Source organism: Octopus sinensis, linkage group LG28, assembly GCF_006345805.1.
Source record: "Octopus sinensis linkage group LG28, ASM634580v1, whole genome shotgun sequence".
Taxonomy (NCBI): Eukaryota; Metazoa; Mollusca; class Cephalopoda; order Octopoda; family Octopodidae; genus Octopus; species Octopus sinensis.
Window position 1 is genome coordinate 10488108 of NC_043024.1, and position 123364 is coordinate 10611471.

The 123364-nt window shown below is 39.5% G+C and overlaps 2 protein-coding genes and 2 long non-coding RNA genes across 6 annotated transcripts; all 4 read left to right on the forward strand.

The window, feature by feature from the left end:
- Nucleotides 1–10363: 10363 nt before the first annotated feature.
- Nucleotides 10364–79590, forward strand: LOC115225839 (retinol dehydrogenase 12). Of its 2 annotated transcripts, none has more exons than XM_029796823.2 (8): nucleotides 10364–10652; nucleotides 67587–67782; nucleotides 74423–74594; nucleotides 75731–75856; nucleotides 76458–76619; nucleotides 77412–77573; nucleotides 78064–78333; nucleotides 79297–79590. In XM_029796823.2, exons 2-8 carry the CDS (start codon nucleotides 67603–67605, stop codon nucleotides 79446–79448), a joined length of 1224 nt encoding a protein of 407 aa, XP_029652683.1. In that variant the 5' UTR covers nucleotides 10364–10652; nucleotides 67587–67602; the 3' UTR covers nucleotides 79449–79590. The 2 variants fall into 2 exon arrangements, with proteins under 2 accessions (XP_029652683.1, XP_036370468.1); XM_036514575.1 differs by lacking the exon at nucleotides 10364–10652 and adding an exon at nucleotides 54941–54956 and having other exon boundaries at nucleotides 67583–67782.
- A 293-nt stretch (nucleotides 79591–79883) lies between these two features.
- Nucleotides 79884–108227, forward strand: LOC118768331. Its single transcript, XR_005004142.1, has 3 exons — nucleotides 79884–80083; nucleotides 88109–88112; nucleotides 108173–108227. It is a non-coding gene; the product is annotated as an uncharacterized LOC118768331 (long non-coding RNA).
- LOC118768330 lies at nucleotides 82076–87811 on the forward strand. 2 transcript variants are annotated; one of them, XR_005004141.1, is made up of 2 exons: nucleotides 82076–83896; nucleotides 84842–87811. It is a non-coding gene; the product is annotated as an uncharacterized LOC118768330 (long non-coding RNA). The 2 variants fall into 2 exon arrangements; XR_005004140.1 differs by having other exon boundaries at nucleotides 82076–83890.
- Nucleotides 102484–108062, forward strand: LOC115225810 (carotenoid isomerooxygenase-like). Its single transcript, XM_029796780.2, has 3 exons — nucleotides 102484–102615; nucleotides 105579–105783; nucleotides 106256–108062. Exons 2-3 carry the CDS (start codon nucleotides 105592–105594, stop codon nucleotides 107654–107656), a joined length of 1593 nt encoding a protein of 530 aa, XP_029652640.1. The 5' UTR covers nucleotides 102484–102615; nucleotides 105579–105591; the 3' UTR covers nucleotides 107657–108062.
- Nucleotides 108228–123364: the final 15137 nt, after the last annotated feature.

Genomic DNA, 123364 nt, shown 5'->3' on the forward strand with positions numbered 1-123364 from the left:
CATCAGATGTTGTTACACATCGCTGGTCACAATGCGTTTGCATTGTTTTAGCCTTCGAATGATGCCACCCCGCTGGCTAAGCGAGCAGGCCAACAGAAGAAAGAGTCCACTGCCCTAACCACTGGGCCATTGCGCCTCCAGTATATATATATATATATATATATATATGATAGGCTTCTTTCAGTTTCCATCTACCAAATCCACTCACGAGGCTTTGGTTGGCCCGAGGCTATAGTAGAAGACACTTGCCCAAGGTGCCACGGAGTAGGACTGAACCTGAAATCATGTGGTTGGGAAGCAAGCTACTTACCACACAGCCACACCTGTACCTAGAAGTGATGCAGAACTTTTTTTTTTGGTAGGGAGTGTTCTGTAACTCATCACAGTATCCATTGTAATCATTGCTGTTGTTGTTGTTGTTGTTGAAGTCCCAGTCAGGCCCCGATTGAGCATATCTAAGAATGCTAATGAGATGAAGTGTACTACTACTGCTATTTCGTGTTGTCGTCTCATCGCTTTACACCAAGACAGCAATAACAACAGCAGCAGCAGCAGACGTAGTAGTAGTAGTAGTAGTAGTAGTAGCAGCAGCAGCAGCACTACAACGGAATACAAAGGGAAAAAAAAAGGTGCATTTTCTTCACTGACATGTTGCTGTTGATGCTGCTTATAATGATGATGATGGTAATGACGATGATGATGATGATAGTGATGATGGTGGTAGTGATGATGGTGATGATAATGATGATGATGGTGGTGGTGATGATGATGGTGGTGGTAGTGGTGGTGGTGCTGATGTCCTTATGATGATAATGATGGTAATGATGATGCTAATGATGCAGATGATGATGATGGTGATGATGGTGGTGGTGGTGACGATGATTATGCTGACTGCGGAGATGGCGATAATGGTGATAGTGATGATGGGTGGGGTGGGGTGGGGTGGGAATAACAATGGAGATGAAGATGATGACAGCGAGAACGACGACAATGATGACGATGCTGACACTGACAATAATGACAACGTTGATGATGAATGATGATGATGGCTATGATGATGATGATGATGATGATGTTGATGATGATGATGATGAATGATGATGATGATGATGATGATGATGATGATGATGATGATGATGTTGATGATGATGACGATGACGGATGGCAATGATGATTGATGATGATGATGATAATGATTGATGATGAATGATGATGATGGCTATGATGATGATGGCTATGTTGATGAGATGATGATGACGATGATGGTGATGATGATGATGATGGTTAAGATGATGATGATGATGATGGCTATGATGATGATGATGATGATGATGATGATGATGATGATGATGACGATGACGGATGGCAATGATGATTGATGATGATGATGATAATGATTGATGATGAATGATGATTATGATGATTGATGATGATGATTGATCTTGATGACGATGATGATGACAACGACGATGACGATGCTGCTGCTGATGATGATGATGACGACGATGATAATTCAAAGTTACAAGAAACACAAGGAACATGGCAATTAACGGACAAAATATTCCCGGTTTTATTTTTTTTCTTCATTTAAACCAAATTCAAAATCACTTCTTACTTTAATCCTTTTCTTTCCTTTTATCTTTTCACTTGTTTCAGTCATTGAACCGTGGCCATGCTGGGGCACCACCTTGAAGAATTTTTAGTTGAATGAATCGACCCCAGTATTTATTTTATTTATTTTTTTGAAGCCTGGTATTTATTCCATTGGTCTCTTTTGCTGAACTGCTAAGTTATGAGGGACATAAACACACCAACACTGGTTGTCAAGTGGTGGTGGGAGACAAACACAGAAACAAAGATACACGCACACACACACACACACACACGTCCGTTTTCCATGCTAGCATGGGTTGGATGGTTCGACTGGGGTCTGGGAAGCCATGAAGGCTGCACCAGGCTCCAGTCTGATCTGGCAATGTTTCTACAGCTGGATGCCCTTCCTAACGCCAACCACTCCGTGAGTGTAGTGGGTGCTTTTTATGTGCCACCGGCACAGAAGCCAGTCAAGGCGGCGCTGGCATTGACCACGTTCAGATGGTGCTTCTTACGTGCCACCGGTACAGAAGCCAGTGAAGGCGGCGCTGGCATCGGCCATGTTCAGATGGTGCTTTTTACGTGCCACCGGCACAGGTATCACAACTACTATTTCCATTGATGTTTATTTCAATGTTCATGTACTTGACTCAATAGGTCTCCTCAAGCACAGTGGGTTGTTCTGGAATCCAAGGTACTTTGAATGGGCAGGGGCTATGCGGGACAGGTGCAGGGAGCGGCCCGGGTCTTTGCAGTCACAGCATATCTCCAGAGATCTCGGTCCTTCGTCATTGCCTCTGTGAGGCCCAACGCTCTGTGGTCATGCTTGACTACCTCATCCCATGTCTTCCTGGGTTTACCTCTCCCCCTGATACCTATAGAGAGAGAGAGAGAGAAAGAGAGAATGAGGTTAGACAAAAAAAGGCCTTCATAGAGAAACCTGTCCCTGTTTCCACAGCAGACGACAGACACACGGCATTACAAACACAGCCCACACACCCACCTTCACATTCCTATTTCTTTATTACCCACAAGGGGCTAAACACAGAGGGGACAAACAAGGACAGACATAGGTATTAAGTCGATTATATCGACCCCAGTGCGTAACTGGTACTTAATTTATCGACCCCGAAAGGATGAAAGGCAAAGTTGACCTCGGCGGAATTTGAACTCAGAACGTAACGACAGACGAAATACGGCTACGCATTTCACCCGGCGTGTTAACGTCTCTGCCAGCTCGCCGCCTTCACATTCCATGACTACCATTGGGATCGATCAGGTACCGGTCAAGAATTCTGGATTATTATTTCAGATTTTTTGACTTAATCTTTTAGAGCGGTTGGGTTAATTTTCAGTATTCTCGTTTGCAAGAGCAATCGAGTTTATTTCAGATATTCTCATTTTTAAAAATCATCTCTGGCTAATTGGAAACTTTTGAGGGAAAAAAAGTTGGGAGTGAGCAGGCACAATTGTGTATGGATAACACACATACACACACACACACACACATATATACACACATGCGTATAAGAAAGAGATAATCACTATGTGGACATCCAATATGCTAGAAATAGATCACCTTCGTAAGTGATCTATTTCTAGTATATTGGATGTCCACTTAGTAGTCATTCCTTATTATACGCATGTAATACAATTTTTCTGAATTTTCAGATTTTTCTATATGCTAGGCCACTGGTTTTAAATTGACGTTAATTAAATTGATATTCAATTTATCACCCTCATTATTTAAATTTTATATATATATAGGCGCAGGAGTGGCTGTGTGGTAAGTAGCTTGTTTACCAACCACATGGTTCCAGGTTCAGTTCCACTGCGTGGCACCTTGGGCAAGTGTCTTCTACTATAGCCTCTGGCTGACCAAAGCTTTGTGAGTGGATTTGGTAGACGGAAACTGAAAGAAGCCTGTCGTATATATGTGTATATATATATATATATATATATATATATATATGTGTGTATGTGTGTGTATATGTTTGTGTGTCTGTGTTTGTCCCCCCACCAACATCGCTTGACAACCGATGCTGGTGTGTTTACATCCCCGTCACTTAATGGTTTGGCAAAAGAGACCGATAGAATAAGTACTGGGCTTACAAAGAATAAGTCCCGGGGTTGATTTGCTCGACTAAAGGCGGTGCTCCAGCATGGCCGCAGTCAAATGACTGAAACAAGTAAAAGAGTAAAAGAGTATATATATTTGTATATCCAGAAGGATGCCAAAAAGCAGATCAATCTGGAAAAGAAGGACTTGGAAGCTTAGAAACCCTTCACATGGTCAGAGATTTAGGGATGTCTTTACTGAGAAATTTGATGATAGGGAGGAGGAGCTACAGTCCTGTGACATAGAAGGCAGCTGGGAATTCCTGCGAGACAGCTTGCTGAGTGCCACAGACCAAATGTGTGGCTGGTGCAAAGTCCATTACACATTTAGGGTAATATGGTGGTGGAACAATATTGTGGACAGGGCCATTAGAGCAAAGAAACAGGGCTGGAATGCCTGGAAAAGTGGGGATAGCAGAAGAATGTATCAGGTAGCCAAAAGGGTAGCTAAGAGACAGGTATATATAGCAAAGGGAAAAGAAGAAATGAAGTTTGCCAATGTCCAGCAATGTGAGGACCAGAGAACTGAAGTATTTCGGATTGCTAGACAGTGTGTAAGAGAAAACCGCGATGGCATAGGAGAGAAATGTGTCCGCATGGATGATGGTACCCTTGTGTTTAATGATTTTGCAAAGAAAGAGGCTTGGAGAAGCCATTATGAAAGACTGCTGGATGTGGAGAATGAATGGGAGGAAGAGAGTCTGCCAAAAGGACCAGCTATTCAAATTGACAGTACCCAGGTAGATAAAGCAATTAAGGATATGAAGACAGGAAAGCACCTGGCCCATCAGGAATCACAACTGGGATGCTTAAAATATCGGGCAGTGTGGGCTATGACCTTGTCACCTGTATCGTAAATCAGGGAGTTCATGAAGGAGTCATACCCAATGAATGGTGTAGCAGCAGCACCATAGTCAAATGCTACAAAAGTAAAGGTGATACTTTAGACAGAAATAACTACAGGGGTATCAAATTATTGGATCAGGTGATGAAAGTTACAGAGAAGGTCATAGCCCAACTAATTAGGGAGAGAGTTAGCCTAGATGAGATAAAAGTGTTCATTGCCAGGCCCACCTTACTGACTCCTGTGCTGGTGGCATGTAAAAGCACCCACTACACTCTCGGAGTGGTTGGCATTAGGAAGGGCATCTGGCTGTAGAAACACTGCCAGATCAGATTGGAGTCTTGTTCGCCAGACCTCAGTCAAACCATCCAACCCATGCCAGCATGGAAAGCGGATGTTAATCGATGATGATGATGATGGTGATGATACATATATATACATATATATACACACACACACACACATATATATATATATATATATATACACGCACATACATACATACATACATACATATATACTTTATTAATAAAGCTGCAAAGACATCATAAAACTGTTACTCAGAGTTTCACGTTCCCGTTCGTCGGAGTTTTGGATGAGAATGGAACAAAATATGGCATGTATATGTATATATATATAAGCCCAACGAATACTGCAGAATTCCTGACATAGATCCAGTGACAGTTATATGATAACCGTGGATGACACCAGGTAGCCTAAACCGTGTAAGTGCTTTGATCGGCATACTATTTGACATATGCCTGAAGTCCAAATAATTACACACGCACACACATCAATTCGTTTTGCAAGATTCCTGATGTGAAATCGTGTGTTGAAACAGGTATTGTTGTATTTTGGGACAGTCATATTTTTTTGCCAAATAAACACACACACTGTATATTTTTTACTTCACTCTCATTACTGTAATTGGATCTTTTCGGTTTGAACGGCAGTTTTTTCCAGCGGTGTCATATGAAATTGTCACCCATAATTATGACCCTAGTATCGATCTATTGCATTTCAATCTGTTTTAGGGTTAGGGTTAGGGGTAAGGGAAGGGTATCTTTTTTTCTTCAGAAATGTAAATAAACTCAATCTGTTTCTTAAACGAGGGACATATTCATACGGCACAGAATGTTTTTTTTACCTCGATAGACGTCAGTGATTGGTTGAAATTGCAGAAATTGAAGAAAAACAACAACAAATATCTTACAAACTATAGAATTTTCTCAATAAAGCCAAGAGAAAAAGATGTTTTATAAACACATTCTACCAGTATACGAAATTTAAAAGTGTTTAGTTACCTGGAAATTATGTTAAAAAACTGCCGGTCAAACCGAAAAGATCCCAGGTATTGTTGTATTTCGGGACGGTAATTTTTTTTGCCAAATAAACACACGCACTGTGTACTCTTTACTTCACTCTTATTGCTGTTCTTATTGTAACTCATGTCGATTGTCGGGAAATCTTTCGTCACACATCTGTGACCTCTTCAGCGACACACACACACACATAGATATATATACAAATATATATATATAATAATACATACATATAAACATACGCACAATTATATATAGGTATTATATGTATACATATGTATGTATTTATCAAAGAAAAAAAAGGAAATTTAAAAAAAGGGAAAAGTTCTCCATGTATAATAGTTTTTCACACAGTCACGCTGTCACGTAGAGAGATGCATTCACACACACACACACACACAGCCGCACGCACACACACACACACAGCCGCACGCACATGCGAAAGAAAGCAATTATGTGGCGAAACACGAAGAGAAATAACGACCAAGTCTCCCTCAGATTTCGAAATTGTGTCTTGAAGAAGAACGCGTTTAATTATGTGGTCGGGAGTACCAGAGGCCGCGAAAAACACGGGATGGTCACGTTTGGAATGTCGTTGATCAAAAGACAGCGCAATCAAAGCCGACTTGAAGGCCTAACGACACCAATAATTACACACACACACACTTAGATATATATACACGCATATATATATATAGCATGCTAACACTGAACATCTAGTCTCTCTCTCTCTCTCTCTCTCCCCACACACATTTGCAGACAGTAGACACATACCAACGGAGAATTATACACACATGACAACAGACTCATACAGAGAGTAATATACGTAGACACACATGTACAGTTACACACACACACACACATATATAAAGAGAGAAAGAGAGAGAGAGAGAGACGGTGGTATGTGTCTATACTTCGTTTTACTATGTGTATATATAGACACATACCAGTCACACAAACGTTGACATCCATGCACACACACATATATATACATATATATATAGAGAGAGAGATTGACAGTATACAACCATTCTATATATATATATATATACAAACGAACATACACACACACGCACACATGATACATACATATACTTATGTAAAGAAAAGCATGTATATATACACAACGGTATGTCGAGCACAGATACAAGTAGACTGACATATATCTATACATACATGTACACACATAACGGTAGTCACATAGACACATACATACATATATACACAAGCACAATGTCACTCACACATACATATATATATACACACACACATTGGTTGTGTTATAAACACACATAAAACATACAAGACAACGACAGATACACACACATAATTACGCACATGCAAGCACACAGCCAGATACACAAACGTACACACGTATACACATACACACATGTAAGGCAGTCACACAAACAGCTATATGGACACACGGACACACACACATACATATATATATATTTATATATCAACACGCAACACAGATACATATAGACACGCATCGTTTTAGAGTGAAAAGCCATATAATTAACCCTCCTCGTCTCTCCTCTGCCATCCTTCCTTCCTCTCATACATCCAGACGAGAGAAATATTCATGAATATGTAGATATATATATTATATATACACACAGACATGTTGGTATATATATAATATATATATTAGCACATGCACGCATATAGTGCGCGCGAGTGCGTGCGTGAGTGAAGGAGTGAGTGTGAGCGAAGGGAATGTGGAAAGGGGAAGGTAGATGGAGTAAAGCGAGCGTTGAGAGCAGGCTGGCTGTAAGAATTGATATTATGTGAAGGTTGAAATATGGTTTCAAAACAGATATAGACAGACAGACAGAGAGGGATGAATGTACTTAGATAGACAGATATATATATTATTGAGAACTAGTTAGCTAGACAGATAGATAGACAGGCTGAGAGATAGATAGATAAATAGATAGTTAAATAGATAGATAGATAGATAGATAGATAGATAGATAGTTAGATAGATAGATAGATAGATAGATTGATAGATAGATAGATAGACAGGCTGAGAGATAGATAGATAGATAGTTAGATAGATAGATAGATAGATAGATAGATAGACAGATAGATAAATAGATAGATAGATAGTTAGATAAATAGATATATAGATAGATAGATAAATAGATAAATAGATAGTTAGATAAATAGATATATAGTTAGATAGATAGATAGACAGGCAGAGAGATAGATAGACATAGAGAGACAGACAAATAGAGATAGTGGTAGATAAAATATTTAGATAGGTAGATAGATAGACAGAAATAGACAGATATAGAGAAAGATATAGATAGATGTATTGATAGATAGATATGACAAAAAGTGGTGGACGAGGTGCAGATATTATATAGAAAGGCTTACCAAGGGAGGTATACCTAGATAGATAGATAGATAGAAAGAGGGAGAGAGAGATGAGGGAAAAGAGGAACAGTAGATAATATATAGGGGTTGAAGTAGAGAATTTAAACATAGGGGAAAGGTAGTTAGAGGGAATTAGGAAAATGAAAAGGAGAATTAGAGAAGATAAAGTGTAGAGACAGAGGGTGAGTGTGACTCGGGGTTAGAAAGATGAGGAAAAGGAGGAGAAAGAAGCACGTGAACGAGAAAGGGTTATGAAGAGATAAGCGTAGATGTTGAGAAAGTAATGGCTGTAAAAATTAGGTAAACTGGGGGAGAATGTTAAAGAAAAGAAAAGGGGTGCTGAAGAGTGATATGGAGTATGAGGGGTGCTGAGAAAGAATGTAACAGAGAAGGGGACGAAATCCCTCAAGGATTAGAGGTGTACAGAATAGTTAGTTTTAGTGAGGGAGAAGTGTTGAGGGATAAAGTAGATGGATATAGAGGGGGTGATGAGATATGTATTGGGTATAGAGAGAGTGGACGGAGAGAAGGTGTGTGTGTGTGTGTGTGTGTGTGTGTGTAAAGAGAGTGGTAGGTAGAGTAATAATTATAGAGAAAAATAGAGGAAAAAGGGGGGAATATAATAGACGGGGTGAAGGGAATCCGGGAAGCATAATATTAGATAGAAAGTGAAAATAAATAAGAGAAAAAGAGAGATAAAGAGAGAGAGAGAGAGAGAGAGAGACAGATAAATAGAAAGAAAGAGAGATAGGTAGATAGATAGAGAGATAGATAGATAGATAGATGGAAAGAGAGATAGGTTGATAGATAGATAAATAAATAGATGGATAGATAGATAATAGATAGATATAAGATAGATAGATAGATAGATAGATAGACAGATAGATAGATAGATAGATATGTAGATCTTAGATAGATAGATAGGTAGATAGATAGATAGTTAAATAGATAGATAGATAGATATAGATGGATAGATAGATAATAGATAGATATAAAGATAGATAGATAGATAGAGAGAGAAATAAAGATAATCTGACAGAAAGGTTTTTAAAAAAACAGAGGATGCATGAAATGAAAATATTATGTTAGAAGAGGGAGAGTTTAAACAAAGAGGAAGACAGCAAGAGAGTGAGTCAGAGACATTGAAGCGGGTCGGAAAAAAAAGCGAACGAGAGAGAAAGAGAGAGAGGAGCGGTAGTTATGACATCTTAGAATAGAAGAGAGAGAGAGAGATGAGAGATGAGGAAGAGGAAATTAAAGAGATAGGAAGATAGTGTGAGTGAGGATTAGAGATAGCCATAAGGGAGATGAAAAGAGGAGGATAAGTAGAGATAGATAGAGATAAAGGAAGGGAAATAGAGGATAAATATAGAGTGGGAATGAGTGATGGGATTAAAAGGAAGAGAGTAACAATGCCGGGGACGTGTTTTATAGGAATGATACGTAGGGAGAGAGAGAGATTGATAGATTAATAGATAGACGGAGTGATGGATAGATAGATAGATGGATGAAGGCGAGGGAGGGTAAGAGGAAAATAAGAGAAATACATAAAGTGAGTGGGAGTGAGTGTTGTGTTTGAAGATACATAGAGAGGAGGTATGAGTTGGAGGAGGAGGAAGGAGGGGAGAAAGGGAGATGTGTAATAGAGAGAAGAAAAAGGGATAGAGAGAGATTGTGAAAGAGGAAGAGGAGAAGGGGAGACATGTATTTAGAGAGAAAGCGATAGAGAGACAGAGAGAGAGAGAGAGAGAGTGATAAAAGAGTAAAGGGGGAAAGGGAGAAGCGGAGGCAGATATTAGATAGAGAGAAAGCGATAAAGAGAGAGAGAGAGAGAAAGATAAATATAAATATAAAAGAGAGATAGTGAAAGAAGAAAGGGGAAAAAACGGATATTAGATAGAGAGAAAGATATAGAAAGAGAAAGGGGGGAGAAGTGGATATAAGTAGAAACATATATTAGAGAGAGAGAGAGAGAGAGAGAAAGAAGTAGAGGGAGATAGGGAGACGGCGAAGAGGGAGACGGCGAAGAGGGAGAGAGAGACAGAGAGAGAAAGTAATATAAAAGAGAGAGAGGGAGAGAGCGGCTTTGACATACACTCATACTCAGCTCGAGTGAGTAAGCGGATGAGTGGAGGAGTGTAAGTTCAAGTGAGAATCAGGCCTGGGTGACATTTGAGGCAGTCGCTAGCTTTCTGTTCACATCTGACACAAAAAAAAGAAAGAAAAATTCATATTCTTTTCACAGGGTTTTTTTTTTGGATGACCAGCGGATATTAACTTTGAGATCAGTTTTTTTCCCCTTAATTTTTGCCCCCCTAATAATAATTATATATATATCCAGATAAAGATATCAATTATAGACCATCATTTAATTTCTTTCTCTCTCACAGGTAAGACAATTTCTTTCTTTTACAAAAAACTACTAAAAATTATAATTATATATAAAAAATATATATATATCCTTATATATGTGTTAATGAAATATTTAAGAAGCTAATTAATTAATTTTCCATTAATTTAAAACTGTATATATACTTCTTAAACACAAATATTTGCATATATATAATGTTAATTGGTTTTTGCAAGCACTTGCTGTTTTCACTAATTGCTTTTTAATATGAATTTCTATGTATGAAGATGTCCCCATATTTTCTATTTTTTCAGCTTCTTTTGTGTTCAACCCCTCCCCTAATGCTTCTACTGCTATATTATAGAGTGTGTGTGTATATTTTTATATACATACATATATATATATATATATATATACACACACACACACACAATTCTGTGAATCTATGTGCGTGTTTGTATATGTAAATGCATATATGAACATATAAACGCATGTCTCTGCATATTTGTGTATACATATGTGTGTATATGCATGTATGTATATGCGTGTATTTAAAGCATATATCTATGTAACTGTATATAATGCGTGTATGTGTGTGTATATTGAATATAGTATTTTATTTTTCTCGGCTCTTTTTCATTTTCATGGATTTCTCTGGATAAAACAAAATAATTAAATGCAATTATTTATTCTCTGAGCGGATAAAAATGTATAGTTATGCATGTCGTCTAATCTCTCTTTTCTGCTGTTTCTATGTGTGTGTATATAAGTATATACAAGTGTATATATATGCACATGATACATATATGATGTATATACACTAAGATGTAGATGAAATGAACGGAAGGGAAGGATGTCTTGTATCTTGTTATATATACCCCCTTGTTTTAAGAACATGACCAGAGAAAATATATCTTTGTCAGCTTTGAATAGTGTATACATGTATGTATATGCTGGAGTATATATGTGTATAGGATTGTATATATATGTCCTGTAAGCCTGGGGTGTGCATTACTGCTAAAACTATACCGGGGCCCTGAATTTTCAGGATGTAGCGTGTGTGTATGTATGTATGTATGTATGTATATATATATATATGTACATGTATGTTTGTACAGGGTGTGTATATGTAGGGTGTATAACATTATGTACAGGGCGTGTATGCTGTATATACATGCTGCATGCAGTAAGTATATTAGGGAGCGAAACCTGATATCTAAAACATTATTGTGTTAACAGAAAAAGAACTGGTTTCGAAGGAATTCTTCAAGACCCCACCCTAGAAGGGACAAATTCCAAGTACGGGAGGAATTTCAATATGTCTGTCATCAGTGCCCCCCCCCCACACCTTCCACTCTACTAATACTCCTTTTTTTTATTCCATTCATTGTTATAATTACTTTGAAAAGAAATAAAAGAATTCTCCGCAATTCTGGGAGAGATGACATTTTTTTTAAAAAGTAATAATAATTGATATCGGTTCATGTTTTGTGATTCATTTCGTTGCTACTCCGAGTTACTCGCTGTGTATGGTTCTCTTGGTGATGACAAAAGGAAGAAAAAGAAAAAAAAATGACATTTGTCGCCTGAAGAACCACGACATAGCGAAACTCCGAGTTGCAAGCTGAATGAATCATTAACTTGACTGCATGTTCAGAATACTCCTTCTCTTGCTGAACTTTTTAAACTTATGTGACTACATATATGTGTGTGTGTGTGTGTGTGTATATATATAATATATATATATAGTTGGTAGTTACTCAGAGTTCCCGCTTGGCAACGAGTTGGCAGCGAAAACAAAACTGGGTAGTGATGAAAAAAACAAACTTCTTCATCAAATATTTCGTATAGAAACGCAAATGTCTGTGTATGTGTGAGCTAATTTATGCATTGTTAATAATAATATTAGTTGTATTAATTTAAAATGTAATTAATTACGATTTATTACTACAGTCGGAATAAATTGACATGGAGCATCTAAGCTTTTGTTATGCCATTCCTTGTTCTCTGAAAACTTTAGGCATTTATCTGGGTTTAAGGAAGGATTGTAAGAAATATATGCATGTCTGTATACATACAGACACTCCCTGTGTTTGACTTGAGGCCCTTTGACATTTTAGCAAGTGCCCCATTATATATGTGTGTGTATAAAAATACATATACACACATATATATATATGTGTGTATGTGGCTGTATCTGTGTGTGTGTGTGTGGATTTCATTGTCAGTTGATTTGGAATCCAGTTAATCTTTTTCAAATGATTAATGAATGAAAATTTATATTCATTTATAGTTTAGAGTATTTAATCTCTCCTATTGAGTGAATAATTCAGAGCTGGTTGACCTGTCTTCTTCTCTCTGCCAACTACAATTTCAAAAACCTTTCTCTTTATTCCTCTCATCACCTCCATCATAAAACCAGCACATCTGTCTAGGTTCTCGAATTCATTTTCCTTCACTCAACTTCTCATGTTCTCTCATTCTACATCATGTATGTAATGGATAATAAATGAATATATTCTTCCTCCACTGACAGTTAACAATTGTTGTTTTAAACCATGCGAAACCCTAAAAGAAAGAATAAATATTTCAAGAGAGATGGGAGACATCAGAAAGATTTCAATAATTTTCATGTTTGAAATCTAAATATTTAATGTCTTACATAAATTTTATCCGGTTATATACGAATTAATTGAATCTTACAATAATGAATGATAAATGGGGGGGATGTCGAGAGAAATGATAAATTGACATAGAATTGTGTAAAAGATGTTAGCTTTATCCTTTTTTTTTTGTACCCTTATTCTTCCTCCATTATTTGTAAGATAATTTAAAACATCTTTTAAATATTTGATGACAGTCTTGAAATAAATGTCATATAGAAAGAACTTTATTAATTTAATATTTGGAAAATAATTCTTTCTCTTATCTAACAGCATTTGAAATTTTTTCCAATCATCAGAATTATAAATACAAGTGCTTGAGTAATAAAAGCTATTCACAAATAGTCTGATGTCATCCCCCCCCATTTTTTTTTTTCTTTTTAAATTACTATGATTATATATGTATATAATTGTTTCAGGATGAAGTCATGACTGGATTATATTAATTAATCTTTAATATATTTATCTATTTCCAGTTCTCTTTGAATATTGTTTTCATACTGACTGTCCTCGATATAGAAATCTAGTTGCTAGCTAGTTCGCCATCATCTTAACAGCTTTCTTCTACCAACATGGCCGTTCACAGCAGCATCCCAGCCAAACTCAACCGGCCGGTCTCTAGTTGTCTCTGCCGCTCTTTCTCAGCCATTTACTTGCTATAGCTGCTTGCTGCCCCGTTTACCCTAGTCTCTTTCTTTCACCACATAATATATTTATTTCTCCGTCTATTAGATTGTCTGTTAACCGTTAGTAAAGTGATCATTTTATGAATAAACGTCTCTAGTTTTGTTTAAATTAACAAAGAAAAAGTTTAAAGCTTTAGTGAATAAATTATGATTTAATTCTTTGAACATGTAATTGTAAACTTTTTATATTCAATCTCTTCAAAGCCCCCAAAGACTTGTCAGTTAGTTTTAATTGATAAGATACGACTGAAATCAGTCATATCTTAAAAATTTAAGATATGACTGATTTTTGAAAACCTGACATGGTGGATTTTCCGAATTGCTTTAAAATTGACTGAGAACATATTTTTAACTCTTTGCATGTAGATTTTTATCAGGGGAGGAAAAAAATAAAATACCGGAAAGTGGGGCAGATGGAATAACTGCAACGAAGTCGTATTATTTCTGTTTATCCCCTTCCATTTTTATTTTACAGCTAGCTACCCCCTTCCTCCCTTCATGTGGGTTTTCTTATTCTCTTCCATGTTATTTAAGGGTTTAATGGGAAACTGAACTAGAATTACTGTTGAACATTTAAAACAGAAAAAAACCCCAAGAAACGTTATTCTGACAGTTTAATAAAATGACTAATGCTGTTAAAACACGACCTATTAAACATTGCCGAATATTTATTCATTATATTCGTCGGTCTCTTTTCCTCCAAATAAATACAATAGAGAAACTGTTAAGTCTAGCTAGGCAGCGCCATAATGGGCGTCATATTTTCCACTTTGGAGTAATAAACTCACCAAGCCAGCCTGAAAGTGCTTTAAGCTGCAGATGCTGGTTTCTCTATTTTCCCTTGTCTTTTTAGTTTGTTACTTTACATTAAAACTTAAAATTGTCTTCAGAGATAACAGATTTACAATTAATTAGTGCTGTCTGTCTTTCTCCCTTCCTCCACCATCACTTTTACCACCAAAAAATTTTAAGAGACGGTGACTGATTTATTTTTTTTTAATCTGGGTTTTGGTGTGTGCAGGTAAAAAAAATAGAGAAAAAGCTATCATTCTCCCGTCTCTCCTTTAAAACTGTAAGGCAGTCACGCCGCCCGTCACTGATATATCATCAGTAGGGGCCATGGCCATTTTCTCTCCTTCCTCATCACCCCTCCTACCGCGCCATCTCTGACAGACAGCAGCCATTTCTTCTTTTATATCTTTTGCAAACCGAGTTTTGAAAATAAATACCCACAGCTGCTAAAAATAAAAAGAAAAGACAGTTTTTTTTGAGAGAGAAAGCCTTACAATAAACGTTTTTAGTGGCAGACTACTGCCATGTCCATTCATATTCAGATGTCATATCAAATTTAATCAAGAAATAACATGGTTTTTGTTTTTTGGTTTTATTTCTTCCTACAAGAAACAAAAGCTTTGGTTAAATATATAACAGCATAATATATTGATGGATATATATTTTTCCTACAAAAAATTATCATGTAGAGGTATAGATTAAGGAAAATACTAGCAAATAGTTGGAATTCATTATATCCACTGTGTGTGTCGGCCGCAAATTGTCCATTTTCTCTTTCCAGTTACTACAAAGCAATATGGATTTCGGAAGAGAGATATTGCGTAGTTTCTTGGAAATGCTTGGAACTGCCAACTATATATTCTCATCTTCTATTCATAATTCATATTCTTTGTATATTCTTCGAAATATTTATTGGGATATGTTTCCTGTCTTTATTTAATCTGTTAAAACAAACCATTATTGTCAATTTGAGGAATTTTTTTTTCCTTTCCATCTTTTGTCTGGATTTAAATAAAATTGGAAATATTTTGTATTTGAAAAACATTTTGCTTGTTACCCTGATCCTTTTTGAAAATATATTCTTTTACTATATAAGGCCCCCGGATTTTTTTCCTTTTTATTTATTTATTCAACACAGTATAATAACTATCGATTATATTGACCCATGTCTACCTCCACTCGGAATCGAACTCGTGAACGCAGTATGTGATACAGAATTTGCGAAATAAATTATTATAGCCAGCCTCTACATAAAACCTACATCGGTTAGTCTTTGTGCTTTGTTATTAAGATATATAAGCTTTTACAGTCTGTGACACTGATGCAGGTTCGAACCTTGTTCCCGCAGTTTTATAGCAGCCTTCTTGCAAGAGTCGCTCGACCTGCTAGAAATAGCTACCATGTTAGAAAAGGGCCAAAATGAATGTGGTCCTGGGCGCATTGTTTAAAGTAAAAAAAGATGGGATGGTCAGAATTGGCACGTCTTTAATTACGTGCCCCTACATAAAAAGTATGACATGTAAGGTGCAGGTATGGTTGTGGTTTGCTTTGTAGCTGCATAGACTCGGGTTCGATCCCGCTGCGTAGCACCTTCGGCAAGTGCTTGTTCTACTCTATCCCCGAACCGCCCAGTGCCTTTTGAGTGAATTTGATAGACGGAAACTATGGAGAAGCCCGCCGTGTATAATGTCTTTGTGTTTGTCCCTCCCCTACTACTTGGCAACCAGTGTTGGTTTGTTTACGTCCCCGTAACTTAGAGATTTGGCAAAACATGATATAATTAGTACCAGACTGTCGGTTCTTAGGATTAGAAATCCTTCAGTGCTGCTACAGTATGGCCGTAATCAAATGAACTGAAACACGTGAAATAGGCGTGGCTGTGTGGTAAGCAGCTTGCTTCCCAACCAGATTGTTCCGGGTTCACTCCCACACATCTTGGGCGAGTGTCTTCTATAGCCTCGGGCCGACCAAAACCTTGTTAGTGGATATGGTTGACGGAAACTGAAAGAAGCCCGTCGTGTCTGTGCCTGTGTTGGTATGTTTACGTCCCCCGTAACTTAGCGGTTCGGCGAAAGACACCGATAAAATAAGTACGAGGGATCATGTCATTCGATCAAGAATTCTTCAAGGCGGTGCCCCAGCATGGCCGCAGTTTAATAACTGAAACAAGTAAAAGATATTGTCCTGTATTTGTCTGCGACTGTTGTAACCAGACTTTGGCCGAACTCGACTCGTCTGTTGGGCAGGAAGAACTCCTTTTCCGGAATTGCGACGTTTCGAAATGAAGGGTTGGAACGTCAAAATGGTGGACCAGGACTGTCCGTTCGACTGGAAGAATCCTACCTTCGAAATTGTACGGCATCTCTTAGCAACAGCATCGGTTAAATTTTCTCATCCACGCCCTCCTCCCGGCCATTTTTTTCCTCTGCTGTAGTTCTGTAGTTTTTATGCTTCGTAGAAGTAAAATCGGTCTTTGTCTACCTACAACTGGGAGTTGTCAAGTACCTTTAATGACGGCTTCCAACTTTGGGGCAAGACTATAACGAAAATGGTGTTGCCAGTTAAACTCCCATGGGTGGTAAAGAATACGCAGGCCACCCGCTTTCGGTTTAAGAAAAACCCTAACCCCCAAAACCGCGTGTGCGTATTCTTTACCTTAGCTTAAACTCCCCGGGGAACCTAGTACTCATGTCAGTCATGGGGGACCTAGTACTCATGTCAGTCACGGGCAACCTGCAGCTCGCGTGAGTTCCTGAATGGCAAGCTTAACTAAAAAAAATTGCCTTAGAATTGTGGCCCGCCTGATGATAGGGGCATTCCTTCGGTACTGGTACATGACGTCATTCACCCACGCAACATTCCTTCATGACATAGAGATACTCGGCTGCAAAAGAATGAATGACATCGCTGTCTCATACCGACACTCTGTAGACCAGTAGCGAAAGATCGCCGAGATCTGTCTCTTTGCGGCCCGCTTGCAGTCGCTCGACTTGGCTAGAAACTACCAAATTTGTCCCAATTTATAAAAAAAGGAACACATTGGACAATGATTCCTAGATATATATGTCCAGAAAAGGGAAAAGACGAAGTGGTCGTTGGCTAGAGTCTTCGATCAGAAGATTATATCATGGCTGACCTGGGACTGAACCTTACTCGTCAGTTTTATCGAAACGATAGGTCGGGTGTGAAAATAGTGGCTGTGTGGTAAGAAGTTTGGGTCCCAACCACATGGTTCTCGGTTCAGTCCCACTTCGTGGCGACTTGGACTGTCTTCATATTTCCTCGGGTTGACTAAAATCTTGAGTAGATTTGGTAGACGGAAACTGAAAGAAGCCCGTCGTGTGTAATATATGCGTGTTTACGTCCCTGTAACTTAGCTGTTCGGCACAAGAAACTGATAGAATAAGTACCTGGCTAAAAAATAAATGAATATTCGAATTCCTCAATGTGGTGGCCCAGCATGGCTGCAGTTTAATGAATGAAACAAGGTTTGAACTCATAAACTTGTGGGACAACCGAAAATTAGTCAAGTGTGGGATGTGTTTAACTAAAATCTCATTGCAGTTAAATATTGTTTTTGGAAATGACAATAAGAACTGGAATTTTTTTTAGCGCAAGCGAATGCCAAGACCCAGTGTTCGGCCACGGGTTTATTGACAGCCGCAATTATTTCTTCTAGAAGCACGACTGTAAGTTTCTGTGGGTGTGGCACTTTACATGACTGACCGACTCGAGTTTGTTGTATGGCGAGGGATAATCTGTAGAATTGTTCTATATTTTTTAATCATTTTAAAGTTAATACAAATAAAAGCAGTGAGCTGGCAGAAACGTTAACACGCCGGACAAAATGCTTAGCGACATTTCGTCCGTCTTTGTTCCGAGTTTCCCCTGAAACAGCTGGCCTTCTGCCAAAATTTAAGCCAATATTCTTAGCTGGCAGAATTGTTAGCACGCCGGGCAAAAATGCTTTGTAGCATTTGACCGTCTTTATGTCCCGAGTTCAAATTCCGCCGATGTCGACTTTGCCTTACATCCTTTCAGGGTCGATAAAATAAGTACCAGTTAAGCACTGGGGTCGATGTAATCGAATTAAACCCCTTTCTCCAAAATTGCCGGCCTTGTCCCAAAATTTAAACCAATAAAGTATCAGTTGTGTACTGGGGGGGTCGATGTAATCAATCTACTTCTTCCTTCTTCCTGAAATTGCTGGCCTCGTGCCAGAATTAAAAGCAGCTCCAACTTTCCAGGCATTGATGGTCCAGAACCTCTCCTAATTCCTACGATTACAAGCAGGAACTTGAAATTCCCGCGGCCACCAGATAAATCCAGTGCAATATTAAACCTGTATCCTAAATTTACAAATACCTGAATTTCATAATTTAGTATTTAAATTAGTGAACCGTTGCTGGTTCGAAAAATCAGTAATCCGGAATGGCTTTGGAATCACAGGTTCCGAAGGATCGATGTACCTGTGATCTTTCCGTTCGCCACAAGAATATTTTAGCCTTGGGAGTTTTTTACATTTTGAACTCATGACAAAGTGGTTAGGACCCTTTCTTGTTATACACGCATGGGTAATTTGTTTAGGGATCAAATGTGTTTGCTATAGAGCCTGTGAAGGCGCGTGGCTTAGTGGTTAGGGCATTCGGCTCCCGATTGTAAGGTCGTGAGTTCGATTCCCGGCAACGCGTTGTGTCCTTGAGCAAGACACTTTATTCCACGTTTGTTCCAGTCCACTCAGCTGGCAAAAATGAGTTGTACCTGTATTTCAAAGGGCCAGCCTTGTCACACTCTGTGTCACACTGAATCTCCCCGAGAACTACGTTAAGGGTGCACGTGTCTGTGGAGTACTCAGCCACTTACACGTTAATTTCACGAGCAGGCTGTTCCGTTGATTGTATCAGCTGGGACCCTCGTCGTAACCGACGGAGTACTCCTATATGGCATGTACAGGTGGCACGGGATACCACAGGTCAGTGATCGCAGAGCGACGGTGAAATGAAGTGTATTGCTCAAGAACATAACCCACCGTTTGGTCTGAGAATCGAAGCCATGATCTTAGAATTGGTCAAGCCATGACACTTCATTTGAAGAAGCCTGGCCGGTTACCGGTACCAGCCGATTAATTCGCCACAGTATTTGGTACTTAGCGACGAGGAGGGGAAAGCATAGGGTAATAATATCTCCAGGAAGGGGTTTAGTCGGTTAAGATCGACTCCTAACGGTCTGAGTTCAAATTCCGACGGGGTCACCTTTACTTTTTATCCTTTCGGGGGCCACCTCGTTGTACATGAGTGGAACTGTATTTTATCGACATTGGCAGAATTTGACCATAATTGCTATTATTATTACTAATACTACTGATTAATATCGAGTCTTGGATTGCTTCTGGTTTTAAACCATTATTAAGCGATTGAGCAATTCTAGGAAACCGACAGGACGAACCACTTAGCGGTCGCCCGACTTGCTAGAAATCGCAGCAAAATCTTACCTTCAAATCACACTCTAGTTTTCTTTGAATGTTTAAAAAAAATATTTTTTGGAGTTACATTAAATGTAATTAGTTTACTGGTTGACAAGAGATGGTCGTGGTTGGAACACATTTCCTCATAGGCTGTGTGTAATAAATATGTATGTAATTTATCCAATCTCATCGTTTGACAACCGGTGTTACTTTATTTACATCCCCATAATGTAGCGGTTCGGCAAACTTAGCCGATAAAGCACTGGGGTCGATTTGTTCTGCCAGACCCTTCATAGCGGTGCTCCAGCTTGGTCGAATGCATGTCCGTTGCTATTTGGATTTCACTACTAACCATGGAAGTTAAATTCTCATCGTTTACTTGGCTTCGGTCATGTTGACTGCAGCCATGCTGGGGCATCGCATGGAACGGCTTTTGCTATACGATTCGACATCAGTACTTGGTCTTTTTACGGGGACGTAAACAAACCAACGTGGAGGCGCAATGGCCCAGTGGTTAGGGCAGCGGACTCGCGGTCGGAGGATCGCGGTTTCGATTCCCAGACCGGGCGTTGTGTGTGTTTATTGAGTGAAAACACCTAAAGAGCTCCACGAAGCTCCGGCAGTGGGGTGGTGGCAACCCCTATTGTACTCTTTTGCCCTAACTTTCTCTCACTCTCTCTTCCTGTTTCTTAAGTAACGCTGCGATGGGCTGGCGTCCGTCCAGCTGGGGTGGGGGTCACATACGCCACGGAAACCGGGAAACCGGGTCTATGAGCCTGGCTAGGCTTGAAAAGGGGCGCATAAAAAAAGCAAAAACAAACCAACACCGGTTGTGAATTGGTGGGTCACACCACCACACACTCTTAGCATTGGTCGGCCCGGGTCTATAAAAAATTCCCAACGTGCCCGCGCAGTGTAGTATTGAACTCTGAACCATGTGTTTCAGGAGCAAACTTCTAACCACCGCATATTTGTGGCTGCTTATAAGACAAGACATACCTGACACGTGTGACTTATATCGAAAATCGTAAAATTTCCTAATCTTGGCCAGAAAAAAAAGATTCCACCTAACTTTTTAATGTGTTTTTCGGTCAGCTTAACACTAAACAGCTTCACTGAATTTATTTTTACGATGCCAGACTGCTACAGTTGAAGGAATGGAGTTGGTGGAGATGGCCAACCGTCGCTGATTTCGGGTTAGACACGTGCGACTTGCAAAACTTAGGTCTTCTCAAGACACTGTCTGTCTTTACGTTCTGTGTTCAAATTCCGCCGAGGTCGACTTTGCCTTTTATCCTTTCGGGGTCGATTAAATAAGTACAAGTTATGCACTGGGGTCGATATAATCGGATTTAATCCATTTCTGTCCTTGTTTGTCCCCTCTATGTTTAGCCCCTTGTGGGTAGTAAAGAAATAGGTATTTCGTCTGTCGCTACGTTCTGAGTTCAAATTCCGCCGAGGTCAACTTTTGCCTTTCGTCCTTTCGGGGTTGATTAAATAAGTACCAGTTATTCACTGGGGTCGATATTATCGGATTTAATCCCTTTGTCCTTGTTTGTCCCCTCTGTGTTTAGCCCCTTGTGGGTAGTAAAGAAATAGGGATTTCGTCTACCGTTACGTTTTGAGTTCAAATTCCGGCGAGGTCGACTTTGCCTTTCATCCTTTCATAATCAATAAATTAAATACCAGTTACGCACCGGGGTCGATGTAATCGACTTAATCCCTTTCTCTGTCCTTGTTTGTCCCCTCTGTGCTTAGCCCCTTGTGGGCAATAAACAAACAAATATTTTCTACTCTTTCTCTTCGTTATTTTCTCTCTCGTTCCTTCCACCGAACTCGCGTTGGTTCTTTTATCTCTTAACTGGTTTCAGTCATTGGTCCAGAGCCATGCTGGAGCACTGCCTTGACGGCGTTTACGGTCACTTCTGTCGCACCGTTTACGTTATAAGGGCGTAAACCAACCAGCATCGGTTGTCAAGCAGTTGGACGCGCGTGCGCGCATTGGCATACGTCGTTTTTCTTCCGTTATAACAATTCCCGCTCTTTTTAAAGGAATAAATATAACGTATATTTTCATGTGTTGTAGTAGTAGTAGTAGTAGTAGTAGTAGTAGTGGTTGTTCACAAAATTTACTAATTAGAAAGTTTCACTTAATTTTCTATTACTAAACCTTGATAACGTACTTCCACATGGTTCCGGGTTCAGTCCCACTGCGTGGCACCGTGGATAAGTGTCATATATATATATATATATATACATATATATATGTGTATGTTTGTGTTTCTGTGTTTGTCCCCCCACCACCACCATCGCTTGACAACCGATGTTGGTGTGTTTACGTCTCCGAAACTTAGCGGTTCGGCAAAAGTAACTGGTCGAATAAGTAACTAGGCTTACAAAGAATAAATCGATTTGTTCGACTGAAGGCGGTGCTCCAGCATGGCTGAATCAAACGAAAGAATGGAATTCATTCGTGAAAATCGTTCAGCCTACGGTCAGCTTGACTCAGGCAACTCGTGATCTCAGTGACGCTCCAGTTGTGACCATTCCTATATTTTAAGAATCTCCAACGTCTATCCTTCATTCCCCCCCCCCCTTTGTCTTTTTAAAGGCGGATATGATTCAGGGAAAATTTTGGCTGCTATTTCTAGCGGGTTGAGTAATGGACGATAACAGATAATGGCAAGCTCCAGATAATCCAAGACTTCAATGTAGTTTCAAACCCATGTGGAAGCAGTCGTATTTCATGCCACCGATGGTCTTGGGAAAGGCATGAATGTCTCATAGTCGTCTTTTTATAACGTCTGTACTTATGGAACTTTAGAAGGGAGGGAGGACTCGTAGATTCATTGGACAGTCAAGCGAAATGTCTTTTTTGTGGCCCTAACTGTTCAGGGTTCGAATTCTGTCACGTTCATCTTCATTTTAGCCATCAAGGGTCCATAAAGCTCATCGATGTAATTAACTACCTCCATTTCACTATTAATTGGTGGCTTTGTGCCTATGTTAGAGAATTTATCAAGATCTCTTTCTACTTCATTGGACTGCACATGTGGAAGAAAATTAGTTGAACAAATTGACCCCAGTAACAGTTTTTTTTTTTTACAGGGATGTACAAACCCCGATACAATCTATACACGATGGACTTCTTTCAGTTTAAATTTACCAAATCCACTCTCCTGGTTTTGGTTGGCCCTGGGTTATGAAGTGGAACTGAACTCAGATCTATGGGGTTGGTCCTTGCAGCCATAACTAAGAACTTTTTTTTAAATGATTTTTAAATTTCTTAAAGTCAACTTTACCTATCATTTTATCAAGGGGGTTGGCATGGGAGGGAGTAAATAAGTGCCAAACACTCTGGATTTTCAGTTGCTCCCCCTCCCAACTAAAATAACTCGCCGTCCTCACACAGTTCACCTAGGAATACATTTAGCATGGGCTTTACATAGACAATAGGGCAAGTTGAAGATTTGGCTGCTGTTTCTAGCAGGCCAACTGACCTCATAGAGGCTGGCTCCCTTATTGGCATGTGTGAGATAAAATGACCCGGAAGATAAACTAGTGAATGATCTGTTCATCAGTTGCTGGTTCAAGCCTGTTGCAAGGTCCCTTTTTTTTTTTTTTTTTTTAAGAGCCAAACTCTTCGGGCAGAACATTTAGTATCAACTCCATTATTGTACTTCATCTGGCTGTTGTATTTGGGAACAGGGGACCGATCTGGGCACATTAAACTTGAATCTTATCTAAGATGAGGACATTAGCTGCTCTTTGAAAATTGAACACTAGTTTCTTAGAATTCAGTAGGATAGCCACCATGTGGTTGTTGGTGCTAGAAATAGCAACCACGTTGTTGCCAGTGCTGCTGGACGGCTCCCATGCAGGTAGCACACAAACACCTTTTGAGTGTGGTCGTTGCCAGAACCACCTGACTGGCCCTCGTGCCGATGGCATGTAAAGAGCACCCACTATACTCTCGGAGTGGTTGGCATTAGGAAGGACATCAAGCTGTAGAAACTCTGCCAGATCAAGATTAGAGTCTGGTGCAGCCTTCTGGTTCACCAGTCCTCAGTCAACTGTACAACCCATGGAAAGCGGATGTTAAACGATGATGATGTCCCTTAAATCATAAAAAAAAAATGAAGTTACCTTTTGTGAGTCATGCCATTTCATAAGTTTCATGGCGTATAGATTCTTCACCTGGATGGGACACCTGTCTGTTGCTAGGTTACTCGTTTTTGTCACCTGAGTGGACTAGAGTAACATGAAATGAAATGTTTTGCTCAGGAACACAACACATTGCCTGGTCCAAGAATCGAAACCACAATCTTTAGGATCACAACCACTAAGTCACATGTCTCCCTTAAATCATACTCTATCCTAAAAAATAACCCCCCCCCCCCCCCCAAAAAAAAATTATACAAAATGGTCATGCCTTTGATGATAGGGTCTGCTTGATCAAGGCTAACTAACTTAAAGTGGGTCCCTTCGAGTCAGTTTGGAAGGGTTAATTACAGGATCACTTGTCTTTTTAATTGCTTCAGTCATTGGACTGCGGCCATGTTGGAGTACTGCCTTGAAGAAATTTTAACCAAATAAATCAACCCCAGTATTTTTTTTTAAATAAGTTTTGTAGTTATTGATTGATTTTGCTGAACTGCTAAGTTGTGAGGGGCGTAAATACACCAATTCTGGTTGTGAAGCAGTGGTGGGGACACACAGACAAAACGCACACACACCCACATTTATATATACAGTGGTCTTTATTTCTGTCTATAGTAGAAGATACTTGCCTGAAGTGCCATGCAGTGGGATTGAACCCAGAACTATGTGGTTGAGAAGTCAGTTTCTTACCATTGCCAATTTAGAATTCACTTGCCATTGTTTAGTTACACCTCTGCAGTTTCCTCACCATTTCAACGTCCACTTTCCGATGCTTGCATGGGTCAGATGGAATTTGTAAAGGTAGAGACCGTTCCTATCACTAGCCCTCACCTGTTTCCAAGCAAGCTAATAATTCCTTGTGACCAGATATGTTCTCAGAATATTGGAAAAGAGTTCAAATTCTGCCGAGGTCGACTTTGCCTTTCATCCTTTCAGGGTCGATTAAATAAGTACCAGTTACACACTGGTGTTGATGTAATTGACTTAATCCCCTTGTCTGTCCTTGTTTGTCCTCTCTGTGTTTAGCCCCTTGTGGGTAGTAAAGAAATAGGCATTTCGTCTGCCGTTACGTTCTGGGTTCAAATTCTGCCGAGGTCGACTTTGCCTTTCATCCTTTCGGGGTCGATTAAATAAGTACTAGTTAATCACTGGGGTCGATGTAATCAACTTAATCCCATTGTCTGTCCTTGTTGGTCCCCTCTGTGTTTAGCCCCTTGGGGCCAATGAATAAATATTGGAAATGAGGTTGACTTTGCCTTTGGTCCTTTCGGGGTTAAGTACCAGTTACGCACTGGGGTCGATGTAATCAACTTAATCCTCTTGTCTGTCCTTGTTTGTCCCCTCTGCGTTTAGCCCCTTGTGGGTAGTAAAGAAATAGGTATTTCGTCTGCTGCTACATTCCGAGTTCAAATTCCGCCGAGGTTGACTTTGCCTTTCATCCTTTCGGGGTCGATTAAATAAGTACCAGTTAATCACTGGGCTCGATGTAATCAACTTAATCTCTTTGTCTGTCCTTGTTTGTCCCCTCTGTTTAACCCACTGGGGGCAATAAATAAATATTGGAAATGAATGACATAGCTTGTACCACGTTGAAGAGTAGGAAGTGACAACACTTGAACTCAAGTGTATGCACTTAGAACCAAGTGTAAACACAATGATAGGATGATGGCCTCATTTTGTCAGATGAATAGCCGTCTCATGTTAGTGTGATGTCCGTAGGTCATCGGATTTAGGTGACAAAAACATTTAATCCCTCTCTTGGTCACAATAGAATGTTCTACTGTCAACCATTGCAAGATGACTGCTATTACATTGACCGATAGTTTTGTGTTGGAGTATCTTTCTTCTAGAAGAGCTACTTTCACGGGTTTTTCCAACATAAGTGGAACCCCTGGGAAATCTTTTACCCAGCAGCACAGGCGTGGATGTGTGATCAGAAGCTTGCTTTTCAAACCACATGGTTCCAGGTTCAGTCCCACTGCGTGCCACCTTGGGCAAGTGTCTTCTGCTATAGCCTCGGGCCGACCAAAGCCTTGAGTAGATTTGGTAGATGGAAATTAAAGGGTGGGTGTGTGTGTGTGTGTGTACGTAATGTCGGTCTGTCCCCCACCATCACTTGACAACCGGTGTTGGTGTGTTTACATCCTTGTAACTTAGCGGTTCAGCAAAAGGGTCTGATAGAATAAGTACTAGGCTTTAAAAAGAAAATATTCTGGGGTCAATTTGTTTGACATGGCCACAATCGACTGGAACGATTAAAAGATAGATGGGGCTCTGACAGGTACTACTATTCCAGGTCTGAACAGATCTGGAGATAATGGTAATTAAGGGGTGACTTAATACTTTGTCTCAACTCCAGAACTTACCTCTGGATAACTGAGGGTTGGCAACAGGAAGGGCATCCAGCTGTAGAAAATCTCCCTTAGCAAATTCTGTCTGACTTGTGCAAGCATGGATTCATTGATGTTGAAACAAGGTTTTCACTGCCCTGTCAAATGTACCCTGGGTATTCGCAGTCTTTTATTTGCCTATTCTGTATTTTCTTTTTTATTTAAAGTAGTTTATATCAGGTGAAACATACCCATTTCTTTATTACCCACAAGGGGCTAAACACAGAGGGGACAAACAAGAACAGACATAGGTATTAAGTCGATTACATCGACCCCAGTGCGAAAGGATGAAAGGCAAAGTCGACCTCGGCGGAATTTGAACTCACAACGTAACGGCAGCCGAAATACGGCTACGCATTTCGCACGACGTGCTAACGGTTCTGCCAGCTCGCCAGCAACTGTTGTTTTTGTTGGGCTTAGTTGTAAGCCCAACATATTTCTGTGCATATTTTTGGATCATTCTGAAAAGACCTTTCTTCAGATCCTTTCGGTTTTCAATTATCATATTCTAGTTATCTTCTATTACCGTTATTATTTGTTGAGGTAGACACTGTTCCTATCACTAGCCCTTACCTATTTCCAAGCAAGCTAATATTTCCTCGTGACCAGACATGTTTTCATAGAATATTGGAAAAGAGTTCAAATTCTGCCGAGGTTGACTTTGCCTTACATCCTTTCGGGGTCGATTAAATAAGTACCAGTTACGCACTGAGGTCGATATAATCGACTTAATCCGTTTGTCTGTCCTTGTTTGGCCCCTTGTGGGTAGTAAAGAAACGGGTATTTCGTCTGCCGCTACGTTCTGAGTTCAAATTCCGCCGAGGTCGACTTTGCCTTTCATCCTTTCGGGGGTCGATTAAATAAGTACCAGTTACGCACTGGGGGTTGATGTAATCAACTTAATCCCCTTATCTGTCCTCGTTTGTCTCCTCTGTTTAGCCCCTTGGGGCCAATAAATAAATAAATGTTGGAAATGAATGACATGGCAGCAAGCTTAGCAGAATTGTTAGCATATTCAACAAAATCCTTTGTGGCGTCTCGTCTGATTTTATTTTCCAAGTTCAAATTCTGCTGAGGTCAACTTTGCCTTTCATTCTTTTCAGGGGTTGGTGAAAATAAGTACCAGTTGAGCACTTGGATCGATGTAATCAATTAGCCCCCTTCTCCAAAATTTCAGGTTTTGGGCTTACAGTAGAAAGGGTTATTGGACAAAAATGCTTAGCGGCATTTCGCCCATCTTTACATTTTGATTTCAAATTCCTCTTAAGTCAACTTTGCTTTTCATCTTTTTAGGGGTCACTGAAATAAGTGCCAATTGAGCGTCAGGGTTGATGTTATTTTTTTGAAATTTCTGTGAAATTTATTTTTTTGTAAATTTTGTGAACTTCAATTGTAATTTTGTAAAATTCAGTTGTAATCTTTGAGAAAACCAATTAAGGGAAAAGACTAACAAAATGTAACCACTCCACTTCGGGGGGTCGAGTGGGCATTGCGCCTCATAATATCTTAACATAATTCATTCTTTTTTTAATTTCTTCGTCTTTATTCATCCTCTTTTGTTATTTTATGTTCCCCGATTCTACCTTGGGCAAAATATTGCAACAGTGGAATAATAATAATAATAATAATAATGATAATAATAATAATGATACCTAGAGTTTCTCTGCCCTAGGTGTAGGGAAAATACTCAGTGAGAAACAGTAAAAATTTGACGAAAGGAAAAAATAGTAATAATAATAATGGTTTCAAATTTTGGCACAAGGCCAGCAGTTTCAGGAGAGGGGTTAAATTGATTTCAAATTCCTCTTACGTTGACTTTGCTTTTCATCCTTTTGCGGGAGTCAATGAAATAAGGGCCAATTTGAGATTCGGGGTTGTTATGTTTTTGAAATTTCTGTGTATAGTCCTTTATGGATAATAGATAAACCCAGAGTTGATGTAATGGACTGCCACCCCCTCCAAAATATTAGGCCTTCTTCCTACCAATAACTAAGCAGAACTGGTAGCATGTTGTACGGTATTTTCCTCTGGCATTTTGTGTTGAATTCAAATCTTTTGGGACCAAATTTACCTTTTTTGTCCTTCTGGAGTCAGCAAAATAAAATACCAGTTATATCTTAGTGTTTATGCCATCCACTAAGTCCTGTCACAAATTTCTGCTTTTGTGCATAAAATTAGAAAATATTGACTTGAGATTGGTCTTATTCCTGGTAGAATTTATCTGGGTTGTGGGTTACCACCTGTAACCTGAGGTATCCACATGATTTCAAAAAGCCTTCAAGTGCTCAAAACCCTTGTGTTGATCTTTCTTATTCTTAAGAGGCAAACTTTCTGTGGAAGTTCTGTGGGACATTCCAATTATTATTAGAGAAGATGGTAAGCTGGCGGAAGCAGGTCAGACAAAATGCTTAGCGGCGTTTTGTTCCGAGTTCAAATGCTACCAAAGTTGACTTTGTCTTTCGTCCTTTAGGGGTTGAGCACTGGGGTTGATGTAATCAATTAGCTCCCTCCCACAAAATTACTGGCCTTGTGCTGAAATTTGAAACAATTCTTTTTATTGCGTGATCATTACCAGCGTTACCTCACTGGCACGTGAACAAAACATTCGAGCGAGGTCGTTGCCAGTGCCGCTGGACTGACTCCTGTGCAGGTGGCACATAAAAAATACCATTTCGAGTGTGGCTGTTGCCAGTACCACCTGACTGGCCCTCGTGCCAGTGATACGTAAAAACACCCACTACACTCTCGGAGTGGTTGGCATTAGGAAGGGCATCCAGCTGTAGAAACTCTGCCAGATCAGATTGGAGCCTGGTGCAGCCATCTGGTTCGCCACACCTCAGTCAAATCGTCCAACCCATGCTAGCATGGAAAGCGGACGTTAAACGATGATGATGATATGGCAACGAGCTGGCAGAATCATTAACAGGTCAGACAAAATGCTTAGTGGCATTTCAATTATCTTTGTTCTGAGTTCAAATTCTGCTGAGGTCGACATCACTGTTCATCCTTTTGGTTGATAAACTAAAGTACCAGATCGGCAATGGGGTCGATGTAATTAACTTAACCCCTCTCCTGAAACTGCTGACCTTATGCCAAAATTTGAAACCATTATTATTACCACCATCCGAATGTGGCCGATGCCAGAGCCGCCTTGACTGGCCCCCGTGCCGGTGGCATGTAAAAAGCACCCACTACACTCACGGAGTGGTTGGCATTAGGAAGAGCATCCAGCTGTAGAAACTCTGCCTGATCAGACTGGAGCCTGGTGCAGCCTCCTGGCTTCCCAGACCCCGGTCGAACCATCCAATCCATGCCAGCATGGAAAGCGGACGTTAAATGATGATGATGAGTATTATTATTATTATTAATTCCTCTGTTGCAATATTTTGCCCAAGGTGGAACGGGGTCATTTAAGAGCTCAGCAACTTGGAACCCGACAAGAGTTGATTTGCGTGTGATTTGAACTTAGACCTTTCCATGCCAATTTACCAGGTAAGCTCTCTAGCACCTTGTCATAAAATCAGAGATGATGCACTGGAGTTAATTAGTCAGACAAAGCAAGTGGATTACCTGTTTAATCGCACAGGTGCAGTTTATTAGTAAGTGATGGAAACGGTGATTCAGACAACGAGATGATGAAGATAATCCTATTTTGATCCTGTCTGTTAAGTTGTCTACAACTGTGTGTGTGTATACATACATATATATATACACACACCACACACATATGCATACACATATATGTATGCATACGTGTGTACATATAGATCTGTGTATGTGTGTTTATATATATATATATATTATATGCATGCATATGTGTGTGTGTATATATATATATATATATATATATACACACACATCTGTATATATATGTGCACATATACATACATCTGTCTACATATACATACGTGTGTGTGTGTGTGTGTGTGTGCATATATATATATATATATATATGCACACATATACATGTGTACATGCAAGTATATATATACACACATACATTTGCATAAACATCAGCTTCCTCTTGTGTCTGCTTTCCATGTTGACTCGCACACACACACACACACACACATCCATATATGTATACACACATCTTGTGGTGTAAGTGGGTTCTTCATTGAGATTTAATGATGAATAATGTATTTGTTGATCTGAATACTATTTAGTCTAAGTGGCTGAATATCTCACAGACTTCGCACTCTTAAGCTAATCCTTAACTCAAACCAACAAAACAAACTCGACTCTTTCAATTATAAAGTCACTTCATTCCGCAGGATTCCATACAGTTTCCATCTGTTTAGTTTAGCGTAAAAAGGCTTGAAGCAGATGAAGGCCTTGGGAGAAGAGATTTGTCCGTGGTGTGTGCACTAGGATTTGAACCCTGGGATTTTGCGAGTGTGAAGCAAACCACTAGCCCATGCTTGTGCCACCCCACTCATATTTATATACATATATCTATATATATTTATGGTATGTAAAAAGCACCATCCGACCGTAGCCGTTTGCCAGCCTCGTCTGGCACCTGTGCCGGTGGCACGTAAAATGCACTCCACTACACTCATGGAGTGGTTGGTGTTAGGAAGGGCATCCAGCCGTAGAAACACTGCCAGATCAGACTGGGCTTGATGCAGCCTTCTGGCTTCCCAGACCCCAGTTGCACCGTCCAACCCATGCCAGCATGGAAAACGGACGCTAAACGACAATGATGATGATGATATATACATACTTATATACATATATACATGTATATTTATATACATATATACATGTATATTTATATACATATATACGTGTATATTTATATACATATATACGTGTATATTTATATACATATATACATGTATATTTATATACATATATATTCATATATATATATATATTATATACATATTCATCATCGTTTAACGTCCGTTTTCCGCGCTATTCATATACATATATATATATACATATATTCATATATATATAATATACATATATTCATATACATATATACATGTACATATATTCATATACATATATATATATATATATATATATATATATATATATATATATATATGCACACACGCACGCAAGTAAAAGTTGTCATTTTAGCTGCTTTATGTAGATTTAAGATTTAATTAATCCACAAAAAAAGAAGTGGGAGTTAGTAAAAAAAACAAGGTTTGGAGAGGGGTGGGTGGGTGGGGGATTAAAGACCTTACTATTAATCCTTTCTGCTCTACAATACCTGTGAGTGTGCGTCTGTGCGTCTTGGCTACCTGTATTAGTCATCTTAAGACTCGTTTAGTAATATACCTACAGGTGGTGTGGTGGGAGGGGCGTTGTTGGAGGAGCTGGAGTGTGAGGATATGTTAATGAGAGAAAAATTAATATTGGCTGTAACGAGTAGTAGATTGCTTGGGAAGGTAGATAAATAGGGGAAATAAGGGATTGTCTGGGGTTAGTTTAATAAGATAAAAAAATATCTTCAAAGGGATTTATATTTCGCTTCATTCTTTTTGTTTTTGTTCGTTTGATGAATTTTATCAATTAACAGGTATAATAATTATTAATAATTTGATGACTACTTTTTCGAGCTTGCACGAGTCAGACGGAATTTGTTGCAGTTGATTTTCTTAGGGAAGGGTGCCCTTCGTGTAACCCTAACCTGTTTCTGAGAAAGAGGATATTTCTTGTCCAGACATGTTTTTCATTTGAGACAAGAAATGAACATCATTTGTATGATTATTGATGCTCATTTACAAACCTCACAATATGACAAGGTATATATATATATATATATACCCTTGGGTGGCGAGCTGGCAGAAATGTTAGTGCGCCGGGCAAAATGCTTAGCAGTATTTCGTCTGCCGTTACGTTCTGAGTTCAGATTCCGCCGAGGTTGACTTTACCCTTCATCATTTCGGGGTCGATTAAATAAAGTACCAGTTTCACACTGGGGTTGATATTATCGACTTAATTCCATTGTCTGTCCTTGTTTGTCCTCTCTGTGTTTAGCCCCTTGTGGACAGTAAAGAAATAGGTACCTTTTATAAGGCGGTGAGCTGGCAGAAACGTTAGCACGCCGGGTGAAATGCTTAGCAGTATTTCATCTGCCGTTCTGAGTTCAGATTCCGCCGAGGTCGACTTTGCCTTTCATTCTTCCAGGGTCGATAAAGTACCAGTTTCGCATGGGGGGGGGTTTGATGTAATTGACTTAATCCCTTTGTCTGTCCTTGTATGTCCCTTCTGTTTAACCCCTTGTGGGCAATAAAGAATTAAATATATATACACACGCGTGTACATGTTTGCATTTATGTGTGTGTGTATGATGGGTTTCTTTCAGTTTCGTTGACCTGGGATTTTAAAAGACACTTGCTGAAGGTGCTGCACAGTAGGACTGAACTCACGACCACATGGTTGGGAGGCCAGCTTGTTAATTAATCCCACTGCTGTGCTGCTTCCTTATTTCCTCTCACCTTAAACTCCTGGCAGTTTTCTTTTGAGCTCTGGAAGTGAGCAGGTAACAGCCAGCCTTGGGGGCCCTCTCTTCTTCCCTTACTGTATTTCACCAATTTCTCTCAACAACTTCCTCACCGTCTCTTAAATATATGACACTTTCTCAAAGTGGAGTCTGTGAAATAGTTTCCTCATTTAATAAGAAATACAGTTTATGTAAAATTATATTCACCATTTCCAACATAAATTTTATATAGATATATAAGATTTCCGGGATCATTGCCAGTACTGCCTGTCTGGCCCTCGTGTCGGTGGCACATAAAAGTATCCACTACACTCTTGGTTGGCGTTAGGAGGGACATCCAGCTGTAGAAATTCTACCAAATCAAACATCTGGTTCACCAGTCCTCAGTCAAATTGTCCAACCCATGCCAGCATGGAAAGCGAACGTTAAACGATGAGATATATATATATATATATATATATATATATATATATATATATATGTATATATATATATATATGTATGTTTACGCACATCTGTTTGTATATCCTTGGCTTGACATCTTGTGATGGTTGTAAACAAGTGTCTCTGTCATACAAGCAGTGTCATTCCTTTCCAATACTCTGTGAGAGCGTGGTTGGCCATGGGGAAATATTACCTTGCTTGGAAACTAGTGAGGCTTGATGACAGGAAAGGCATCCAACCATAGAAAATCTGCCTCAGTGAATTCCTCTGATCCATGCATGCATGGAAAAGTGAATGTTAAAACAAGACGATTCTAAATTTTCCAGTCCTTCTCAAGTTAGAAAATTTGGTTTTGTGTTCGATTCCAGTGCGTGGCACTTCGGGACGAAAATCTATCATACCCTCAAACAAAAGGGATAGAATTTGGCCTATGGGAAATGTACTCAGCCAAACGGTTCTAAAACAACTAATTCCTGAATAACAGCTGAATGTTGTTTTGAAGGAACTGGTTAGGGACCCATCTAGCAGAATGTCTCAGTGCCTGTGGCACGACAAAATGTGCCCCAAGTATGCGCAGGGTAGCGGCAGGAAATGTATCAAATTGCAGAAAAGTGGATGTTAAAAACGATGGTGAATAATAAAAGAATGTTTGTATCTTTCATTGTATATCCATGAAAGATTTTAAATATTGATGTAAAATCTGTGTTCTTCCAGATGCCCACCACCCCTCTCTTCCTAGTCACTTCCACTATCAGGAATGCGGTGAGCGTGCAGCTAGTCTGTTGCTAACTTGTAACCAAGACACTATTGTTCATAAAATGCTATATATATTTATACATACACACATATTTATATATATATACACACACACACACACACATATATATATACACATATATATATATATATATATATATATATATACATACATACATACACATATATATATATACATACATACATACATACACATATATATATATACATACACATACATACACACACGTTTTATTTATTTTGTTATATATACATACATACATGCATGTATATATGTTGTGGTACATAAATTAAAATAAAAAGCTTGTATTATAATAAACTGCCTGCAGCCTTTGAATCTACCATAATTTCTAATGTAAGACCCTTTTGTTTCAAGTTCCAAACAACAAGCTTCCTCTCTCTCTCTCTCTCTAATTTCTTCATTATTTGACACAAAGGCTGTGTGTGTGTGTGTGTGTGTGTGTGTGTGTGTTTTACGAGGAACCTGGACCACAAAAGGAATTAATGTTAAAATTTCAAAACGAAAATACAAAACGAAAGGGAAAAAAAAGGAAAAATTTGACCAGACCCGACCCCGACACACAAAAGAAACTTGTTTCCAGTTTTTTTTATTTAATATTTTTGACCTGCCTGCAGGAGAAATATGGTAGCTAAATGTCACTCTGGGGTGAAATGGTGTGTGGACTGGAATTAGTCTCTCTCCTTACTCTCTCTCTCCTTACTCTCTCTCTCCTTACTCTCTCTCTCCTTACTCTCTCTCTCCTTACTCTCTCTCTCCTTACTCTCTCTCCTCCTTACTCTCTCTCTCCTTACTCTCTCTCTCCTTACTCTCTCCCTCCTTACTCTCTCTCTCCTTACTCTCTCTCTCCTTACTCTCTCTCTCTCCTTACTCTCTCTCTCTCTCTCCTTACTCTCTCTCTCTCCTTCTCTCTCTCTCCTTACTTCTCTCTCTCCTTACCTCTCTCTCTCTCTCCTTACTCCTCTCTCTCTCTCTCTCTCCTTACTCTCTCTCTCCTTACTCTCTCTCTCTCCTTACTCTCTCCTTACTCTCTCTCTCTCTCCTTACTCTCTCTCTCTCCTTACTCTCTCTCTCTCCTTACTCTCTCTCTCTCTCTCTCTCCTTACTCTCTCTCTCTCTCCTTCTCTCTCTCTTCTTACTCTCTCTCTCTCTTCTTACTCTCTCTCTCTCTCCTTACTCTCTCTCTCTCTCCTTACTCTCTCTCTCTCTCTCCTTACTCTCTCTCTCTCTCTCCTTACTCTCTCTCTCTCTCTCCTACTCTCTCTCTCTCTCTCTCTCCTCTCCTACTCTCTCTCTCTCTCTCCTTACTCTCTCTCTCTCTCCTTACTCTCTCTCTCTCTCCTTACTCTCCTCTCTCCTTACTCCTCTCTCTCCTTACTCTCTCTCTCCTTACTCTCTCTCTCCTTACTCTCCTCGGTTTCGTAGTTAGGTCATCATGTTCTTTGACAATGGAAACAGAACAGCCATGGTTACAAATATTGAGTGAACAGTTTATTGATTAGCTTTGCACAGCAGCCATTCCAGCTCTCTGCTTGAGCTGTTAATGGCGTCTCTTGCGGTATTATTGCTCGACCTGGTAGTCAGAAATAGCAGCCAGGCGTTCCTCAAATCTTACCCTATTCGCTTATAATAGGCAACACATAACCACCAAGCTAAATATATACTCTTTCACTCTTTTTTACTTGTTTCAGTCATTTGACTGCGGCCATGCTGGAGCACCGCCTTTAATCGAGCAACTCGACACCGGGACTTATTCTTTTGTAAGCCCAGTACTTATTCTATCGGTCTCTTTTGTCGAACTGCTAATTAACGGGGACATAAACACACCAGCATCGGTTGTCAAGCAATGCTAGGGGGACAAACACATTCACACAAACACACACATGCATATATATATACATATATACGACGGGCTTCTTTCAGTTTCCATCTACCAAATCCACTCACAAGGCTTTGGTTGACCCGAGGCTATAGTAGAAGACACTTGCCCAAGGTGCCACGCAGTGGGACTGAACCTGGAACCATGTGGTTGGTAAACAAGCTACTTACCACATAGCCACTCCTGTAACTCTTTAGTATTCAAGCCAGTCATATCTTGCCTAAATATTTGGTTTCGTGTCTAAACTGGCCAGATCTGACCTCTTACACCTTCCCTGCTATGTCATTGTAGAAATAATATACAATCGCGTCATTGGAATCTTGAAATACCAAGATAATTCAAGGGGTTAATTAAAAAAAAATTGTTAATTAATGAACATTACATTTGATAAACTAATCTGATTGCTAAAGGGTTTTAAGTTGGCATTGTCACTTCTGGGTTGTCTTTAATCATAGCTTGGTTTGATAAGAGCTGAGCTGGTGCTAAAAAAAAAAAAAGAGCTCTTCTGAGCTGGTTTAACCCTAGGTCGGTCACACTTGATCCTTTAGGCTTATGATCAAATGTTGTTCCAACGCTGACCTTCCCACTAACTTTTAAATTTTCAAGTGTATTGTGAAAGCACCCAGTATACTCTCTGTAGTGGTTGGCATTAGGAAGGGCATCCAGCCATAGAAAACGTGCCAAATCAGGCTGGAGTCTGGTGGGCCTCTCCGGCCTCCCAGCTAACCAGCTCTGGTCACCTCCACTCCATACCAGCGTGGACAACAGATGATGTATCTCAAACTACACTCAGTCAACAAGTTTGCTTCACGATCACCAGGTCTCTGGTTCAATCCTGCTTTGCGACATACTGGTCTTTTTCTATAATCTCAAGTCTACAAGTCTTGAGTGAAATTTTCCTTTTAACCCCTTTCCTCTTCCTGGAACATAGGCCATCCGTGACTTCCCCACAGTTTTTGACTTGGGGTTTTCTGCTTCTCACCAAGTTCCCTGTTTTTCTTTGCTCCTTCCATCTGTCCCCTGAGAGATGGCCTTATTTTGAATTGTCATCAATGTTTCTCTAGGTAGTGCCCTTGGCCCCAGGCAAACCCATTTTAACCCTTCAGCATTCATATTTATCAAATGTGATACTTATTAATCCATATTTTTAAAAGTTGATCATATATCTTGTAGCTTCAAGGTTTTGAAGACGTGATTTAGTTTTAGACTGACATTGTAGGGTAGGTGTGACAAGCTGGATCTGGCCAGTTTCAACATAAGACAGGTACATTAACTTTCACTACCTGCTTTCTCTTTTCCCATTTCATAATGCAATTTCGGTGTTTTCCTGGTGGTCATAAGTGGAGGGTCAGCCTTGTAGCTCCCTTTTGGGTTTTGCTGCCCCATTCAAAACCATTTCTTTTTGGTTTTCAACCAAAAACCTTTCTATATATTCCCAAGACAGAGAGAGAACCTCCCCAATACATGTTTTTCTCAAAATTGGTTCCGAGATACTGCGAGTCCTATGAAGAAATTCTAGGGCAGAACAAGGACAGACAAGGGATTAAGTCGGTTATATCGACCCCAGTGCGTAACTGGTACTTAATTTATCGATCCAGAAAGGACGAAAGGCAAAGTCGACCTCGACGGAATTTGAACTCGGAACGTAGCGGCAGACGAAGTACCGTTAGCAAACGTGCTAACGTTTCTACCCGCTCGCCGCCCCTATTGGAGCCACATGGTCCACAGTTGCAAATTGAGCTTATTAACCATCCAACCATGACCCCAACTGTATAAACGAAAACCATCTAAATTTTATTAAGCTTGGAAACTCGTCGTGCCGTCTTTTCAATGGTCACAGGTTCCTCCATCTCTGAGAGAATCTCTGATTTGGCCGGCCTTGATTTTAGACGGTGTCTGCAATGGTGAGGATTAGTAACCTCAGCACCCTCTGTCCCCGCAGTACTTGAGCACAAAATATTTCTAATGTGGGAGTGGAAGCCATTGTCTCAATGGTTAGCTCAATTGTCTAATTACACTTGTTGTGTGTGTACGTGTCTGTGTGTCTCTGTGTATTTATATATACTTAAACCCGAACCACACACACCCCCAGTCACTGTTACAGAATGAACTAAACCTAATTCTGTCCTGGTACAGTTATTTAGTGGGAAAGAGAGGTTAAGGGTGTGAAGGAATGTCGTACATGACATAACTCACTGTCTGCGCTTTCTTCTTCTTCCTCCTCCTCAAAGCAGACTTCTAATCTCTCTCTCTCTCTCTGCCTCTCGAGACAAGGGGAGGCTATATGACGGCTGTTCATAACTATGTACATCTTTCTTTCTATTTTACTCTTTCTCTCCGTATTTTTGTCTTTTTTCCTTTACTTTGTTATTGCTCTCTCTCTTGCTCACTTTTTATTTCTCATCAATTTTTGTCTTTCTCCCCCTTTCTGATTCTCTGCCTCTCTCTCTCTCTCCCTTTCTCCCCTGGCTGGTTGCCATTCTCTCTCACTTCTCTGGTTATCACTCTCTCTCTCTGGCTGGTTGTCTCTGTCTCCCCTTCCCTCTCGCCGGTCGTCTCTTCCCTTCTCTCTCCCCTTCCCTCTCGCCGGTCGTCTCTTCCCTTCTCTCTCCCCTTCCCTCTCGCAGGTCGTCTCTTCCCTTCTCTCTCCCCTTCCCTCTCGCAGGTCGTCTCTTCCCTTCTCTCTCCACTTCCCTCTCGCCGGTCGTCTCTTCCCTCCTCTCTCCCCTTTCCTCTCGCCGGTCGTCTCTTCCCTCCTCTCTCGCCGGTCGTCTCTTCCTCCTCTCTCGCCGGTCGTCTCTTCCCTCCTCTCTCCCCTTTCCTCTCGCCGGTCGTCTCTTCCCTCCTCTCTCTCCCCTTCCTCTCGCCGGTCGTCTCTTCCCTCCTCTCTCCCCTTTCCTTTCCTCTCGCCGGTCGTCTCTTCCCTCCTCTCTCCCCTTTCCTCTCTCGCCGGTCGTCTCTTCCCTCCTCTCTCCTCCCCTTTCCTCTCGCCGGTCGTCTCTCTTCCCTCCTCTCTCCCCTTTCCTCTCGCCGGTCGTCTCTTCCCTCCTCTCCCCTTCCCTCTCGCCGGTCGTCTCTTCCCTCCTCTCTCCCCTTTCCTCTCGCCGGTCGTCTCTTCCCTCCTCTCTCCCCTTTCCTCTCGCCGGTCGTCTCTTCCCTCCTCTCTCCCCTTTCCTCTCGCCGGTCGTCTCTTCCCTCCTCTCTCCCCTTTCCTCTCGCCGGTCGTCTCTTCCCTTTTCTCTCCCCTTTCCTCTCGCAGGTCCTCTCTTCCCTCCTCTCTCCCTCCTCTCTCCCCTTCCTCTCGCAGGTCCTCTCTTCCCTCCTCTCTCCCCTTCCCTCTCGCAGGTCCTCTCTTCCCTCCTCTCTCCCCTTCCCTCTCGCAGGTTCTCTCTTCCCTCCTCTCTCCCCTTCCCTCTCGCAGGTCCTCTCTTCCCTCCTCTCTCCCCTTCCCTCTCGCAGGTCCTCTCTTCCCTCCTCTCTCCCCTTCCCTCTCGCAGGTCCTCTCTTCCCTCCTCTCTCCCCTTCCCTCTCGCAGGTCCTCTCTTCCCTCCTCTCTCCCCTTCCTCTCGCAGGTCCTCTCTTCCCTCCTCTCTCCCCTTCCTTCTCGCAGGTCGTCTCATGAAAGTATATGAACCTAAATATTCTTCATAATTTGGGCAGAAAGCGAGCAATTTTGAGTGGGGGGGCACAAGTCTATTCCATTAATTGAACTGGTCCTTTACTGACCCACTTGAGGATGAAAGGTCAAGTGGACCTCAGTGGAATTTGACCTCAGTATATAATGTGTTGGTAGAAATAAAAGCAATTTTCTGATCCTTCAATAATTCCAGCAGCTCCTCCCCTATTAAGGGTGTTAATAATGCAAAAGTTTAATACAACACTTAATCCTTTATTTATTCACATCTCGTGGCTTTGAGATTTCAGCGATGTGATTATTTTTAGAATAGGGTAGGGTAGGTGTGAGAGGCTGGATATGGCTGGTTTTGAACATAAATTAAGCCAGCCAAGTTTTTTTTTTTTCCAAACCAGCCACATCTGGCCTCTCATACCTAACCTACAATATTTTAAAAATATATAAAAAATCTCTACAAAATCTCAGAGCTATAGGATAAAGCATGATTAATTCAAAACAATGTGAATAGATATTACATTTGATTTTGATAGTAATCTGAATTCTAAGAGGTTAAACTAAGCACTTCCTGACCAAATATCCTACTAGTTCTATGTTCAAACTGGCCACATCCGGCCCTCTCCGGCACTTTACATCATTCAAAGAATTGTCATATCATTGAAATCTCAAAAGCCATGAGATAATGCATAATTCAAAAGATTGTGAATAAATAATTACATTTGATGGAGTAATTTGAATGCCAAGAGATTAAACCAGCCGTATTAAGCCCAAATATTGGATCAGTTTTGTTCAAACTAGCCAGATCTGGCCTCTTTTACCTAGCCTACAATGCCATTCTAAAAATAAACAATTACATCATTGAAATCTCAAAGCTACAAGATAATGCATGATTAATCCAAAACATTGTGAATATATAGGCGCAGGAGTGGCTGTGTGGTAAGTAGCTTGCTTACCAATCACATGGTTCCGGGTTCAGTCCCACTGCGTGGCACCTTGGGCATGTCTTCTACTATAGCCTCAGGCCTACGAAAGCCTTGTGAGTGGATTTAGTAGACGGAAACTGAAAGACGCCTGTCATATATATGTATGTGTGTATATATACTCAGTTTTATCTTGGCTACCGAATAATTGTCACATATTATTTTACAGATATATATATATATATATATACATATATGTGTTTGTGTGTATTTGTCCCCCACCTCCAACATCACTTGACAACCGATGCTGGTGTGTTTACGTCCCTGTCACTTAGCGGTTAGGCAAAAGAGACCGATAGAATAAGTACTAGGCTTACGAAGAATAAGTCCTGGGATCGATTTGCTTGACGAAAGGTGGTGCTCCAGCATGGCCGCAGTCAAAATGACTGAAACAAGTAAAGGAGTAAAAGAGTATATTAGCATTACATTTGACTAAGTAATCTGAAGACTGCTTGAGGGTTAAAATATTTGTTTTAAATTTAACTAGCAGTATCGCCCGGTGTTGCTCGGGTTTGTAAGGGAAATAACTATATAAGCATTTTTAGAGAGTTATAGCCAAAAAATAGCTAAAAAATGCATTAAAAATGGGAAAAAAATGATGGTAAATTTTTTTTTTAAATCGTTGACTCATCATAGACATTTTTAGATAGTTACTTCCCTTATATAATAGCGAAAAATGCATTAAAATGGAAAAAAATGATGGTAAATTATTTTTAAAATCGTAGACTCATCGTAGACGCGCGCTAATACCCAGAAGGGCTCGATATGAATCACGACTATAAGATACCCGGTTTTGGTTAAACTGTACCGCAAAATGTGGGAGTAGTTAGGAATCTAAATCGTAGGAGACAGACACACAACTTGACTTTTATATATAAAGACTAGCAGTATCGCCCGGCGTTGCTCGGGTTTGTAAGGGAAATAACTATATAAGCATTTTTAGAGATGTAAAGTATGATAGCCATCTCAATATGGCTAACCACAAAGGGGGGTGTTACTGTAGCTTATTACGTTCTGAGATTTAATAATACATTTTTAGAGAGTTACTTCCCTTATATAATAGCGAAAAAATGCATTAAAAATGGGAAAAAATTATGGTAAATTTGTTTTTTGATCATAGACTCATCGTAGACGCGCGCTAATACCCAGAAGGGCTCTATGAATCACGACTATACCGCAAAATGTGGGAGTAGTTAGGAATCTAAATCGTAGGAGACGGACAGCACACAACCTCACTTTTATATATAAAGATATCCACTTGTGTGTGTGTGTGTGTGTTAAATTTGTTTTAATAATCTAGTTTCCAGTCTGGGGAACACTACTCACCCCCACTAGTTTCAATAAAGTGCAAATAACCTTTAAAAAAACAAAAAAAAAATTACTTTTCCACTTATTACTGATAAACCAGGTATTTGGCAATATTTTAATTTTATTTTTGAACATGTTATTTATATTTATTATACTTATTCTTTATTTTATTTTATCTGGCTGTGATTTCGGAAAATCTTATTACTTGAAGATTAAGATTAACACCGATATATTCTTTGGTGAAAGAATGGTGAGATAAAATGCCGGGTGTTTTATAAGTATGGTTTAAAAAGAGATTATATCTGAGTTTTAATTAATTTTTTTTTAATGACGCATTAAATCTTTCTTCATTAGTGAAAAATAATTTAAGAATTTTATTTATTAGATTCTTTTAAAAAGGCGCCAGACTGGCTGTGTGGTAAGTAGCTTGCTTGCCAACCACATGGTTCCGGGTTCAGTCCCACTGTATGGCACCTTGGGCAAGTGTCTTTTACTGTAGCTTTGGCTGACCAAAGCCTTGTGAGTGGATTTGATTATGATCCCTCATAATATTTAAGGGGGTTAACAAAGCAACACCCTGCGTCCATGCAGAACTTGTCAACGAAGGGTTCTTGCTGATCTGTGTATATTCATGTTACTAAGCCCTTTGCTTCCTATAGATCACAACTCATTGATGGTTTATCTTTCATCCTTTCAGGGTTGATTAAATAAGTACCAGTTCCGCACTGGGGTCGATATAATCGACTTAATCCGTTTGTCTGTCTTTGTTTGTCCCCTCTCTGTTTAGCCCCTTGTGGGTAGTAAAGAAATATATATTGATTGGAAGTGCAAAAAAAAAAAAGTTTTCAAAACAGTCAATATTTTTGTAGTTCAAAAATTGCAATTTAGACATAAAATGTCCTAGAATTCGCCAGATCTAATAATGACAAAATTTATCTACTAAATATTGTTAAACCCACCTCTGCAAATGCAATGTCCATAAGGAATTCACTTCAAATATAATGAACAACTGGCAGTGAGACTGTTTTTAGCAGATCCCCCAAATGGGGCTCATGGCAGGCAATGGGTTAAAGACATGGAGTTCGTTGAGGCTGATTTAGCTACAATAATTAATTCGGCTGGTATGGTCCTTTCTAGTAAAGACAAGTATTTTTTAGATGGTAGTTTATTGGGTTGATCCATAGGAGCTCTAGGGTTAGTTTGAAAACAATGTTTAACCCTTTAAAACTGACCAAGTTTGGCCTCTCACACCTACCCTACAATGTTCATCTAAAAAATACTCACATCAAAATCTCAAAGCTATTAGATAATGCATAATTCAGATCAACACCAATAAATAAGCATTGCATTTGACAGAATTTAATGAAGGAGATGAAGTTTGTTGGGGTCTGAACATTTGATTCGTCTGGTATGGTCCCTTGTGTTATAGGCAAAGAGGGAGTTTTGTTAAATGGCTGTTTGGTTAGTTCAAAGAGATTTTCTATGGTCTAAGATGCCGGTGACACATAAAAAGCACCGTCTGAACATGGCAGATGCCAGCGCCACCTGACTGGCATCCGTGTCAGTGACACGTAAAAGCACCAACCGATTGTGGCCGTTTGCCAGCCTGCTATGGCCCCTGTGCCAGTGGCACGTAAAAAGCACCAACCGATCGTGGCCATTGCCAGACTCCCCTGGCATCTGAGCCGGTGGCACGTAAAAAGCACCAACCGATCGTGGCCATTGCCAGACTCCCCTGGCATCTGAGCCAGTGGCACGTAAAAAGCACCAACCGATCGTGGCCATTGCCAGACTCCCCTGGCATCTGAGCCGGTGGCACGTAAAAAGCACCAACCGATCGTGGCCATTGCCAGACTCCCCTGGCATCTGAGCCGGTGGCACGTAAAAAGTACCCACTACACTCATGGAGTGGTTGGCGTTAGGAAGGGCATCCAGCCATAGAAACACTGCCAGATCAGGCAGGGACCTGGTGCAACCTCCTGGTTTCCCAGACCCCAGTCGAACCGTCCAACCCATGCTAGCATGGAAAACAGACATTAAACGATGATGATGAAGAAGCCCTTTTTGTTTCTAAGCAAGGCAATATTCCCAATGGTCCAGACATGTTGCAGGATACTGGAAATGGACGGCATTCTTTTATTACGATCACACGATGTCCAGATCAGACCCAAATGCATAATATATGGTAGGCTTCTCTCAGTTTCCATCTACCAAATCCACTTTGTTCGGCAAAAGTCTCTCGTAGAGGTATACCGAAGGCTTGCTGTGCAATGGTTGGTTCATGCGGATGACCTACTTCGTCTGCCCTTTTCCTCGTTACTAAAAAGATTTGTTGTACCCAAGTTAAGAAATAATTGCACCATGGAAATGTTTTAAATTTAATGTGGTTGTGTTGGTACTACTATTGTTGATTTAGCCCCAGGTTGGTGCTGATTGAGCTAGCTTTTGATTTAACCCTTTCGTTACTGTATTTCTGTTGAGATGCTCTGTGTTTCTTTCAATTATTTAAAATATAACAAAGAATTTAGTAAAATAACTTGGTTATCATTAAGCTAGTGTTAGGAACAGAAATTGTGACTAAGGTTTGGTGGAAGACTTTAATTCAAACTTACGAAAACGAGACATTTGTACTAACAGTACCTGATGCAGTTTCAGCCGGGTTGGTAACGAAAGGGTTAAGACAACCCTACCATGACATTCTTGTCTTATATTCAGACAGTGCATCTGAAAAAAACAAATTTGCCCTTCATTGTTGAAGACGGTGTTGGTCTGATATTTCTAACAAGTTGAGTAACCACCTAGCCCTTTTCCTTGGTGCTTTGGTGGTCGTGGTTGGTAGGAGGATGGGACAAACTTAAATGCATTCCGTGTGTGTGTGCGTGCGCGCGTGTATTATCACGTGATCACGTGACTGACCAGACCATCAGATGTTGTTACACATCGTTGGTCACAATGCGCTTTGTATTGTTTTAGCCTTCGAATGACGCCACCCCGCTGGCTAAGCGAGCAGGCCAACAGGAGAAAGAGTGGGTGAAAGAGTACAGCAGGGATCGCCACCACCCCCTGCCGGAGCCTCGTGGAGCTTTAGGTGTTTTTGCTCAATAAACACTCACAACGCCCAGTCTGGGAATGGAAACCGCGATGCTACGACCGCGAGTCCGCTGCCCTAACCACTGGGCCATTGCGCCTCCACATATATATTATATATAATGATGTATGCATGCACACACACAATTTAAAATTTCTTACATTCCTCTTTTGCGACCAGAAAGGAAGATCTAGGTGATTGGTGTTGGTGGTGGTGGTTGGCAGGTTTCAAATTAAAGATTTAAGCGATAAAACAATAATAAATTATATAAACTGAAAAATATGGAAAGGTGGGGGGTTTGGGTGGGTGGGAATTGGGTGTGTAGTGGGTACAATCTCCCCTCTGTTTATAATCTATGGAATCTGTGCTGTCAAAAAAGAAGCAAATACCAAAACTCCTGCCTAGTCTCATATTCTCTCTCACACTTTGCCTATGATGTGAAAGGGAAGAGGCAGAGGTAGGAGAAATAGTGCAGGGTAATTTACTTACACATGTAACACACACCCTTACAAAATAGTTTACACACACATGCATAGACATATATATACACACACACACACACACACACACACCACACACACACACACACACACACACACACACACACACACACACACACACACATATATATACACACACGCACGCATGCATGCATGTATGCATATACCACACGAGGATAAATTTCCTTTTGTGTGGGTGTAGGGATATATTTCTCTTAAAACTTAATGGATTACATCAGTGAAAGCTGAGTGTTATAATTTTGTTGGAACAAATTACATATTCCTTTTTAGGACATTTTCTTAATTTAAAAAAAATAATAAAATACTTCAGTATATGGTTTTAGGTTCAGTTCCACTGTATGGCATTTTTGGCAGATGCATTCTGTTTTAGCTCTGGGTCAGCTAAAACTATGCGAGTGGATTTGGTAGACAGAAACTGAACGGAGCTCTTTCGTATACTTTTATTGATCTTTAGCAGAAGTAACAGTGACTCAAGCTCTGACAGTTTTGTGTGCCAACACATGAAACTCGGCCCTTGAGCCACTCTGCTGCTTTGGCTAAAACTTAGTACACACACACACACGCTCTCTCTATCTCTCTCTCTCTCTCTGTCTATCTCTCTCTCTCTGTCTATATCTCTCTCTCAATCTCTCTCTCTACCTCTCTCTCTCAGATTTTCAGTTCTCAGAGTTACTCGCTTCCGATCCCCAACTGGCAAACTGAGCCTGGTTTTCTTTCGGGCATCCACTGTCTCAATATTGCCTTTCAGCCTTGATTAACGTTCAGGGTTGATTAAATAAGTATCGGCGAGCTTCTTACCACCCTGCCTGTTTGTGTCTCCTCCTCTTCACACCATGGGATAATTGTAAACGAACTTCCTTCGAAGACCATGTCTGGCCATGGGCTGCATAGTTTTAATAGTGGGCCAGTATTACCTATTTCTTTACTACCCACAAGGGGCTAGACACAGAGAGGACAAACAAAGATAAACGGATTGAGTTGATTATATCGACCCCAGTGCGTAACTGGTACTTATTTAATCAACCCCGAAAGGATGAAAGGCAAAGTTGACCTCAGCGGAATTTGAACTCAGAACGTAGCGACAGACGAAATACCGCTAAGCATTTCACGCGGCATGCTAACGATTCTACCAGCTTACCTTCATCATTAAGGTGGCGAACTGGCAGAATTGTTAGCACGCTGGGCAAAACGCTTAACGACATTTCATCCGTCCCTACTTTCTGAGTTCAAATTCCGCTCAGGCTGACTTTATCTTTTTATCCTTTCGAAGTAGATAAAATAAGTACCAGTTGAATACTGGGGTTGATATATATATATATATACTTGCCGGCCTTGTACCAAAATTTGAAACCTATATTCCTGTTGAGTGGGGTGAGCTAGCGGAATCCTTCACTACATTGGACAAAATGCTGGGCAGGATTTCTTCCAGTCCTTTATCTGCTGAATCCAAATTCTGCCAAGACCAACTTTGCCTTTCATTCTTGCGGGGTTGATGAAATAAAGTACCGGGGCCAGTGTAATTGACTTCAAATCCTCCCCTCCAAAATTGCTGGCCTTGTGCCAAAATTAGGACTACCACCACCACTATCACTATTACTGCTGCCACCACCACCACCACCACCACTACTACTGCCATTACCATCATTACCCTTACCACCACTACTAATTTTGCTAATGACTCATCATCTTTATTAGTACCATGTAAGGCAGTATTGTAAGTGAGCCAGACAGAATGGTTGGTGGTATTTTCATCCATCAGAAAAGACAGCGAAATGCGAAGCCGTATTTCGTCTGCCATTACGTTCTGTGTTCAAATTCCGCTGAGGTCGACTTTGCCTTTCATCCTTTCAGGGTCGACTTTGCCTTTCATCCTTTCAGGGTCGATTAATTAAGTACCAGTTACGCACTGGGTCGATGTAATTGACTTGATCCGTTTGTCTGTCCTTGTTTGTCCCCTCTGTGTTTAGCCCCTTGTGGGTAGTAAAGAAATAGATATTTCGTCTGTCTTTACGTTGTGAGTTCAAATTCTGCCGAGGTCAACTTTGCCTTTCATTCTTTCAGGGTCGATAAATTAAGTACCAGTTACGCACTGGGGTGGATATAATCGACTTAATCCGTTTATCCTTGTGTGTCGTCTGTGTTTAGCCCCTTGTGGGCAATAAAGAAATAGGCATTTTCATCCATCTTTGTGTTCTGAGTTCAAATTCTGCCGAGGTCGACAAAGTAAAGTACCCGTTGAGCACTGGGGTCTGATGATATCAGACTTAGCTCTGTCCCCTAAAACTGCTGGCCTTGTACTGTAATTAGAAAGGAATACTACTACTACTACTACTGCTGCTGCTGCTGCTACTACTGTTAATGGCTGACAATCATTAGTGCGACATACTACTGTAATTTCTGCCCCCCCCCCCCTTCTCGCTGACTTCACTTTGATGGCTTCTGTGGGGGTAGATTTAGAATATATAAGCTTTTCCTATCGGGTGTTGGGGGTGGTTGTTGACAGCTAGCAGGGTGGGGGTGGGGGTCTGGATGCTGCTGTCATTCGTTATGTCCGGGCTGAGACAATATAACGAGAAACGTTGACTTGTAATTAAAATAACTGTTTGATGACGGTGTTGGCGGCGGAGGCGGCGGCATGGATAGATATTCGTCCTCAACCCTTGGGAAAAAATATACTGCAAAACACAGCTCGCTCTCTCACACACACACACACATACATACATACATACATACATATATATAGAGGCACACGCATGCACTTGTGTGTGTGTGTGGGGGGGTTGTGGTGCCAGCCCCTCAAAGAGTGAATTTGAGATGACCTTTTGGCAGTTTGGTGTCGATGAAAGATGAGTAAACAGAAGGAAATAGGGGGGAGTAGGGGAGAGAGAAAGAGAGTGAGAGAGAGGAATTTAGTTGTGAGAAAATGTGTACAAAAGAATTCCAACATTGAAAATAGCTTCCATGTTAAAAGGAATAATAATGACGATGATGATAAAAAAAATATTGAAACCCCTCATAAAAAAAAAATCCTGCATAATATCTAATATTTTTTTTATTTGGGGCTCTCTCTCTCTTTTACTCTTTTACTTGTTTCAGTCATTTGACTGCGGCCATGCTGGAGCACCGCCTTTAATCGAGCAACTTTACCCCGAGACTTATTCTTTTTTGTAAGGCCAGTACTTATTCTATCGGTTCTCTTTTGCCGAACCGCTGAGTGACGGGAACGTAAACACACCAGCATCGGTTGTCAAATGATATTGGGGGGACTAACACAGACACACACATATACATACATATATATGATGGGCTTCTCTCAGTTTCCGTCTACCAAATCCACTCACAAGGCTTTGGTCGGCCCGAGGCTATAGTAGAAGACACTTGCCTAAAGTGCCACGCAGTGGAACTGAACCCGGAACCATGTGGTTGATAAGAAAGCTACTTACCACACAGCCGCTCCTGCTCTGTGGACTTTTATTGGTTGTGGCGGAGGGCTTTTGTTTAACTGTTGTATGAACATGTAAAGGTCCTTTTTCATAAGGAATGGAATGTAGAGGATTACAACTAGACACACACATTATCATTTATTACATTACATTCAGTTTACCATGCCTTATTTGATTCATTATCCATCTTTTCCTTCACGCCTCGGGTATACTGATGGCCCCTTTTTGTCATACGTCTGACAACTCTTTGCTTTCACTAACACTTACGTAAGATCGAAGCAAAGATGAAAAGGGTCTTCAGCATACCTCGAGATGTGAATGAAAAGGTGATGGATCATCATCATCATTTGTCTGCTTTCCATGCTAGCATGGGTTGGACGATTTGACTGTGGACTGGTGAACCAGATGGCTGCACCAGACTTCAATCTGATCTGGCAAAGTTTCTACAGCTGAATGCCCTTCCTAACGCCAACCACTCTGAGAGTATAATAGGTGCTTTTTACGTGCCACCGGCACAAAGGCCAGTCTGGTGGTACTGGCAACGGCCACGCTCGAAAATGGTGTTTTTTACATGCCACCTGCACAGGAATCAGTCCAGCAGCACTGGCAACAACCTTGCTCGAATGTTTTGTTCACGTGCCAGTGAGGCGACGCTGACACTCAAATGGTGTTCTTTATGTGCCGGACAGCTGCTTTGGCAGTGATGCCGCTCGGATGGAGCTGTTAGTGCTCCACTGGCATGGGTGCTAGTCATTGAATTTGGTTCAATTTCGATGGATAATGAAATGAATAATGTATTGCAAATTGAATGTAATAAATGGTGTGTGTGTTTAGTTGTAATCTTCTAGATGGCAAGGATGGAGGGCTAGGATTAAACTGGCAACATAGGGGTGAAATAAAATTGAACAGAAGCCTATTTGCTGACAAACACGAAAACACACACATAGTTGTCAAATTTAAAGAAAACAAATGAATCTTAATGTTTTACTGTTGCAAATATGAGGAATTGAAGAAATGGAATCTGTTGGTTATTTGCAATGGCGGTGGGGGGTGTGCTGGCACGGTGGCAACGTGGTGCTGATGTCTACTGATTTGAAGATTTTAAGGCAGCATCAGTTGGCAGTTTACCAGTTCTCTGCTGAGCAAAACAACAACTGAAAAAATTATTTGGATGCGTTCTGAAATATCTAACAAATGACTAATACCGTTATGAGATGGAAGAAATTGCAGCCAATATGTGCAGCTGCTTTGTAAAGAATTTGGTGCAAATTCTTTGGTTGACATTGTATTTTCTCAAAGAATTTCAAAGAAAATATTTCTTGCTGATGTTTTTGTTTTTGTTTGAAGCAGTGGTCATGAATGGATTGGTGGGGGTGTTTTGGGTTGTAAAAAAAAAAAAAAAAAAAATCTTGCAAGTTGTTGCTAGGATGGATGACATGTTTGAATCATTTGGGTTGCTTTGTTTCTTCTTTTACTTCAGTCATTGGACTGCGGCCATTCTGGGGCATTGCTTTGAAGGGTTTTAGTCAGATCGACCCACTTATGCTTTCTTTATTTTTTCTTTGGTAAAACCCTATTTATTCTATTGGACATTTCTTCTGAATTTGCTAAGTTACAGGGACATAAATAAACCAACACCAACTATCAAGCAGTGAGGGTCGTGGTTGGAATGCATACACACACAGTGGGCTTCCACACAGTTTACTCTTACTCTCTTTACTCTTTTACTTGTTTCAGTCATTTGACTGTGGCCATGCTGGAGCACCACCTTTAGTCGATCAAATCGACCCCGGGACTTATTCTTTGTAAGCCTAGTACTTATTCTATCGGTTTCTTTTGCCGAACCGCTAAGTGACAGGGACAAAAACACACCAGCATCGGTTGTCAAGCGATGTTGGGGGGGACAAACACACATACATATATACAACGAGCTTCCTTCAGTTTCCGTCTACCAAATTCACTCACAAGGCTTGGGTCGGCCCGAGGCTATAGTAGAAGACACTTGCCCAAGGTGTCTTAACAAATCCACTCGCAAGGCATTGGTTGGCCCAGGGCTTTAGAAGATACATTCCTAAGGTGCTGTGCACTGGGACAGAACCTGAAACCTCATGGTTGCAAAGCAAAGTACTTAACCACCCAGCCATTTCTTTTTTTTTTTTTTTTTTTTTTGTGTGGTTTGACTGACGTGGGTTGACTAAGTCTAACCACACCTAGCCATCATCTGTTGCAGTTCTTAGTCATCTGGCACACACCAACATTCATCTGACCAACTTCTGTAGCTGCTATTTTTGTTTGTTTTTTTTTCTCATCTTTACTGCAGAATCCCCCCTCTTCTCCTGATCCGGCACCAACCACTTTAGTCTGCAGTGAATGCATTTAGGATGCTATCAGCACTAGAGGTTACCCGTCTTGAGACAGCATCCACCCGGGGTGGGTTGAGCTGGATAAATGAAGCCAGCTCAACCCACCCCGGGTGGATGCTGTCTCAAGACAAGACCTATGGCAGAGCCAAAGAGCTTCCTCTCATTTGTGATATGGTTTATGGTCAAGCAGTGATGGGTGGACAGTTGCACAGCAGGGTGGGTGGTAGTGGGTGATGACAGTTAAAATAGCAAGGGGTCCTCAGCTGTGGCCCTTGGGTGTCCTTCTGGCTCTCAACAGTTTTCATTCTATAAATATAAATTTCCTTCTGTTTTACTTAATTACAAAGGAAGCTCTGTGTGAGTTGGGGTTGCATATTAAGGTGTACGTGCTAACCTGGTTGAGGTAACCCCTTGGTCTCAAAAAGGCGGCTAGTTGGCAGAAACGTCAGCATGCCGGGCGAAATGATAAGCGGTATTTCGTCTGTCGCTATGTTCTGAGTTCAAATTCCGCCGAGGTCAACTGTGCCTTTCATCCTTCTGGGGTCGATAAATTAAGTACCAGTTACACGATGTGGTAGATGTAATCGACTTAATCCGTTTGTCTGTCCTTGTTTGTCCCCTCTGTGTTTAGCCCCTTGTGGGTAGTAAAGAAATAGGTAACCCCTTGGTCTCAAATCCTCACATTTAACCCTTTTGTTATGCATTGCGAAGGGTTTTGAAAATAATGGAAGAATTTAGTAAAATTTGTCATTATGAAAGTGGATTTTGGATCATCATCATCATTTGGTGTCTGCTTTCCATGCTGGCATGGGTTTGACTGGAACTGCTAAACCAGAGCTGCACCAAATTCCATCCTAATTATGTTTGGTTCCTATGGCTGGATGCCCTTCCTAATGCCAACCACTCCAAGAGTGCAATGGGTGCTTTTTGCGTGGCACTGGTACTTTTATGTACCATCTGCATGGGTGCCAGTTGCGTTGCGCTGGCGAAGGTCTTACTTTGGATCAGTTGACCACCCGTTTCTATTAAAAATAGCTGGGGACAATTTCAGGTGGGTTGGTATCAATATCAAAATAGTTAATTTGTTTCAAACATCTTTCGCTTGTTTCAGTCGTTAGATTGCAGCAGTCCTGGGGGGGACACTACCATCAGGAAGCTTTAATCGAAGGAATTGACCCTGGTACTTATTCTATCAATCTCTCTTGTTGAACTCCTAAGTAATGGAGATGTAAACACACCGACACAGGTTGTCAAGCACACACACAAGGGGCTCACAAGGCTTTCGTTGGCCTTAGTCATAGTAGACACTTGCCCAAAATGCCATGCAGTGGGACTGAACCTAGAACCATGTGGTTGGGAAGCAAGCTTCTTACCACACAGCTGTACCCGTACCATGGTGTGTATTGCAACAGAATTATGGTAACTGAAGTATTGAGGAGTGTTAGGGGGTTGCGTTCTAATTGGATTCTGCATCTCAAATTATAGGTTATCAGTTTTAATTTTCTCCATTATATCATTAACCATTCTGGCATTTAAACCATCCATTTCAGGCCTGAATATTCTGCCTGTTTTATGTCCAAACTGGCCAGATTCTGCCTCTTAAGCTTACTGTCATTCTAATGGGTGGGCTGTGACTTGCATGTGAGCCACACGGGTTTTTCTGATTTTTTTTTGTGTTTCTATAAATTTTAATGTTATTTATTGGGCTGTTGAGCAATAGACGGAATTTTTTGTCATAATTTATAGATTTTTACTTCAATAAGAATTGCCATGGGTGGGAAAGGGGATAGGGGCTTTTTTTTTTATACCTTTTACTTTGTCATTTGATGTGGCCATACTGGAGCACTGCCTTTCAAGGGTTTTTTTTTAGTCAAATTGACCCCATTGCTTAATTTTTATTGGTCTTTCTGTCGAACTGTCAGGGTGTGAACAAACCAAGACCGGTTGTCAAGCAGTGAGCTAGCAGAAACGTTAGCACACCGGGTGAAATGTTCAGTGGTATTTCGCCTGCCGCTACGTTCTGAGTTCAAATTCTGCCGAGGTCGCCTTTGCCTTTCATCCTTTCGGGGTCGATAAATTAAGTACCAGTTACGTACTGGGGTCGATGTAATCGACTGAATCGACTTAATCCGTCTGTCTGTCCTTGTTTGTTCCTTCTGTGTTTAGCCCCTTGTGGGTAGTAAAGAAATAGGTTGTCAAGCAGTGATGGGTACATACATACACACACACACACACGAACAGCTAGAAAAATTCAGGTCTGAATCAATTAAAATAAGGTTTTGTGAATGGTGGGGCCTAACAGACAGAAGTTGCTTGAGGAGGTTGCAAACAACATATTTTGCTTCCTTAGTTTTTTTAGCTTTGAAAAGAGGGAGACACACAGACAGACCCACTTATAAGAAGCTGGTTTGGATGATGATGAGTGAGTTGTTGTAGATTTATGTATTAGTCATAGTAATCTGTTTGTAGTGCCCCTGAAAGTTATATTTTAATTAAAAAAACAAAAACTCTAATAAAACTACAAAAGTTGGTGTCTATAATTAATCTAACCCCGGTTTAACTTTTGCCGTTAAATAGGGTCCCCTTCACAAAACAGCAGGTGTCTAGTCCCCCCCCCCCTACATCATGTTTTGATCCTGATATTGGATTGAACCTCCTCCGTGAATAGATTTCAAAGGAAGGAGTGGTCGGGGGACAATGAAATTTTTTGTCTCCGGGGGGGGGGGGGGTTTAATTCTATTAACGTAAATTAAACGAAAAAAAGAAAAAAGGTAAATATTTGTCTTTGGGCGATGGTGACGCTGATGATGATGATGATAATGATGCTGGCATTGTGATACCTGAAAAGAAAGTATTAAGTATTGTTCTATTTTATAAAAGATAAGGATTATATGCGAAATCCCCTGTTTAGCCTCCCTCTAAATGTATAATACAATTCCTAGGGATATGAGTGTGGGTGTGTGTGTGAGGCATTTGTAGGAAGTAGGAAGGGGAGGGTTTGTAGGTAACCCCCCTCTCTATTAGCAGGAAGCTTGTTAATCTGTTTGAAGGCAGATGGCCTCCCCCACCGAATGGTGTAGGGGGGAGGGGTTACTTTTGTTGTAGTCCTGGTGGTGGTCGTGGTAGTGAGATGATCCATTTATTTGATGGTCATTCCGGGTCACCCGACAAACGCTTTCATCTATTACTCTTCTTTTCCTCTTCCTTTCACCATCATTGGGGTTAAAAACCTCTCCCTCTCTCCCTCTCTGTGTCTCTTTCTCTCTCTCTCTCTCCCTGTCTCTTTCTCTCTCTCTCCCTGTGTCTGTCTCTCTGTCCGTCTGTCTGTCTCTCTCTCTCTGTCCCTGTTTGTCTGTCTCTCTCTCTCTCTCTCTGTCCTGTTTGTCTGTCTCTCTCTCTGTCCCTGTCTGTCTCTTCTCTTTCTGTCTGTGTCCGTCTGTCTCTCTCTCTCTCTCTGTCCCTGTCTGTCTCTCTCTCTCTCTGTCCCTGTCTGTCTGTCTCTCTCTCTGTCCCTGTCTCTCTCTCTCTCTCTCTGTCCCTGTCTCTCTCTCTCTCTCTGTCCCTGTCTCTCTCTCTCTCTCTCTGTCCCTGTCTCTCTCTCTGTCCCTGTCTGTCTCTCTCTCTCTCTCTCTCTGTCCCTGTCTGTCTCTCTCTGTCCCTGTCTGTCTCTCTCTCTCTCTGTCCCTGTCTGTCTGTCTCTCTCTCTGTCCCTGTCTGTCTCTCTCTCTCTCTGTCCCTGTCTCTCTCTCTCTCTCTGTCCCTGTCTCTCTCTCTCTCTGTCCCTGTCTCTCTTCTCTGTGTCCCCTCCTGTCTCTCTCTTCTTCTGCCTGTCTGTCTCTCTCTCTCTCTCTGTCCCTGTCTGTCTCTCTCTCTCTCTCTCTGTCCCTGTCTGTCTCTCTCTCTCCTCTGTCCCTGTCTGTCTCTCTCTCTCTCTCTGTCCCTGTCTGTCTCTCTCTCTCTCTCTCTCTGTCCCTGTCTGTCTCTCTCTCTCTCTCTCTGTCCTGTCTGTCTCTCTCTCTCTCTGTCCCTGTCTGTCTCTCTCTCTCTGTCCCTGTCTGTCTCTCTCTCTCTGTCCCTGTCTGTCTCTCTCTCTCTGAGTGTCTCTCTCCCCTCTCTCCCCCTCTCTCTCTCTCTCTCTTGTGACATGTATGAAGTTCTAGAGACAAAGTGCTGCATGGGATTCGTGATAGTTTCCTAAATCATATGTTGCTTCTTCCTCACTTGCAACTGCTTATAACATTGACCTGTTCCTCACTGCAGTGCTTGGTACTCGGTTTATATAACCACTCCGTCTGCTTTCTCAAAACTGCCCTTTTCCATTTAAAACTTATCGTAATTTAAACCTCATTCCATCAAAATTCCATAATGTTCTAACCACCCTTCTGATACCAGCTTTCTCAAGACTTCCCTTCGTTTTAGGATACAAAAACTTGCTTTTTGAAAGTCATGTAAATGAAAACCTGGAAACTTTTGTTGTTCCAATCACCAACTTTGACAATTTTACCAAATTCATTATTTTCGAAATACACTTAACCCTTTCGTTGCCATATTTCTGTTGAGATGCTCTGTGTTTCATTCAATTAATTTTAAATGCAACAAAGAATTTAGTAAAATAACTTGGTTATCATTAAGCTAGTGTTAGGAACATAAATTGTGACTAAGGTTTGGTGGAAGATTTTAATTCAAAACTTATGAAAACAAGAGCCAGAGGTGGTTTCAACCAGGTTGGTATCAAAAGGGTTAAGAATTGTTTCTCTATTATATATTTTAACCCTTTTGTTACCATATTTCTGTTGAGATGCTCTGTGTTTCTTTCAATTAATTTTAAATGCAACAAGAATTTAGTAAAATAACTTGGTTATCATTAAGCTAGTGTTAGGAACATAAATTGTGACTAAGGTTTGGTGGAAGATTTTAATTCAAAACTTATGAAAAGAAGACATTTGTACTACGGACACTGAGGTGGTTTTGGCCGGGTTGGTATCAAAAGGGTTAGATGAATGTAGCATATTTCAATAGAAGTATGGTAACAAAAAGGTTAGTTACGGTTTCAGATTTTGGCCCAAGGCCAGCAGTTTTAGGGGGAGGTTTTAGTTGATTACATCATCCCTCTGTCCCCAAGTGTACAACTGGTACTTAATGATCTCGTGATCATATGATTGACTGGAATTCAATATCCACAAAAACAAATTGTTGTAGGAGATAGTGATGCAGATAAAACAGTAAATATTATAGTAAAAAGCCCTTTTTTTTTTACAAAGGTAGGTTTTAAAGAATAGATAAATAGCATCTGTTAACTTTTTTTTTCTTTCATCATTTGTGACGAAGGTGGCAAGCTGGCAGAAATGTAGCACGATGGGCGAAATGCTTAACGGTATTCCGTCTGCTGCTACGTTCAGAGTTCAAATTCCGCCGAGGTTGACTTTGCCTTTCATCCTTTCGGGGTCGATTAATTAAGTACCAGTTACGCACTGGGGTCGATATAATCGACTTAATCCCATTGTCTATCCTTGTTTGTCCTTTTTGTGTTTAGCCCCTTTTGGGTAGTAAAATAGAAATGATGATAATGTTTCTAATTTAGGCATAAACCCAATAATGCTTTTTTTTTTTTAGAGTTCATTATATTATTCCCAGTGCTTGTTATTGACCACAGAAGAAAAAAAAAAAGCATAGTTGACTTCTGTTGGATTTGAACTCATAACCTAAAGAGGTGAAGCAAATGCTGTAAAGGAGTTTCCCTGGTGTTCTCACCCTTGTAATTAAAATCCATTTTCATAGTCATATTTTATGAGTCAGGGTTTAAAAATATACAAATGTATAAATATTATTTGGTAACTGAACGGGGAAGGAAGATAAAAACCCAAATCTCAGAAGGGTGTGTGCTGAATTCTTGCAATGTCTTCGTGTAGGAGGCTACGGTGTCTTCATTTCAGCCTCTTGAGATAAGCACTCCCATGTATCCATGGCAACATAAATGTGGAAGTTAGAGGAAAATGTGTTTTGTTCATTTGAAGGCAAAATAGTTTTACTGTCTTGGTTTTTAGGATTGGGTTGAGTTCCACTGCATGGCACCTTGGGCTCCAGACTGGCCAAAAGCTTTGAATGGAATTCAGTACACAGAAGCCTGTTGTAATGTGTGTGTGTGTGTGTGTGTGTGTGTGCAGGTTTGTGTAGGTTTTCAGTCTCCTTGTCTTCATACAGCTGTGTGATAGTTGTAAATGAGTGTCACTGTTATACAAGCAGTGTCGTTCATTTTGCAATATCTTGCAAAGACATGGCTGCGAGTAAAAACAAGGTGGCAAACTGGCAGAAACGTTAGCACCCCGGGCGAAATGCTTAGCGGTATTTCGTCTGCCGCTACGTTCTGAGTTCAAATTCTGCCGAGGTTGACTTTGCCTTTCATCCTTTTGGGGTCGATAAATTAAGTACCAGTTACGCACTGGGGTCGGTATAATCGACTTAATCTGTTTGTCTGTCCTTGTTTGTCCCCTCTGTGTTTAGCCCCTTGTGGGTAATAAAGAAATAGGTATTTTGTCTTTGTTCTAAGTTCAAATTCCCCCGAGGTTGACTTTGCTTTTCATCCTTTCGGAGTTGATAAAGTACCAGTTGCATACTGGGGTTGATCTAATCGACTGGCCCCCTCCCCCAAAATTTCAGGCCTTGTTCCTAGAGTAGAAAAGAATATCCTCTTAAGGCGGTGAGCTGGCAGATACATTAGCATGCCGGGCGAAATGCGTAGCCGTATTTCGTCTGCCGTTACGTTCTGAGTCCAAATTCCCCTGAGGTCGACTTTGCCTTTCATCCTTCGGGGTCGATAAATTAAGTTCCAGTTGCATACTGGGGTGAACCTAGTTGACTGGCCCCCGCCCCAAAATTTCTGGCCTTGTGTCTAGAGAAGAAAAGAATATCTTGTAAAAACATGCCTGGTTGTGTGGGAATTGGCATGGCTGTGTGGCGAGGTGTTTGCTCCCCAACTTTATGGTTCTGGGTTCACTCCCACTGTGGGATAACTTGGAAAAGTGTCTTTTACTGTTGCCTTGGGCCAACGAAAGCCTTGTGATTGGATTTGGTAGAAGGAAACTGAAAGCAAGACACATGCACACATTTGTTTGTCCCACCCCATCACTGGTGTTGGTGTTGGTCCTTATGTGCTGACTTCAAATTTTGCTAAGGTTGACTTAGTGTTTCGCCCTTTTGGGGTCGATCAAGTAAGACCAATTGAGCACTGGGGGTTAGTGTAATCGACTTACCCTCTCCTCCGAAATTGCTGGCCTTGTGTTACAATTTGAAATCATTAAGATTATAATAATAAACTCCCCTGCCATCTATCTTATTCCTGTTGCCTTTAATATTTCCATCACTGGCTCTTTGTCAGAAATGTGTTACAAATGAATCCATTGTTTAATTCCTATCCAGGGCCTTCCTTTTAATGAGTCTGTATCTTTACTATGTAAACTTGTTCAGCCCCAGGTCAACCATATCACGCAGACTGATCAAAGGAATTCCACCTGTAATTATCCCATAATTTACCTTTTATGCAGAAAACCAGGGTCATATTTGCCTGACATAAGGTAAATCTAGGTTTTCCTTGACCCTTTTGTTACCATATTTCTGTTGAGATGCTCTGTGTTTCTTTCAATTAATTTTAAATATAACAAAGAATTTAGTAAAATAACTTGGTTATCATTAAGCTAGTGTTAGGAACATAAATTGTGACTAAGGTTTGGTGGAAGATTTTAATGCAAAATTTATGAAAACAAGACATTTGTACAACAGAGCCAGAGGTGGTTTCAGGCAGGATGGTATCAAAAGGGTTAAGAATTGTTTCTCTATTATATATTTTAACCCTTTTGTTACCATATTTCTGTTGAGATGCTCTGTTTCTTTCAATTACTTTAAATATAACAAAGAATTTAGTAAAATAACTTGGTTATCATTAAGCTAGTGTAGGAACATAAATTGCGACTAAGGTTTGGTGAGAAGATTTTAATTCAGAACCTTTGAAAACAAGACATTTGTACTACAGAACCAGAGGCAGTTTCAGGCAGGTTGGTATCGAAAGGGTTAAGAATTGTTTTCTTATATATTTTAACCCTTTTGTTACCATATTTCTGTTGAGATGCTGAGTTTGTTTCAATTACTTTAAATATAACAAAGAATTTAGTAAAATAACTTGGTTATCATTAAGCTAGTGTTAGGAACATAAATTGCGACTAAGGTTTGGTGGAAGATTTTAATTCAGAACCTTTGAAAACAAGACATTTGTACTACAGAACCAGAGGCAGTTTCAGGCAGGTTGGTATCGAAAGGGTTAAGAATTGTTTCTCTATTATATATTTTAACCCTTTTGTTACCATATTTCTGTTGAGATGCTGAGTTTGTTTCAATTATTTTAAATATAACAAAGAATTTAGTAAAATAACTTGGTTATCATTAAGCTAGTGTTAGGAACATAAATTGTGACTAAGGTTTGGTGGAAGATTTTAATTCAAAACTTATGAAAACAAGACATTTGTATTCAGACCTGGTTTTAGCTAAGTAACGAAAGTGTTAAACAGTGCCATCAACTTTGGTTGCTATTTCTAGCAGGGCAAGCAGCTACGTAGTTTATTCATATAAAGCTGTTAGTCACAAGTGAAGGGTGTGTTCAAAACCTGGAATGTGAGCAAGGATTCTTTTCTGGAAGATTAATCATCGCTTTAAGGTCACAACCCACCAATTTGACCTTTTTTTTCGTTTTAGATTTTCAGTTGAGTGATTATTAGCTGCTGTAATTTTAGTCGTAGGAAGAAAGGAAGGATGGTCAGTTGTGTCTCCATCTAATTATGTGGTAGACTGCATTCCAACAGATAGGATATGGACACCCACTCATCCAGTTTTTCTGTTCACCGTTTCTTTAAGAGTTGTTGGGGTAGAGTTTCCATGTAGGATTCCCAAACGGGACCAACTGAGGCTATGGATATTATCCAGGATCTTCGGACCTTGGGTCTTTCTTAGGAATCGACAAGGGACCAGGAGATGTGGCAATTTGCTGTATTTGATTTTGATAAGAGGTGTCAGAGCACCATCCAAGTGTGATCGCTGCCAGAGCCGCTATCTAGCCTCTGTGCTGGTGGCACATAAGACACCATTCGAGCGTGATTGTTACCAGCGTCGCCTTACTGGCACCTGTGTCGGTGGCATGTGTAAAAAGATTTGAGCGAGGTCATTGCCAGTACTGCCTGACTGGCCCTCGTGCAGGTGGCACGTAAAAGCACCCACTACACTCTCGGAGTGGTTGGCATTAGGAAGGTCATCCAGCTGTAGAAAGTCTGCCAGATCAAGATTGAAGTCTGGTGCAGCCACCTGGTTCGCCAGCCTCCAGTGAAATCGTTCAACCCATGCTAGCATGGAAAGCGGAAGTTAAATGATGATGATGTGTCAAGATGAGCGAAATCGCTGTCTTCTACACATACAGGACTGGCCTTTCAGGTGCCAGTGCCACATATAAAGTACCCAGCACACACGAAGTGGTTGGCATTAGGAAAGGCATCCAGCCGTAGAAACCATGCAGCAACAGACATTTGGAGTCTGGATAGCTCCCAGCTGGCCAGCTCCATGCCAAACCGTCCAACCCATGCCAGCATGGAAAGTAGATGTTAAACGATGATGTTGATGATCTCATTCTTTATCTACCTCTGGGTCTTCCATTTGGCTTGGTTGAAGAATTCCATCTTGCAGGGTTTATTCATTGTGGCATTCTAATCACATGACCCGTAGTATCAGAACCGTAACCTCTCAAGTTGGAGAAGTCGTGACTTGACCTGGAGAGATTCCTTGATCTCCGTGCTATTCACCCTGTTAACCCTTTCGTTACTGTATTTCTGTTGAGGTTCTGTGTTTCTTTGAATTAATTTTAAATATAACAAAGAATTTAGTAAAATAACTTGGTTATCATTAAGCTAGTGTTGGGAACATAAATTGTGACTAAGGTTTGGTGGAAGATTTTAATTCAGAACTTATGAAAACAAGACATTTGTACTACAGAGCCAGAGGCTGTTTCAGCCAGGTTGGTATCAAAAGGGTAAAGAATTGTTTCTCTATTATATATTTTAACCCTTTTGTTACCATATTTATTTTGAGATGCTCTGTGTTTCTTTCAATTAATTTAAAATATAACAAAAAGAATTTAGTAAAATAACTTGGTTATCATTAAGCTAGTATTAGGAACATAAATTGTGACTAAGGTTTGGTGGAAGATTTTAATTCAAAACTTAGGAAAACAAGACATTTTGCACTACAGAGCCAGAGGCTGTTTCAGCCAGGTTTGGTAACGAAAGTGTTTAATAACTTTACTCCAGAAACTCTTTGGAGAAATGCCATTTGTTGGTGCTACTTCATATTTTTATAAGTATCTTAGGACAAAAAAAGAAACCCTGATATAGGACTGAAACCATATCTCTCCATGCAAAGTAGCACTACTACCTGGAGCAATTCCCCAATCTCAGTGCTATGGACCCTATCAAGTAACGCTACTCCAGAGATTGTTTAGATGAACCCTATTTGTTGATAAAATACATTTTTGTAAGAATGCTAACTGCCATAGTCTGTTAGTAAACCTGCCAGTGATGCCACACACATCTGGTCCCACTCCATACTGTTTGATTACAAGGAAATGTAATTTTCTTGCATTTTTACCATATTTCATAAGATTTAACCCTTTCGTTACCAACCCGGCTGAAACCGGCTCTGAGTACAAATGTCTTGTTTTCATAAGTTCTGAATTAAAATCTTCCACCAAACCTTAGTCACAATTTATGTTCCTAACACTAGCTGAATGATAACCAAGTTATTTTACTAAATTCTTTGTTATATTTAAAATAAATTGAAAGAAACTCAGAGCATCTCAACAGAAATATGGTAACGAAAGGGTTAACCTCTGAGTGTTCAGATTCCTCTGTCAAATGTAATCCTTGTTTATTCACGTTGCTTTGAATTAATTACTCGTTATCTTGCAGCTTTGAAATTTTGATGATGTGATTGTTATATTTTTAGGATATAATAGTGTAAGGTAGGTGTGAAAGGCCAGATCTGGCTTGGTGTGGCCAGTTTAAATGCTAAAGGATTAATATTTCGCACCTGTGTGATTTAATCCTTCGACATTCAAACCAGCCGTATCAGGTCTGAATATTCTGTTTTGTTTAAACCAGCCTTCTGCTCCTACCCTGCTGCGATATCCTTCTAGAAATAAGCAATCACCAAGAAAATCTCAAAGCTGAGATATGAATGATTACTCGGAAGCAATGTAGATAAATGATTACATTTGACGGAATAATATGATTGCTATGAATAATAAGGCGGCGAGCTGGCAGAATCGTTAGCACGCTGGGCGAAGTGCTTAGCGGTATTTCGTCTGCTGCTACGTTCTGAGTTCAAATTCCACCGAGGTCGACTTTGCCTTTCATCCTTTTCGGGGTCAATTAAATAAGTACCAGTTACGCACTGGAGTCGACATATTCAGTTCAAATTCTGCCGAGGTCGACTTTGCCTTTCATGCTTTCAGGGCTGATAAATTAAGTACCAGTTATTCACTGGGGTCGATATAATCGACTTAATCCGTTTGTCTTTCCTTGTTTGTCCACTGTGTTTAGCCCCTTGTGGGTAATAAAGAAATAGGTATTTCGTCTGCCGTTAAGTTCTGAGTTCAAATTCCACCAAGGTCGACTTTGCCTTTCATCCTTTTTTAGTACCGGTTATGCCACTGCCAGCCTCACCTGGCACCTGTGCCAGTGGCACATAAAAAGCACCCACTACACTCAGTGTGGTTGGCATTGGGAAGGGCATCCAGCTGTAGAAACACTGCCAGATCAGATGGAGCCTGGTGCAGCCTCCTGGCTTTCCAGACCCCGGTTGAAGCGTCCAACCCATGCTAGCACGGAAAACGGACATTAAACGATGATGATGATACACACACATTCATAATAGGCTTCCCCACAGTTTCTGTTCATCAAATCCACTCCCAAGGCCATCGTAAAAGACACCTGCCAAAGGTGCCATGCAGTGGGTCAGGGAAACCACGTGGTTGAAAAGAGAGTATCTCAGCCATGTGGCCACTACCCGGTCAGGTATGAAGATGGTCTCTCCCTAACACTAAAACCAGACCAAAGTTGTGATGTCGGTCTCTGTCAACAAATAATAGTTTAAATGGAAGAAGCGATTTCGTCGTGAGGAAGAAAATTGATTTCTAAAAAAAATACATTTTTTTCTCCTGGCTGTAGATAGATGAAATGTTTACTAATTAGTTAAGCTTTAAAAATAGAAAGTGGTAATGATAGACCTAATTAACAATGGATTAATTAGTCAGTTGAGTTAGTGTTCATCTTTCATGTTGTCTTGTGTTAATTAGAAATAGTGGCGACAAAAACAATGTTTCACATATTTTCGTTTATACAAGTCTGGGGGGGGGGGCAACTATGTTCCCATGTTATTCTGACCTCATCAGCATTGTACAAATTTCATACTCGCTGGATTAGGTTTGCATAGAATGTTTGAGAATAAGTTACTCTGCTATACCATCTACAAGAGTTTAGTTGAGTGTTAACAAATATTATTATCAATATCCATTATGTGTTTGTCTATTAGAAGTGAAAAAGAAAAGAAAAAATGCAATTGAGAAGGTTGAGGGGTGGGTGTACAAGGCCTGAAATTTTGAGGGAGGAGGTCAGCTGATTATATTCATCTTGAAAGGAGCAAAGCTAAAGTTGACCTCAGCGGGATTTGAATTTGGAATGTAGACGGGCGAAATGCTCATAAGCATTTTGGCCAGCATTCTAATGATTCTGCCAGCTTGCTGCCATAATAATAATAATAATAATAATAATAAAAAATTCAGGTGAGCTGGCAGAAATGTTAGCACGCTGGGCGAAATGCTTTGCTGTAATTTGTCTGCTGTTATGTTCTGAGTTCAAATTCTACCGAGGTCAACTTTGCCTTTGATTCTTTCGGGGTCGATAAATTAAGTACTAGTTACGCACTGGGGTCGATATAATCGACTTAATCTGTTTGTCTGTCTTTGTTTGTCCCCTCTGTGTTTAGCCCCTTGTGGGTAGTAAAGAAATAGGTATTTCGTCTGCCGCTACATTTCTAAGTTCAAATTCTACTGCGGTCAACTTTGCCTTTCATCCTACAGACTGGGGCCAATGTAATCGACTTAATCCCTTTGTCTATCCTTGTTTGTCCCCTCTGTGTTTAGCCCCTTGTGGGCAATAGAGAAATAAATACTTTCAGGTTTTGGCACAAAGCCAGTAATTTTGGGGGTGGGAGAACTGATTATATTAACCCCAGTTGTTGACTGGTATGAAAGGCAAAGTTAATCTTGGCATGATTTGAACTAAGTGCCAGAAGATATACCACTAAGCACTTGGCCTAACATGCAAATGAATCCATCCCCTTCTACCCCCCACACGTACACCCAAGACCTAAAAATTATTGATGAGTCTACAAGTTGTTTTTTTTCACTTTTACCTTTTCATTGTTTAATCTGGATTATTTGAAATTTGAGGATTACTTAAGAGAGAGACAAGATAATCCTATTCTTAGCTGGATTAATTACACATGTAAATTGAAAATAGATTTTTGTGCAATTGGGGTTTATTGTTGGTCCATTTTTTTGTTTGTTTTTTTATCCGACATTTGAGGACCAATTAAAACTGGTGGCAGTCGTTAGTCATACTAAAAGAAATGTATTTGTTTAATCCTAAATTCTCTGATCTCAAATCAGACGTTCCAGCTGTGATCCTCCCTCCTCTTTTCCTTTTTTTTTTTTTTCTTTCTTCCCCCTAGACATGATACCTAGGGCTGTGCACCTATTTAGCTATGCCAATTGATGTGGCTGTGTGCTTAAGTTTGCTTCCCAACCACGTGGTTTCAGGTTCAAGTCCCTCCTGCATGGCATCTTGGGCAAGTCTCTTCTACATTAATCCTGGGCTAACCAAAATTCTTCAGTCGGTTACATGGAAACTGAAACGAGCCTAGTGTGTGTGTGTGTGTGTGTGTACACACACACACACACACACACACATTTGCGTAGGAGTGGCTGTGTGGTAAGTAGCTTGTTTACGAACCACAGTTCCGGGTTCAGTCCCACTGCGTGGCACCATCGGCAAGTGTCTTCTACTATAACTTCGGGCCGACCAAAGCCTTGTGAGTGAATTTAGTTGACGGAAACTGAAAGAAGCCCATCGTATATATGTGTATGAATGTGTGTATGTATATATATATATATATGTGTGTGTATATGTTTGTGTGTCTGTGTTTGTCCCGCCCAACATCGCTTGACATCCGATGCTGGTGTGTTTGCGTCCCCGTAACTTAGCGGTTCGGCAAAAGAGACCGATTGAATAAGTACTAGGCTTGCAAAGAATAAGTCCTGGGGTCGATTTGTTCGACTGAAGGCGGTACTCCAGCATGGCCACAGTCAAATGACTGAAACGAGTAAAAGAGTATATCTGTGTGTGTGTTTGCTCCCTCTCCCCATTGTTTGATAACTGGTGTTGGTTTGTTAGTATCCCTCTATCTTAAGTTTGGCAAAAAAGACCCATAGAGCAAGTTCTGGGATTGATTTATTCCTTTAAAACCAGTGGTTTCCAACCTTTTTTTTTTATTTGACCCCTTTTACTTCTATTTCACTCAGGCTGGACCCTCAGTCATTTGATTTTTTTTAAAAAATAACATAAGACCATTTTTATAATTAAATATTAGAAATTGTATAAAAAAATTAAAATATTTTGTCTTGTAGCAATTATAAGCAATTAATTAGATAAATTTTAACAATCTTATGGGTCCTGGTTGAGAACCACTGATCACAACCCTTCAAGATAGTGCCCCAGCATGGCCATAGTCCAGTGGCTAAAGCAAATATAAAAAGTGTATGTGTTTGTTTTGTCTTGATGTTGTGATTAGTTGTCCATCCAACCTGTGGAAAGTGGACGTTAAATTAGGATGTAAAAATATAAACTATACCTATATCTTTACTACCCACAAGGGGCTAAACACAGAGGACAAACAGGGACAGACAAACGGATTAAGCCGATTTTTATCGACCTCAGTGCATAACTGGTACTTATTTAATCGACCCTGAAAGGATGAAAGGCAAAGTCGACCTCGGCGGAATTTAAACTCAGAAGCGGCAGATGAAATACCTCTACGCCAGGGTTTTCAACCAGGGTTCCGCCAGTACAGTCCAGGGGTTCCGCAAGAAGTTACAAAACTGCTAAAATCGGCAGTAATTTTTAATTCTCCTGTGCAGATACGTGTGCATGAGACTATTAAATTATTGCACAGGGGTTCCTCAAGCTAGTGGAATGTTTCCTTGGGGTTCTGCTCCAGCAAAAAGTTTGAAAAGCACTGCTCTAAGCATTTCGCCCGGTGGGCTAACGATTCTGCCAAGCTCGCCTGCTTCAACAAACTATATCTGATCCGTTGAAACCTGGATGTGTAGATGTTAAATGATGAGGATGGTGATGATGATCCAAATAATTTTTCATAACTTGTGTGGGAAGGAACTGTGTGTGTGAATCTATACAGAAATAGCAATTAGAACCTCATGTGATCTCGTGAGTAAAACACGTGCAAACAATAAGAATTTATGACTATATTGGAAAAAATTGACCCTAAAAAGTGTTGTTTTTAAATTCCATTCCTCTCACCACTACCACTTGTCTATTCATTTGTCTTGTATAAATAATCTTCATCTTTTAATTAAAATTCACAGCATTCACTTCTTCATCATATTTGAAATTCTTGTGCAAAAAAAAAATTGATGTTTTTACTAATTTATATAAACTATAATTTTGTCATTTAATCAAAGCAAAGTAATTAACGTACGTTTTTTTTTTTTTTTAAATTTTGTATTTTTGCAGGCGTTGAGTGCAAAATATGACGGGGCGTGTCGTAATTATAACAGGAGCCAACTCCGGCATTGGATTTGAGGCAGCTCGTTTGCTGTGCGAAGGTGGTAACGATGTGATCCTTGCCTGTAGGAACGAGGACAAAGGGAAAGCCGCTGTGGAGAAAATTCTCAGCAAGAATCCAAATGCTTTGGCAACTTTCATGCAGGTAACATTTGTTGTAGTTGTCGTTGCTGGTGGTGTAGTTGTTAGTTACTCTTTTACTTGTTTCGGTCATTTGACTGCGGCCATGCTGGAGCACCGCCTTTTTTTTAATCGAGCAAATCGACCCCCGGGACTTATTCTTTTTGTAAGCCCAGTACTTATTCTATCGGTCTCCTTTTGCCGAACCGCTAAGTAATGGGGACGTAAACACACCAGCATCGGTTGTCAAGCAATCTAGGGGGACAAACACACACACACACATATATGCTCTTTACTCTTTTCAGTCATTTGACTGCGGCCAGGCTGGAGCACCGCCTTTTAATCGAACAACTCGACCACAGGACTTATTCTTTTTGTAAGCCCAGTACTTATTCTATCGGTCTCCTTTTGCCGAACCACTAAGTAACGGGGGACGTAAACACACCAGTATCGGTTGTCAAGCAATGCTAGGGGGACAAAAACACACACACACATATATACATACATATACATATATACAACGGGCTTCTTTCAGTTTCTGTCTACCAAATCCACTCACAAGGCTTTGGTCGGCCCGAGGCTATGGTAGAAGACACTTGCCCAAGGTGCCACACAGTGGGACTGAACCCGGAACCGTGTGGTTGGTAAGCAAGCTACTTACCACACAGCCTCTCCTACGCCTATTAGTTAATTTTTTGGCTCAAAAAGCAAAAAGCAAGGCCATGTAAGGAGGCATGGAGTTATGTACAGGGAGGGTGTTCATGTAAAGAGTTCAGGCCACTTGAGGTCAAGGGAGACTTTGAACCGAGCGGTCGTTGGCATCTTCACCATCTCGTCCAGCAGCTTATTCCACGGATCCGCAACCCGGACGGAGAAAGCTCCTCTCTTTCGATTGAGATGAAATCGTTGCAGATTGAGCTTTTCGGAGTGACCCCGCAGCCGACGCTCTGGAGCAGGAGTGAAGAACAGCTCTTTCGAGAGGTTACACTTTCCGCTTATGATGTTGTGAGCAATGTCCAGAGTGATGAGGACCATCTGGCCATTTAACTGTACTAGTCCCAAATATTTTTACCTGTTTTACATTTAAAATGTTAAGATCTAACCTCTTACACATACCCTACAATGTCAATCTAAAGATGTAGAATTGGTACTTGGACAGTTGGCTGACAGACAACATACAGACGAGACAGTTGTGTGGTATGGTGCAGGGTCCTGTTGCCAGATATAGGGTCTTCCAGCAGCCAACCTCTTGACCCAGGGCAACACAACCTTCTCCAGGTACTTGATGTAGGCCTCCGTGTTGAGTCTGAGGCTGCGTGGGAATTGTCTGCACACGATACAATCATAGCAAAATCTGAAAACTACAAGATAATGTAATTAATTAAAAGTAAATACAAGTATTACATTTGACAAAATCTGAATTTTAAGAGGTTAACCCTTTTGTTACCATATTTCTGTTGAGATGCTCTGTGTTTCTTTCAATTACTTTAAATATAACAAATAATTTAGTAAAATAACTTAGTTATTATTAAGCTAGTGTTAGGAACATAAATTGTGACTAAGGTTTGGTGGAAGATTTTAATTCAGAACTTTTGAAAACAAGACATTTGTACTCAGAGCCAGATTCAGTCAGATTGGTAACAAAAGGGTTAAACTAGTCATAGGTTGAAATATTTCTACCTGTTCTATGTTCAAACTGGCCAAGTCCAGCCTCTCACACCTACCCTACAATGTCATTCTGAAAATAAACCATCATAGTGAAATCTCAAAGCTGCCAGCTAATGCATGATTAATTCAAAACGGTGTGCCGGTGGCACGTAAAAAGCACCCACTACACTCTGAGTGGTTGGCGTTAGAAAGGGCATCAATCTGTAGAAACTCTGCCAGATCAAGATTGGAGCCTGGTGCAGCCATCTGGTTTGCCAGCCCTCAGTCAAAAATCGTCCAACCCATGCTAGCATGGAAAGCAGACGTTAAACGTTGATGATGTGGATAATAAACATCACAATTGACAGAAATCTGAATGCTAATTGGTTAATCAAAGTAGAAACGATGAGGACCCTCGGTCCTCCATGAGGTTGACTGATGACCTGTGCACCACCAGGCTCACTCTCTTGTCTGTGACCATTGTCAATCCAATGGCAATACTGAGTCGAGGACTGGGAATGGAGATGGATGCAGAGGGGGACCCGTGGTATCTTACTTGCTCACCATACTCTTTGCATTCTGTCTGCTGAAGTTGTTTGATGATTGGAGATCTTGTCGTCTTGTCTTGAGACAGCATCCACCTGGAGTGGGTTGAGCTGGCTTCATTCATCCTCAATGCTGCATCTCTCACAAACTCCAACCAGGCCTGGTGATTTGAGGCTAACGACCGTGTGATCTCCAACCACTCCTTATTCCAGCGGCGAACGCCGTAGATATGGGGGCCTAGGTTGGGTTCCAGATCAGCCCTGTCATCAGCCAGGTATTTCATTGTCCACCACGTCGCTTTCGCCAACCCTGAAGGGGAGCTGGGGCAATTGCTTCGTAGATGAATTCTCCAGGTTGACGACGGAGGGCATGACCCAGCCAACGCAGACGTCTCGTGAGGATGACTTGTCGGAGGAAGGTGATTCTGCACTGGTGTCGCACCGAATTGTTGGAGACAAAGTGATGCCATCGGACACGAAGGATGCGGCGTAGACAGAGGTGATCGAAGGATTCTCGTCGCTTAATATCTTCCACCCTTGGAGATGGATGCAGCAGATCACTAAAATGTCTAGCTGGTCTCACCTAACTCTCTGCACTCTACGATGCATTGCTGCAGTTGCTCTCCTCTCTGCTTAGGTTTCGTCCGCAGAGTCCCCTGGATCTGGTCTTCTTCACATGCAGAGGTCGGCAATCCCAGATATACCAATTAACCCAAAGCTGGGATCCTGACAGATGCTACTTCTTTGGGTCAGTCTGATGTAAGAAAAGGACGTCTGCAACACTTAAGTAATGAAGGGGATAATAAAAAAAGGATCTTAGACTCTGATCCAACAAATGATTCAAAAGTATTCCAGCCAGCCTGCTAAATATAGTAGCTAAATCTCCGTCAAATTACATTGTACTGTCTGAAAGAAAAATGACTCCGACCCCAAAAGGGGATGGTGATACCCTTTTCGATCAGGGATCTTATAGCCAAGCTGACAGGATGTACCCCTTCGTTAGCAGACACTGCATTGATCTAATAGAGGCTTGGCGCCAACACTTAAGGGGAGATAAATCCATGAAATGACAGATGAGTTAGCTCCCATCTCCTTGCTACTACACTTCTACCCAGGGTAGACTGCGCTACTTAGCTAAATATGTTGCAACACCATGAAGCGATCCAGTCTCCTGGGGTATTGCATTATATTTTACTAACATAGAGGTGCAGGCGTGGCTGTTTGGTTAAGAAGTTTGCTTCTTAACCATGTGGCTCCGTGTTCAGTCCCACTACGTTGCACCATGCGCAAGTGTCTTTCGTTTTAGCTCTGGGCTAACCAAATCCAAGTGAATTTGGTAGACGGAAAAAGAAAACAAGTCCATCGTGTGTCTGTGTATATAATAGATGTGTTTGGGTGTCCCTTGTTTAGCATTGCTTAATAGTTGTAAATGAATGTGACCATTGTACTGATAGTTTTGTTTCCAATTTTCCATCAAAATGTGTCCAGCCATTGTGAGAAATATTATCTTGGAGAAATATTACCTTGCTTGGAAATAAGGATTTCTGATAGGAAGGGCTTCTGGTTGGAGAATATCTGCTTCATCTAATTCCATCTGATCTCTGCAAAGAAAAGCAATGGTTATTATCTCTCGTATTGCTCAAAAGAATGCAAGTCTGACATATGTAAACCTGTAATGGAGCGTAAAACGTGTTCAGGACTTAGAATTCATATGCCTTGTCATCAAATTGATTAAAATCTTTTTTGTACATATGAAAATTGTTAATTGACATAGGTATAGCCGTGCGAGAAGCTTGCACCCGTCCACATGGATTCAGGTTCAGTCCCACTGTGTGGCACCATGGGCAGGTGTCTTCTACTGTAGCCCTAGGCCAGCCAAAGCCTTCTGACTGGATTCGATAAACAGAAACTGAAAGAAGCTTATCGTGTGTGTGTGTGTATATATATATATATATATATATATATATATACATATATATATATATATATATATATATATATATATACTCTCTTTTTTACTTGTTTCAGTCATTTTGACTGCGGCCATGCTGGAGCACCGCCTTTAATCAAGCAGCTTGACCCCCGGGACATATTCTATCTGTCTCTTTTGCCGAACTGCTAAGTGACGGGGACGTAAACACACCAGCATCGGTTGTCAAGCAATGCTAGGGGAACAAACACACACAAACAAACACACGCATATATATATACATATATATGAGAGGCTTCTTTCAGTTTCCGTCTACCAAATCCACTCACAAGGCTTTGGTCAGGCCTGAGGCTATAGTAGAAGACACTTGCCCAAGGTGCCACGCAGTGGGACTGAACCCGGAACCATGTGGTTGGTAAACAAGCTACTTACCATGCAGCCATTCCTGTGTATATGTTTGTCTCCTCCCTCTAACTTAGCAGTTCAGCCAAAGGGACTGAAAAAGGTACCAGGCTTTAAAAAAATTAAGTGCTGAGATCGATGCATTTCAATAAAAATTCTTCAAGGCGATGCTTCAGCATGGCCACAGTCTGACTGAAAGAAGTAAAAGGAAAACAAATGGAACTATATTTTGGTATGAATTTTTATCAGTGGAATGGTGTTTGCCATTCTTTGTATCTCGTCACTTTGCAGTTCAAACGAGTCATTTGTCCGAACGATGCCTTCCTCTTATTACTTCGAGTTCACTTACACCGGTTTCTTTCCTCATTACTAATCACTCGTATGTCGTTGTTGAAGGGAGACCCATCACATATGGCTGTATTCTTTTACACAAGGACCTTTGCCTCACAAAGGGAATATCTTCTCTGCCTATTCTACCCCTGAAGCTCCATCGGCCTCTACTCTTCTCTTTGTTAATTTGCTACACCATACATCAATCCATGTGGAGGCGCAATGGCCCAGTGGTTAGGGCTGCGGTCTCGTGGTCGTAGGATCGTGGTTTCGATTCCCAGAGCGGGCGTTGCGAGTGTTTATTGAACGAAAACACCTAAAGCTCCACGAAGCTCCTGCAGTGGGTGGTGGTGAACCCTGCTGTACTCTTCTGAATCCTCTCCCTCCACTCGACCTCACCAATTACCCCCCTCTTGTCACTTCTTTGACTCCGCTTTAGCATTCTCTTGGAAACCTTTATCTTTCAGAATTCCCATTTCTGCTGTTTTTCCTGTCAACATTGATCTTCATCTGTTCAGACTCAACACCATCAACATCTGTCTCTCCAGTTTTGGAAGAGTCTGTAGTGGTGATGGGCACAGCTGCCTCTCTTTAATTTCTCCTTTAACAGTGTAAAAAAAAATATATATATATATATATAGATAGTACAATGTAAAAAGCACCCAAGTACACTGTGTAGAGTGGTTGGCATTAGGAAGGGCATCCAGCCATAGAAACCATGCCAGGGCAAATAATTGGTGCCTGGTGCAGCTCTTTGGCTTGCTGGATCTTGTGAAACTGTCCAGTCCATTCCAGTATGGAGAGTGGACGTTAAATGATGGTCAATTGGACAAAATGTGGTCCATGGCTAAAGTGGTTGGCATTAGGAAGGACACCCAGCTGTAGAAACCATACCAAAACGGACTCTGGAACCTGGTGCAGCTCCCAGCCTTGCCAGCTGCTGTCAAACCAACCCATGCCAGCATGGAAAAGGGATGTTGAATGATGATGATAAGAAACAATAGTAACAGCCAATCTAAGTTGTATTGATTTCAGATTGAACTTAATTATAAAATCTGTTCAGTAACTTTTGAAAGTTTTCAGCCTTTTTGTTACATTACTAACTGAAGCTGTCGGCTGTCTCTACCGTTTTTTCCCCTCCAGTTGGTCTCTGCTTTTCCCTGCATCTTTCTTTTGGATTTTGCAAGATGTTTCCTTGACGAAAGCCCTTGTTGATATTGAATTGTCATCTATGCTTCTGTAACCGCTTCTTTTCTAGGCAGGGGTGTTAACCCTATGCAGACCCATCTCCCACCTCTACGAGGTGTCAATCCATATTAATCTGTTCTATCCATTGACCTGTCCTGCACAGGAGGCCCTACCAGACCTTGTGCTCCCTTGGTGTAGTTCTCAGGGTTTATGAAGGCCCACAATCTACTACACCCACAAGGTGATGGACCCTGTGCTGGTTTTCTTATATAAAATAAAATGCACCCTTTTTAAAGCCTAGCCAGGCTCATGGCCTGGTTTCTATGGCGTGTGCATTCCCCAGCTGGACAGGACGCCAGTCCATCGCAGCGTTACTCATTTTTGCCAGCTGAGTGGACTGGAGCAACGTGAAATGGTTTTGCTCAAGAACACAACGCGTCGCCCGGTCCAGGAATCGAAACTACAATCTTACGATCATGATGCCGACACCCTAACCACTAAGCCACGCACCTCCACGGTTTTCTTATATGTTGTGGTTTAAATTTTTATTACATTATGTTAATTGCTTTTGTCTTCTCCTTCGTTATATTAATTAATTAATTGTCGTTGTCTTCTCCTTTCAGATGGATCTTGCTGACAAAGCTTCTATCCATAAATTCGTGGAAGATTTCCATAAAACAGAAAAGAAATTGCACGTCTTAATCAATAATGCTGGCTGCTTCCTGAACCCGAAAGAGACAAAGCGTCAGTTCACTAAGGACAACTTTGAATTAACAATGGGTACAAATCACTTAGGTAATTATCCCTTTTTCTTTTTAATTACTCGAAATAATTAGGGTGCTGAGCTGGCAGAATCGTTAGCATGCTGGACAAAATACTTAGCAACATGTCACCTGCCTTTACGTTCAGGGTTCAAATTCTGCTGAGGTGGACTTTGCCATTCATCCTTTTGAAGTAGACTTTGCTTTTCATCCCTTTTGGGTGTCGATAAAGTACCGGTCAAGTGCTTAATCTGTCCTTCAAAATTACTGACCTTGTTCCAAAATTTGAAACCAATAATTAACATAATTCTTAATTTATCAAGCCCCAAAAGAATGAAGATATTAAGTACCAGTTGCGCACTGGGGTCGATGTAATTGATCAGCCCCTTCTTCACACAAATTTCAGGTTTTGGGCCTTTAGCAGAAAGGACATATACAGAGTGATGCTGGAGCGTCCCTATTATTAGCAGCGATGTTAAAGTCGCAAGCTGGCAGAATCGTTAGAACAAAGACAAAATATCGGTAAGCATTTTGTCAGGGGTGCTGAGTTCAAATCTCACTGAGGTCGACTTTGCCTTTCATCGTCTCAGGGTCAATAAAATAAGTAACAGTTGAACACTGGGGTCAATGTTATAGTTTAGCCCCACCCGTAAATTTTAGGCCTTCTAGCTTGTTTATCAACCACATGGTTCCGGGTTCAGTCCCACTGCGTGGTACCTTGGACAAATGTCTTCTACTATATCCTCGGGCTGACCAAAGCCTTGAGTGGATTTGGTAGACGGAAACTGAAAGAAGCCTGTCGTATATGTGTGTGTGTGTGTGTGTGTTTGTGTTTGTCCCCCTAGCATTGTTTGACAACCGATGCTGGTGTGTTTATGTCCCCGTCACTTAGCAGTTCGGCAAAAGAGACCGATAGAATAAGTACTGGGCTTACAAAGAATAAGTCCTGGGGTCGAGTTGCTCGATTAAAGGCGGTGCCCCAGCATGGCCGCAGTCAAAATGACTGAAACAAGTAAAAAGAGAAAGATAGATTTCAAATAAACAGGTGTAAAAAAACCAAAGTCCTTTCTTAACGAATCTCGTTTTTGTTTTCTCTTGTTAATTAGTCTTGTTCTGCTTGTTCTCATCAAGCGAAATCACTAATTGTGTTTCTGTTGTATTTCAAAACAGGACCTTTCTTGTTAACCAATCTGTTATTGCCTGATCTGAAGAAAACTGGTGAAGAAAATGGGGATTCCAGAATCGTTACCGTAACAACTCATCTTCATGACAAATCTGTCACCAGACGACGACCAGGTGAGATATTTGATGTTTTGATCAAGGTGGTATGCCCAAGCATGGCCACAGTGTAATGACTGAAACCAGTAAAGAAAAAAAGATACCAGTTTATATGCATACCTACATTGTGTCTATATGTAATTGTGTGTGTGTGTGTGTGTGTGTGTGTGTGCTGATATTTGTATATGTTGTTGGTTCCTGAGGGATTGTTATTTCTCTTATTTGTCTGTGTGGTTGGCTGGGCATGGTTGGCTTGTCTCTGGCAGGGTTTGTCTCATTGATTGGGCTCAAGTGGTTTTATGTGTGTGTGTGTGTGTGTGTGGTTGGATGTGTGTGTGTATGCTTGTCTGGGTGTGTGTGTGTGTGTGTGGTTGGATGTGTGTGTGTATGCTTGTCTGGGTGTGTGTGTGTGTGTGGGTGTGTGGGTGTGTGTCTGGAGGTGTATGCTTGTCTGGGTGTGTTTAATAGTGTCTACCCCGTGAGTATTTGTGCCAGGTCTTGCCTGTCCAGTTGACCACTGTATGTCTGTGAGTGTAAGAGAGAGAGAGGGCTTGTATATTTGTGTGACACACAGACACTATATTATCCATTAATCTTGTTTCTTTTTCTCTGCCTTCAGTTGTTGAAAACTTGGATATTGACAATTTCTTCTTGGAGAAGGAGAATACTTACAACTCTCACCAAGCATACAAGAACTCTAAACTGGCTAACATAATGTTCACCTATGAACTTGCTAAGCAGCTGGAGAATACTGGTGTCACTGCAAATTGCCTTTGCCCAGGTAAGCCTTTCTTTTATTTTCAAAATTCAAACAAGGGCATTGGTCATCATCGTTTAGCGTTCGCTTTCCAAGCTGGCATGGGTTGGACGGTGCGAGTGGGGTCTGGGAAGCCAGAAGGCTGCACCAGGCTCCAGTCTGATCTGGCAGTGTTTCTACGGCTGGATGCCCTTCCTAACACCAACCACTCTGAGAGTGTAGTGGGTGCTTTTTATGTGCCACCGGCATGGAGGCCAGTCGGGGATTGTATTTCAAATAAAATATAGCAACAAAAAAAAGTTGATTTAAATAAAAACCTTTTATCAAGCCATGGAGTTCCTTTGCAGCAAGACACCTGGTCCTGCCCCTCTTGTACTTCAATGGGCATATAGGGGTTAAACTCTTGAGACAGTGGGGCAGGATATAGGTGCAGAAGTGGCTGTGTGGTAAGTAGCTTGTTTACCAACCACATGGTTCCGGGTTCAGTCCCACTGCGTGGCACCTTGGGCAAGTGTCTTCTAATATAACTTCGGGCCAATCAAAGCCTTGTGAGTGGATTTGGTAGATGGAAACTGAAAGAAGCCCGTCCCGCGCGCGTGTGTGTGGGTGTGCGCGCGTGCGCACACACACACACACACACACACACAGAAAGGTGGTGCTCCAGCATGGCCGCAGTCAAATGACTGAAACAAGTAAAAGAGTAAAAGAGAGAGTGCCCCAACCATTCCAGAAGATTTTTATGGGTGTCGTGGTGGTGGAGGTGGTGTGGTGGAGAAATTGAAGAACTGAGAATTGTCGTCTTTTGTCTGTTTCCAGGTTTTATTCCAACAACAGAATTAACTCGTAGCACCAGCAGCGCTCAGCGCTTCTACCGCAAGTTTGTTCTCCATGGACTTCTCCGTTTCACAAAGATGACCAGAACTGTGGAACAAGGTGCCAAAGCTCTTGTTGAAATGGCAACTGGAGAGAAATTAAAAAGTAAGCATTCCGGTTTTTTTCTTGTTTTTCTTTTTATATTCTTACTCCCAATTTTCTTATTTTAATGAATATTTTGTGTGTGGAATCGGTAGATGGAAACTGTATATATGTGCATTCAAAATGTGACCGCGTGTGTACTGTTGGCGAGATAGTGAAGATGCCGACGACCGCTTGGTTCAAAGTCTCTCTTGACCACAAATGGCCTGAACTCTTTGCATGAACACCCTCCCTGTACATAACTCCACGTCCCTCTACATGGCCTTCTTTATGCTTTTTGAGCCAAAAAATTAACTTAACTTAAATACCGGGGTTGATTCATTTGTCTACAAATTCTTCAAGGTAGTGCCCCAGCATGGCCACAGTCTAATGACTGAAGCAAGTAAAAGGTTGAAGGGTGGTGGGGTGGTTTGTATATGTCTGTAGTGTTTTGGAGTGGGGCAATGTCTTGTTTTTGTCGAGTCTTTGAAAATGTCCATTTGTTCCATTCCAGGTGTTAATGGTAAATACTACAAAGAACACCAAGAACTGAAGTCTTCTGAAGAATCCCAGAACGAGGAAATGCAGAAGAAAGTCTGGGATCTGAGCGCCAGGTATTGTCACTTGGAAGGTTTTGAAGCTTTGGACGCCCCAGTTCCTCCTCCACCAGAAGAACCAAAGGAGAAATCTAAGGAAAAATCCAAATCTGAAGAAGAGAAGAAGGAAGGCGGCGAGGAGAAGGCTGAGGAAGATAAGTCTGAGAAGACTGAAGAGAAGGCTAAAGGTTGGTATCTATTCAAGGGTGGTGGTCATGGGGGAATAGTTTCATGCTGTTCCTCCCTTCATGGTTCTCTAGATGTAATCTTTAGTGTTCCAGTTTTGGCACTTTTGGAGTTTTGATTCTCAGACTTGACCCATGCAAGCACAGAAAAAGGGGACAGGAAATGAGGAAATGATATCCCTAGGGGCAGGCGTGGGTGTGCGGTAAGAAGCTTGCTTCCCAACCACATGGTTGCTGGTTCAATCCTGCTGTGTGACACTTTAGGCAAGTGTCGCCTACTTAGCACCTGAGCTGATCAAAGCCTTTTGAATGGATTTGGTAGATGGAAACTGAAAGAAGCCTGTTATATATATATACAACACACACACACACACACACATATATACACACACACATATACATACACACTCATATATACATATATATATATATACATACACACACAAATATATATACATACACACTCATATATACATATATATATACATACACACACACACACACACACACACACACATATATATATGGCTTCTGTGCTGGTGGCACATACAAAGCACCATATGAGTGGTCGATGCCTGTGCCACCTGACTGGCTCCTGTGTCTGTGGCACATAAAACCCACCATTCGAGCATGGTCGATGTCAGTGCTGCCTGACTGGCTTCTGTGTCGGTGGCATGCAAAAACCATCCACTATACTCTCAGAGTGGTTGGTGTTAGGATAGGTGACATTGTAGGATAGGTGTGAGAGGCTGGATCTGGCTAGTTTGACCATAAAATATGTAAAATAATTTGGCCACTGGGGTCGATGTAATCGACTTAATACCTATGTCTGTCCTTGTTTGTCCCCTCTGTGTTTAGCCCCTTTTGGGTAATATAGAAATAGGTAGAATATTTGGGCCGGTTTAAATGCTAAATGGTCAAACAATTTGTAATAAATTTTGATCCCTTTTTTTTTCCCCCCTTTAGATTCTGAGGAGAAAGAAGGTGATAAGGAAGCAACCGAGACCGCTCCTGCTGAGACTGAAGAGGCTCCAAAGAAGGTGGAAGAGGAAGATGACCTGAAGAAAGCTACCCCAGCAACGGAGATCACTCCGGCTGCGACCGAAGTGGCTGCTTAAGGAGAGGGGCCGGAAATTGGTGAAAACTAAATGAATTAGAGAATTTGAAAAAAAAAAAAAGATAAAACAAAACGAAACAATAACAACAAAAAAACACTAAACAAAAGCCACAAAGAAAAATCTCTTATAATAATAATAATAATAATAATACTAATAACATCTCAGCAAAATAATAATATTGGTAATAATAATAATAATAATGTTGATGGTTTTGAAATTGTATGTGACCAGTTTGTCACGGCTTCGCATCAGTGGAAGTTAGTGTGAGAAAAAGATGGAAAAAAAAATCAAATAAAGTACCAAACACACTTCAACAAAACAAAAATAATAATAATGATTAAAAAAAAAATGAACAAAACAAATACAGCAACACGAAAAACATTAAAAATTAAAAAAAAAAAAAAAGAGCCACCCCCCAAAAAAAAAAAATTTAAATGATTTCCAATTTTTTAAAATTTTTATTTAGCTTTGTCTAAATAATAATAATAATAATGATGATAATAATAATAATAATGATAATTGCTCTTGTATATTTTAATTTTTCTTTTTTTGTTTTGTCGTTTCCCAGCCTATCTTTTGTTGGCACCGTCTCTTTTTGGTCTCTGAATCTTGCTAAAGTTTAAATGTGACACTGTGTACGTGTGTGTGATGTATATATATATATATATATATATGTACATATATATATATATATGTATATATGCATTTAGATGTGTGCGTACATATAAATATATACACACACACACATCTATATATGCATATATGTGTGTATATATATATATATATATATATAGTATATATATATATGTATATATATATATATGTACATATATATATATATAATATATATATATATATGTATATTTATATATATATGTATATATGTATATTTATATATATATGTATATATATATATGTATATATATATGTATATATATATAATATATATATATATATATATATATTGTACACACTCACACACACACACACGCCTCCCCCTTCGCCTTTTTCAAATGGTTAATTAGGAAGAAACATGAATAAATACATTGTGCTGCTGTTAATTGGCATTTTTATCCTTGTACTCATTTCTTCAAACCCTTACATCCTCTCTTTCTCTCTCTCCTTCTCTCCTTTCGCTCTCCTTCATCTTCATTTCCTTCTTCTCTTCCCAGCACTGCCAGACAAATAAAAAAAACAAAAAAAGGAAAAAAAAATAAAAAAACAAACAACAAACAAACAAACAAACATGCAAAACCAAAAAAAATTAAGCTTTCAAATAAAGTATTAATTAACGAGATATGATGTATCTGTTGCTTACTCGTTGAGCAATAATTAATTAAAAGGCTTGATTTTTTTTTTTTTTTTTTTTTTTGTAATTCTTTATTTTGAACTGCCAAATTTTTTTTATTTTGTTTTGCAGAGGGGGTCGAAGTAGAATAAAGCGAGGAGGCCCCGGTATCTCCCTATTTTTTCCTCTTCGTCCTCTTAATTAACACCTTAACGAAACAATAACAAAACATTTCTAATTGAGGCTCAAGGCCTCAAAATTTTGGAGGGAACAATTAAAAATTTACTCTAGCACTTCTATTTTATAACAATAATAATAATAATAATAATAATAATAATACAATAGTAATATTAATAATAATAATAGCTGAAATATTTTATGGGGTTTGATTCTGTCTGTCTGTCTCTCGCCGTCTCAATTTTCCATAATGGCACTAACAAATTTTATTTTAATGTGGATCAGGAAAATTTGTGTCCGTAGACAGCTTTTTTTCTTTTGCTTTTATCTTTCTTCTCAACCTCTCCCCCTCCCCTCTATTTTTATTCTCTCTTTGTCCCCTCACCCGTATTGAGTTCTTTGCATCCTTCACGTGTTCAAGCCTTACAGATGGATTATGTGTATACATGTGTGTATGTATATATACATACATATGTATATACATACATGTGTATACATATACTGTGTATATATATACATAGATACATGTGTATATATATATATATACATAGATACATGTGTATATATATATATACATAGATACATGTGTATATATATATATATATACATAGATACATGTGTATATATATATATATATACATAGATACATGTGTATATATATATACATAGATACATGTGTGTATATATATATATATATACATAGATACATGTGTATATATATATACATAGATACATGTGTATATATATATATACATAGATACATGTGTATATATATATATACATAGATACATGTGTGTATATATATATACATAGATACATGTGTGTATATATATATACATAGATACATGTGTATATATATATATATACATAGATGCATGTGTGTATATATATATACATAGATACATGTGTGTATATATATATATACATAGATACATGTGTGTATATATATATATACATAGATACATGTGTGTATATATATATATACATAGATACATGTGTGTATATATATATATACATAGATACATGTGTGTATATATATACATAGATACATGTGTATATATACATGTGTATATATACATACATGTGTGTATATATACATACATGTGTGTGTAGTATATATATATATATATATATTATATATATATATATTATATATATATATATATATAGTACACATCCAGATGTGTGTATATTCATACGTTATGTATGTACACACAGGGACCCGAAATTTTCTAGTGTCCCCGCAAGAAAACCCAAATCTGTTTAAATGGAATTAATTCTAGGGAGCGGCAATGTCTGGTGGCGAGGAGAGAATAGGAGAAAAATAAAGAAAAAAGGAGAGAATAAATAAAAGAATACATAAAAGAAAAGAAAAAAACTTCAAAAAACCCCCTTAAAAAACAAAGCATTTATTATACACAAAAAAATCCAATATGTTTCTCTGGAGTCATTTTCCCATCTTTGTCTATTTTCTTTCATTTCTCAAGCATTAAAATTTCAAAAAAAACTAAAGAGATCTTCCTTGTATTGGTCCCCGTCCCACCCACTCTATATTCCATCAGAAGATTTAATTTAATTTTTCCAAATATATATATTTTTCTTTAATCAACCCTAACATATTTCATGCTGGACAGAGGTGTATATATACGATATATATATATATATATATATATATATATATATATATATATTTATGGGTGTGTGAAATCTATGTCTATTTCTTTATGGTTCTATCGGGGGTCTAAAAATGAAACCTCAAAAAACTCCCTGCATTTTTCAATTCTTGTTCTCCTTGTCTTTTTTTGTTTCCCCCCCCCACCATCTCTTGGATATTATTTTCTGTAAGAATTTAATATTTTTTCTATCTAAAAAAACCAAAAAAAAATCCCAAAAGATCAAAGTTAGTCACTAATTATTTCGTAAAGTTGAAATATAACAAACCAATTGCTCAACAACATAACCTGATCGATCGATCTATTGATCTATCTATATATATAAACATACATACGTAAACATACATAATGGTGTATATGTATAAATATATTATATACACACAATGTTCAAAATATTGAAATTGTTGCATGCTGTGGTGTATGTCTTGTAAAAAAAATTGCCCTTGTAAAAATCGTCATTCTCTTCCTTAGGTTAGAATTTGCATTTACCGAAAGAGAAAGGAGGAATAATAAGTAAAAACAAAAAATGAAATATAATAATTAAAAAAAAATACTAATTCTTCTTTCCTCCATTTTTAGTAAGAACCCCCACTCCCAGCCAAATTCCATTCAAGAATGTCTCGGAAGTTCCTATATTTTTGATTTAACCTCCTTCCCCTTCTGGATTCCTCTGTATGGATGTCTGTCATAATTTCCAAACTCTTTCTCCATATATTCAATCTCGGTAATTCCACCGTTTTCTCCATTTATTTTTTTCCTGTCTTCTGAAAGAAATATTCCTAACAGGCAGCAGAAATATTTTGCCTTGCTCTCACCCTCAACCTCTTCTACATAAAAAAAACTCCCCCTCTTGTACCTTACCATTTTGTGAGCTTAAGATCCAAAGCTCCCTCACTCCTTTTTTTCTTTCCAATTCTGTTATTTCTCTGAATTCCATTTCTAGAATTCTACTGCTGTTGCTTCATTTATAAACTGGTTTTACCGGTTCCTTTACCAAAAGTGAGCAAAAGAACCCCTTTCCCTCAAAAAAAAAAAAGAGCAAAGCCTCTAACATGGCACCTGTCTGTCTCAAAGTATTTTATTTTGGCATCTATTCTTGCAAGCAAGCACCTCAACTCACCTGCTCACTCCAAAGTTAATATTTTATTATTAAGGTATATTCTTTTTTGTTTGTTTCAAATAATACATTCTTTGGAAAAAAGAATGGTAAACAAAGAAATTGGTCTGGGAATCATAATTATTGGTTTGGAGGAAGAAATCTGTCTCCCATCTCTTTGAATACACACACATACATAAGTGTGTTTGTGTATGTACATATATATAATATATATACACACACACAAGCATACGTATGTGCTTATATGTATATATATATATATATATACACACGTGTATATATATATGTATATATAATAATAATATTAGGGAGTAAATCCAAACTTACAGGGAAAAATTAGATTTAGGATTAAATCTAATTTTACAGTATAAATATATATAAATATATATATATTTTAAATTAATATATATATATATATATATATATATTTATGTGTATGTTTAGATAATTCAAGAATTTAGGGTTTTGCATGCAGTTTTTGATCCATTTTATTTTTAAGAATTTTTTTCTCTAATTTAAATATTTTTGCATCATATTCTTTTAATTCTTCCTTGTTTTGCTAACGAAAGTCGGATAAAAAATTTTTTGTTTTTTTTACATAAAACAAAAAAAAAAATCTTATCCATTTTGACCAATGTTACTAAAAAAAACCCCCCAAAAAAACGAAGGAAAAAACCTGAAATAAAATTGAGTGAAATTTTATTTTACGAAAGATTTAACTCCTCCCCCCAACTCCCACCCCACCGTCAATTCTTTTGTTCTTTCTTCAGAACTAAAATTTGTCCTTTTACCCTGCTCCGTGAGGGTTTTGTATATTGGTGTGAATGAGTGCGTTTGCTGACAATGTCCAGTTTTTCTAACCAAATTTGTCGATTATTTATCAATTTCATTTTTTGTCTGTTTTCTTTGTATTTCTTTGTATATCTCTTTCAAATTCCCTTGTAAACCATTTTCAAAGACTTAAGCTTGAGATACAAAAATTTTAGCCTGGCTATTATTTTTCTTCTACTTCCCCGATAAAAAAAGCAAGTGTATGCATATTTCTGACCCTTTTATCGTGAAAGGTCATCTTTACGACATTAAATACTCTATGTACATCTGTGTATATGTGTGTATATATATGCATGTGAATATACAGGTGTGTATGTATATATATGTATATGTGTGTATTTATATATGTATATATATGTATATGTGTGTATTTATATATATGTATTTATGTGTATGTATAGTAAATACATCAAAGTACTTGCAAGTGATCTTTCTTTCATTTAATATTACAAAGAGTAAGAGGCAAGCTCTCGGCAAGTAGTGTCTTGGGTTCAATTCCTACCAGTGGAAACCAGGTTTGCTGGTGTTTTTTTTCCGTTTTTTTTTCTTCTTTTTTTTAAAATTTAAAACAAATATTTTTTACTTGCACTGCTATTGCCTTTTTTGTGAAGGGGGCATGAACATCACAACACTTTACAAACTCCTTTTTTTTTGCTTTTCTGTATTTGAGAGCCTTGCCTTGCTGATTGGCTGTCCATCATTGGATTATAACACCTGACCCCCTTGTCCCTTTCTTGCAACTTAACCTTTGTTCAAAACTAACAATAATAACAATATTTGTTTCATCCTCTCTCTCTCTCCCCCTCTTCCCCACCCTTCACTTTTAGCCAGGAGATAATTATTCTTATTTTGCCTTACCTTTTTTCTTTCCATAATTTTCATCTTGATTTATTATTCATCATGAAATAAAACATTTAAATATATTCAAACACAAAACCCTAACTGACATTTTTTTTTTTCCAATTTTTTTTTTCCCTCTTCCCATCATTGTGTTTTGGCAATCAATGTTATGACTGTTAAATAATTATGTCCTTTTTTTTTTTTTTCTTTGCTCAGTTGGCATTTACAAAATAACAAAATGGAAAAATATATTTTTATTTTTTAGGATATAAAAAAAAAAAAAAACTTTAAACTATCCTAACCTAATTCTGCTTCTTATAATATTAGAAATGTTAGATATGATTAATAAAGTGTCTCTCTCTCTCTCTCTTTCTCTTTTTCTGACATTGTTCATTTTGTGTTTGTCGTTTTAGCAACATCTTGTTCTTTACTACAACATCTCTTCTTTCTTTGGTTGTTCAACTCAAACTATAAACCTAAATTTAAGAAAAAAGCAAAAAAAATAAAGCCAAAAAACCCCCCAAAATCTCATACCAGTCGTTTCATATAAACTTGATTGCTAATATTTTTCCAATCAGAAAATCCGAGTTCCTACCAAAAGTGGCTGGTGAGTCTTCTCTACAATGAATGCTGTTCGGTTGGATACTTGTAATATTTTCTGGTTGAAAGATTCATTGGTAACCAAGCTAATATAAAATTGACTTTAGAGGTTTTGATTTAGATGCCATTGAAGAATATATTGTCCATTTTCCCTGTGTCAAGCAGTTTCTTCTAATTCAATTTCTGCAATGGATGTCTATATATATATTTACACACATACATACAAACTACAGAAAAGTGTAATAATGTTTGGATTATTAACCTTAATTAGCAATGGTTTACGACACATTATTAATTAATTAACGTGTCAAGCTAGCAGAATCATAAGCAGTATTCTGTCCATCTTTATGTTCCGAGTTCAAATGCTTCTGTGGCCGTTTTCATCTTTTTATCCTTTTGGGTCAATGTAATCAACTAATCTGTCCCCTTAATTTCAGGCCTAATCCTTATGATAGGATTATTGGGACCTTAGCTTTTACTTTCAAATTTAGTATGATGAGGGGGTGATGTTTCCAACACACATTTAATTTGAACTTTTTCTTCAGTGGTGGTGGGCAGGTGAATGTTTCTTGCAATGGGGCCAATAACAGCTCACCCAGACTTTCTCAAGCATATTTTTATCTTGCATCCTATTTTGAGCTGTCCCCCCCCCCAAAAAAAATGCCCTCACCATGAGTGGCACAGTTAGTACATAGTGTATTTACTAAAGGAACTTTAATTAAAACTCTGAGTTTTATTCTCTCAATGCTTACTTACACTCCATTCTGTAGTAACCTCTGCCACCTCCAAAATAGTGCCGCTTCCCACTAGAACAACACATGCTTCGGACCTCGGAAAACTGAGCTAACTCTCAATCATTGTTCCTTAAAGCTAGGAAGTTGTAGAGTTTGGATTTTCTTTCATATTCGGGGATATCTTTGAGATAACTTTCTGTTCCTTCAAGAAATCTATATTTATACATTCCTTCTCTCCCTGCTGCTCTTTTTCTTCTCTCTTTCTTTCACCCGCCAATAATCAGATCGGAAGCTATTAAAAGAAAGCACTCCATTCTCTCCTTTCTGCAGTGTTTACAACATACATATATTTATAAACTATACATGCAGTGTATATATGCACAAACATAGATACTGGAAGTTCTTTTTATTTTTCTTTGCTGCAGAGATAAAGCTACTTGGCAAGTAAAAAGATCTGGTTTCAAATCTCAGTTGAATCCAGGTTGCAGTGTATTTTTTTAAAAACTTGCTCTGCTGTTGTCTTTGGGAAGGGGCAATGGATGAATGTCCTACAACTGCATTACATTCCTTCTCTCGTGAACTTGTGGCTTTTACCTAAAATAAATAACCAACATATATATATATAAACATTCCTACATATTCCACTGTCACATGCAATGTTAGAAGTTTAAAAAGAATCCTGTTTTCCATGCTTTCCCCCTCTTGCCTCATATCCATAAAACCTAGCTCTATGCGTGTGTGTGTGTGTTTGTGTTTTTCTGTGTGTCCCCTCAAATCCTCCACACATGCCATTCACAAGAACACCCTTTGTAATCTTAACAGCTTCTCAGAAATGTTCCTCCCTCCCACAGACTTATACCCCGCCCAACCTTCTAATTCTATGTGGTGCTAAGAAGTAATTTGCCTTAATCCATCTGCGATACATACATATATAATATATACATACATGTGCGTGTGTATATATTATATATACATATATATACCCCTGCTTTGTTGCTGAAGTACAACTAATAATACTAACGTGGTTCACTTATGTACTTAATTAATTTTCTGTAAGCCTTTGCATGTGTTTCGATTCCAATAAAGTATGCATGTACAAGTAACTGCCTTTCTCTCTCTGTCTGTCCGTCTGTCTCTCCTAGCTGTGTCTCTTTATCTTATTCTAATCTTATACAAGAAGCTGATCTCTGTCTATCCATAACAGATGTGTAGAGAAAGGGAGGAATCAAAAGGAGATAATTCCTATCACAACATAATTTGAGAAGGGAAGTTGTTGAGAGAAATGCAGTGTGTGTGAAAGATATAGGTAGTGTTTTCTCCATAGTAACTAAAGTTTTGATTAAAAACAGGAATTTTATGTGCAAGTGGGTCAACACAATGCAACACAGACTTTGGTAAAGACATGTTTATATATAGTTTAGGTTGTTTGTGTTTGTTTTCACATAGAGACAACACAAAACGGACTTTAAAAAAAATGCTTTTTCTATAATGGCTGGATGTTGAGTGTGTATGTGAGAGTGAAAGGTAAGATTAAAATTGTTTCAAGAAAAAATAAAATCTAGTTTTGTTGAGCACATCTGTGTGATCATTGTAGTAGGCCTCTGCTGAAGGAGGTCCATTCAGCTAAAAACCTTCAATGCGGTGCTCCAGCATGGCTGCAGTCAAATGACTGAAATAGATACAGGATATATTTTTTTCAACTAAACCACTAAAGGCAGTGCTCCAGCGTGGGCTCAGTCCAACAACTGAAGTAAGGAAAAGATAAAATACTGGTTTGGCTGTGTGGTAAGAAGTTTGTTTCCCCAGCACATGGTTCCGGGTTCAGTTCCAGTGTGGAACATTGGGCAAATGTCTACTTTTATAGCCTTGGGCTGACCAAGGCCTTGCGAAGGGATTTGGTAGATGGAAACCGAAAGAAGCCCTTCATATATTTTATTTGTTTGTCATTTGACTGTTGTCATGTTGGAGCACCGCCTTTAGTCGAACAAATAGACTTGAGGATTTATTCTTTGTAAGCCTAGTACTTATTCTGTCTCTTTTGCTGGACTGCTAAGTTATGGGGACATAAACACACCAACATTGGTTGTCAAATGGTGGGGAGACAAACACACATGCAAATACATACAAATATATATATGATGGGCTTCTTTCAGTTTCCGTCTTGGTTGGCCCGAGGCTATAGTAGAAGACACTTGCCCAAGGCGGCGCAATGCAGTGGGATTGAACCTGGAGCCATGTGGTTGGGAAGAAAGCTTACCACACAGCCATGCCTGCACCTATAATATATATATGTGTGTATTTGTGTTTATGTATGTGTGTCAATGCGTATTTTTATGTGCATATGTATATGGGTGTGTGTGTGTGCGCCTGTATTTGTCCACTACAGCTGGGCAACCAGTGTTGGTGTGTTTACGTCCCTGTAACTTAGTGGTTTGGCAAAAGACTCCAACAGAATTAGGACCCAGCTTTAAAAAAAAACAAAACACTGGTCGATTTCATCAACTGAAATTTCTTCATGGCGATGCCCCAGCATGGCCGCAGTCTAATGACTGAAACAAGTGAAAGATAAGAGATGGACCTGAGGGTCAAGCAACCCTGCATCACCACCTGGCCACCCTTTGACCCCTTTCCCCCCACCTCTCATCCCCACCTTCCCTCTGTGTTTAGTACAGTCATCAGCAAAGAGGACCTTGACCCCAAGGAGGTCAAGAAGGTTGGTCACCCTTGACTCACATCCTCCACCAGTTTTTTTACTACTGGTGGTTGTGGGGGAAGGTGGTGAAATTATTCAATGACGTCGAGGAAGAGCTTTAAAAGAGTGGTTTTGAAATTATTTTCACTAATTAATTATATAATTATATATCTTCAAACATATATACAGACATACATATACTTGCATACATATATAAATGCATAAATATATGCACACATTAATACATACATACATACGTTTACACATACACTCATACATACGTACATACACACATACATTCATACATGCATACATACATATACATACATTCATACATGCACATGCATATATACATACACACATGCATACATACATATATGACTGTCCCAATCGATATAAACGTATCTGTCAAGACCTACCAAAAACAGAAAATATAAAGATCTGGAAATAGAAACTGGCAAAATGTGGAACCTGAAGACTAAAACAATACCTGTTGTCATAGGTGCCCTGGGAATGATAGCAAAAGGGGATGATTCCTGCCTAGCTCAGATACCAGGAAACCCCAAAATGTAAGAAATTCAAAAGATAGTGCTCATGGGAACTTCCCATATCCTATGTAAAATACTATGTACTCTCAAATTTTAAAACAAACTCATACATGCATACACACATACACATACAGACATGCAGTGTATGTATCTGTGTGTGTGTGCATACATTATCTGTCTGCCTATCTTTTTTTTTTTTATTCTTTTACACATTTCATCCATTGAAGTGTGGCCATACTGGAGCACTGTCTTGAAGCATCCAGTGAACGAAATTGATCTCAGAACCGACTTTTAAAGTCTGCTGCTTACTCTATCAATATCATCGTGCCAAACCGCTAAGTCTTGGAGGAACGGCTTAGGGAACTGCTTTGATGTTTGGTTGCAGAAAATCACGTGAGGATATGATAGGAAATTCTAAAAGCATGAATGGAATTCTCCACGATAAAAGAGTTTGTGAAGATTTGCGAACAGGGGACAAATGATATGGAGTTGGGAATGGGGAAGGACATTCAACCATCTGTGTGGTTGAGAAGCTTGCTTTGTGGCCGTGTAGTTCTATGACTGGAATACATAAAAGATATCTGACCTTGGTCATCTTTGTTTATCACCAGCAAATATAAATAGAGATAACCCCACCCTTTTTTAAAAACCCTTTAGCATTTAAACTAGTTGTAGTCCCAAATATTCTACTTGTTTATGTTCAAACCAGCCAGATCCAGCCTCTCACGCCTACCCTACAATGTCATTCTAAAAATATACAGTCAGCATCGCCTTACTGGCACTTGTGCCCCGTGCTAGTAGGGTGCCAAGAGCACAATCCGCGCGTGATCGTTGTCGGAGGAGCCAACTGGCTCCGTGCCAGTGGCATGTAAAAGGGAACCATTCGAGCGTGATCGTTACCAGCGTCGCCTCACTGGCACCTGTGTCGGTGGCATGTGTAAAAAGATTCGAGCGAGGTCATTGCCAGTATCGCCTGACTGGCCCCCATGCCGGTGGCACGTAAAAAGTACCCAATACACTCTCAGAGTGGTTGGCGTTAGGAAGGGAATCCAGCTGTAGAAACTCTGCCAGATCAAGATTGGAGCCTGGTGTGGCCGTCTGGTTCGCCAGCCCTCAGTCAAAATCGTCCAACCCATGCCAGCATGGAAAGCAGACGTTAAACAACGATGATGATGATGACATCATTGAAATATTGATGCTGTGAGATAATGCAGGAGTAATTCAAAACAATTTGAATAAATAAGGATTATATCTGATAGAACAATCTGACTGCTAAGAGGTAAACCATCCATATCTGGCACAAATATTCTACCTGTTTTATGGTCAAATTGGCCAGATCCAACCTCTCACACCTATCCTACAATGTCATTTTGAAAATAAACAATCATATTGAAATCTCAAAGCTACAAGATAATGCAGGATTAATTCAAGACAATGTGAAGAAATAAATATTACATTTGACGGAGTAATCTGAATGCTAGGAGACTAAACCAGCCATATTTTTGTATGGGTTTTGTGTACAAACTGGCCAGATCCAGCCTCTCACACCTGTCCTGCAATGTCCTTGAAATAAGAATGACATTCGACAGAGTAATCTGAATGCTAAGAGGTTAAACCAGCCATATCTGGCCTAAATACTCTACCTGTTTTATGGTCAAACTGACCAGATGTGGCCTCTCACACTTACCCTGCAAAGTCATTCTAAAAACAATCACATCATTGGAATCTCAAAGTTATGAGATAATGTGTGGTTAATTCAAAACAATGTGAATAAATAAACAATCGACAGAGACGTCTGAATGCTGAAGGAAGCCTACATCAGGATGATTTAAACAGGGAACGTTTCAAAAGTCTTCAGGAGTGGCTGTGTGGTAAGTAGCTTGCTTACCAACACGGTTCCGGGTTCAGTCCCACTGCATGGCACCTTGGGCAAGTGTCTTCCATAGCATCAAGCCGACCAAAGTCTAGTGAGTGAATTTGGTGATTTGGTAGGCGGAAACTGAAAGAAGCCCGTTATATGTATATATATATATATATATATGTATGTATGTATGTATGTATGTATGTATGTATATGTATATATATATATATATATATATATGTGTGTGTGTGTGTGGTTGGTAAGCAAGCTACTTACCACACAGCCACTCCTACGCCTGTCATTGAAGATTTCGGATTTGATTAATCCTCCGGTTGCCGAGGGGTTAAAGCTATCTCCCTTTGTCAGTTTGTAGCAAATAGCGTAGGGATTAGAAGGTGATTTCATAAGGGCTAAAAAATAATTTTCAGTCTTAACCTACACACACACACACACACACACACACAACACACACACACACACACACACACAAATAAACAAACAAGCAAAAAAGAAAAAAAAAATGGCGGTGAGTGGGCAGAATGGTAAGAACACCGGATGAAATACTTGACAACCGATACTGGTGTGTTTAAGTAACTAGGGGTTCGGTTAAAGAGACCGATAGAATAAGTAATAGGCTTACAAAGAATATGTCCTGGGATCGATTTGCTCGACTAAAGGCAGTGAGTGCTCCAGTATGGCCACAGTCAAATGGCTGGAACACATAAAAGAATATGGAAAGATAATGTGGAAGGAAACATACCATTTCTGGTGGAAAAGTCTTTTACTTGTCTCAGTGATTGGTCTGTGGCCATACTGGGGCAGCTGTCTTGAAGAGTTTCGTCTGTCTTCACGTTCTGAGTCCAAATTCTGTCAAAGTTGACTTTGCCTTTCATCCTTTCGAGGGAGGTGGGTGTCGATAAAATAAGTACCAGTTAAGTATTGGGGTCGAAGTATTCAACCAAATCTCTTCCCCGAATCTATTTTCTACGGAAGATCCAACGGCTTCAAGTTTGAGTACGCATGCGTGTAGTTGTGTGAGGTGGTGGTGGTGGTGGCAATTACATCGACACCACTGCTCATCTTTTACATTTTCTCTCGACTCCAACAGGAAGGTAAGAATTAACCTCGGAGGAATTTGGACTCAGAAAGGTAAAGTCGGAAGAAATGTCGCTCAGCATAACGTGCTTTCTATCACGTTGCATTCGTCCTGCGAAGCTTTGACTGCGCTTAGAGTTACAGGCGCAGCAAAGGGGCTGCAGAGAAGTCCCTTAAATGGCATCCCGAAACTTTCCGGGACCCCAGAAATATGCCTGACAATTCATTTTGCAACAGCTGTTAACGTATTATCATAAAAGGAAATATATCTCATTGACAAATGAATAAATTTCAAGGGAAATCACTCATGCAAGTGCTTTGAAGAGTTATTTCCCTTAAATTAATTCTTCCTTACTATTGCACATTTGATATATTTTTTTACTCTAGGCACAAGGCCCGAAATTTTTGGAGAAGTAGTCAGTCGATTAGATCGACCCCAGTACGTAGCTGGTATTTAATTTATCGACTCCGAAAGGATGAAAGGCAAAGTCGACCTCTGCGGAATTTGAACTCAGAACGTAGCGGCAGACGAAATACCTATTTCTTTTCTACCCACAAGGGGCTAAACACAGAGGGGACAAACAAAGACAGACAAACGGATTAAGTCGATTAGATCGACCTCAGTACGTATCTGGTACTTAATTTATCGACCCCGAAAGGATGAAAGGCAAAGTCGACCTCTGCGGAATTTGAACTCAGAACGTAGCGGCAGACGAAATACCTATTTCTTTTCTACCCACAAGGGGCTAAACACAGAGGGGACAAACAAAGACAGACAAACGGATTAAGTCGATTAGATCGACCTCAGTACGTATCTGGTACTTAATTTATCGACCCCGAAAGGATGAAAGGCAAAGTCGACCGTGGCAGAATTTGAACTCAGAACGTAAAGACTGACGAAATACCGCTAAGCATTTCGTCCGGTGGTATTTCGTCCGTCTTTACGTTCTGAGCTCAAATTCCGCTGAGGTTGACGTTTCGAGGTCGGCAAAATAGATTAATATTTCGACCAGGAAATCCTGCTTAGTAGTATTTCTCAAGGCTTTTTGTGGTTTTTATAATAATAATAATAATAAAATGCCCTGATGCAGTACCAGGTATTGGATCTCATGGCTTCTGATCTTAACTGATTGGAAGTGTTATCATGTACATTGTTTTGTCTTGGTATAAAAGATGGGCTACAGCAAATATTCTGCTCAGTACTACAGATTTGCTTGTCAGTTGTTTGACCGTAACCAGTTGAGCTTGTCCCTTAGTGGCTAACGAAATGTGCATCTCTAATCACGAGCAGAAGAAGTGGGGGAGCATCATAGCCATGTGTTGAGAGGGATTCTTTGGGGTTTGGATAATGCACCTCTGGAAACATGGGTGTTTCGTTCATCATCCTTAAATAAACCTTATTCAGGGACCATTTGAGCAGGATGAGTTACTCGACTAAAAGAAAATTCTAACTGGGCCCCACCTGCAAGGTCTCACCCAGAGACCTCAAGAGACAACAAGTTGGAAGTTGATGTTGGTGTTATGCTTAGGGTGCCATATATTTGATTTTGTACTTAGTATTGTTCTAGAGACTGTTTAAGAAACCATAAGAAAATTATGTTTGTTTTAAAATTGGAGATTGCATAGTCAGTATTTTACGGAGGATATGGGCAGTATTTCTGCCATTATGGGGTTTCCTGGTATGTGAGCTAGGTAGGAATCGGCCCCTTTTGCTATCATTCCTAGGGCACCTATGACAACAGGTATTGTCTTGAGGTTCCACATTTTGCCAATTTCTATTTCAAGATCTTTATATTTTTGGTAGGTCTTGACAGATACGTTTATATTGATTGGGACAGTCATATCGATGCGGCGGCAAGATTTTTGTTGGTATGTATGTATGTTTTATGTATGTATTCTCATGCATAGAGTTACATATATCTAGACATGTTCATATATATTTAAATGATAAACTTCTGGAAAGTTTTACAGATTTTTACAGTTCCAGTGATGGATTGGATCTGTAGTCTTCGAATTTACTTTCTCCTTTCTGGTTTTGAGAAGCCTAATTTCTCAAGATTGGTAGTATGTACGTATGTATACATGTATGTACACACACACACACACACACACACACACACACACACACAGACACACACACAAACACACAAATATATATATATATAATTAATAAATGCGACCTTTTAAAGCCTAGCCAGGCTCATGGGCGCGGTTTCCCGGTTTCTATGGCGTATGTGTTCCCCAGCTGGACGGGACGCCAGTCCATCGCAGCGTTACTCATTTTTGCCGGCTGATTGGACTGGAGCAACGTGAAATGAAGTGTTTTGCTCAAGGGCACAACGCTTCGCCCGGTCTAGGAATCGAAACCACAATCTTACGATTATGATGCTGACACCCTAATCACTAAGCCACGCACCTACACACACACACACACACACACATATTGTGACCTTAAAGTAAACAATCGGAGACAATCTGTTTATCAGTGTACAGACATACAGACCTCTATGAAGACGGGTTGTTTTTTATCGCAGAAGGGCGAAAGCCATTTGCGTCGTCTGTGATATTTCCCATAGAATGTTTGAAACTGGTCAGATAAACAGGGTACGGAGGGGTACGGTGAGGTACGGTGGGGGGTACGGTGGGGTACACAATCGTCTGAGAAAGTGATGTTGATTCATATCTCTTCACGTGCTCTGCCATTAAACTATCAAGGACAGTCATAAGATTAAACTGGAAAAGTTTCAGACGGTTGCTCACACACACACACACACACACACACACACCACACACACACACACACACACACACGCACGCACGCACACACGTAAATGCCGAATGATAAAAACGAGTGCTCAACGCCGCATTGGGGGATATAATTTCTTTATTTGTGAATTAAGGCTACCATTGGTTTCATGTTAAGTAAAGTAGGAAAATATCGTAGTCCCTTGACAAGTTTTCAAGCCGATCGCATGGAGAAAGGTGTTCGCCTCCATTATGGAAAACACAGCCTATGTGTGTATATATATATATATATATATAAATGTACTTTTATATATATATATATATATATATATATATATATATATAAATGTACTTTTATATATATATAAATGTATTTTATATATATATAAATGTACTATATATAAATGTACTTTTATATATATATATATAATATATATATATTATTATATATATATATATAAATGTACTTTTATATATATATATATATAAAAGTACATTTATATATATATATATATATAATATATATATATATATATATATGTATAAATGTACTTTTATATATATATATATATATATATATATATATATATATATATATATATATATATATATACTGTTGTATATGGGGAGAGTCATTCTCTTTTTGTGCCTTATTATTTAATACACTCACCGGTGAAATTTCCACTTATTTATTATTTTCATTTTCCTAAAATTTTCGTTGCGTCTTGCAACCTTTTCGGTAGTCTAGACTCTTGCAAACCAAATAATAATAATAATAATAATAATAATAATAATAATAATAATAATAATCATTTGCAACGAGGATGAAGGGGGACAATACATTATGAAGGGACAATACAAAGGATTACGGGGACAAAACAAAGACATACATAAAATGTTGGGGTTTACATATAATGGAATGATAGAAAAAGAAAAAAAGAAAGAAGGAAAAGTATAGACGATATGCATTAAAAGAAGAGAAGCATATGGCACTAAGAAGAAGAAGGATGGGGAGAAAAGGGGTCAGCGATGGGGTCCTCCTGATACAGGAGGAGCTCTTGGGGTAATCGAGGAACACCACCATCCAAGATCACCCTGAATATCATGAACAAGTGCCCTTTCTTCCAACTCCTTTCCTCCGACTCACAAGTCTACACTTACAGCGGCACCATCCACTCTTACCATTTTCGCAACTTTCACCCACCTTTTGATAAATTCCCTGGAAGACAGCACCTTATTCTCCGCCCTCAATTTTCTGTTCAAGTGGATCATAAAAATGTCGATGAGGGCTTTACAAAAGAGCGATGTCTCTGTCCGCATCCTTTTCAGCCTCGTCCACCCGACAACCTCTTTCGCCATAGCCACCAGGTAACGGAAAACTGCCTTGCCTGCCTGATTAAAGGACGGCGGCGGAACAATCATCACTATGGACTCGGATGGCAGACGTCCCGCACACGAACTCAGAACGTAAAGACGGACGAAATACCTATTTCTTTATTACCCTCAAGGGGCTAAACAGAGAGAGGACGAACAAGGACAGACAAACGGATTAAGTCGATTACATCGACCCCAGTGCGTAACTGGTACTTAATTTATCGACCCTGAAACGATGAAAGGCAAAGTCGACCTCGGCGGAATTTGAACTCAGAACGAAGGGGCAGACGAAATACCGATAAGCATTTCACCCGACGTGCTAACGATTCTGCCAGCTCACCGCCTTAATAATAATAATGATGAGGACGATGATGATGACGATGATGATGATGATGATGATGATGATGATGATGACGATGATGATGATCTCAGTTAATCTCTGTTATGTTACGCAATTATCATTCGTTGACTTGAAAAGATTTCGGTATTGTTTTTCTTTTTAATCTTTATGTTTTTCTTATCTCGTTAACGACGATAATCTTATACCGCGACTTTTATTTTGAGAAAACCACCGTCTGTTCATTTACCAGAATTTCTAATAATTCTTCTGCAACAATAATTCTTCGTGGTTTTAAGTGAGATTTATGAATTATGAGTTATGAATTGTTGACGTCAAGATAAAATGGAGCAGGCTGTGGTTTAATACTTGATTGATGATTTTTAGTCCCAGCTCTGATCTGATTGAGCAAATTTAGGATCAAACGCATTGAAATTATGAAAAAAATAAAAAAATAAATGGAGCTCCGTACCTTGGTTTTCAGGGGTGACTGGTAACACAGTCATCTGTTTGGTCGATGGGGGAATGGTGAAGGGTTTTCCTAGAAAGTTTTTTTGGGGTGGGTGGGTGGGTACTTACTAAACTCCCCAATGTCCTGGGGGAATTTCTGTTTTAGATCCACCTCTGCCCGACCTTTCAAGGACAGTTTCCTCTCAACCCATTTCTAGGTAAGACTGGCCACCCTGTTCGTTACCTCGTCCTAGTTCTTATCCACCTGGACGAACCGAACCAGACTCCGACCTGTTTAACTGGTCCGTTAGTCCCGCGTCCGACAAAGCCATCTGACGGCATCGACCTACCTCTCCAAATACCCGGTCACAATCCCACCGCCTTCTCGGCTTGATTTTCGCCCCTGCAGCCGACTCATATTCTTCTTTATGGTCGTACACGTATCTGTTTGGATTAACATTCTATCCGATGGAGTTTTCGGGTGGAGTTCCGTAAAACCTTCTCCACTTGTTACAATGTTTTTGCTATTAATTACTTCCTCAACCCATTCAATGTTGCTCTTCTGAACAACAGTGAAGTTGATGAAGGAAACACGTACCCGAGAGTGTGACTGTTGCTCATTTTGTTTTTAGGGTGGTTCTTTTTGCTTTCATGCTTTTTCTGGTTGTGTATGTATTTGTAAAAATGGGTCGCCTTGTGATGAAGATGTCGATGTTGGAGGTGATTTGTTCTTTAATTGATGTTGTGACGGATTTTGCTTTTTATCGTCATGTCATAGGGATTTCAGTTTCGGCCAGTCTTTGTGTTATGTCGCACGATCGGATGACCTCCACTCAACTATACTCTACTCCACTCAACTATACTCTACTCCACTCCACTCTGTTCTAGTCTACTACGACTGCTACTTCTCTCTAGACTGCCGTCTGTTCCCAGACTGCTACTCTGACGTCTAGACTTCTCCCTCCATATCCACGTATTGGATCAGCCTACTACATCGTCTGGGGGCACCCACACAACACTTTGTTTGTTTCAGATTCAGTTTTTCTCTTATCCCCGACGAAGTCCTTTTGATGTGATGTCAATGAGGACTTTGCTTTTGCAAGGTCTGAGTCGTAGGAAGAAGGCAGATGGTTGGTTGTAGTTTTGTCTACACCTTGAGGCATTGGCAGTCACGGTGGAGAGCTTCGCACCCTCTCCATCGTGGGGCAAAAGACTTTGGGGTGGTTCATATTCTCACACACAAAACATTTCGGTTTTTTTCCTTCTATATAAACAGGCATCTTTTTTAATTCCCCGAAACAGAAAAAATCGGGAATGCGATTTATTTCCTCTGCAGAAAACTATCATCTGGAATTCCATAAGAATTCCAGTCCTGTGGAGTTGTGGGGTGGAATTCACCTCCACAATCTCCCCATGCTTTTCCAGAACGGCTAAAACTCTCGCCGGATCACGGTGAACCTGACTCAAGTTCAAGTCAGCCTTTTACCCATGTAATGGGGAATCATTACAAAAGCCTCGGATGTGCAAGTTATAGCAGCCATTCTTGTGGCTTCTCGCTCACTTCTGCCCATAGCAGCTACCGTCCCATACTGCTTGCCTTTCTGTATGTGTAGCACCTGAGGGCCAGACATCTTCGAGGCATTTTTCGGTTTCTGCTGGAGTAGGAAATTTAAGTTTCTTCTTCTTGAGAGAAACACATTTATAAACAACTAGCAGTATCGCCCGGCGTTGCTCGGGTTTGTTTCGACCCTTTAGAATTGGAATTTTTGAGAAGTAAAAATTTTGTATGTAGCTTGTTATTCTCTTTAAGTGAACATTTTTCTGGTTGAAATACACCGAAAAATGGTGACACAGCAGTCAAAAATCGTAAAAAATAGGGATTTTCATAGAAAAAAAGCACCATTTTGATGTAAATAATTTTTGGTGTTAACATGGTCCGATTTGAATTTTATCTTCTATGGAATGAAGAGCAAGCCTTCTTCTATCATACTCTCAATTTTGGTCAACTTGTGCCACAGGGTCTCGGAGGAGATAGTGTTAGTTGAAGGCTACCAAACCTGCCACACACAGACAGACAACTTCAGCTTTATATATATAGATTATTCGTCGTTCGGAGATTTTTTTTCTCCTCCTCACTGAGGCACATAATACCTGGTGGCATAATGTCATTCTTCTATTTCAAATCTTGAACTGAATGGACATTCTATTTGCTGCTCTCTAAAAAAACATTGTTTTGTTGTGGTTCTATGTATTATTAGAGCTGTTGCTACTGTTATTGTTATTTATTTCTTTATTGCTCATAAGGGGGCTAAACACAGAAGGGACAAACAAGGATAGACAAACGGATTAAGTCGATTATATCGACTCCAGTGCGTAACTGGTCCTTATTTAATCGACCCTGAAAGGATGAAAGGCAAAGTCGACCTCGGCGGAATTTGAACTCAGAACGTAACGGCAATCGAAATAGCGCTTAGCATTTCTCCCGACGTGCTAACGTTTCTGCCAGTTACTATTGATAATTGAATTGTTCTTTACGCTGTTGTTGTTTTCAATCTTGTTGATCATGTTGCTGTTGTTATTTTTTATCTTGTTCAAATTGTTGCTGATGTTGTTGTTGGTGCTGCTGTTTGTGCTGCTGCTGCTGCTGCTGCTGTTCACATTGTCGCCATTGCTGTTGTCGTCGTCGTTGCTGCTAGTACTTTCGTATTTGTTACAGCCGTCACAGCATCAAGAGGAAATACTATTTCACTTTGGCGAGAAATCAGTTTTAGCTTCAGTCACGTTCTGTGTTACAACTGTGTCAGCAAAAACGCTGCTCTCTGTCGATTATTATGATTTTTCTGTAAACCAGACTTTTTTTAAATTTGGAAAATAAATGAAATCTTCTCTTCACAAAAATGCAAGACAATTATTATAGAGTTTACATTCCCAAAATTGGAAGAAATTACACAAAATGTTACCACCGCGATCCAGACAATGCAATTAAAACAATTATTAAAAAATATTTGACAGAACAGGCTGCAACCAACCGAAACGCTTGATTAAACACTTACAAATCACGGAGCTCCAGTATGACGACCATAATAATAATAATAATAATAATAATAATAATAATATAATAATAGTAATAATAATAATAATAATAATAATAATAATAATAATAATAATAATATGGAATAATAATAATAATATAATATGGAATAACAACAGAAAAAAGATGGTATAGGCACACACCAGAAAAGGTCACAGAAAACGAGAAAGCAACCATACTCTGGGATATGCCGATACACACAGATAGAGAAATTAAGGCCAACAGACCAGATATAGTTGTCAGAGATCATGAAGGAAAAAAATGCTTTCTAATTGATGTATCAATACCGGCAGATGACAACGTGTCTCTAAAAGAAATGGAGAAACTCTCAAAATACAAAGACCTGGAAATAGAGGTAACTAGAATGTGGAACCTGAAAACAGAAACAATTCCTATCATAGTAGGTGCATTAGGCATGATAAAAAAATATTCAGACAAATACATAACAAAAACACCAGGACTTACAAACACATATAACATACAGAAAATTGCACTACTAGGCACTGCACACATCCTACGCAGAACACTTTCCATACAATAACCATCAGAGCATCACAACAAATCACAGCACATACCCAAGGCACACAGAGCTGCGCTCGGTAGTGAAGTGAAAGCACGCTATAAAAATAAAACTACTGAATAATAATGATAATAATAATAATAAATAAATGCGCCCCTTTTTTAAAGCCTAGCCAGGTTTCATGGACCCGGCTTCCCGGTTTCAATGGCGTATGTGTTCCCCAGCTGGACGGGACGCCAGTCCATCGCAGCGTTACTCATTTTTGCCAGCTGAGTGGACTGGAGCAACGTGAAATGAAGTGTTTTGCTCAAGAACACAACGCGTCGCCCGGTCCAGGAATCGAAACCACAATCTTACGACCATGGTGCTGACACCCTAACCACTAAGCCACGCGCCTCCACAATAATAATAATAATAATAATAATAATAATAATAACGTAGAAGTCTATGTATTATAACCTTATCTTTTCCCTTTATATCTCATGTTCTTTATTTTTTTCTTTTGTAATCTCTCGCACAGTTTTTTTATGCAACCCCCACCCTCTCTCTCTCTGTCACACACGCATACACAAATTTATAAACACGTACACATATGTATGCAAAGATATGTATTGTGTAATCAAGTATATTTAAAAGTACATACGCATATACATACATCCATACATGAATACATACATATACACATACATACATATATGCACGCATATATATATATATAATATATATATATATATATATATATATATATATATATATAATATATATATACATACATACATATAAATATATATATATACATACATACATATAAATATATATATACATACATACATATAAATATATATATACATACATACATATAAATATATATATACATACATACATACATATATATATATATATATATACATACATACATATAAATATATATATACATACATACATATAAATATATATACATACATACATACATACATATCCGTATGAGTATATACACACACGTCCATGCACACATATATACACGCATATACCCTTATCACGAAGATACCCATTGCTCTCCGCACCGCCAGCCCTCCCCGCACCGCTGGACCTCTCTGTATATATTTTCAAGTTAACACAGCCTTCTATCTTCAGTGTTGATAACAACTTAAACAAACACCTTTGATTTTTGGCCGATCTTTGAACCGCGAGAAAGTAAGCATATATGTCTATTTTCTTACATATACGATTTGCTGGCTGTTATTATCATTATTATTATTATTATATTATATTTGACTTTTGCTTTGTATTTGTACAAGTTGGCTCCAAGTCTCACCCAAAGACCTCAAGAGACAACAGGTTGGAAGTTCATGTTGGTGTTATGCCTAGGGTGCCATATATTTGGTTTTGTACTTAGTGTTGTACTAGTGAATGTCTAAAAAAACCATACGAAAATTATGTTTGTTTTAAAACTTGAGATTACATAAAAAGTATTTTGCGTAGGATATGAACAGTTCCCATGAGCACTATCTTTTGAATTTCTGCCATTTTGGGGTTTCCTGGTGTCTGAGCTAGGTAGCAATCAGCCCCTTTTGCTATCATTCCCAGGGCACCCATGACAACAGGTATTGTTTTAGTATTCAGGTTCCACATTTTGCTGATTTCTATTTCAAGATCTTTATACTTACTCAGTTTTTGGTAGGTCTTGACAGATACGTTTATATCGCTTGGGACAGTCATATCAATGAGGAGGCATGTTCTTTGTCTGAAGTCTTTCAATATAATGTCTGGCCTATTTGCATCTATCTTCCTGTCAGTTTGAATGGTGAAGTTCCAGAGGAGTGAGATGTGGTCATTTTCAAGCACAGGAGGTGGATTGTGTTCCCACCAGTTTTTTTCATGGGGCAATCCAGGTTTTTGCAAATTACCCAGTGAATATATTGTGCAGCTCTATCATGCCTACTGAGGTACTCTCTGTAGGCGCTAGAAGACTGCATTTGGAGACAACATGGTCAATGGTTTCATTTTGTTGTCGGCATACACGACATGTTGGGCTACTGCCGTTCTTTAATATGTTGGCCTGGTAGTTTCTTGTTGGTAGGCATTGATCTTGAGCTGCTATGATAAATCCCTCTGTTTCAGATTTTAAGCCAGAGGCCATTAGCCATTGATGGGTCAGGGCTTTGTCGATATCTGCATTATTCGCTCTTTTTGGGTATTTGCCATAGAGAGGTTTTTCTTGCCATTTATTATTCAGAATATCTAAGGCCGCAGTTTTGGCACGGGTTTTCATGCGCCTAGCTTTTTCTGTGCTTGTTTCTTGTATGTCTATCTCTAATTCCGAAATTGGTTGTATTCGGAATTCACTTAGATATTCCTTTGCCTGTTTTGTGACTGAGTATGATGCTTTCTTGTTTTCATGTTTTGAGACAAGTTTTAACATCCAGTCCTCAGAGTTTTTCAGGTAGGTGTCTAGGCCAATTGTAGCAATCTTCATTGTTATTGCCAGTTGCAAAAGACCACGGCCTCCCTCTTTTCTTGGCAGATAGAGTCGTTCTGTATCTGCCTTAGGGTGGTGCATTCTATGCATTGTCAACAGTTTCCTTATTTTTCTGTCGAGCTGACATATTTCAGTAATTGACCAGTTAACAATATTGAAACTGTAAGTCACGACTGGTATGGCTAATGCATTGATCACTTCGATCCTGTTTCTTGCATTCAGCTCTGTCTTGAGTATTGCTCTCACTCTTCGATAGCATTCTCTCCTGATCCTTTCCTTCATCTCTGAATGCCTTATTCCGTTCCCTTCAATTACCCCTAGGTACTTGTAGCTCTCCGCTGGGTCTAGTTCTTTTATGACATTCTGTTGGTCAAGGTTAACGTTAGATGTTTCTGTCATTTTTCCTTTGATAAAGGTAGCCTTTGCACATTTATCGAGGCCGAATTGCATTCTGATGTCGTCACTGAATTGTTTGACTATCGCTAGTAAGCCCTTGAGTTGTTCGTCATTTTTTGCAAAAAGCTTTAAATCATCCATGTAAACGAGATGATTTATATTTTTATCAAACATTTTATACCCGTACTGCGCGTCATTGAGCAGCTTTGAGAGAGGTATTAAGGATAAACAAAAGAGGAGTGGTGACAGTGAGTCACCCTGGAAAATGCCACACGAAATTTTTACATCACCAGCATTTAGGGATTCATTGTCACTGTTCAGAGTTAGTGTGGTTCTCCATGATCTCATACTTACAGTCAAGAAGTTTCGCAGAGTAGGTGCTATCTTATACATTTCCAGGCATTTCCTAATCCAGCTATGTGGTAGGCTATCAAAAGCCTTTTTATAGTCTATCCAGGCTATTGATAAGTTTTTGTGTCGTTTGTGACAATCTTCTAAGATCATCTTATTGATGAGTAGTTGGTCTTTACAGCGGTAGGATCCACGTTTACATCCTTTCTGTTCATTAGGGAATATGCTGCTGTTTATTATTATTATTATTATCATTATTATTATTATTATTATTATTATTATTATTATTATTATTATTATTATTATTATTATTATGTTATTATTATTATTATTATTATTATTATTATTATTATTATTATTATCATTATTTGTAACCCCCCAAACTTTATGTCTGTTTTTGTATTGTCTCTCTCATCCTGGTGGCAGAATCGTATACACAAATATATATACGTATATTATTAGTGTGTGCGCGCATATATATATATATATATATATATATATATATATATATATAATAATATTAGGGAGTATATCCAAACTTACAGGGAAAAACTAGATTTAGGATTAAATCTAATTTCACAGTATAAATATAAATTAAATTAGAGATAAAACCACTATTAGGCAAATCAAACAGTGAAAAACATAACCAAAACATAAAAATAAAAATAATTAATATAATAGACAAAATATATAAAATATAAAATTTAAATTATTTAAATTTAAAATTATTAATTGATTTGCCTAATAGTGGTTTTATGTTTATTAATAATAGTCGTCTTTTGTTTATTTCCGTAAACCTGCCTTCGTCTTTTGTCTATTTTCATAAAGCTTCCCGTTATATATATATATATATGTACGTATTTCTTTGTTTTACACTGGATAGATATGGCATGGCCTTTGCTAATCGAATTCACTTTCTTTCATTTCTCAGGAAAGGACCAACAATGTGTGTCTCAGCGACTCTCTTTGCTTCTCTATTGTTATCCGTGTGTGCGCTATCAGTGTCATCTCTCACCACCGATTCCCCTGAATTCACAGACACATTCAGCTCTCTATATACGACAAACCTCAAAGAATTCAATGACTTTCCCATTTATTTCGATCAGAAAATTCCGGAATGGTTAAAAGGAAATCTGGTCAGTATCTATATTTAAATCTATCTATCTATCTATCTATCTATCTATCTATCTATCTATCTATCTATCTATCTATCTATCTATCTATCTATCTATCTATCTATCTATCTATCTGTCTGTCTGTCTGTCTGTCTGTCTGTCTGTCTGTCAGTCAGTCTATCCGTGTGTGTATGTGTGAATGCATCTGTGTGTTTGTATCCCTTCTCCATTTGACAACCGGCGTTGCCTTATTTATGTCCCTGTAACTTAGCACTACTGCCAAAGTGACCGACAAAATAAGTACTACACCTCCTCCTCCTTTTTTTTAAAAAAAAGTGCTGATGTTAATTTGTTCGACTGGACCCTTTAAGGCGGCGCTCCAGCATGGCCGCAGTCCAATGACTGAAGCAAATAAAAGATACAAGATTAAATATGAAATATATTCCTGCCATTTCTCTCACCTAAATATTTCGTTTTACTTCATTCATTGCAGATACGAAATGGTTTTGGTCAGTTTGAAAACGGCAAAAGGCATTTTCTCCACATGTTCGATTCATTTGCCAAACTGTCGAGCTGGAAGATAACCGGAAACAACACAGCTCTTTTTTCAACGAAGTTTGTAAAGAGTTCTACTTACAATCAAAGCATGGCCACAGACGACATTGCTCCGTATCTCACGTTTATCGGCGTCGAACCACCTTTTAGTCGATGGAAGCAATTTAAGTCTATCATAAATGGTTTGGATAACATGAACGTCAACGTCTATTCTTATCACAAAACGGCTAAAGCAAACGGTCAAGATGGCAAGGGTTGTTTTGCACTTACAGATTATTGGAAAATGTATGAATTCAACTGTACTACTTTACAGACCATTTCTGCATTCGAGGCGCCAGTTCCTCAGAAGTCATCACTTGGTTTCTTAAACCTCATATCCACGGCCCACCCTCTGCCCGAATTTGGCACAAATAACTCTTTGTTATTCCTATCGACGTTGAGCTTGGTTCCTTGGGTGAAAAGTTCAGTGAAGTTTATTCGGATTCATACAGCAGAGAAGCGAGAAGTCATTGCTAGTGTACCCGTTGACCAAATACCCTACATGCATTCTTTTTCTACGACCGAGCATTATGGGATATTGTTCTGCCATCCGATGTATTTGAACATTCCTAAATTTCTCAAAGAAATGCACCCGTTCGATGGTATGGACTGGTACGGGGACAGACCGATTGATGTTAACATAATCAACTTGAAGACGGGCGAGATTATAAAAATGAAAACAGAAAACAGCTTTGTCATGCACCACGCAAATGCCTACGAGGATGAAGATGGAAATATCATTGTAGACGCAGTCGGTTACGATGATCCGTTATTTGTAAAATCTATGTTAGTAGAGAATATGGTGAATCCAGCCAAACGAAAAAATATCCCGTTTTCAGCCCAGATCAGACGATATATTTTCAACGTTCAAAACAAGACAAGCAAAGTTCATACATTTTCCAGACCTTCGAACGAAACATTTCTCACTCGGTTCGATTTTCCGACGATTAACGAAAATTACCGAAGTAAACCTTACTGTTTTCTGTACGGCGTGGCATTAAGGGCAATAGATAATAATTTAACAAGTATAGCTTTAATCAAGAAGGATGTCTGCGAAAAAGGAAGAAACAAATACTATTACAAGACCGGTGTGTACGTGAGCGAAGCCATTTTCGTTCCGACACCAAATGCGGAAGAAGAGGACGATGGCGTTTTGCTACTTCCGGCGGCAGACGCATCAACAAATAAACATTATCTTTATGTAATAGATGCAAAAACCATGACCTTGATAAGTCAAGCGGCACTTCCTACGACAGTCCCTTACACATTACATGGCCATTTCATTCCCGAAAAACTGTAAATCGTGGAAATATATTCATAACAAACATGGCAGCGACGCATAAAAGCATAAGCACTTTAATCTTATTATTTGCTCAATAGTTCACCTCACTTTCACTTAGATTTATCTAGAGAAGATTAAACGCCTCACACACACACACACAAACACACACACACACACACACACATACACACACGCACACACACACACACACGCACGCACGCACACATATACTACAAAGATATACTTTTAGACTACATCTGCTCTGCAACCACTTTGACCTACTCACAAGATGAGCCGAAAAATATACAAGCAGCTTGGAAAATTCCCACAAACTTTATAGTCCGACGAAGGCAACTTAGCCGAATCTTTAAACTCACTGTCAACGATTAACACTTGTTAAAATAAAATATATATGATACTATAATTAAATGTCTTGCGTGATTCTTCAGTCAATGCTTGCTACTTTTTTTTTAGATATAATAATACATGAAAGCCAATCTAAAGAGTATGTGTGTGCGTGTGTGTTGTTTGTAGTGTGTGTGTGTGTGTGTGTGTGTGTGTGTGTGTGTGTGTGTGTGTGTGTGTGTTGTGTGTTGTTTGTATGTGTGTTGATTTGTGTGTGTGTGCATTTGGCGATACAAATCTGAGAAATAATACTCAGTACATGAACATATATCTATCTATCTATCTATCTATCTATCTATCTATCTATCTATCTATCTATCTATCTATCTATCTATCTATCTATCTATCTTACGGAGATGTACTTGCATAGCGACTGACTTGATCTGAGATCGTGTGCTGAAACGAAAACAATTAAAGCGTGGAACACACAAAAACCGTTAGATTCACTTCAACATTTAAATTTATATATATATATAAGTAGATAAATGAATTATCTTATTACGGATAATTCGAAAGATAAGGTGTGGCTGTGTGGTAGCAAGCTTGGTTCCCAATCACATGGATCCGAGATCAGTCTCACTGCGTGGCACCCTAGGCAAGTGTCTTCTACCGATACCTGGGTAGCAAACTCACAACTCACAACGTTCAGCTCCATTCTTTACTATATATATATATATATATATATATATATAATTCCTACGATGCTTGTTACATGGAATGAGATGAATGAAAATTTACCTAAAAAATAACAAAGTGAAACAGCTGTAAATGTTATTTTAACTACAATTAAAAATGACCTTTTAATACCAATGACCAACTTCTAATTGTTAATTGTTGCTCCGTTTCTTTTCTTATCTGAATATACATATATATATATATAGATATATATATATATATATATATATATTATATATATATAAGCAATAGTAAATCTTAGAGCGAGTTATAAACAGTAGCTGCAACACATCGTGACGTATATTTGCCATTTAAATATGGCTAACCCCTAAGGGTGGATGCTACTGTAGTTTGTAGCCCCAGGAGGACACCTCCTCCACCTCTGATAGGGCACAGAACGTGTGTCTATAGCCAGCTGGAGGAGGTGTCCTCCTGGGGCTACAAACTACAGTAGCATCCACCCTTAGCGGTTAGCCATATTTAAATGGCAAATACACATACATACATACATACATACATACATACATACATACATATATATATATATATATATATATATATATATATATATATATATATATATATATATATATATATCTATATATATATGCACACCACGCACACGCTCACACACAGACAGACAAACACACACACGCTTTCATCGTGATGTAGGTGATTCAAGGGCCGAGAGTTTGATGCATAGCACTCATGAAACACACAGACAGATATTTATCGATATGCAAGCTTAGATAGATAGGTAGGTAGGTAGATAGACAGTAGAAGACACTAGGGTGCCACGCACTGAGACTGATCTCGGAGCCATGGGATTGGGAACCAAGCTTGTTACCACACAGCCACACCTTAGATGTATTTATTGCAAGAAACGACCCTGAACGTTGTTCTTTTCCACTCTAGGCATAGGTTCCGAAATTTTTTGGGAGGGAGCCAGCCGATTAGATCAACCCCAGTGCGTAACTGGTACTTATTTAATCGACCCCAAAAGGATGAAAGGCAAGATCGACCTTGGCGGAATTTGAGCTCAGAACCTAGCGGCAGACGAAATACCTATTTCTTTACTACCCACAAGGGGCTAAACACAGAGGGGACAAACAAGGACAGACAAACGGATTAAGTCGATTACATCGACCCCAGTGCGTAACTGGTACTTATTTAATCGACCCCGAAAGGATGAAAGGCAAAGTCGACCTCAGCGGAATTTGAACTCAGAACGTAACGGCGGACGAAATACCGCTAAGCATTTCGCCCAGCGTGCTAACGTTTCTGCCCACTCCTCGCTTTACGTTTTACGTAGTTTAAAAGTTTTCCGGTCCCTGAAACGTGTCCAAATGAACGTGTGAAAAACGAAAAAGGAATTTTGAAAGAAGCCTTGTTTTAAAACGGGGTTTAAAACATCAAGTAGCTATGGGTGTCCACCAGAATGAAACAGTAATCAAAAGGATCCATTGGTAAAAAAATTTGAGAACCTCTGTCCGAGCTGGTTATCCCATTTGCTAGAAATAGCAGCCATATCACCCTGCAGCGACCATAAAGAAGGCCGTAAGGTGAGGGAAGTGATGTTTCCATCATTCGTCTGTCAGATCAGAGCTAATGTGGTGGTCAAACAGTCCTTTCTTCTATAGGCACAATGCTTGAAATTTTGAGGGGAGGGGTTTAGTAGATTTCAGTGTTAAACTGGTATCTTATTTTATCGATCTCTATTGATGAAAGGCAATGTTCAACTTCATCAATATTCAATGGCATCCTCGAGTTGTGTCCCTTGAATAGTGTCATAAAGAGTATATATTGATTATCTCCCCTGGACGCTAGAACCCGGAGAATATTACGAAGGAAATTGCGATTTGAATATAAGTTTACGAAGCTGTGTGTGTGTGGTGTGTGTGTGTGTGTGTGTGGTTGTGTGTGTGTGTGTGTGTGTGTGTGTGTGTGTGTGTGTGTGGTGTGTGTGTATGTGCATGCGTGCGCCTGTTTGCGTGCACTTGTGTGTGCGTACATACATACATACGCATACACGTATACACACATATACATAGACACATACTTAAATACTTACATACATGCATATATATACTAATATGCACACACACATATATACTTATATACATACATTCGTGCATACATACATACATACATACATACATACATACACACATACATACGTACATACATACATACATACATACATACATACATACATAAATACATACATACATACATACATATATACATACATACACACATACATACATACACACACACACATACATACATTCACACATACATACATACATACATACATATATATACACACACACACACACACGTTGGCTTTCAAAGAGTACTTATGAAAATCTAAACAGCATCAAGGGCGCATGCGCACATTCATTAACCCCCCCCTCCCGCACACAAGAAAGAAAGTCGAGAAGTGAGAAGTCATTGGCAGCGTCTGGAGGAAGAGGTGCACCGTGATATCATTACTGTTTATGCCGTCTTTTAAACGTTCTGAGTTCAAATCCCGCCGAGGTCGACTTTGCCTTTCATCCTTTCGGGAAGGATAAACTACGTACCAGTTGCGTACTAGGGTCGATCTAATCGGTTGGTCCCCGCCCGTCAAAATTTCGGGCCTTGTGCACTTTATCTCGCACTGCCATGACCAAGGTGTTGTATTATCAAGGGTATTCCAACCATGGCAATCTTGTTGGTTTTTAAAATTAGAGAGGCGTTTGCTGATGGTCGCGGTATGTAATGTAAGGGAGATAAATCTGGTATAGAAAATTTTGAATTGTCTCCCTTAGAAACATTTTATTTATTTATTTATTTATTTTTTTATTTAATTAATTATTTACTCTTTTACTTGTTTCAGTCATTTGACTGCGGCCATGCTGGAGCACCGGCTTTAGTTGAACGGATCGACCCCAGGACTTATTCTTTGGAAGCCCAGTACTTATTCTATCGGTGTCTTTTGCCGAACCGCTATGTTACAGGGACATAAACACACCAACATTGGTTGTTAAGCGATGGTGGGGGGGGGGACAAACACAAGCGCACACACACTCATATGTATACGACGGGCTTCTTTCAGTTTCCGTCTACCAAATCCAGTCACAAGGCTTTGGTCAGCCCGAGGCTATAGTAGAAGACACTTGCCCAAGGTGCCACGCAGTGGGACTGAACCCGGAACCATGTGGTTGGTTAGCAAGCTTCTTACCACACAGCCACTCCTGCGCCTTTATTTATTTACTTCCATGTGACTTTTTCCGTGATCGATTGTTTTATATGAAAATAGTTGGAAAATTCCCCCCCCCCATACACTGATTATACGGATTTTAAAAAAGCAAAAAAACAAAAATACAAAAATAGTTCTTAGAAAATATTTTGATTGAAAAAGTAAATGGAGATGGTCACTATAGGAATGACTCTGATCATACTTGTTTCATGGTTAAACAATAAGGTAAAGAATAGAAGCGGCAACAACCATCACGGCTGCTCCCTACCCCCACCGTTGCCACCACCATCACCCCCATCAGCACCACCGTTGCCACGACGACGACGACGACGACCACCACCACCACCAGCACCAATAATAATTGTATGATAGAGGTGTCGGCGGCGGATGGGTGGTACTTATCTCTTCACCTCCGTCGCCAGTATTTGTGTTTCTTCCCGCCCCCCATTTTTCTTACTTATGGACTCCTTTGATTACTATTTTGCTTGGACGGACCACCGGAATCCTTTGATGTTTAAAAAAAGCCAATTATATTTTCATAATTAGATATTTTTAGGAATTGGATAAAAAGGAATTGGATTAAAATATTTTGTGTATTGGAGAAATATAGACAATTCATTGTTGATGAATTTTAACAATAAAATGATATACGGACTTCCGAAGGCCATATAGGTCCCCGGGGGTCAAGTGGATCCCCGACGGCCATGTGGATCCCCGAGGGCCATGTGGATCCCCGAGGGCTATGTGGATCCTCGAAGGCCATGTGGATACCCGAGGACCATGTGGATTTTCAAGTCCATGTAGATTCTCGAGGGCCATGTAGATCCCCGAGGACCATGTGGATCCGCGAGGGTCATGTGGATCTCCGAGGGCCATGTGGATCCCGGAGAGCCATATGGATCTCCGAGGGTCATGTGGATTCCCGAGAGCCATGTGGATCTTCGAGGGCCACATGGATCTCCAAGGGCCATGTCGATCCTTGAGGGCCATGTGGATTTCCGAGGGTCATGTGGATTCCAGACGGCCATGTGAACCTTCGAGGGCTATATGGATCTCCGAGAGTATGTGTATCCCCGAGGGCCATGTGGATCTCCGAGGGCCATGTGGATCCCCGAGGGCCATGTGGATCTTCGAGGGCCACATGGATCTCCAAGGGCCATGTCGATCCTTGAGGGCCATGTGGATTTCCGAGGGTCATGTGGATTCCAGAGGGCCATGTGGACCTTCGAGGGCTATATGGATCTCCGAGGGTATGTGTATTCCCGAGGGCCATGTGGATCTCCGAGGGTGATGTGGATTCCCGAGGGCCATGTGGATCTTCGGGGGCCACATGGATCTCCAAGGGCCATGTCGATCCTTGAGGGCCATGTGGATTTCCGAGGGCCATACGGACCATGGTTGAGAACCACTGGTCTCACTGGTGATCTCTCTTATCGCCAGTCTACATTCCGCAAATAAAAATTAAAGAAAAAGGGGAAGCCGAGCTAGACGTGATTTGAACCCGGAAAGTACAGGATTTCCAACAGCACGCTACCATTGTCTAAGGAGCAATTGTGATAATTCTTCTAATTTCGAAGCAAAGCCTGCATTTTTCTGTGGAGAGTCGTTGTTCGATTTCACCAACTCCAGTAATTCACTGGTGCTTATTTTATCAACACTGAAAAAAAAAAAAAAGAAAATGAAAGGCATTGTTGACCTCAACAGAATTTGAACTCAGAATGCAAAGAACCAGAAGAAATGCCACTAAGCATTTTGTTCGATGCACTAACGATTCTATTTCAAGACAGTAAGTTCATAATTCTTTCTTATTTATGGCACGAGAAGACTGTGTCTATTTTGAATAAAGAACAAGAGTGGGTTGACAGCTCATGGCTAGGTATGATCGTAAATATTATTATAGGTATCCCTTTTACTTAGGAGAAAGGATATACGACATTATGAACAGCCAATTTGATAGAAGTAACTATCTATAAAAAAGAGGCAGGTTAAATCATGATGTTAATTATCAGTTAAAGGGGCAAGACAAGAAGAAACTTAAGATGCTGATACAAGGAAAACTTATTAGAGGCACGACGGGGGAACGTTTATAAACAATATTGTTTTGTTGTATAAAAATAAAATTTAAGAATTCCAAAATGATATCATAACCGAAATAGCCAAAAGGTGAGTATGTTTCAATTATAAACTTTAAAAAGGAAGATTATGTAGATTCAGTTTAATAGCCATTTTTGTGCTTAATTAACTAATCATTTGGTAGTTTCTATAAAGACTGCTCAAGGCACTGGCATATGGAGTGTCTGGAAAGATATACTTACTATCTTTTAATTTTATTAATTTTAAGCCGCGAATCAGAAGCGGGGTGTTGAGATAATGGTAATACACAGACATATTTAAGCAAAAATTATAAAATCTAAAGTAAAAAATACAAATACTCGAAAAATATGCGCTGATATAATTATATGTAAGGTGTAAAATAATGACTAGAGATACATATAAAAAGAGGGTCTTTATATTCTCTTTTATTTTTTTTTTCTCTTTTACTTGTTTCAGTCATTTGACTGCGGCCATGCTGGAGCACCGCCTTTAATCGAGCAACTCGACCCCAGGACTTATTCTTTTGTAAGCCTAGTACATGTTAGTTAGTTAGTTAGTTAATTTGGCTCAAAAGCAAATAGCAAGGCCATGTAGGAGGACATGGAGTTAAGTACAGGGTGGCGCTCATGTAAAGAGTTCAGGCCACTTGAGGTCAAGGGAGGCTTTGAACAAAGCGGTCGTCGGCATCTTCCCCATCTCGTCTGGCAGCTTGTTCCACCTCGTCTGGCAGCTTGTTCCATCTCGTCTGGCAGCTCTCCTTCGATTGAGATGAAATCGTCGCAGGTAGAGCTTTTCGGAATGACCCCGCAGCCGACGCTCCGGAGCAGGAGTGAAGAACAGCTCTTTCGAGAGGTTACACTTCCCGCTTATGATGTTGTGGGCGAGAATGAGATCACCACGGCGGCGGCGTTTTTCAAGAGAATAAAGGTCGAGCGTCCTCAGCCTTTCTTCGTAGGACAAATTTTTTAGACCATGAACCAGGCGGGTAGCCAGTCTCTGGACTCTTTCGAGGTGCTGTATGTCTTTGAGGAGATAAGGAGAAGAGGCTTGAATCCCATACTCCAATATGGGTCTCACCAGCGTGACATAGAGTGGCAGGAATATGGCTGCTGTGAGCACTCCGAATGACCGTCGAATCAAAAACAGAATTCCGCGCGCTTTGTTGGCAGCATGGACGCACTGGGCCGAAGGCGAAAAGGAGGAATCCACCAAGATACCCAGGTCCTTTACCTGATCGGTCCTCTCCAGCAGCAGACGACCCGGCTCGAAATCAAGTTGAGTTGTAGGAGTAGAGCCAACAGGCAGATGACAGCACTTTGACACGTTCAGACACAGGTCCCAATCGTTAGACCACTTCCAAATTTGGTGGAGGCATCGACGAAGATCCTCTATACTACCGCGAGGAGCGACCAGTTTGATATCGTCGGCAAATAGAAGGGTGTGTTGCGTGAGGTCGTCGGGCAAGTCATTTATGAAGACGACAACAAGGGCCCAAGCACTGAACCTTGAGGCACGCCACTGCTCGCACTGGAGACGTCGGACCGCGAACCATTAACTTGAACTTGGAAGGAGCGATCTGAGAGGAAGGCACCAACCCATCGTACAATATCCGGATGGAAACTATATGCTTGAAGCTTGACAAGTAGTAGGCGGTGGTTTACCGAGTCAAAAGCTTTGGCAAAGTCCAATAAAACGATGTCAACAGCATCACTATCATCGAGGATGCGCGTCACTAATTCTTCCATTACTAGTAAGTTGGTCAAGCATGATCTCTTCGGCACGAAGCCGTGTTGGGAATCATGATCGAGGCTGTGCTTAGGAGGTGGAGCATCATACTTTTCTTAAGGATGGTTCGAACATCTTGCTGATTATTGATGTAAGGGAAACCGGTCGGTAGTTAAGCGGGTCTTCGCGGCTCCCTTTCTTGAAAATTGGGCAGATTATCGCTGTTCTCCAGTCTGCAGGTATAACACCCGTCGCCAATGACATATTGAATAGTCGTGTTAAGGGCTCGCAGATGACCGGAGCCAACGCTTTGATAACCCGTGGGTGTATGCCGTCAGGGCCGTGACCCTTGTTGACATCGAGGCCTTGAATAACACGTTTGACTTGGTCCCGCGTGATGATCAATCGAAGCATTGGAGGTACCGATCTATCAAATGGAGGGGGTTCACGACCATCATCTTGTTTGAAAATAGTTGAAAAAGCCTCGGCAAATAATTGACTCTGTTGATAAGGGTCCTCAATCGATACGCCTTTGAGTCTACCAATGTTACAATCTGGTTGTTCAAGCGGGAAAGAAGGTTTTTGGATTGCTACTGGCATTTGCCGCGATTTTGTATTCATAACTGAAGCGTTCTTTCTTTTCAATTTTCACGGCTCGGTCTCGTTGAGTTTTGTACACCTCAAAAGCTGCAGTCGAATCCAGATTTTTGAATTCAGCCCAAGCAATATCTCTGAGTCGACGTTCTCGTTTAACCTTCTTCGTCACCCAGGGCTTGTGTTTCTTCCTCTTGGAAGTCCAACGGGAACTGCCTGGTCAATCAACAGATTACATATGCTTTGAGGGATGACCATAGTTCGTCAACTGAGGACAACGTCATCAGGGAACGCCAGTCCAGAAGCGCGGAAGCCTCGGTTAGAATTTCAAGATTAATTGCAGAGAAGACTCTACGTGGCAGCGAAGTAATCGTGGGCGTGGAAAAAGTTGTGTGCATGACGAACTTCAGGACCGCATGATCACTCTTGGCAAGAGGGGCGCACACAGATACGTCTGACACTGATCTTGGATAGCGGGAGAATACCAGATCTAGCATAGATGGCTGCTGCCTTGTCGGATATTCAACATGTTGCGATAGAAAACAATCTTCAGCCACGTCAAGAAGGGCCTGGCCGAACCGGGAAGATGTTGTACAAATTGATGCGGGCCAATCGATCATGGGAGCGTTGAAGTCGCCTAGTACCAAGCAGTCATGCGAAGCTGAAACGAATCTTATCGCCTCGAGTAGATGAGCATCGTCCTGGGGGTCGGCTAGAGGCGGCCTGTAGACAGCCAACACGGGCAGGCAATAGACGGCATCGAATTTGGTTGTAGGTTGAGCATTTGTGGGTAGAATACCGCAGGACGGTTTGTGCTCAGACTTAACATACACAGCAACACCTCCACCTCGCCTTTTTCCTCTGTCACATCTGAAAAGGACGTAGCCCTGCAGGTAGATCTCTGAGTCCTTTACTGCTGGAGTCAGCCAAGTCTCGGTGATAGCTATCACATCAGGGGAGTCGCGTAGGGCCAGTGTAAATAGTTCACTGAACTTTGGGAATAAGGAGCACGAGTTGGTGTAGACGATGCTGAGCTGTGAAGTCTGAGGGGCGGGAGTTGGGGAACAAGCAGAATAAAGGGCATCAGAGATAGCATCGTTGACGGGGGTATCAACTTCACTTCGATTTGCCCTCACATCACTTTCCCTGTCAGCACTACAGCATGGGACCAGAGGTAGGACTTGATTATCTGTCCATCTTGGATTCGTAAACCCTTCTCTCCCATTTGTTTCCTCATCTTTAGCTCGGATATCAGTTCCTCCGGCGAATTCTCTCTCTTAGTGAGTATTCCTCGCGAAAACCCATATTGGGGTCCTCCAGGCATGCGTCTGAGCTCTGTTCAGAAAGACTGAAGCCTCCCGATCAGAAGAAAAGATTACCCTTATTGGGCGTGGTCTAGTATCTGCGCGGTTGGGTTCGCTTGGAATCTTCCTAGCCGAGCGACCTTAAGAACACTGACATTTTCGTTCACAGAGAACAATTTTCCAACCAAAATGGAAACAAAATTAATGTCATCTTTTAGGCGGTTTATGCCTGTATCACAGGTGGATTCCGCTTTGCCATATATTATTGCCGATCTTGAGTGGGCAAAAAGTTCTCTACTATGAGCTGCGCGTATTCGATCTTCGTTGGAGGATTTCGAAAGAGTGGTTTCATAGCCATCGGACTTATGTCGGCCTGTGGGGTCGATCGGAATGGATTTAGTGGTCATAATTTTCCCGCCTGGTTTGGACTGCACTGCCTCTTCTTCGGTTTGGGGGAGCACCACTCCCAGATGAACCCACATCGAGATCGTTCAGAATTGGTTGAGCAATGGCATTAATGGGAAGGACAAGTGAAGGAGAATCCAAACAGATTTTTCGTGATCAGGTTTCATAGCCAAATCTGCCCCTCTGGAGTTTTGACTACGTTTCTTCTTTTGGGGAGAACAACGGTCTTCAGGTGGGTTTGAGTCTACGCTCCTCGAACTAGGTTGGGGAACCTCCGGGACCGAAAAGGCAGATGAGGAAGAATCCGCACAGGAACGATCATGTGCAGGAACGACCGCCGGTTCCTTCGCCTTCTTTGGTCGCTTCGATTTTGTTCCCTTCGGTTTGGACGTCTCCAGGGAAGAAATCATATTCTATCGGTTTCTTTTGCCGAACCGCTAAGTAACGGGGACATAAACACTCCAGCATCGGTTGTCAAGCAATGCTAGGGGAACAAACACAGACACACAAACACACACACATACATATATACGACAGGCTTCTTTCAGTTTCCGTCTACCAAATCCACTCACAAGGCATTGGTCGGCCCGGGGCTATAGCAGAAGACACTTGCCCAAGATGCAACGTAGTGGGACTGAACCCGGAACCATGTGGTTTGTTAGCAAGCTACTTACCACACAGCCACTCCTGCGCCTATATATATATAATATATATATAATATATATATATATATATATATATATATACATATATATATATATATATATATAATATATATATATATATATATATTATATATATATATATATATATATATATTATATCTATATATATATGTAGGTGAGAGGTTGGTGTGTGAAAGCACGTGTTGGATGTATAAAAAATAAAAAAAATAGAGTGAAAAAACTACAGAGGCTTGTGTTATAAGGTTAAGAATATATTTAAATGGTCATTTAGAAAATGTTCCTGTACAACAACATTTTATAACATTTTTCTAACATAACGACTTAAATATAGTCTTTAATCTTATAACACAAGCCTTCTGTAGTTTTTTTCACTCTTTTTTATTTTATAATATATATACATACATATATATATATATATATATATATATATATATATATAATATATATATATATTATATATATATATATATATATATAATATATACATATATATATAAGTTCAGCAACAATTTAGATTCAAATGAATATGGTACTTAATTTAGATGCACCAGAATTTTGTATGGTGTTATCCATAAAAATTTGTGGGGTGATTATAATCAAAAATAAGCAACAAGAATGACTCGGCAATTTGGTACAATTGTTTCGCACTACAACATTTTATTAAAAGTTGTAAGTATTACAGCAGATTTAAGATGTTGAGTGATCTTCAGCCAATTATATGGGTTTTCCAGTAATACAAAAGCTTTTAAATCAAATAGTAACATTTTAGAGAAGGTAGATATACAGATATATATATATATATGCACACACACACACACACCACACACACACACCACACACACACACACCACACACATATATATATATGCATATATGCATATATATATATATATATAATACACAAATATTTATACGCTTATATGAATATAGTATAAGTATCTTGCATAGACCTAAGTAGCTGAAAAATATGAGTTTAAGAACAAGAAATATAACAATTTCAAAGGGATAAGAGATTAATAAGTACAGAGATGAAAATAAGAAAACAAAATAACAAGAATTTGTAGAATTTGACTGCGGCCATGCTGGAGTACCGTACTGAAGGGTTTTAATCGAATGAAACAACCCCCAGGGCTTATTTTTAAGCCTAGAACTCATTCTATTGGTCTCTTTTGCCATAGGTTACATACATTTCTTATTAAGAAATGTATGTAACCTATGTATAAAGAGGCAGGGGATTAAAATTAGAGGCAGGGAAGAGATAAAGGTAACCTGAAAAGAGGGGGTACTAGGTAGGGAAGTAGAGAGGGTAGTTACAGGTATTCAAACCAAAGAGGTTTTATGAGTTGTAATATTACAGGTGTTATTGTGTGTATGAATTTTTAGTTTCTAGGGAGTCTATGAATTAGTCAAAGGGAGACTTACTTTCAGAATTTACTACAAATATAAATAATATGACCAGTTGTGTACAACATCATAGAAAGGAAAATAGTGTAATCACCAAAATAAGATTAAATCTGACTAACTAGGCAGGGGTTATCATGGGATAATTTATGATATAAATTGGACATGGGCGATCGTTGTATTCTTTCTTGTCTTGAGGTTCACAGCCAAACGGCTGAGTGGATTCCCATGAATAATGGCACACATGTGGAGACGGGTGTATAGATTGGAATGCATTTTTTTTTCGTAACCCCTATACTTACCGAGAAAATCGATTAAAACCTTTTCTAATATAATTTCCCTCTTTCTTCCGCCATTAAAACAATCAGTTGCTCAGAAGCTGTTTTCTGACAAGGTTGGGGGAGTCAGGAAATTCTCATACAGTTGGAGGCTCCAATCGAAACAGGGGACCCGAAATGACAAGGTTGACAAACGCTGTTATAGATTATGTCTAACCGAAAACGATCACAGCCACATCATCCAAACAGATCGGGTGAAACCGGACTTAGCTGCTAGTATTATATATAGCACACCATATAACCAGCACTTAGCATATAATATATGTAATGTAATATAAGCCACCATATAACATAATATCCCATAATTTTTATATTTTATACTGGAGAGTAAGTCTATAACAAATACGACACCGAAATTAATTCCCACCATCAAAGTTCAAGTATAATAACTATAATTGTTAGTTTCGAAAATACTTAAATGTACGGGTGATGCGATGCATGCATGATGACCTTAGGTCTAATCTATTATTAATCAGGTTGATCTTGTCTCTATAATTAAAAATCTCATAATTTTCCATTGAGCAAAGCTCACACCCATATCGACTATCTCTATAAGGCTGCGCTCTCCGTATTATATCCTATTCAAGGCTAAATCAGGCCTCGCTATCTTTAAGTTCCCAAATCTTACCAGATAAAGACGTATTATTTGCTTTATGTTTGAATCTAAATGACATAGGTGTTACGTTCCTGTAACTAAACGGTTCGGCCAAAGGCACCGATGGAATAAGTGCCAAACTTGAAAAAATAAAAACAAAAAAGCAGCATCAGTTGATTTGTTCGACTAAAAATTTTCAGGGCGGCACCCCAGCATGGCCACAGTCCGATAACTGAAACAAGTAAAAGAAAGGTACTAATAATAGCAATAACGTTCCTAAATACAATTGATAGGGTTTGAGAGGGTCGTTTATTATCATATCTCAGTTTCTCATTTAATTAGGGTTAGATTTACTTCTCACACACCTATCACTAACATTAATATGCTTTTCAATCAAAATCTTGTGATAACTATGTCAAATGGGGAAGTGCTAGTTAAGTAGTGTTAGGAATATCCTTATTGTATTTGTAGTTACATTCAAGGTATGAAAAGGACCTTAGAGCTATTTACTACAAGTTGCTCTATGCGTTTCAGGTTGCGTTTGGAAATATTTGTTGTAAGGTCTCTTTTGTAGTAGGGAACCGTTTTATTAAATAATTCTGCATATCATCATAGGTTAGACATACGATTTCTAATATCGTCACTTATACGTTTTATGACTGTCGACAGCCCAACAGTATGGACTACTTTTCTACTGTTCGTGTAAACAATGTATGTACATGATTATTATATGTATGCGTATATATATATATATATATCTAATATATATATATATATATATTATATATATATATATGATATAATATATATATATATATATTATCTGTATATATATGTATATGCATTTAATTAGTAATATGTATATGTATATATTATATATGTACACACACATATATATGCACATAGCCACACACGCACATACATCTATACATATACGTATATATCGTATAAATACACATACATATATGTGCATATGAGAATGTATATATATGTGTATATATATATAAAAATATATATATATATATATGTATATATATGATATACATAATATATATATCTAATGACTCATATTATATATATATATATATATAGATATATATATATGTATGCATGTATATGTTTGTGTATATATATATGTATACACACTCATATCATGTGAGTAAACGTGTATGTAATATAAATCTCTACCATTCACTCTTTCCCTCTCTTTCTATATATATTCGTGTGAATGTGTTGTGTGTTGTGTCTGTCTGTGTGTACGTCATGTAAGGCTCTAACTCGTGCTTCGATGACTCCATCATCAATGAAGCAAATATTCAATTTATTAAAACCCCATCATATACACCGTTATGTACATACATACATACAATTATATATACATACATGTACATAACTGATATATATATATATTATATAATATATATATATATATATAACCCTATATATGCATATATATGTATTATACAGATACATATGTGTATAAACATATATATAGGTATGTATATATATATATATATTATATATATATATATAGATCTATATATATATATATATATTATTTATATGTTGTATATGTAAGCATACATATATATATATATTGTAATGTATATAATATATATATTTCATATATATATATATTATATCTAATATATATATATGACTGTGTATGTATGCACATATATATTATGTGTGTGTGTGTATATATACATACGTATATATATACATATATATATGTATATATGTATATGTATATGTGAATATATATATATATATATATATATATCTATTATATACACACCACACATTATATATAGATATATACACATATATATATATATATATATATATATATATAGATGTATATATATGTCATATACACACACACATACATACATACACATATTATATATATGTAGAAGAAAGGAAATATAAACTAGTTATCTGTTTACTTTCACCGGTATCCTTGACACTCCCCCACTCCAAGGCCAAGATCGTCGCCGCGAGGCCGCCGTCATAGCTACACTCATCATTACGATCATCATCATCATCATCATTATCATCATTATCCAGATCCTTCCTTCGCAGCTCCTTGTCCCCCTCCCCTCTTCTACTCCAACATCTCTACAACCACTAACATCCTCCACACCGGCTTCTTCGCCATCTACACCATCATCATCATCATCATCGTCATTATTATTATTATCATCATCATCATCATCATCATCATCATCGACGCCATTATTGGAAATTATCATAACAT

Coding starts and splice junctions, on each gene's coding strand:
- LOC115225839 (XM_029796823.2), top strand. CDS start 67,603: ATGACGGGGCGTGTCGTAATTATAACAGGAGCCAACTCCGGCATTGGA. Junction 74,595..75,730: donor AATGGGTACAAATCACTTAG/GTAATTATCCCT, acceptor ATTTCAAAACAG/GACCTTTCTTGTTAACCAAT. Junction 75,857..76,457: donor TGTCACCAGACGACGACCAG/GTGAGATATTTG, acceptor CTCTGCCTTCAG/TTGTTGAAAACTTGGATATT.
- LOC115225810 (XM_029796780.2), top strand. CDS start 105,592: ATGTGTGTCTCAGCGACTCTCTTTGCTTCTCTATTGTTATCCGTGTGT. Junction 105,784..106,255: donor AATGGTTAAAAGGAAATCTG/GTCAGTATCTAT, acceptor CATTCATTGCAG/ATACGAAATGGTTTTGGTCA.